Source organism: Mercenaria mercenaria, chromosome 4 (genome assembly GCF_021730395.1).
Source record: "Mercenaria mercenaria strain notata chromosome 4, MADL_Memer_1, whole genome shotgun sequence".
Taxonomy (NCBI): Eukaryota; Metazoa; Mollusca; class Bivalvia; order Venerida; family Veneridae; genus Mercenaria; species Mercenaria mercenaria.
The window spans coordinates 28,471,419-28,610,762 of record NC_069364.1 but is presented as its reverse complement, the minus strand read 5'-3'; the positions used below and the strand labels follow the sequence as shown (position 1 = coordinate 28,610,762).

The window sequence follows — 139,344 nt, the reverse complement described above, 5'->3', positions numbered from 1 at the left end:
CTTTCCAACAAAGACAAAAATGGCTGACTGACCAGTATTTTCAAAGAGGTCACAGGTCAATTGAAAATCATCAAACCGCGATAGATAACTCTTGACAGGTTAGAGATACAAGGTGGACAAGGTTGACGGAGTTGTCTCCCTTATGAAATCTTAAGTTTTAATAGAAAACTGACCCTGTTACAAATGTCGTTTCGGTAAGTCAACCATCTATAGAGGAATTCTAATATTGCTCGGTGCAATGTTTCCCATAATGAAAGGATGCATTATGCGCAACCTCTAAACACCCTAGCTTTAAGATCTAGGTCACACTTTAAAGTGAAATGTTAATCGGATTTTTTCTCTGTTTGCTTTATAACTCAGTCTTCCCTCTAGGGATTTTTTTGAACATGGCTTTCCCTGTTTGATATTTTGTTTTGTATACGTGAAGTAAACATTCAACGGAAATAAAGAGCTTATAATGAACTGATTTGATTTCTATTAATACAAGTTTTTTGCTCTTTTTCTTAAAGTTTTAGGACGGCTTTGAAACTTAGTTACTGACAGGTTAGTATATGCGATGAAAACACATGATAATTAGTTATTTTTACTAATTCTTCCATTCAAAATTGAAAAACAATTGTCGCTAGGTACCGAAGGCAAATTGCTTTATATAAATGGTTGTTAAGTAACAATTTCCACGTGGTGTATTGGTCAAAATATTGCCAAGGCAACCCGGGATAGATCCTCGATTGAGAACCTTATGTTCTGATATTCAAATATGACTAAACTTTAGTTTTAAAGAAACATTGTTTTAGCAAAAATCTGGAGTCCAGTCCCTTTAACTATAAGTAAAAGTCTGTTTTTTATGTTAGCATAAAGCGGAAACTTTGTTATTTATTCACATAATTTTCACCGCCAGCTGGACTTCTATTTACTTTATGCTCATTTTGCAGTAGATAATGGGTGGAGGCTATAAGTGATACTAAGACTCAATATAAAATACAACATATAACAACAAAGTGTGAGAAATGTCAAAATTGTGTGCGCTTGTGTGATTGGGTGTAGAAATTTGAGATGGGCTGGGCGGGTGGAAACTAAGAAACAATATAAGATAAAAGGACTGTAAGTAATTGATACATCATGTAATGTAGGGAAAGATAGAAAGCGAAATGCACAATTCTCCAGTCAGAAGCCCAATAGGATTTTGGTAGGCTTTTTGCATGTGAAGACATATTTCTTCAGTATGAACATTTACAATAACAGATACACGGCAAGGAAAGCTGGAAATTTCTATTGACCTGCATGTAAATAAAAATTTACATTTATAGTGTTAAATCGAACATTTTACCATTTATTTTCAAAAAATACTCAGATATATGTGCAAAATTTAATTAAAGTTCCTTCTTCAACTGTGAGCGTAACATTTTTAATTATTGCATTGCTTTGTTCTGATATTTAATCACATGCATGTAACAGGTGCTTAAAAAGACTGCGATAAAATGTTTTCGATATATGATTCAGTTTTATGCTTAAAATCAATTTACAATTTAAGCATTTTGTGAACAAATATTTTTAAAATGATTTCACATTAATTTAGAAAGTTTGTTGGCCTATATATTAGAATATTTCACAGAAAACAGACACATGCAGCAATATATCTAGTGGACTTTCATATTTTATAAACATGTCCTAAGAGAACAAAATGTTATTTTTACTGTAATTGAAGCAGTCAGTCAAAAATATTGGTGTCGTCACTAAAAGCGCATAATAAAGAATATGTGGCGGAAACTTCTGATCACTTTTTATACGCCCGTTTGAAAAACACAGACTTTGTCCGGAGCATATATTCTACATGCATGGAGGGATTTTGATGAAACTTGGCACAGTTGTTCACAGTTGTTCACCATCATGAGACGGAGTGTCATGTGCAAGAACAAGCTCCCTAGGTCTAAGGTCAATGTCACACTTAGAGGTCAAAGGTCAAATTCAAGAATGACTTTGTCCGGTGCATATCTTCTTCATGCATGGACGGATTTTGATGTAGCTTGGCACAATTGTTCACCATCATGAGAGGGAGTGTCTTGCGCAAGAACCAGGTCCCTAGGTCTAAGGTCAATGTCACACTTAGAGGTCAAAGGATACAAGAATCAAAACTTTGTCCGGAGCATATCTTCTTCATGCATGAAAGGACTTTGATGTAGCTTGGCACAATTGTTCACCATCATGAGACGGAGTGTCATGCGCAAGTACCAGGTCCCTAGGTCTGAGGTCAAGGTCACACTTAGAGGTCAAGGATACAAGAATGAAAACTTTGTCCGGAGCATTTCTTCTTCATGCATTGAGGGATTTTGATATAATTTGACACAAATGTTCACAAGCATGAGACGGAGTGTCATGCGCAAGAACCAGGTCCCTAGATCTAAGGTCAAGGTCACACTTAGAGGCCAAAGGTCAGATACAAGAATGACTTTGTCCGGAGCATTTCCTCTTCATGCATGGAGGGATTTTGATGTAACTTGGCACAATTGTACACCATCATGAGACGGAGTGGCATGCACTGGTCCCTTCTTTTGAATTACTTCCCTTTGTTGTTACTATAAATAGCTTATATTGTAACTTTTTTCATTACTAGTCGTAGGGAAAAATCGAGACCACTTTTCTGTAGTACAACATCCATGTTACATCCAATTCTGAGGTGTATTTTAAGCTATCTCTACCTGGTAAGGATTTTTGTATGGACTTGCAATTTTTTTTTTTTTTTTTTTTTAAAGATTAACTTCCCTTAGTTGTTACTATAAATAAGTTACATTGTAACTTTTTTATAATTGACCGTAGGGAAAAACCAAGACCACTTTTCTGTGGTACAACATTGATGTTACTCTCAAATTTTGGGTGTATTTTAGGGTATCTCTACCTGGTAAGGATTTTTTGTGGACTTAGAAAAATAAAAGAATTACAATAATTTCTAAAGAAACATTGTAAACAACTACAAAATTAAAATTCCATTTGCAAATACAGGTGGTAGGGTAAAGAAATTTGCTGTGACGGGCGTATATTGTGACATTCTGGCACTCTTGTTAAAGACTATAACATTGCATATAATTTTTCTATTTCTTGACCAAGTAAGGGGCCATGATGGTCCTAGATTAGTCACTTATGGTTGACAGCTTGCTTGAAAGTTTTGGTAGTGGATCACACACGGATATATGTGTTTGGGTGGCGGTGGAAGGATGGTGATGACACTTGATACTGAGACGCAACATCAAGAAACAATATTATTTTATTTTGTAAAGGGAGTGTAGTGTAGCCGTAGGTATTAAAAGACAGTATCAAATAACACGGGAAACCAAATGTAACAGAAACCTTGTTTTTTACAAATCAGAATTTGGTTGACGGTCACCAGAGGAATATGCTGTCAAAATATTTTAAACAGGACCAGCAGTTTCAAAGGAGAAGACTTTACATTTTCCGTATTGATATATGAGGAAACTAGCCCTGTCCAATGAAAGTCGTGTCTTTAATGAAGTAGAATGATTTGAAGTAATTTGGCAGTAGATTACTTATGGAACACTTCTGTAAAATTATTTAATAATCAATTAGCATTTGAATATTTTCAATGACTACCAGAATTTTGCATATGTTTTAGACTTGAATAAAGAAAGGGGGCCGTCCTAGGAGTTTCATGGACGGTTTACCGACGTCAAGCAATTCTAAAATTTCACGATCAGCACCTCACGGTCAGTACGTTGATCAAAAAAAGTAATATTTCCGAAAATCCCTTTTTTGAAACGTTTGTCATAATATAAATATTTTATGAAAGAAGATAATTTGAAAATTGAGCTGGGGTTGCTACTAGGTTTGCTTCTTTACAGATAGTCATAGCTTCTATGCCGTCTAAACAGTTGATCGCATGTATTAACATGCTGCCGTTTGACCGAGGCCCGATAGGGGTACCCGAAGTCGGAGCTCTAAGTAGATCTACTTTACAGACAGACTGATAGCTTACATGTACAGTATGGTTAGTTATAGCTTACAGACACAGTATGGTTAGTTATAACTAACAGACACAGTGTAGTTCACTATAGCTTACTGATAGTATGGTTAGTTATAGTTTACAGATAAGTATGGTTAACTATAGCTTACAGATAAAGTATGAATAATTATAGCTTACAGATACAGTATGGTAAGTTATAGTTTACAGATACAGTATGGGTAACTATAGCGTACAGATACAGTATGGTTAGGTATAGCTTACATATACAGTATGGTTAGTTATAGCTTACACAGACAGTATTGTCAGCTTCAGTTTACAGATACAGTATCGTCAGTTAATGCTTACAAGTACATTATGGTAAATTATTGCTTACAGATACCGTATGGTTAGTTATGCCCCTGACAACTTTGTCCACCACTTCTTTAGGTCACATCACTATACACTTTTAGTCAACCACTCATAAAGGCTTTCAAAGGTTAACGTTGGTCTGTAAAAATTTGCTGCATATCCCTCACTGATAGCTCCAGCGTCACGTCAGGTTCTGACATAGGAACAGGACTTTTGCCAAGAGATTATTTTCTTTAAATTACAAAATGAAATACAAAATCGTGTCAGAGTCTTAAGGAAAACAATCTGACAGGTTTTATGTAGATCAAGTAGGAATAGTGACAATCTGGAATGCTAACAATGTTTTTCAACGATATGTATTAGTGCTGTTAGATGTAGCTTTTGACCAACTATAAAGATATAACATGTTGGTTAAATGGTTCTAAGTCGCTCAACTGACCTTGATTATTTTACCTTGAATGTAAGTACTGGTGCTCTAAATTATAAATGCTAACACTTCCGTTTGTATTAATAAAAAGCCAAAATATGCCTCAGTAGCTCACCTGAGGAGACAACAACCTTTAGACCTTTCAACTTTGCTTCTGAGCAACTTCGGTGATCATCCATTAAGCAGTTCATTAAAAGTAATTTAAAGTTTTGTTCTGGCAGACCTTATGTTTGAAAAACTCTCGGAGAGGACTAAATGATGCGATAGAACCAAGTGATTTCTTTTGCCATTTTTACAGCCGAATATCGGCTATTCACCTGGAGTTTAAAAGAAGTTTCTGCAAAACGTTTAGCGAATGATTTAACAAACAACGGCGTTTCAGTACTAATTTCAAAGAAGTAACAGATCGTAATAGAATCGATTATCACGTCGGTCATATTCCTTTGACTGCACACACTCTAAGTCAATGGAGTGAAAATGATTAGAGTTCTGAAAGGTTTAGTGTGTGTGGACTGCTCTAACTAAAAGCTGGTATAGCCAGAACAGTCACGTGATATGTCTTGGTTCCTATCAGGTATTTGCCCTTGGTTGACACCAATATGTTCAGAAGGTCTGAGACCCATATCACAATATAGCCATGCATATAGATAGGGCGACACGTAAAAGAAATATATATTCTAATGACATGTGTTAATTTCTCATAATAATATTATTATTTTACAAATATATCTGGCAACAACATTCTTTTCAGTAAACATTAATTAAATATACATGCAAATACCAATGCTCACGCTCAAAAGCGAAACTAGTAAGGTGTGACGTTTGGGTTTTCATATATTTATTTGTCGCCAAAAGACGAACATTGAACAAAATAATACATTCTATGCATAGAACGTTATACTTTTAGTATGTAAATATTTGATAATTGATATATTCATTCATAGAATGATGCCCTGAATGCAATATAGCGAAATAACTGTGTATCTACCAATCGTAGTAATATTGCCTATACCTACATTCAATGAGTCTTTTAGCATTTTTATATATTGTAATAAACCATTGCTCAGCAACAAAGCTATGTTGGTTTCTAACTCGTGCATTGCCTCCGTAAAAATCTATTGTTCAAACTGCAAATTCTTTTTCTACATATGCATTTAAAAAAGTCCTTACTCAGAAAATAGTTACTCTATTTGATTCTGGATAGTGATGAAAAATTGAATAAAAGAAATACAATAAATGGCATAAATGGCAGAACTTCAGGTCGGAGATATGAAATAATATATACGTATGAAATTTGAAATAGAATGATAATAGAATGATGTACGTGTGGGCCAATGTGGTAGAAAAATATCCCGCAAACCCCTCGTTTCTTTCGGCTGGAATGTTTTTTTTTTTCTGATAGTTCTGTTCAGTGCAGGTATTTCTCCTTGGTTTGTATTACAGATTGCACATTGTCTATAAACAGCATAGAGTAAAAACAAGACATATCTTTAAAAATGATGGTCGGCGAATTGTAATAAGGAAAGAAGTTTGTGAATTTTTCATCTAACATTCATTTTTCATCTAACATTTTTCAAATTGCAAAACTAAACACCGCACTTTAACAATTTAAATGGTTCTCTTTTAATTTTTCGCAAAGGTTTCGTAGGGTTGCAATTTTGTTTCGTTTATCCTTAGACGAATAATTACAGCAGTAGTTTGATGAAGATTCACGAAGCGGTTCATGAGAAGAGGTCATTAAACGTGTTTATATTTTTAGCTAAATTGGTCCCTCTCCCCATTTACAAATAGCAGGAGACCTTACGATATTGTTACACATCGAGTTTGATAAAAATCCATTACATTTTAGTGGTTAATGCGAAGAAAGGCATATCTACTTTTAGCTATAGTGGTCCCTAATAGGGCCCAAGTCCCTATATAAATAAATTTGGAAGAGGACTTTATAATGATGCTCCAGACCAAGTATGACAAAGATCCACCGAGCTGTTCATGAGACGCTGTATAAAGGCATTTCTAGTTTTAGCTCTAGCAGCCCCTAAAAGGGGTCAAATGTCCCAGCTGAACAAAGTTGGCTGCGGGCCTATTAAAGATGCTACAAATCAAGTTTGATTAGAATACATGAGAAAAAACCATTTAAAGGATTTTTTTATTCATTATTTTTATTTATTTCTAAAATAGGCCATCTGATCCCGCTTTAACAAATAGCATATTCGCTATTCATGAATCTTTGGACAATGACGTCACACCTATAAAAAAGTGAAGGTCAAGCAAAACATACAATTGTAATTATTTCAATATTTCTATTTCATAAGCAAAGTTTGACCGTAATCATATCACATAGATAAACTGTATGCAGCGTACCTTCATTTCAGTGTAATGAGATTCAGTCATTATATATATATAATAAAACAGATTTCAACCGAGTTCAATATTTGCATACCATACTAAAGAAAAATATTCATATATAATAAATCAGTTAAATAATTTATAACAAATATATCAAAGCAACCAAGTACTCATTTTAATATGCAATCTGAATAAGTCACAAAAGCAAGAAACCTTTTCATATACAGACGACAATTGTAACAAGGAAAATCTTTTAAAAAGCACTTCTCTACATAAAAGACTCTTATCACACCCTTATTCATGTGATACGCAGACCGTATTCAGCTCTTTCTTTAATTTGATATATGTTGGTATTTGAACAGGTTTTTATCATATTTATTTAACTTACTTATCATTTTGAGATATATCAATATTCTTGCTAAATATACTGAGCCAAAGTTAGCTTTAAACCTGTGAACAGCGTCGTTTAGGATAAACGCTTTGTCTACATTTCACTCAGCGTGGCACAATCAACAGAGTGAAATAGATTGACACTCTCGTCCAATCAGGCAGAGTGTTGCATAAATCTTCCATTTTGATAAATTATCTATTATGCGTTATCAAGTAGTTTGATTTGCAAACTGAAGTCACGTGGCATAGGTAACGAAAACGAGTTTAGACGGCGTCGCCGAATAACAGCGGTATTAGAGCTGATGTAGCTGGAAATTAGAGAATCAAGCATTTTCATATTACGTAGGTGTAGGTGTTCCCAAGAATTTTTCTACGAAGAAATAATTGTTGTGTGATATAAAAATGTTTGAATCTCTTCCCTAGCCCCTTAAAGGTGCACAGGTGTAAAATATTTTGGTGGAGCAAGTAATGTTTTATATAAGCACGGCTCAACGCAAAGGAGAATAGCACAGGATATTACAAGCATTTGTAATATCGATACACTGCAACAAAACGTGTCTGTTGCTCTGCTGCAATGGAAATAAAGTTTCTGTATTAAGACAAGGAACTAAAGGAAAGGGATTTGCTGCCAAATCGATAAGGTAGTTAGGGTTGGATGACGGTTTCAATTTAGAATGATTACAATTGGAATGATTATGATAGAGTTATACTCATAAGGCTTTCTATTTCTTTCTCTTTTGCTTAGCGGCAAATCAAAGGTATCTCCGTTTAGCTTATCCTATGCTCTTTCCAACGGCACCTTTGACATTAAAATGCATACTTGCGTTCGTGGGCGGCATCATCTCAAATATATCAAATTATGTCCAGGGTACGTTTTCTGAATGAATGAGATTTCGATTACATATACATTTGCATTAAATTTATTATGTTTATAAAACTTAGAATTTAAAATAATAAATAATTGCTGTGTAATATAAAAAATGCTTGAATCTCTTTCCATAGCCCCTTAAAGGTGCACAAGTGTAAAATAGTTTGGTGAAACAACTGATATTTTATATAAGCACTGCTCAACGCAAGTGAGAACAGCACAGGATATTACAAGCCATAGTAATATCGGTGCACTGCAACACAAGTGTTTGTTATTCTCATGCAATGTAAACCAAGCTTCCATCTGATTAAGCGGCCAGTACTGTTTCATCCAAGGAAAGATGCTTTTCGAGAGTATTCGCGTTTTGTTTTAAGCGCGCAAGTATTTGTTTAGATATCTTGGCCTTAAGAGACGACTATACGAGGATGCCAAATGTCGTTTAAACATGTTTTTTTCTATTTCAAGCAAAGCATTGAACTGATTTTAAAAAGGTCTGTGCCAGGGTACTACTGACAATTATTATTTTTATTTTGCATTCTATGGTAATTGAAAAATATAATAATCTCACAGGATGTGTGTATTTAGCCTGAAATCCTTGACGGTCTTCAGACTTTCACAACTAATGCTGATTTTGATATAATACAACATGGGAACATTTAGCTTAAAATCCTAACTAGTGGTTGGGGTATTGGTAGCTTTTAGAGCATCGAAATTGTTCTGTCTTTCTTGCCATGGTCAGTATTCATGGTCTGAAAGAGCTTCTGTTATACACATGGTGGTGATTACTTTTGTCATTCTTTTCTTTGCCAGAAATATAGTGAAAAAGCGGGAAATTTCGAAAATTCACAACAGTAAGAATGAGGATAGATAACAGGAAAAATTCAAGTAGAATATACCTAGTGAGAACTGTCCCGTATTATCTGCAAGTGACAGACTTAAATCGTATCTATAATTTGATAGCATGACACTTAGCCTTATACGAAGGTGTTAAGAAACATGATAGATAACCAATTGAATATAAAGGCCTATGGAATACATTTATATCTCTTATTTAGAAAAAGAAACGTACCAAAATATGCTATGTTTAACCGTTGTGTGTGTGTGTGAGGTTGGGGAGTTGGGACGCATACAGAAGTAAGCTGGTCGGCTAGTCCATATTTTATGGAAATGGTTGGAATCTTGGTGAATAGGATAACTAGCAAATATAAATTGTTATACATGTACCATTTTATAAGTCTTTACAACATAAAGATCTTACAGTTTCTCACAATTTCTCATTTCTGAACGTGGAAAATTTCAGGTAGCTCTACATGCATGTATGTAGAAGGTAATGGGAGGTCTTTGTACTTTATCTTAAATATTTTTCATGTGGTAGGGGAGAAAGTTTGTAAAGTATCTTAATTGATTGATTGATTGATTGATTGGTTTGTTGGTTGGTTGGTTGGTTGCTTGCTTACTTGCTTGCTTGATTGATTGATTGAGTGAGTGGTTAGTTGGTTGGTTGGTTTGGTGTGGTTTGGTTGATTGATTGATTGATTGATTGATTGATTGATTGATTGATTGACTGATTGACTGACTGACTGATTGATTGATTGAGTGGTTAGTTGGTTGGTTGGTTGGTTGGTTGGTTGGTTGGTTGTGGTTGGTTGGTTGGTTGGTTTGGTGTGGTGTGGTGTGGTTGATTGATTGATAACAGGTCTAAATTGTTTCGTAAATTAATAAGATATCAAAATGCCTTTGTATTTTCAGCTTTTCTTCTAGCTAAATTGATGTCATAACACAAGTATTGTAAGCCATTTTTGCTATAAACGTCACCTTACATACTGTCGTGTGATATGTACCAGACTGTTGACTCAAAGAATTAATGAAACACATATTTATTAGTTTCTCGTTAGATTCAAACCTTTTTATCACTTATTGACCACAGACAGTTTGGGTTCACATTTACTATGTCAGTTGTACTATTCAGTTCACAAAATATCTCTTGTTAAGGTAGTTTTGCACGTTTGGATCGAATTTTTTTCTACAATGTAGAATTTGATTAAACTCCGATTTTTCAAAACTTCAGAATATACCTAGAAAATTCAGCAAATAAAAAAGATAGGGTCGTGTGCTTGATTTTTTTAGGCTGGTTTGAAAAATTTGGACCTCACGTAATATTTCATATGGGAGTCTATTGGAAAATCATAACTTTCATAACATTTTCGCGAATAGAATTTTTTCTACAATGTAGATTTTGATGAAACTTCACATAGTTGTAAATAAATCTATAGCTTATAATTTGGTGAAATAAAATGTAAAGGTCCTTCTGCTTATTTTTGAGGTATTTTACCATGATTAAAGGGAATCGGGCATTTCACGTTAATTTTAAGACATTTTTTTGATTTTTTTACGTGCCATATGTTTTAATATCATATTTTGACTTTAGAAATATAGCAACAGTGTCATTATAACAAATTTAATCACAGGTTTGATTAATTCATAAATTGATTTTCATTTCCGTACGCCGAATCCAGGCTTTATTCTACATTTTCCGGATAATTGACGTGCAGAACTACCTTAACTTAAAATAAATGTCAAAATACTTCAACAAATCAAATAAACCAGACTGTAATAACATTTTGCATACTGTATCTAGGCCTTTCTTTTCTGACTACAGTAGACTAATAAGTTGGAACGTATTCCTAATACATTTTCTGAGTAAATGAGCCGGCAAATCTAAACATACGATATATCAATGTCCAGAAGATCCAGCACTCTTCTCTAATTTAAACAAGTTATACATGACGCACGTTTTACATTGAAATTTCATATCAACACATAAATTATTTCATGTACCAGTGGGTGGCCAATGCCAGTCAATCAAGAAATCAAGGGTTCAAATCCCGGTCTAGGCATTGCAAATTTTGAATATGCTCTCGAGTGTCTTCATTCTGATTAAGCGGTCAGTGCTGTTTCTTCCAAGGAAAGAAGTTAACGAGGGTATTGGCCTTTTGTTTCAAGCACAAGTATGATTTTAGATATCTTAACCTTGAGAGACGACTAAACAAGGATGCCACAGGTCGTTTAAACGTGTTTTCTATTTAAGCTCTGGCGAGCCCTTAAATCATTTATACATTTTAGAGAGATCTATGCCAGGATGCTACTGACAAACTATTGTGTAGCTCTACCGGAGGAATTGTTTAAGTAAAGATGTTGACGACGGCAGACGGATGTCGGATCATCCAGCTATAGTAATAGCTCACCCTGAACAAAGTTCAATGATCTAAAATGAGGAGATATTTGTAAAACAGATATGCACGCCATTCCCCAATGTTAGATAAACATGTCAGTATAGTTTCATGTATACTCTGACAGTTGGCCTGCCACCATCACATTGCTTAAGAACACCACCATGTTACAAACGAGCTAAACGTGTCAAAATACGTCACAGCTGCAGCTCTTCCATCCAGTATAATGATATGTAACATGGAGATTGACGTGGATTTCTACTAGTAGTTAATCTTAAAAGGTTAGGTATTAAGTTAAGATATAAAGTTTAGTAGCTGAAGAACATGGATATTCAAACTTCTTATCGATAGATCCTGCTGGAACGGCAGAAAATATTCTACATTTCTGATTTCCTAGTCATCTGTAACTTTATTCCTAAGTTTATTTTTGCCGTCTGCACAAGTGAATAAATGTAAAACATATATCGTCTATCTTCAAAGTAGACATCAGTTAGAGTTATCAACTTAAATTGCGGTGCCAGCTACAGATTTTCTTAAATGCATGAAAATGGACGGGGAATATGAAAGACAATAAAAAACTAAAGTCAACATATTTTTAATCAAAAGACAATTCATGTTCATTATGTACTTTGTAACGAAAGTTCGTATATAAACAATTTTTGTGCAATGACTTCTAGGGACAATTTTCCCCGCGATTAACTGCGTCATTCACAGAATTACGCAGACAAAATGGCATCGTTATAAAATGTGAACTCGTCAACTAAAACAAACAAAAAATTCACCTACAGCTACAATTCATTTTTTTATGGTAAAGATTCAAACTGAAACAATGCGACTACTCATTTTTGATTATATTCAACATTTGTTTTAAGATTTAAAATCAGGACCTGTCGTGACTCATGAATTTGTCAGAAGTCCCAAGGTTGTATATACCCGTCTGAACCCACATACATAACATTTGAAAGTCTAACAAAGAAACAATCGTACAAATCTTCCATCGGCACATTCAGAAACAAAAATGAAAACATTATATTTCTGTCACTTGACAGTAATAATAAAAATATGGCACGCAGTACTCTGTGCAGGTTAATTGCTGAACGCAATAAAACATTTATATATTATACGTTACAAATATTCAAAGCCTTCGGGTTATTTATCGTCTGATTAATTATGGTTCGGTGTTCAGATGCAAAGGAATTGAACCACGAGGGCTTTAGCCCGAGTTGTAAATTATATATGCACTTAAATTATGAATCATGGTAAATTAGGCGATAAACTGCAAGAAGACCTTAATTGTTTACATTCATACTTGTCCACTGAGGTAATTTGAAAAAAAATCATGCTAGGCTTTATTGATCTGAGTTGTAATAAACCGGACGTCACGATGCAATTTGACGTCATTTTTGACGTCATAATGCTCCTTCAGAACGGTCCGTGCGTAAACCGTTCTTTATCATATAATGTACACAGCTTGACTTTCTTCATTTAGTAACAATCATGCCTAGCGATTCTAGAATGAGAACTAATTTCAACATCGCGCTGCTTTGACATTTTTTTCAGAAACACTCCATGTCAAATTTTCTTCTTGTTTTTGTTTGTCAAGAATTAAGCATAACTTGATATGTTAACTACAGTAACTGTTGTTGTACTTATCAGCATTCTTTGATTACATTCAAATGCTAGGCACAATGTTGTATATATAAAAAAAAAACATGATGTACTTATACTAGCAAAATATCGTCATATAACCACTCTTTATTGCAAAGAGATTACTTTGACATTATCGTTGCCGTTTTGGGAAATCATTAATTTGCATTGTCTTGTGTCAAAACAAACTGATTCTGGATGGACAAGTCCATTAGATGGGTTCACGACCACGCCTATTTTCTTCCCGTCTTTCCCTATCTGTATCACGTTATTTGAACCATACCCGGACACAAACAGGTTTCCTTTACGATCTGTACAAACTCCACTTGCTAAGTTTAACTCCGAGTCAGTCAACGTCTGACAGTGCTTTCCTTGTCCATCAATAATAATTAGACCTTTACCCTAACCAGCAACAAACACATTTTCATTAACATCACTGACAGCAACATTTCGGGGGGTTAAAAAAATGCTGTGCCCGGCGTTGTCTTGAGTTACCTTTTGCAGCACGTTGCCTGTCATATCGTGTATGTATAATGACTGGCCTTTGTTAGTTATGTATAGTTTATCATCCTTAAAAGCAATGCCAAAGCAAGTGTGGGTCACATTTAGTTGACGGGTGGTTGTCATGTTCTTACCAAGGGAGACAAACTGAATTGTTCTATTGTCCAGGCAGACTGCAGCTTCACTTTTACTTGTACAACAAATGCCAGCAGGTCCAGCAGGAACACAACAATAATCTGTCACTGACATTTTTACAACATCTGCACGTTTAATCTTATTATTGGTATTATCTGCTAACAGTAGTGATCCATCGTCTGTTAGACAGGATCTAAAAACACAACATGTTTTCTTGTCATTCTGACCTCTGATGTTTAAATTCTCGATACTTTTAACAGAATAGACGGTTGTCCTTGCAGTAGCAGAATCATGTCGAACCGATCCATACGTTTTCAATTGGTGTAGAAATTTTAGTATAGCAGGATCAAAGCTAAAGGATATATTTGCATCAACACTTGTTTGCAATGAACTAGAAACGTCTTCCATTTTTGCGATACTTGGCAGGGACATTTTCATGGAGACAAATTGTTGAGCTTTGTTTCCTTCTGATTTCTTCAAGTCGTTCACTGCTTGTTTCAGACTATCTAATTCAGTTTCTGCATTCCTCTTCTCTTCCAGTAGTTTCGATTCTTCTTCTACGAACTTCCTCTCCAATTCTTTAATCGATTCCTTTTCTAGTTGTTCAAGAATTGTGTCCATGTCTTTTCGAAAGTCCTTTATCACCATTATTTCTTCGGTCTTAGACTTCTTTAAGTCTTCTATCTGTCTTTGTCTAGTTTTCATAATTTTCTCCATCATCATCTTCAGGTCTTGCAACTTTTGGTGTATTTTGTCAACATCTGTCGTTTGAAATTTACTATCGACAATATCTGGAATGGACTGCACATCAGCTCAAGACCTGAAATTATAAGAACGTACTGGAAAAGGACTAGTCAGTTTAATATGTAAACAATTTATAGAAGTATATTTTTTCACACCAAACCTCGACCTTTTCTAATGTGTGTGCAATATTTGATACATTTTGACAACATTTCAACATTTGGTTTGCAAAGTAAAATATTTAATTAAAGGCCTTTCGCTATCATGAGACCGTTGTAAACAGGGTTCTATCTTTCAGACGCAAACTGAAATTGATCATCACTATTCATATGTTCCGATTTTTTGGATACAAGTACGCGTCCGAATGGTTTAAGGCATGTGACATTTATATATGTATCAGGTGGGTGGGGTACGTGATATTATTTCTGAAGAATTTCGAAGTCGCTGTTAAATAGATTTTATTCAATGTGATAACATGTTAAAACTATGAAGTGCTGAACTCTCGCTTAAATTAACATACTAAAGTAAGAAATGATTCAGTATTTTTGGCGTCAAAATTATCGGTAAAAGTATTCTGTATCATCAGGCATAAAATGCAAAATAGAAAATTAGAACATAATAAAAAAAAGCTTAACAATCCGTGTAGATGAGCTGAGCGCTGTTTATCATTTCCATTTGTTACTTCTCTAAAAAGCACATTACAAGCATTAAGGTGTCGGCAAAGTATGCCATCTTGTGCTTAAGAAGTCCGAATTATAGGTATGGTGTACAAAAAGGGTCTAGAGCGCATTTACAAGGTTAAACATAAAAGTAACTTTACCATAAGTCCGTTAAGTACAACAAAGGAAAGAGTAGTATTATTTTGGAATAATATTATTTATTTGCAGGCGTATGTCTGACAAATGACCATTCAGAAAGCTGCATTTTTTTAAGTTCCTGCCGTTTTCCACTTAGTTAAAATAAGCATTTTTTACAATAGATAAAGACTGATTTTTTTATAAATATCACGGTAATAAAAGCACTAAAATTACTTTTTAACTACGTTTGTCCTGGAGGATGCTATACCAGTTTCACTTAAATATTATATTGAACACTAAAGTGTAAAATAAACCAGGAGTCGATGATAAAAACCGAGTATAATTTAAATGATAATAAACGTGAAAAAGTACCAACTCGCAACGTTTCCGACATGTTAAAAAGTGAGAAAGTAAACATCTCGTGCACTGTGAGTGTATATTGTTCAATTTAAATTAGAGTACATATACACTACACTAGGAAGAGCGTCCTTATAATATGTGCGTGAAGTTAGCAGCCCCAGGCAGCTAATACTTGCATATCGTTATAATGCCATTTTCATTGAAACTGTCAATATTAAAACTGCAACATATATCTAGTAATTTTACAGGATTGGATAGACATTTTATTTTTTATCTCGTTGACTGAAGAAAACATGGCGGATATATTTTTGTAAAATATCGGTGCACGTGCGATTCGTGCTAGACAGTTTATACCCGTGTTACAAGAACGATAGAAGCTCCATACATGTAGGTTTTCATTTGTATTTTGGCAAACTCGTACGGCGTCCGCACGGATATTGTTGATTCGTACGATCGTCGTATTTTCTTGTCGCTGGGACACCTTACAGACACCGTACAAGCCAATGGTCATCGCACGAGGTATGGCCTTGTTCCTTTCGAGTTCCGTACGACTTGTCTGCGATGTCTGTACGAATATCCTACGATTGTAAATTCAAATTTTCCAGACATGGCCAAACTGATTTATTCCTGTCACAAAGACAACGGGCGGACACCGTACGAGTGCCTTGCGAGCGCCGTACGAACTCGCGGGCACCGAACGAGGTACGGCCGGGCTCCTTGTGAGCTCCTCATGACTTGTCTCCGATGTCCGTACGGATGTCCTACGATTGCAGCCTCTAAAGATCGTACGGGACCCGTTGGTACTATGACCAGACGCTACGACTGTACAGAGACTGTAAATATTCTAAAATTGGTGGACTCGTACGATTTTTTAAAACCACCCATTTCTCATGTTGTTTCGACAATCTCAGTTTCACAAAAGAATTTTACATTGTCAAAATGGCATAGTCTTTAACGTTAAAATATTCAAACATAATTGGTGTCCTTTTTCCCTATAGCTTATAATTTATTTTCGTTATTTTCGTTATTTACATGACGACTATAACAGGAAATAGAAATAGAGTCAATACATATTTAAAAACAAACAAATTTTAAAATTCAGATTTTGCTATCTGAAGTTAAAAGTTAAAATAAAACTGTCAAAATTACAGAATACAGATTCATTTTAAAATGTTAGCTGTTCTCTTCTATATAGAGGACGGACAGTCAGAGTTTATGTTATAAGAAGCAGATAAAAGCAGAGCTATATATTGATATACAGTATGAAGATATATTAAATTACAAAACTACACAATGCATTCAAACTACTGTAACAAAGGACTGCATAATCAACAGATCAATAATAACGTTCGCATGTTAAATTCTTTATAAAACGTATATACTGAATTATGAAATGCCCACAAAATTACCTGTGGCTTAAAGCCATGCAAGTTGTACAACCAACCTCATCATGATTACCACAGTACATGTCCACGATCTTTGTCTCATGATTGCTGCATCTCTCCGTCGGTACTGCTGGTAATCCTGCTGGAAGACTTGATGATTTGCAATTCGACTTATCCAAAAGCGTGTGACCTTTTAAACCAGGCATCATATGCATAGTGTCAGCATAAGACTGACAATAATATCCCTGACATCCCACGCAATATTTCACAGCTTCTCTATTCCGATTATTTGCCAGACAAGGCGAACATTTAAAATTGAATATCTCATCCGACGTGTCTTCTCTCCCACCGGACGCCATTTTAAAACTGTTTATAACTACACAGATATAGCTAAAGTCGGTCTGCTTGATTTATTTGTCAATCAATAGCGATAATGCCCTCTTTTAAATTTTTCTTAACTTGCCAATAACATTATTAGTTTAAACATAGGTTATAACAAAATGTCATTTATATGAATATTAAATAAAAGTGACCTTTTAAGAAAGGTCTTAACAAAAGTCTACATAACAAATGAAAATAAATGTTATACTTTTTACGCACCGGCAGAGCATTTGTACCAGGTGTACGTTATTCATTAACAATATGTAACTGGAACTGAGTTTCCAAGTAAATGTGTGTGTTTTATCCACCTGATCTTAGTAACGGCATCAAATACCATCTTTTTTGGCAAAAATAGTAATACCATAGTAGTTCCAAAATATTTATTTTCTGTTTAAACTACGAGGGGATAATTCATCTAGAGTCTAAATCTCAATTACCATGTTTAATAAGAGTATCTATTAATTGATCACATACTTGAAAATCAGTATTTCTTACCATATTTGTATCTTACGAAAAGGTTTGACCGTACCTCGCACTTTCTATTACTTCACAAGACTTAAAGACTTAGTGCATTGAAGATTCTACAAGTAACAAGTCAGTTGATTATATTGGTGTCCCCCGTCAAATGAGTCAGTTCAGTGTTATCCGACTAGAAATGTATGTAATAGAAAGAACATTGAAACTCGAGGGTAAACGATTTGTACGAGGGGGCGTATTGAAACTCGAGGGTAAACGATTTGTACGAGGGGGCGTAGCACCCAAGTATAAATCGTTTACCCGAGAGTTTTAATGATCTTTCTGTTTTGTATCATAGCCATCCATATATGGTAGGTCAGTAGGCGTTCAACACTGCCATATACAGCAGTTCAGTGAGTACTTAAAATCCTTGCTTTACAAATGTGTAAAGCTCCTGTAATGTAAACCAATGCGAGCGCAGAAAATCAATAAAATGTACTTCGTTGTCTGCTGTAAGAGACACGCCCATACACGCTGGCATACTTTCCTGTCCAACAGTGCGGTAACTAGCGTGCAGGAATGTAATACCTGCATACTTTTAGTTACCGCACCCTGCGCTCAGTGTATACGATTTGCCTGCACCAAATTTGTTAAGAAAAAGCACCTAGTTATGATTCAAAAACGATTTACAATGGTTCAGAGTTTAGATGCGCAGAAATTGAACCGATATCCAAGCATCTAAACGATGAATCGTGGTAATTCAGAAATTAACTCACAAAAAGGCATTGGAAATTTTCATTATTACATTCTCGTTAAAACATGATGGTAAAACTTATTCTGAAGTTGTAATGAAACGTGTATCATGCGCCTTTTTAACGTCATTATTAATGTTCTCGCACCTGTTAAAATTGCAATTACAAAGTATCAGTCAGTTAAACAAAGATGGAGGTCAAGCATTACATATACGTCAACATATTTAATTTCTGAATTGATGGGGGAAACCATCATATTGACAGTCAGACAGAAACAGTTCTTTAATTATAAGTACATTTATTTTGGAGTTTCTTTGTTTTGTTTTTTTCCTCAATAATATTTCTTCATATGGTGTATGCGTATTTCATGATAAAGAGGGTTTTCAACTAGAAGCGTATGATAATTTCATTAGGAGAGAGACAACTTTTAGAGACAATACATGACATGCTGTAAGATTACTCGTCCACACTTTGGATAAAATCGTTCAACATATTGGTTTACATAGAATGTCTATATGTCACTGAGAAATGATAAAGTTGGCGAAAATAAAAGATATTGGTAAAAATGCAACAAAAATGTAAATTTTCGTTATTATTTCAAAAGCATTGAAACTGTTTATTACCTTCTTCACAATAGTTTGGTTATTTATAGAAATATCTTGCAAACATAATATGCCGATATGTTTGTAACACTCCTCACTTTCAGAGTACATGTACTCTCTTCTTATGGAGTTTTTAGAGAAATTACTTTTCGCCTTAAATGTGCGGGTTAGTCCCTTTAAAAAGGCGTGCCTCTATATGTACAAAATAATATCAAAATCTTTTAAAAGTTATCATATTTAATAAGAAGATATCAAGAAAAATATAAACAATTATCAATAATACTTATATTTTATGAATATTATATACAGTAAAACAAATTTCCCTCAATTCTATAATGTGTGACAACGCAGAAAATAACGTTGCATTTGATTTACTAACTGAAAACCTTTTTGTTTTCAATTTTTATTTACAGTCATGTTTAGTTATCTAATTTGTCTTTTAAAGGTCAAGATCCACTGCATTCCAGTAAAACATATAGACAATAACGTGTGGTAAGAAGCCATGGTCCATGTTCATAATTTTAGTAGCAGTTAAAATCCTGCAATGCGAGATAGTTCAGCGACATGAATTTCGAAAAGAGTAAACTTGATCTGACACTATTTTTATTAATAAACTGCGACAAATGTGATGTGCCATACTCACATATTTGACATCTTTCGTTTGCTCAACTTTATCCAAAAAACAGCTGCCTGACAACTGCCGGTCGGAATTATTCTTGATTCAATGTCAAACTAAACTCTATTCCTTCTCGTCCGTAGGCTTTGAGTAGATGGGTAATTGGGGCGGGAACCACGTCCCCAACGTTCACTGTAGGCGTCAACATATTCTTAGTCCACACCCGCAATTTTTGGCCCAAACGTCTTTTATTTACAAAATATATAAGTAAAGATAAAAGGCTATTCAAAAGAGTATACAGAAAAAAGAAAATATCATAATAAGTACAACAAAGAAAAGGAGAATTTTCAAGTACAACAAGGTTCTAGGGGAAACTTGAATAGCTATGAAAGACCTCCCCCCATCACTTCTCTCCGAACTTGCTTACTCCTAGCGGTGGACAGACATAGAAATAAAAACCATTTTATCTTGCAAAATAACGTGTGCTTTACGAAATTAATAAATTCGTCAATGAAATCAGTACCGACTCAGTAAAAAAATGGCATGAAACAACATCAATACATCCAACAGTAACAAAGTTGTTTAACATTCTTTTTCATTGCAGAAGAATAATTTTAACCACATCACTGCTTTCTTGTGTAATAGCTAGTTTGTACTGTTTCGTGTCAAAACAAAGTGATAACGGACGCTTCAGTCCATCTGATGATTTCACGACCTCTCCCATTTTCTTCCCATCTCTCCCTATCTGTATCACGTTACCCGAACTGAACCCAGATACAAACAGATTTTCTCTACGATCTGTACAAACTCCAGACGCTACGTTCAACTCTGAATCAGTGAAGGTCTGACAGTGTTTTCCCTGTCCATTGATTTTTACTATTACTAGACCTGTACCCAAGCTGGCAACAAACACTTTATCATTAACATCACTGAATGCAACAGTTCGACTGTGTGACACGTTGTCTAGAGCTACCTTCTGTAGTATGTTGCCTGTCGTATCATGTATGTATAACGATCTCCCGTTGTCAGTTATGTATAGTTTATCATCCTTATAAGCAATGCCAAAGCAAAAATGGTTCAGTTTCATCTGACGAGTGGTTGTCATCTGCTTGCCAAGGGAGACAAACTGAATTGCATTATTGTTCAGGCAGACTGCAGCTTCACTTTTACTTGTACAACAAACGCCATTAGGTCCAGCAGGAACACAACAATAATCTGTCACTGACATTTTTACAATATCTGCACGTTTTATCTTTTTATTGTTACAATCAGCTATCAGTAGTGATCCATCTTCTGTTAGACAGGATCCATACACACAACATAGTTTGTTGTCATTCTGGCCTCTGATGTTTAGATTCTCGATTCTTTTAACAGAATAAACGGTTGTCCTTGGCGATCTTACAGCAATGGCAGACTCATGTCGGACCGATCCAAAAGTTTTCAACGCCAGTAGAAATCTCAGTATAGCAGGATCAAAGCTAAATGATATATTTTCATCAACACTTTCTTGCAATGAATGAGATACGTCTTCCATTTTTGCGATACTTTGCAGGGACATTTTCATGGAGACAAATTGTTGCGCTTTGTTTCCTTCCGATTTCTTCAAATCGTTCATTGCTTGTTTCAGACCATCTAATTCAGTTTTTGCTTTCTTCTTCTCTTCCAGCAGTTTCGACTGTTCTTCTTTGAATTTCATCTCTAATTCTTTAATCGATTCTTTTTCTAATTGATCAAGAATTGTTTCCATGTTTTTTCGAAAGTCCTTTATCGCCATTACTGCTTCCGTCTTAGACTTCTTTAAGTCTTCTATCAGTCTTTGTCTAGCGTTCATGATCTTCTCCATCATAATTTTCAAGTCTTGCAACTTTTGGTGTATTTTCTCAACATCTGTTTGAAATTTACCGTCGACAATATCTGGAATGGATTGCACATCAGCACAAGACCTGAAATTATAGACCAAAGATCACTTATCAAAAATGTATATGTACGGTACTGGATAAAAGTAAACTATTCGTGAAATGAAGTAATACTTTAATACTTAGTAAGTCCTGACTGGTCAGTTTAATATGTAAACAAATCGTAGAAGTATATTTGTTCTCTCTAAAACTCGGCCTTTTCTAATGTGTGAGTTTTGCAAATTTTGATTCCATACCTCATGTTTTTATTTCGATGAAAATGAGATATGAAACCAAAATTTGTTCTCCTGTTTGGCGCCATATAACCTATACTGTGTTGGTGCGCCGTAAAACCCAAATAAATAAATAAATAAATGTGTGAGCAATATTTAATGATACATTTTGACATTTCAACATTCGATTCGCAAAGCAAAAGATTTGATTAAACGCCTTTCGCTATCATGACACCATTGCAAGCAATGCTCGTATTATTCTGGCAAAATTATTTGTTACTATTCATATGTTTCGATTTTTGGATACCGGTATGCGTAAGAATTGAAACATAATTGGTATCCTTTTCCCTATAACAAGTGTTGTTTTTTTATGGTTATTTTTGCATTCATAGGTGGAAGCAGTATTGACTTTTATTATTTTAAGTCAGTGTATGTTTTGTTTTTTCGGTTTGTAAAAATGTTCATACAAATGTGAAAATTCAGATTTGACTATCTTAAGTGAAAAAAGAACTTTCAAAATGACAAAATACAATTACATCTTAAAATGTTTGATGTTCTAACCTATCTCGATGATGGACAGTCGTGAGTGTATGTTATATGAAGAAGTGTTTATAGATAAATGCATAACAACTGCGCTACCTGTATAAACTGATTTACAATATGCAGATGTATTAAATTACAAAACTGTGAATGCATTCAAAATCAGATTATATATATATCCTTACGTCATCCGTAAAAATATTTAGAGTGGAACTCCTGTCTTACAACTGAATAATCAATAGCAATTGTTGCATGTTAAATTTGAAGTTTATATTGTATTATGAAATGCCCACAAATTTACCTGTGGTTTAAAGCCATGCATGTTGTACAACCAACCTCATCATGATTACCACAGTACATGTCCACGATCTTTATCTCATGAATGCAACATCTTTCAGTCGGTACTGCTGGTAATCCTGCTGGGAGGCCTGGAGACTTATAGTTTGAGTTATCCAAAATCATGTGACCTTTTAAACCAGGAATCATATGAGTTATATCAGCACAAGACTGACAATAATATCCTTGACATTCCACGCAATATTTCACAGCTTCTCTATTCCGATTATTGGCCAAACAAGGTGAACATTTAAAATTGAAAATCTCATCTGATGTGTCTTCACTCTTACCGGACGCCATCTTGAAACTCTATGTTTAATACTTCCTTTTTGAATCGACCTTCTTGATTTGTAGTAAAATGGTATCGCTACGATCAATACACTTATACCCTATCCAGACTAGTAAACAGAGTTGCGAAGGTGATTTTCTCTAGACATATATCTACACATTCGTTTACATTTAACATTATCTGTCCAAACATATGGACCGGACACGAAAATGCAGACAAAAGGACGGACAATAAGACGGATGTTCCTACACATGGGTATTTATGTGGCTACTCTTTTGTTTTCTCGTTTGTTCTCTTATCCTCGTCAAAGAAAAAAAGCCAGATAAAAGCTTACGGAATGAATGACATCAAAGAAAAAGTACAATTACCTATTTTTCTATAGCCTCCTATGTATGCAAATGTAAGGTAGGTCATTCTTACGATCGGAAATTTATTCCGATACAAAGAATAGAATGTATAAACATATAGAGGAACATTTCCGAGCATTGCATTCTTTTAATATTCGCAGTGGAAATCATAAGTCCCTACTGGTTAAAAACCAGTTTCGGTGACTATTGCGCTTTTTCCGTCTGTTCGTCCATCCACCCCAGTCCAAATTTTTATATCCAGCCGATAACTTTGCCATGGCACAAATTTCCCAATAGCACATTCTCTAATCAGACCCTGTGTCTATTTTTAGACTGACCTGATAAAAAGGTTTATGGAGTTTCCACTTTTTCTATCTTATGGTTAAAGGATTCGGACAAACATTGAGAGAGAAGTGTGTTATTTATATACGGAAGACTCAATGAATTGTATGATAGTTTTATGATGTTATACACATTATTTTTGTCTGTTTAAGAACTGTAAATGGACTCCAGACATGTTCTAGAACTCTGTTGACTGAATAACACAGAACTTTTAATTTTAATACCTGATATCATTATTCACCAATGTTTTTACACCAAATTAAATTATCTTATTCATGTTGAATGAGAGCTGTGACATTAATTACTTATAAGAAATAATAATTCAGAAAAACTTTTATAAAATCAAATCACACATTGTTTTGTATTATGACTGGTGAAAGTATTTATTTATTTATTTAAAGTCTCGCCATTTACAAATATATAAAATACACATATAATATACACAGACATAAAAATATGTATAAACAATAAAACATGTTAATGGTCATTCAAAGTGAATTATACAAGACTATATTCCACAAACTCTTCAATATTATTCACTATTCTACTATTATAAAACTGTTTCTGTAAAAGTAAACAAAAATGACATCGATAGGAAAATAAAACATCCGTTATTGAAGCCTTAGATTGAAATCTATATCAGTCAAAAAGAAAATACATATATATGAAAGTTACATAATGTGATCAGTCTGTTTAAAACAATTTTCCCTTTTTTGATAACCAGTGACAACTTGACCTAAAATAAATAAATCTAAAATAATTCGTTCCAGATCCAAATTTTGTGGGGAAGTTGTGTGACAGTTCACATTGCTTCAGTTTCTAGACTCACGATACATAACCTAAATAGGACTACAATGATAATAATGCCGCGTCAAACAATATAGAAAAAAAGACAAGTACAATTTTGTCAGAACAAATGTCACAAATTTAAATACATAACAAAATGAAACAATAGCTTTTTTCTGCGTTTTTACCATCATTCAATATTATATAAATAATAATTATGATGTGTAAAAGTTACTAATTTCAAATATAATTCATCAGTACCCTTGTTTTATCTTAAAATTGTCATTTTTTCATCTTTAACAAAAGTAGTGATTGTAACAAAATACAATCAGTTTATTATAATTAACAAATACCATCTAATAACATCGTGGAAAAAAAAATAGTTGAAAAGTTTGTCCAGCATCTTCACTCGGTACATTAATTAAGTAGCTTAAAATGGGCTATAAAATTACAACCCATTATTTTTTTTTAAGTTATACTATCGTATATATATATATATCAAAATCATGCAGATGTTCTTATTTAAACTGCCCTTTTCGCCAATTGTTTATACATTTTTTGAGCATTTTCTTTTTTTAGGAGGCTGTAAACAGTTTTCAGCTGTTAGTGTCGAATTGGCCAGGTCAAATTTATTAATAAGAGGCAATTTACGGAATGAAGTGCATATTTGAACTTCTAAATAATAATAATTGCTAGAATTGAAGTTTCAGCGGCTAGAATTGAGTTTCACTTATTTTAAAAAAAATAGTTAAGTAGCCTTGATATTATGACGTAATGACTTGTAGAAGCAAATACATGCCTCCTCTGAGCTAGCTTAAAGTGGAGTTGTCATTTTAGCAGGGGCCTCAGGAAAACTGAAATAGGGAAGAAACGGTACGGATGGCACATATATTTGAGCTTATTTTCAGATTGTACAGTGTTACCAGAGTATGAAACCGTGTAGCAGTTGGGGCTATCATTTGCAGGAAATTTTCTACAGCGATTTGAAATTTGGCAAATTTAGCTTTTTTCGTCATCAGTTTCCGCGACCGAGAGAGCACAACATTCAGGTCTTGTAAACAGAAAACTAGATATTAGGGGTGTTTTGCAGATGGTTTGTAACGATAGACATACAGTCATGTTAATGTTGCAATATCTTTATTTCAGGTGTGTGGTTACAGACTTTTGTGTGAGGTTTTGAAAGTTGGGTAGGCGGCTGTAGGCCGAGAAGCTCTGAAAACTGTTTACTGCCTTCTTAAGAGCAAATCTTGAAAATTTGTAAGTTCTTCCATGTGCATTTATTTGACGCCTGAGAGAATTTACAGTATGATTTGAGAAGGAATATGTGTTTAAAAGTTAATTTTGAAACAAAATGTGAGTTTTAAGGGCAATAACTAAGGGGAGATAACCGCGATTCAGACACGACAGTCAGTTTTACAGTGTTTTCCGAGCCGATATAATGAAAGATATGTCTGTTATGACACTATTTTACTTAGACAGATGCTTACTGTGACATTAAAGTCATCAAATAAGGCATTTAAATGCAAATTCATTGATTTCTATTAATTCAGTAAGCTTTTTAACAGCAAAGTAGCGGCTCGAACTGTGGAACAGGGGTACTTTCGGCAGTATATCCTCTGAATCAGTATTTCGTTGTTTGTTTAGAATTTATTGCATATAACATAGACGCCAGTCACAGCACACAAAGTTTAGAGAAGAGACATTTTTCCCTGAAATAGATAGGTTTTGAAAGGTTTGTCTCAAAAATAACGTTTTTCTCATATTTCGCGAAAAGTGATAATTATCAAATTTAGGTCTCAATATGGATTTGTGGTCTGATGCAGTCAGTTCTATGGGTTGAAAGTCATGTACATCATAGCTAAGTATAACAGTGCAGATAATTATCTTCAAATAGACACCAGTTAGTGTCTTAGAATAGACAAATTAACATGTAGTGGTATTTTGTGTAACGCTAAGACGGTGACATATGGTGCTCATGTATGTGTTTGTAGATTCCTGGAGCAAGTTCAGCACAGTACCAGTGACTTAAAATTGCAATAATATTCAGCCAGCTTGGCATAGTACTAAAAACATGGTTGAGACCTCATGTTTGTATGCAAGGGGCCTATAATGTATAGGTTAATAAATGGGACAGCGGTGCCTTTGAGTGATAATGGCCCTGGCAAGGTGATAATAGCCAGAGGGCTTTAGCCCGAGGGCTATTATCTTCTTCCAGGGCCATTATCACTCAAAGGCACCGCTCTCCCATGTATTTACCTGTTTATTACATGTTTACCTATAATATAGTAAGTTTTTGTGTCATTTTTATGGGTAGATTCTACTTGCATCTTCTGGCACAATAAATTTCAGCTTTTCAGTTTCTATATTATTTGTATAAGAGTCTATTTACTGTATAAAATCAAATACCTGGATAGTTGTACTTTCTTGCGTATTGCATAATTTTGGGATAAAAAACGTTATTTCACGAAGAATACACGATGTTACGCTCAAGATGCTAAAATAAAACGGAAATATTCGCTGTTTTACCTCCATGAAACGCCATGACGTCATTTCTGTTTACGTACGCTAATTTCCCGCGCTAACGCCAGGGCCATTATCGATAATGGCCCCGGGGCTTATTATGATAATGTGATAATGCATGACGCAATGTGATAATGGGAGAATTTTCAGCAAAAATTTGTTACTATTTATAGGTACTCATGTAATAAGAAACTATAATGTTAATAGTATATTTCGGTATGCATTCCTGGTAGAATTTTTGCATACATGATCTATTCCAGTTGTCAAAATTTTCAAAGCATTTGTTAGATATGTATGAAAATGTGTTTCTTTTGGTCTGAAGTGATTAAATTGCAAAATTAACAGCAAATGTCATACTATTGGGATCACTTTTGTCCCCCTTAACAAGCTGACGTACAGGGTGTGTAGTGAAGTCGTTCCTATTCGTATTTGCTACCCTAATAAACTGAATTGTGCCGAATGAATTTAGTTGCACGTCTTGCATTGTTACTGTAAAACCTCTTTAGTATACAAGAATGTCATCAAATACATTTTGGCATGTAGACGGTAAGCAACATTTCGATTTTAAAAAGTGCGCCAAGTTTGGATAATGCCATTTCGTATAAAATCAAGCTGTTTAATATTTTACAGGCTAGCTTTGTAATTTCGTAACTAATATTTATTGAACGTTTTCATTTTCTGATAAACATACATACAAGCTACTTTAGCCAGAACCAAGAATTTATTTAAGTGACCAGTACATGTAAACTTTATAATTAAATGGATGGGGGCAGTGAAAATATTTACCTTTTCGAAACTGAGTGATTTCAAAATATATATGTCTTATGGACAAAAAATCCAGTTTGAAGAATAAAGTATATCTTGTAACTATAATGTGAATATTCCTGACGACTTTAAAAAATTAGTATACGTGAAGTTAACGTTCAACGTAAGTGCTTATAATGAACTGATTTGATTTCTATTAATCCTATTCAGTGCTGTATTTCTTGAATTCTAAGTCTGAATTTGGAAATTTTCTCTGTAATAATTCTATTTATTGCAGGTATTTCTCCTTGCTTAGGAATGCAGACGAAATTGTGCAGTGTATATAAACAACATAGAGTAAAATTAAATGTAGAATTAAGGATAATTTAGCAGGAAATAGGGAAACGGAGACCCATTTTGAAATTAAATAATCTTTTCGGTATTGCTTATATTTGGCTTAAACTTTCACTTGTGACAGCTGATAATGTAGAAACATGATTAAGTATGATGTGGGGCTGAGTCAGCCTTATTACATGGTATTTTTAGAAAAATATTTCCTCTTTAGAAAAAAAATGGTTCAAAAGGAATCTATTTTCTTCTCTATTCTTAAAGTTTTATATTTAGCAAAAAGGTCACAAAAACATATTAAAGACCAGACAAAAAATCAAGCAAGCCATAAAATACTAAGACTTCGTTTAATGTACAATATATTTTCATGTAAACTTGCGACAAAAGGACAAAGAAATCATAAGTTAATGGTTATGGACTGTGTCGGTGAAAATACCCGGTGCATCTTTACTAATATGAAAATATTCGGCTGATGTGGTTGATACGGTGGCATAGAGGGGACATAGGAAATAACTTATTTATCACGTGCGCACGTGATAACTAACACGTTCGCACGTGTTATTTATCACGTTCGCACGTGGTAGCTATCACGTTCGCATAAGAAATATTTTATTTATCACGTTCGCACGTGAAAGCTATCAAGTTCACATAGGAAATATTTTATTTATCACGTGCGCACGTGTTAGCTACCACGTGCGAACGTGAGAGTTATCACGTGCGCACGTGTTAATTAACACGTTCGCACGTGTTAGCTAACACGTGCGCACGTGATAAATAAAATATTTCCTATGTCCCCTCTATGCCACCGTAGGCTGACGTGTATTATAAGATTCTTTCACTGGTTATAGGTGCAGACGGGAATTTCCGGCCTCGAGGGTAACTGTTTAGGCGGTTACGAGGTTCCTACCGAGTTACCGCCTAAACAGTTACCCGAGATCCGGATATTCCCATCTGCACCTATAACCAGTGACAGAATCTTTTTCTTGCATACCGATATCAAGATATAATAATAAAAATAAAATCAGTCGAACGGCTTTCTTTTTAGAACTTTTTCTTATAGCAGCGTATTTAAACAAAGCGCGGGAAAACAACGTCCGTAAACAGGAAAGACGTCATGACGTTTGAAAGACGAATAACAATGATTAGTTCCGGTTTTGTTTTATCAGTTCCAGCGTAACGTTATGATTTTTTGATAAAATAACGTATTTTGAATCGAGAAATATACTATCAGGAACAAAGAGGATCTGTCAAGGTATTGGATTTTTATTCCGTTTTTCGAAATAAGATATAAATAACTACATAAATCGTCTACATATATGTAGTTCGTAATACGTCATTTAAAGCACGAGAGTCATCTTACACCCCGGGGTGTAAGATGGATTTTTCCAGCACCGGTAAAAATACCGGAAATCCCCGTCTGGTATGCAAGAAACAATGTATCTACATCTTTCTTTTATAATTACAGATGCAAAACAATGGTGCCATCAACAGCGTGTGGCATGTTACTGTACCAGACAGGCAACCTTCTACATCAGTACAGTCTGGAATATATTATATCTTATGTCGTATCCTTCGGATTTTTCCAGTCATATATTGAATTATACATGGCATTCGTTCTGTGCTCTTGACATGTGTTCTTGTGTGAAAAGGCAACTTTCAAGCATTTATGTCAGGTACAGACAATCGCATTGTTAAATATCCGCTAGGAAAGCTGCCATTATTCCCCTTTGGATGGGGTAAGGAAGTTATCATTTTCATTGTATATCAAATAGGAAACAAGATATTTTACATGTTTTCTTCCTTTTGATACATTGTAAATAGAACAAACGTATTAAATATAAGGACATGAACAGGTAAAATTGACGTGTAAAACAAATTAAGATAAAATTGAAGGACATAAGGCATTTCACATGTTTCTTCCTGTTACTAAATTAAACATGGAACAAATTTGTAAAATGTAAAAGCATGAACATTTAAAATAACATGTAAAACATTAATGAAAATTGAAAGTTAAAAAATAGGCTTACTTTTGACTTAACCGTGTACATGTGTAAATGTATTAACTACCTTTTTCATTAAGATGGGTTTTGGCAGTTAAAAAGAAACCCTTATTTGAAAACCTAGCTCATTTTTCAAATATTTTGCTAAAATATATGTTGTTTCTTCTCTAGTTATTTTCATATCTTGCTAAATGGTCGCAAACATATTCAAGACCACATTAGAAACGCAAGAAATGCATAAAAGATTTCATTTAATGCGGGATATATTTTCATACAATGAGCTACAAATGGACATGCTTATAAGCAGAGATGGCGTGGCGAATTATGATTCAACGCGGGTGGGAGTGGGGTATTAAAATATTTCCCTGACTTTACGTATCATCTGATTCTATACTAGCATGGTCATGTGAAAGTGATACTACTATGTTGAAAACACGAAACTAAGACGGTCAAAAGTGGAAAGTACAATAGTGAAATGTCGTACGTACGATGATGAAATGTCGAAACTTCGATGGTGAAAAGTCGAAACAAGGAAACCACAATGTTGAAAAGACGATAGTACGATGAGGGAAGTACGAAATAATTTTCATCATTGTAGTTTTGTTATGTCGAATTTTCATCATCGTCATTATCGTGGTTTCGACTTTTCATTATCGTATCATTGTTCTTTCGTTATTTGAGCTCACATTAAGAGTCTGTGGGAAATAAAGAAGACAACAAAAAAGTATAAATTTACTAACAAAAGATATTCGGGAAACACGACATTTTTACTTTAGACAATATTTACATTATGTATTATAGAAGTAAATAACAACGTTCATTTTCGCATGTTCACAAGTTTAAAGGAATTAAAAGCGTCATTCACAAATAGGCATCGTGCATAAAAAATCAGGACCTACCACGATTCATGAATTTGCCACAAATCTCAGTGTGGTTTATGCCCATGTTATGCCGAAATATAAGCCTGAATAGCTAGGAAAGAGACAGAGAAACACTCGTACAATACTTCGATCGAAACCTCTAGAAGTAATAAAGAAAACAAAGTACAATGCAGTGAATTACTTTCTGGCATTAGGCAGTACAGTTCACGAGTTAAAATTAGTACGTTGTGCCAGTTAATAGCTGAACGCAATGAAACACTTCCTATATTCTATGAAAAGTTAAGGTATTAAAACTATTTTCAGTATCGCGCTGCTTTGAACAACGTTTTAAAAAAACTTCCATATTATATACATGTCAAGAATTAAATAAAACTGATTAAGTAAACTATTGTGGTAAAACGCGTTCTTTGATTAGATGCAAATTGTACAAAATGCAATACAAGAAAAACATCACATGCTTATATATGCAAAATATCGTCAGATAAATATCCTTTAGTGCAAAGAGATGACTTTGACAGTATCGTTGCTGCGTTGTTGGGTAATCAGTAATTTGCATTGTCGTGTATCAAAACAAACTGATTCTGGTTGACTAAGTCCTTTCACGACCACTCCCATTTCCTTCCCATTTCTCCCTGTCTGTATTACGTTATTTGAATTAGTCCCGGAGACAAAAATATTTCCTCTACGATCTGTACAAACTCCAGTTGGGTTGCTTAATTCTGAATAAGTGAAGGTTTGGCAGTGGTTTCCTTGTCCATCAACAAAAACCAGGCCTTTAATCCAGCTAGCAACAAACACTTTATCATCAACATCACTGAAAGCAACATGGCGACTGTTTGCGAATAGACTTTGCCCGGTGTTGTCTTGAGTTACAGTCTGCAGCAAGTTGCCTGTCATATCGTGTATGTATAATGATTTCCCGCTGTCAGTTATGTATAGTTTATTATCTTTATAGCCGATACCAAAGCAATAATGGTTCAGTGTCATCTGACGAGTGGTTGTCATCTGCTTGCCAAGGAAGAGAAACTAAATTGTCTTATTGTTCAGGCAGACTGCAGCTTCACTTTTACTTGTACAACAAACTCCGACAGGTCCAGCAGGAACAGAACAATCATCTGCCACCGACATTTTTGCAATATCTGTACGTTTAATCTTTTTATTGCAATTATCAGCTAGTAAGAGTGATCCATCTTCAGATAGACAAGACCCATACACACAACATGTTTGAGTGTCATTATGGACTCTGATCTTTAAATTCTCGATTCTTGTAACAGAATAGACGGTTGTCTTTGGCGATCTTAAATCAGTGGCAGAATCATGTTGGACCGATCCAAAAGTTTTCAACTGCTCTAGAAATTCCAGTATAGCAGGATCAAAGCTAAAGGATATATCTGCATCAACACTTGTTTGCAATGAACAAGATACGTCTTCCGTTTCTGCAATACTTTTCAAGGACAATTTCAGGGAGACAAATTGTTGGGCTTTGTTTCCTTCTGATTTCTTCAAGTCGTTCACTGCTTGTTTCAGACCATCTAATTCAGTTTCTGCTTTCTTCTCTTCTAGCAGTTTCGACTCTTCTTCTATGAACTTCATCTCCAACTCCTTAATCGATTCTTTTTCTAGTTGTTCAAGAATTGTTTCCATGTCTTTTCGAAAGTCCTTTATCGCCATTACTGCTTCCGTCTTAGACTTCTTTAAGTCTTCTATCAGTCTTTGTTTAGATTTTATAATTTTCTCTATCATCATTTTTATGTCTTGCAACGTTTGGTGTATTTTGTCAACATCTGTCGTTTGAAATTTACTATCGACAATATCTGGAATGGATTGCACATCAGCACAAGACCTGAAATTATAGGCAACTCCTTTAAAATTGTATAAGGAACGTACTGGAAAAGGGCTGTGAAAAAAGGAAATACTTTTAATTAATACTCATCATTGTAAACAGTGGTCATATCGTTCAGGCGAAAATTACTGAAATTAATTATCAATTCAGTATTCATATATTTCGATTTTTATATACCGGTACTCATCAGAATGGTTTAACGTAAATATATTCAAACATAATTAGTGTCCTTTTCGATATAACCAGCGTATATTTTGTTTAAGGTTATTTTTGTTATTCACATGAAAACTATCTAAATAACAGAAAACAAAAATTGAATAAAAATATCTTTAAAATAGTCTGTATTTCCATAAATAGATGGTAGCTGTATTGATTTTTATTTCGTTAAAGCGTTCATTTTGTGAATATTTTGCAAAACACACATTTAAAAATTCAGCTTTTGCTATCTGAAGTGAAAAATTACAGAATACTATTATATCTTAAAATATTTTTATGTTCTCTACTATATCGATGATGGACAGTGAGTGTATTTTATTTAGATAAAAGCAGAGCTCTACCTATATACATTGATATACAGTATGAAGATGTATTAAATTACAAAACTATACAATTCATTCAAACTACAATAAAAAAGGACCTTACACGATCTGTAAGTAGAATAATAGAACTCCTATCTTACAAATGAATAATCAGCAGATCAATAATAATGTTCGCATGTTAAATTCAATATAAAACGTTTATACTGCATTATGAAATGTGCACAAATTTACCTGTGGTTTAAAGCCATGCATGTTGTACAACCAACCTCATCATGATTACCACAGTACATATCCACGATCTTTGTCTGATGAATGCTACATCTCTCCGTCGGTACTGCTGGTAATCCAGCTTGGAGGCTTGACGACTTATAATTTGATTTATCTAAAAGCGCGTGGCCTTTTAAACCAGGTAATCCGTTATGAATATCGGTACATTCCTTGCAACAATATCCCTGACATTCCACGCAATATTTTATTGCTTCTCTAGTTCGGTTATTTGCCAGACAAGACGCCATTTTGAAATGGTATATTTACTTCCTTTTTGAATCGACCTACTTGATTTGTAGTACAATGCTATCGTTATGGTCGGTTTTATCAATACGTATAAACCCTATCCAGGCTAAACAGAGTTGCGAAGGCGTATATCTACTCATTTTTTAACATTTATCATTATCTGTCAAAAGTCATGAACCGGACACGAACATGTAGACGGAGCCGCCATATACAAAGAATAAAACGAAATATTTGTTTAAACATAAAGTAAAACTTTTCCAAGCATTGCATATATTTAATATTTGCCTTCGTGTACAGTTTCAATTATTACTCCGACTGGCTGAAATCCAGCTTTGGTGGGACATTAGATTGTGTTTTCCATCTGTCCATCCATCATTCTGTATTTCCGTCCGTACACATCGGTCCACATTTTCGTGTCCGGTCCAAAACCATGCCATCCATTAATATTCCTAGATGTAATTGTTCCCTATAATAAGATTGCGTGCCATGCGCAACACCGAGGCCCCTAACTCAAAGGTCAATGTCATACTTGGAGGTCAAAGCTCAACAGCTTTTAAAACTTTCCTTTCCGATTTGTAAGTAGAACGATGCATAGAGGAATTCTAAAATTACTCCAATGTTTCCTATTATGAGACTATATATCATACGCAACTTTCAGACCCCTAGCTTAAAGATCTTGGTCACAATTTGAGTTAAATGTTAACAGATATTTCCTTTTCGCTTCGTATATCAGCCTTCCCTCTAGGGGTTATGATATTGCTAAGCATGTCTTTATGAGACAATTGTTATCTGCAACACCCAGACACATGTTACAAGGTTAAGGTCAAACTTACAGGTCAATAGTCAACAAGGTTTTTTTCTTGTCCGGTATGTAACTCGAACATCCTTCAAGGGATTTTAATATTCGAATAAATGCCCCCCCCCCCCCCACTCCCATAACGAGGCGGCATCCCACGCACAACTTCAAGACCCCAGCTTCTATGTCAAAGTCACAATCTGAGGTTAAAGGAAACACGTTATTATCATGGTCTGCTTCGTGTCTAGTCCATAACTCTGCCATCAATCAAGAAACATGCGCAACACCTTATTCAAAGGTCAATGTCGCACTGGAAGGTCAAATGTTAATATTGTCTGTTTTGTGTCCGTTCCATAAATGCGCCATATGATTTTAAAATAACCTCGCACAGTAATGAGACGATGTATCATATGCAACTCAAAGATCCCTGTCAAAAATCAAGGTCACTCTTTGAGTTTCAAGGTCAACATGATCTGTTCCGTGCCTGTCCTGGGTCACCTTGTATCTTACCCCTGCATAATAGCAAGAGGCGACTTATATGATCACAACAAAAATGCTTCCTAAATGTAAAAGTTTGATTCATTCTGCAAAGAAATGTACACTTTGTTTTTGTCTGAATGTGTTTGTGATTTTTTGGACGGTTTTACAATTAAAGTGCGTATTTGTGAAGGCACACTGTACACACGTTTGTCCATTTTGTAACCATAGTGTAAATATTCCTGACAACTTTCAAAAATTAGTGTTGTATATGTAAAGTTATCGTTCAAGGAAATAAAGTGCTTATAATAAACTGATCTGATTTAATCCTAATTATTGCTATATTTCTTAAATGTTTAGTTTAGAATTTTTCTCTGTAATAATTCCATATATTGCAGGTATTTCTCGTTGGTTAGGAATGCAGACGAAATTACAATATTGTGCAGTATGTTTAAACGACACAGAGTGAAATTAACTGCGGTATTAGGGCTCACTTAGCTGGAAATAGAGAAACGGTGCCCCACTTTGAAATTAATTTACTGTTTTGGTATTGCTTATATGTGAGGATTAAACTTTCACATGTGACAATATCAATATTTTTTAAAAGTTATCCAATTGATTAAGAAGATATCAAGAAAAATATATAAATCATTATCAAAAATACATATATTTTATGATTATTATATACGGTAAAAAATATTTTCTTCTATATTTAATCAATTCTATAATGTGTGACTAACGCTGAGAATAACTTTGCATTTGTTCGTACTAACTGAAAACCTTTCTGTTTTCAATTTTTATTTACAGTCATGTTTATTTATCTAATTTGCCTTTTAAAGGTCAAGATCCACCGTATTCCATTAAAACATATAGACAATAATGTGGTAAGAAGCCATGGTCCATGTTCATAATTTTAGTAGCAGTTAAAATCCTGCAATGCGAGATAGTTCAGCGACATAAATTTCGAAAACAATATACTTGATCTGACACTATTTTTTTTTATTAAACCGCGACAAATTGTGTTGTGTCATGCTCACATATTTGACTTCTTTGGTTTGCTTAACATTATCAAAACAACTGCTGCCTGACAACTGTTGGTCGAAATAATCCATGATTCAAATGTCAAATTAAACTCTATTCGTACTCGTCTATAGGCTTTGCGCAGACAGGTAATTGGGGCGGGAGCCACATCCCCAACGTTCACTGTAGGTGCCATCAACATATACTTTGCCCGTACCCCGAACTTTTGGTCAAAATAATGTAAGTAAAGGTAAAAGGCTATTCAAATGAGTATACAGAAAAAGAAAATGCCACTATAAGTACAACGAAGAAAGAGAGAATTTTCAAGTACAACAAGTTTCTGGGGAGAACTTGGATACCAATGAAAGACGCCCCACCCCCAACCCTTCCCGCCCCACTTGCTTACCTATAGCTATAGACAGACATACATATAAATAAAATTTACTTTGTAAAATAATGCGTGCTTTACGAAATTAATGCAACGAATTTGATTGGTCAATGGTAACAATGTCGATTCAGTAAGCTAAACAATTTGGTTTAAATTACTTCAGATTTACATTAGATCCTGTAAAGTTTCATACTGCTGATTTTGCCGATCAAGTTATAAACACTCATTTTAACCCTGACATAGTCAGATTATTAGACACTGACGGTAAAAACTAAGATATTCATGTTTTGCAGGCAACAAACTTTTACATGCATTTTTTCAGTGAAATAGTTTCTTTCAGTTAACTGAGTGAGTAAAGTAAAGCAAAGTTAAAGAAATAAATATTTGATCTAGTCCTGTTAATTATCATCATCGCAAATAAAACCGAAATCTCCCTTCTAGTAAGGAGATACACAGTGAAAACTGATATTGTCGGTGGTACAAATATGACACATTCTAAAATTATTGAAAAGTTGAGTCTTATATCGCGTTACGACAAATATAATCTAAATAAATATCAGTACGTTTTCTACACATAGTTATTTCGTATTGATTTATCATCCTCAAACATCAGACAGTACTTGATGTAAGGGAAACCCCTTTGGGTTTTAATTTAGTTTCAACATTAAATAAATCTGAAGCATAGCATTAACCCATCAAAAACACAGGAAGGAACAGCATGCAAAAACACATCAAACAATCTAACTGTAACAAAATTGATTAACATTCTTTTTCATTGCAGTAGAATTATTTTTACCACATCACTGTTTTCTAGGGTAATAGTTAGTTTGCTATGTTGTGTGTCAAAACAAAGGGATAATGGACGCTTCAGTCCGTGTGATGAGTTCGTGACCACACCCATTTTCTTTCCATCTCTCCCTATCTGTATCACGTTATTTGAACTGTATCCGGAGACAAGCATATTTCCTCTATGATCTGTACAAACTCCAGACGATATTTTTAATTCTGAATCAGTGAAGGTCTGACAGTGATTTCCCCGTCCATTGATAATTACTAGACCTTTATCCCAGCTGGCAATAAACACTTTATCATCAATATCACTGAATGCAACAGTTCGACTGTTTGAGAACAGGTTTTGCCCGGCGTTGTCTTGAGTTACCGTCTGTAATATGTTGCCTGTCATATCGTGTATGTATAACGACTGGTAGTTGTCAGTTATGTATTAGTCCAGTAAATCTAGTGTCAAAAATGCAAATAACGGAAAAAATTTGCACAGAAATGGTTTTTGTGTTTTCATATTCTACAACATGTGCTGAGTCTATAGTGAAAAATCTACCAAATTCTGAGTATGCAAAATATGATTTTTTGGGCAAAAAAAGCTGGAAACTGTATCTAAGACCGCGAATTTCTGGAATATGGATAATACGCCTATATCTATGAGTAAATTGGAATTTTGAAGCTTAAAAATGTTGAAACTTATCTTGTACATTGTTTTCAATGACTTCCTAACATTGCATGTATAAAAAGATACACAGAAATACCTTTGATACAACTGTATAGAGCATTTTAAAGTTCTTTAACTTTTTTGCAAATATTTTTGTTTTTTATTTTGTGGATCAGATTTGGAAGAAAAGGGTTAGAACCGCGGCCCTATTAATTTCTTTAACTTAAAGAATAACTATATGAAATCTCTTTCAAAGTCAAATACAGGACCGTAGGAAGTATTTTCAGATTGGGGGGATGGGCGCACACATTATGAAAATCAGCTAAAATTGACTCGCTGTCAAAAAATTTGCTATGATAATTACCATAATCAGTCAAATGATTGGGGGAACCCCACCCCGATTGTTCCTACGGTCCTGATATACACACTTAGGCATGTAAGCATGCGGATATGAATGCATTCTTTTGTTTGATTTCCATGTCTAACTTACATAGTTACATACTGTATGTTTGTAATCATGATGTCTGCCAAACATTTAACATTCAGGAAACACTGTCTCTCAACAAAACAGACATTTCTGAATTAGTCTACCGACCTACTCACCAGAGATATTCTACAAATATGTTACCTTTTATTTCTTCAGACATAATCAAACAAGTCCTAATTTCCGAGCTATTATTTTTGTAGATGTAGTGAAATGGGGGGTGGGAAATTGATGAATGAGAGTAGTGCTCTCTTGCTGAGCGAATGTCCGAAACCTTGGGGACAGCAGGCAAATAGCTCTGGGGCTGTTAGTTCTCGACTGTGTCCAGACTTTAGTCTTGAGGAAATCAGTGATGAGTATCCGCAGAGGAGCAGTACATTGACCGGTAACCAGCTTGATGACTGTATCAGGTGATGGTGTGAGTAATATTGCTGACACCACTAATGCTAGTAGGCCTGGTAGGAATAACACCATATTTAATCCCAACAAGTTAATTAGTACAGGAGATCATTAAGAGACTGTATCCACTCATAATCTTAGCACTATATGTGTTAGTGCAGATATTGACTTAACCTTTCTTGGAGCGCCCCTTACACTTTAGAAAATACGGCAACCGTATCAACCCTTAATTCCAACATCCAAAGCAATCTAGACAATGTGGATACCGTAGTAACCCTCAAGTTTAGCACGCATATGACTTATGCCATAAATCAGATAAAACTTACTTACCCTTTCTTTGGATGCCCTAGAAAGAATGGATACCGTAGTCACCCCGTTTCTAGCACTCAATGTGTTCTGTACAATAATGCAGATACTATGTATAAACTTTTCTCCTAGTTCCATGCGTACTATAGACAACACTGATGCTGCATTCATACCATTCTGACACCAATCTAGCGAAAATGGCTATCGCTATACCGGGTCTGATACTCCTATTAGGGGCGGAAGAGGTTTAACAGACAGATATAAATACAATGCAGTCACTTACTACCCAAGATGGCCTTGGATTTCAGTTTGTGATACAGAAAAGTTTCAGTTTGTGATACAGAATAGTTTCAGTTGGTGATGCAGAATACGTGTAGATTCAATGGAGTCTGGAAGTTAAGCGATGCTGCTCGTCGATGATTGGTCCTCCTGGCCAGGTGATTGGGATCCTCCTCTCTGATTGGCTGTTTCTCCTGTGACCTCTTACAGTGATCTAATTAAATTTAACTGAATTTCCACTACAGAATTTTAAATTGTTAAAGATTTAGTCAGCACTAAACTCCGGTACAAACAATTTATCACAACTAAGTCCTCTGCACGTCGAACAGACGGAACAGTTATGAAAGTTGTTTGCTGTATTTGCCAATCAGGGTCCAGTTGTTCGAAAATTTAATGGGCTATTGAACTATTGTTCATATTCCTTAATCTATAACTTTGATTTACTAAGTCTTCTAAAATGTTGAAATATAACCCTAAATGTTAATCAACCATTAGCTTAATCGCCCGTTAAAGTTTTTTTCAAACAACTGGGCCCAGGTAACGACGTGTAAAACATTAGCAGAAAAGTAGGTTTGGAATGTAGTTCACATGCAGAGGACTTGACAATCTAAAGTTCACTACATCTACAAAAAATAAAAGCTCAGAAATCAGGACTTGTTTGATTATTTGCATTGATATTGTATTGGTAGAGATACTAGCTATTACAATACCATATAGCATTTAAGTAAAGCTATACAGTGTGATAACTTCTTAAAATATATTTTTTTGTGAATTTTAGTTATTACCCTTACAGAAATAATTGGCCTCTCGCTACCAATAGCAGCTAGGTAGATCTAGCATTTAAGTAGCTGCTACCACACTGCTACCAGTAGACGCTAGCTGCTATTGGTGGTGTTTCGCATGCAAATTAGTTTTCCTGCTACTTGTAGTGGCTAGCTGCTAATTTTTTCTGCTACCTTAATTGCTGCTACTTGTTATCTGCTTCTATAGTAGCGGCTAGCTGCTACCTTTTCCTGCTACTTAGCTTCTATTGGCAGTGTTTTGTATTCATATTAGTTTTCTTGCTATACTGGTAGCCGCTACCTAGCTGCTACCTTTTCATGCTACCGAGCTGCTACCTTTGAAATTATTGTAGAATATTTCATGGATGTCATCTAATCCACCCAGGGTAAACATAGTAAAGTATCATGAAGATTGGACCACAAAATTGATTAATGTACTACCCTCACAGTGTTCAAAACTGAAAAGGTTGACCTAGATATGACTAAGACTCATGAATTGGTCTCTAGAGTGTCCAGAAGGAAATCGTCTATGCCTATGACCAGATGACAGGCTGACAGATTACGAAGGAATGTGGTCTCAAAAGCTCACCTTATCACACCGAGATATTGGTGAGCTAAATAAATGTAGAAGTTCAAAAGACTGGCTCAAAATACAGACCCAAAATCAACAGAAGTGAAAATTAACAAAATATAAACCACTAGTATATTTGGAGACATAATTATGACTAGATCAAGATTTTATTTCATAGAGCTGTCATTGATAGAAAAGTTTGTATTGATATATCAAATGGCAAGTATTGCTACTTTATTGCTATGCTATGGTAGCAGGTAGCTGCTGTCATATTAGACTTAATGTGCCACCAAAATCGCTTTGTCGCTACCATATGTTTGTGCTAGCAGGTTCCTGATACCGAAAGTGGTGGAGGGGGGAGGGGGTCTCTACTAGTAGTGAGTAGATAGCAGGTACATAGCAGATACTCGCTACTACCTGCTTCTTTCCTGCTACTAGTTCTTGCTATCAAATACAGAAGTGACTAGGTAGCAGCTTGGCTTGCTAGCCGCTACCTTTGTTTCTATAAGGGTACTTGTTACCCATTTCATAAAGATAATGCTAAAATTGTTTTAGGCGGCCATATTGGAAATAAGGCAGTCATATTAGATATATGATGTAATATTGGATTAAAATGCTGTAGGGATTATGTCTAATGAACATTGTTTTACTTTTCTGTTATCATATGAATGTTTGACACACTCAGATGCAGTATAAAACATACTATGAATCAATTCCAAACATTTCCTTAAGTTATGGCGGCCATATTGGATTTGGCAGCCATATTGGATATAACGTGTTTCAAATATAATTTTCGGTGACTGATAATAGACTCTGCTTATATCCTTTAAAATTTTGACATGGTTAGATAAGTATATATGAAGCTATAATGGAATTCCAAAAATTCGCACTTTCGTTTCGTTTTTTCAACATTTTACCCCAAAAATAGGGTATTTGCATCATTGGATTTTGGTAGATTTTTGATATGTCATTCCTGATATGTTATAGATCACACATGCCAAAAATCATTTCTGTGCAAATTTTTTCCCCTAAATTTCGTATTTTTACTGGACTATAATTTTAGTTTATCATCCTTATAGCCAATGCCAAAACATGTGTGGTTCAGTTTCATCTGACGAGTGGTTTTCAACTACTTGCCGATGGAGACAAACTGAAATGTGGTATTGTTAAAGCAGACTGCAGCTTCACTTTTACTTGTACAACAAACGCCATAAGGTCCATCAGGAACACAACAATAATCTGTCACTGACATTTTTGCAATATTTGCACGTTTAATATTATTATTGCTATAATCAGCTAACAGTAGTGATCGATCTTCTGTTAGACAGGACCCATACACAAGACATTTGTTTTTGTCATTCTGGACTCTGATGTTTAAATTCTCGATTCTTTTAACAGAATAGACGGTTGACCTTGGGGAGCTTGAATCAGTGGTAGACACATGTCGGACCGATCCAAAAGTTTTCAACTGCTGTAGAAAGTCCAGTATAGCAGGATCAAAGCTAAAGGATATATTTGCATCAACACTTGTTTGCAATGAACTAGATACGTCTTCCGTTTTTGCAATGCTTTTCAATGACATTTTCATGGAGACAAATTGTTGAGCTTTGTTTCCTTCTGATTTCTTCAAGTCGTTCACTGCTTGTTTCAGACCATCTAATTCAGTTTCTGCATTCTTCTTCTCTTCTAGCAGTTTCGACTCTTCTTTTATGAATTTCATCTCTAATTCTTTAATCGATTCCTTTTCTAGTTGTTCAAGAATTGTTTCCATTTCTTTTCGAAAGTCGTTGATCGCAATCACTGCTTCCGTCTTAGACTTCTTTAAGTCTTCTATCAGTCTTTGTCTAATGTTCATCGTTTTCTCCATCATCATTTTCAAGTCTTGCAACATTTGGTGTATTTTGTCATCATCTGTCGTTTGAAATTTACTGTCGACAATATCTGGAATGGACTGCACATCAGCACAAGACCTGAAATTATAGACCAAAGATCACTGATCAAAACCTTATAATGCAGATACTGCAAAAAGGTCAACTATTCGTGAAATAAAGTAATACTTTAATACTTAGTAAGTCCAGACTGGTCAGTTTAAGATATAAACCAATCATAGAAGTATATTTTGTCTCTCAAAAACTAGGCATTTTCTAATGTGTGTGCAATATTTGAGCATGCATTTTAGAAATTCAAAATTCGATTTGCAAAGCAAAAGATTTAATGTAACGCCTTTTGCTATCATGACAAAGGGTCATATCACTCAGGCAAACATTGCTGAAATTTATTGTCACAATTCATGTGTGCGCGTTAAATTGAAACATAATTGGTATCTTTTTCCCCTATAACTTTTTTCGTTATTCGCCAGCAAACTATATCTACATAGAAGAATATAGAAATGGAGTGAAATGGACTGAATATATCTTTTATTTAGTCTGTATGTCGCCGGCTGCCAGTTAGGGGTTTGGTCGGGGTTTGGGCGTGAAAACAGACGATTAACACCTCATAATTGTTGTGACATGTATTGTCTCAAACCAATATGTATCAATCAATCAACCAATCAACTGAAACATATACAAAATACCATAGTAAATAGATAGCTACTGATATAAAAATACAAGTACTATATTGGACAATACATGAAACATATTGATGATCAAGCAATAACGGGATCGCGATAAATACCGTTTACATAGACAATTGAAATAATGTCAACAATTCATCGGACCATTGCTACAATTATTAATACATCAACCGACAAATAAGTACATATAACTGTAGATAAAAACTAGCGGTACATGTTTATAATAATTACCTGCAGATATATGTATATATGTCTACAAAATATTGGATTTCTGTTAGCACGGACAATATGGCGATATTGATGTTTTGCTAAAATGACGAGTGCGAAAGTTTATTTGTTGTGAATGGTCAGTTTAGGTCATGTGATTTAAATGTCCGAGTAGAGGGTCAACAGTACGTATCTGTTTATGGTCAAGGGGAAGCAAAGACTAATTTTACTAAACTATAGTAAAAGCTACTGTTGTAATACTGCTACACTACATTTACGAATCAGAGGTATTTATTAGATTGCAGTTAAGATGGAAAACGAAACAATAGACAATATGTATCATCAATTATATCAACCTATGACATGTATATATCCTTACAATCAGGTAGTAGCTGTACTGATTTTTATTTCGTTAAACTAGTCAGTGTATGTTTTGTTTCTCGATTTGTAAATAATGTTGCAAAACACACAAATTTTAAAATTCAGTTTTTGCTATCTTTCAAAATTAAAGCATGCAATTACATTTTAAAATGTTTGATGTTCTAAACTATATCGATGATGGACAGTCGGGAGTGTATGTTATAAGAAGCAGTTTTTATAGATAACGCTACCTGTATAAATTGATATACAATATGCAGATGTATTAAATTACAAAACTGTAAATGCATTCAAAATCAGATAAAAAGAACTTAATGCGTGATCCGTAAAAAGACTAATACATGTAGTAGAACTTACAACTGAATAATCAATAGTAACGTTCGCATATTAAATTTGAAGTTTATTACACTGAATTATGAAATTCTCACAAATATACCTGTGGCTTAAAGCCATGCAGGTTGTACAACCAACCTCATCATGATTACCACAGTACATGTCCACGATCTTTGTTTCATGAATGCTACATCTCTCCGTCGGTACTGCTGGTAATCCTGCATGGACATTTGGTGACTTATAATTTGAATTATCCAAAAGTGTGTGAACTTTTAAACCAGGTATCATATGAATAACGTCAGCACAAGACTGACAATAATATCCCTGACATTCCACGCAATATTTCGCAGCTTCTCTATTCCGATTATAGTGTAGGCTATAAGGCTGAAAATATGGCCGAATTGTGCACTTTTTAGAAGAGTTTTAATCTTTATCTAATACAATACTACTATCCATAACAGAACAGTTTAGATGTAGAACCCACCTCTACCAAGCCTTTTATGGTAAATAATAAGGGTAAGAGTTATGCCCCTTGAAATCATTTATAAAAGGTATTAGTATACAACATCCACAATATACTTGTTTTATGAAATACAAATTCCCAAAATTTTATGCGAAATGTATGTCAAAGGAAATTATTAATCAGTCTAGGGGCTAAAAATTGAAATAGATATGCATATATGAGAGTAACGGCCCTTGAATTTGTAAAATTATAGAAAAATTGGACAACATTTATAATGGTACATTTAAAGTTTAATTTTTGAAAAGTTTTGTTTAGCTATCTTTCCGAAAACGATGTTGTAAGTAGTAAATGACATGTTGATTAGTTGTGAAGCCATATTTTTATTCCCCCGTGCTAAGAAGGAGGAGTATATTGTTTTTCAGAAGTCGGTCGGCCTGTCTGTCGGTCTGTCTGTCGGTCTTTTAATATGTTGAACAATCGGTTTCCGGATGCTAACTCAAGAACGCTTAAACCTAGGATCATGAAATTTGATAGGGAAGTTGGTCATAACCAGCAAATTTATTTTTATTGATTTTGAGGTCAGTAGGTCAAAGGTCAAAGGTCACAGTAACCGGGAATATTTAAACAGTTTCTTGACGATAATTTGGAAACGCTTGGTCCTAGAATCACGAAACTTAAAAGAAATCTCGGTCATGACTAGCAGATGACTTTTATTGATTTTGAGGTCAGTAGGTCAAAGGGCAAGGTCACATTGACGAAGAACAGGTCTACAGTTTTCAGATGATAACTCAAGAATGTTTGTGCATATGATTATGAAAGTCGATAAGGAGGTTGGTCATGACTGACCAGCAAATGATCTCTATCGATTTTAGGTCACTTTGTCAATGGTTAAAGTCACAGTGACCCGAGTTTTTGGACAATAACTTGAAAACGCTTGGACCTAGAATCACGAAACTTTATAGAAAGGTTGATCATGACCAGCAGATGACCACTCCTGATACTGAGGTCAGTAGGTCAAAGGTCAAGGTCAAATTGACGAAGAACAGGTATACAGTTTCCAGATGATATCTCAAGGATGTTTTGGCATAGGATTTTGAAAATGGATAAGAATATTTGACACGACCAGCAGATGATCTCTGTCGATGTTGAGATCAATAGGCCAAGATCAAAGGGATCCAGAACAGTCAAACAGTTTCTGGACGATGACTTGAGAACCCTTAGGCCTAGAATCACGAAACTTTATCGGGTGGTTGATCATGGCCAAAATATGACTCCTATTTATTTTGAGACCAGTAGGTCAAAGGTCAAGTTCACAGCGATCCGGAACAGTTGAACCGTTTCCGAATGATAACTTGAGAACGCTTAGGATTAGAATCACGAAATTAACGAAACTTGATAGGGCGGTTGATCATGACCAGCAGATGACACCTGTTGATTTTGAGATCAATAGATCAAAGGTAAAATATTGACCAAGAACAGTTAAAATATTTTGTCAAATAACAAGAAAATGCTTTGGTCTAAAATCAGATTTGATCTAGAGGTCATTTATGACTGGCAAATGACCTTTTATTTTGATTTGATGTCAGTACGTCAAACGTTCAGTGCACAATGACCGAATAGGTTCTGTTTTTTTTGTGCAGTTACTGAATGCATGAAGGGGTGGAGGGCGGGGGGCATTTCGTGATCTACGAGCTTTTTTCAGTATTTCAGTCTGTCTGTCTGTCCGTCTCTATACACTATCTTTGGCTGTCAATGTCCGACACATATCAGATTCTTGCCTTCAGCACCGTTATTTCAGTTGTTTTCTGTCCTTCAGAAATATCCAGCAATTTGTTCTCAGGGTCAAGAACAAGTTTAAACCTTCAGATCAAGGTCGGATGCGAGTAAAGGAAAATTAATAACATAAACACAGTTATTAGCCATAAGCTTGTCACCATTACAAATCTTTAAGATGTTCCCTTAATGTAAGCATTGCAGGACGGGGTCGGGGGGGGGGGGGGGGAGGAGGAGAATTGGCCCTTGTATTTATTCACATTTTCATGTTCTATATATTGACACTTACCGGTGACCGTGGCACAGTGGTTAAGGCGTCCTCCTCGGGACCAGGAGGTCGAATGGGAATGTTTGTCATGGGACTCGTTCCGAATACCTACTTCTATCCGCCCGGCCCTTCGCAAAGTGCTAGGAGTAGGGAGGCAATTGGTACGCACAATAAATGTGTCTCATAAACCAAATTGGTTAGCCCTTTTAAAAGGGGTGACACGATAATAAGCAAGACCTTTACCCTTATCTTTTATAAAATAGACATGATTGAAACATCAGTGCCGTAACAAGCCCTGAAAAACACGGAGGCAGAATTCTTTCGGAAAAAAGAGTTGTAACATAGTTACATATTTGTATTATAATGTGTGTATGAATTATTGTTTTGTAATAGATTTTATTTACTTTTAATGTCCATTCAATGTACATGTATTACGTATATATTGCATTTCAAGTTTGTCTTAAACTTATACATGTAACCAATTTGCCGGGTCACGAATTTTGTTTGCAATGTTGTAAACAACAGATGTTATATGTGTGCTACATCACCTTCCTTATTAACAGTATCCTTGTATTTTTCAAGCTTTATCACGTGCGTTTAAATTTATAATTCGTAACTTTAGTAATATGTTAATTCAGACGTGGTATATATGATGTCTATCTAATCAATATTCTAGCTAGTGCGTGATGTGTAATATCTGCCTTTCCACCAAAGTAGATAAAAATTATAACTTAAATGCCAATCAAAGATGTTTTACTGTAAGTCCTTTGGACGAGATCTAATTGTGAGGCCCCAAGATATAGTCTATGTGCTATAACAATTTGTATTCTAAGATTCGATATCATTTCTGTTTTGATTTTTATATGAGTAAACATGAAGTAAGAATATAAGTTGTAGTAAACCTTGTAACTGAACTTGTTGTTAGCAACTATACAATTACGGGTGTGACTACGCTATAGTGTTTCATATATAGGCTTAGGTACAAACTGTTATCTTACAAGTCATCAGTTAATTTGAACATTTTTTTCTTCAACCATAGAAAGCATGTTGAGTTGTAGCATATGTTAATGCAAGGTTACAGGGGCCCATCCTGAGATTTTGTTTGAAATTCTGCAAGACAAAATGGTGTATTTTAGTTATTTCAGATAAAACAATCTCGACAAAACATTTCAGAAATGTACCCACAACTCGTCCGCAATATTGGAGCCAAGTTGAGGTCTTGAAAAGTTTTGACACTATACAATACAGCTGTGTTAGTTTCAAGCGATTTCAGACAAACATCTGAGCAAAATGTCACACTACCTGCTTACTTAATTGGAGTACACGTAGAGGGTTGTGTTCGGGGTCAAAGCTGTGCATTTTAAACAACCTTTGAAAAAAAAATATGAGGAAATAAGGTTAAAAAGTTTGCACAAGTCGCCTGCATAATTGGTATACAAGTAAAGATGGGATTTCAAGGGTCCTCACCAAGAGTACTTCGATATTATAAAAGACAAAATGGTGCATTTTAAGACATCTCTGATAAAGAATTTGAGAGAATCAGGTTGCAATGTACACATTTCCCGGCTGCATAACTAGAGTAGAAATAGAGATTGGGTCCAGGGTCCTCCCCGCGAAATTTTAAATTGATAGAAGATAAATGGGACATTTACACCATCTCTGACAAAAAAACAACACTTAGCAAATCAGGTTCGTCTGTGTAATTTGAGTAAAAGTAGAAGTGGGGTTCGGGACCCTCTTAGAGAAATGTGGAAAATTCAATGAAGAGAACAGGTAGTGGGCTCAGAAGTTCTTAACTTCCACAAGAAAATGGTACGTTTTAAAAGCCAGATTATGAAATTGTTAGTAAAACTTTGTGTGATTCATAAGCAAAAGTACAAAATTGAATGCTTATATGAGAAATAATTGGAGGGAAATGTGTGACTATGTTTAGAAGTTACCGTTGACTCTACAATCGCACAAGAACCAAAACTCAATGTCTCTTTCGTAAGCTAGTGTAAAAAAAAGTCAAGTCGAGATATCAGTTCCATCAATATGTATATATGACTCGGGCATTTCTTGACTGGACACATCAAAATGAGTTTTCAGTACACAGAAATCCTAAAATGGACAAAGAAATATTTACATCTACGAAGAGGATTTGAATAAACCATTTACAAAAATACCTGATATATAGACAAATCAGGTAAGATATTTTTATCAAATGTATCTGTTTTGTTTAGAGCGAAAACAGAACTTTTATAGATGTATCAAATGTAAAAAAAAAAAAAAAAAAAAAAAAAAAAAAAAAAAAAATAACACGTTGCTTAAAGAAAACCCAGAACACCGAGGAATCTGCCTCGGTGTGCCTCAACGTCAATTTCCGCGAAATCGTCAACTGATGTATACTTTGTTTATATAAAACTTGTCGTTTTCTATTCAGCCCGTTAAACAATTTCATTTCGTCGATGATAACATCTGAACTCGTCTTCAATTATTCTGCGATATACGTGATAATTTCCGTATGTTGTCAGATGAAATGATGACATTGATTTATCTATGGTGGCGCTTTTAGGATGTTTCGTGATGTTGCACTGGCGTGCGCGTGGTTTAGGCAACACGTTTCTTTGTGTCGTCCTGGCACATACCTCAAACATCATAACAAAATTTTGAAAGTGTGTGTGTTGTTTTGCGCACAACTTGACAAAACAAACTGATAAAGATACACAGAACTCGACATAAAGATACATTTAATTTCGTATTTAACACAGACTCGACTTTCATACATTTGATGGATTCTAAAACTGTCGTGGAGAAATTGTTTCTTTTTTTGTGCAGTGAAGAGAAAACGTCCGGTAAGAGGACTGTACTGGTTTCTCCAAATAAATACGGCTTTGTGTGTATAGTAGCTATACACCGGACACGTTTAAAGAACCAGATTGTCTATTCACAAAGAACTAAGCTACGTTAACCGGACAAGTCTGTCTCCCTTTATTATTATTATTATTATCATCATTATATACCATATTTATATAGCATTCTTTCCATATGAAAATACGTTCAAAAGTGCTTTACATAAACTACATCTATATAATGTTCAATACAAATGGTAACTGAACTATTATAGAAAACAATTTAAAATTACATTACGATTATAAGATACCTAGCATTTTAAATTTGATGATAGCAGATCTAATCATGAAACAAAATACAATATCGTAAAAAAAATTAACTGATCTATTAAAAGCGGCTTTTTCTCACTCTGTCCCGCTGGTCAGATCATTCTGTGTTTGTACTAGTAGAGAGCACAGACGATTAATTTCTCACCCTGCTAGGCTTCGTTTGTGCTATGTAAAGCGTCTTTACATGTTTATCATGGAAAGGGCGCTATATATATGTGGTACAATAATAATGATAATACTGTAACGTCATCCGGTTGCTCAAACTTACTTATCAATTATTTATCAAAGTTTCCAGCTAGATGGAAAAATGATAACATTTTGAAAGAAATATTCTAGAATGAAATTGGAAAAAAATGCCACGGCTCTTCAGGGACATATCTAGCTAATAACTATCTTCGTACCTGTAAGAAATGGCAACGGTTTAATTTTCTCTTTATAGGTTACAATGTACTGAATGTCTCCGCTACTATTTTCAATGTAAAATTACAATGCAAAGTATTTTCTTGCCAGCATGTCTAGTGTTAGATTTCTTGCGAGATAACCCTCGTCTTGAAAGTCTATAGACAATCAGTAAATAAAAAAAAATATTGGGTTTTCCATAATGCAGTGAAGCCGTGGTCACGTGACTGAGATACTTGATAAAACAATAATATTGCGTGGGAAGACTTCAGCAGGTACGTACATTCACTTACATTCGACCCTGCAGGTTCTACACAAATATAGAACAATATAACGTTACGTAGCTCTAAATCATCCACAGACATTCAAGTTTAAGTACATTTTATATTTGGCATGTAAATTCATTAACTAGACGGGAAAATAGCACTATATACTGACACAGACTACTTTCAGTGTTCAGTGTGACCACAGAGGCAGAATCGGCAATTTACTACCTTTGTTCCTTATTTGAACACTTTCTCAAGAATCTGCGCATTTCGAGTAGCTAGTAACAAAGTCGTAAAGCTCGCTTTGACACTTTGCCTTATTTCATATGAACGTCTTATTGGCTATCATCTGCATGTTTTTTTTATAATATTTGTCAATATTTACAAATGAATACGTGCATACTTGCAATAAATACTATTTGTCACAGTCCAGTTGTTTTTGTCATAAGCTTCTGAACATTGTATGAAAACATTGCAATGAAATTTTTAACTAAAAAGTTTCAGATCAATCTACTTATGCGTACATTGACATTTTATCCACTTTTATGTTAATTCTAGTTGGCACGGCTCAAGCCTTAATCTTTACATGATTTTTTACAAAATAAGTCAATATATACATCTTTTACCTGCAGAATGCTTAAATCAATAAAGTTCGACACGCTCCAAAATTTTTGCAACAAACACCAAACAAATATATGTGTCGCGTCGGCATTTAAAAGACAAGTATTTGTACAAGATATTTTTAGAATTGAGCAAAAAATTAAAAAGTTATGAAAAGTACAATGAAAATCTCCACTGGTAAAGTTTCCTAAAAATCGGCCTATATATTGTAAAACAGTTCATGCAGGGAGGGGTTCTACATCAAAATTGTAATATTATGATACAATACGCAAGAATCATACAAATTTAAAACTCTTCTAAAAAGTGCACAATCATCTGGCTTATAGCCTACACTATTATTAGCCAAACAAGGCGAACATTTAAAATTGAATATCTCATCTGATGTGTCTTCACTCACACCGGACGCCATTTTATCTCTTCCTTTTTGTATGACTCAGAGATAAATTCGGTCTGTCTGATTTTATTATCAGTTAATCAATGCGCTCGCTAAATGTTTATGTGCATGTAGTTGCTTTATTAAACATGTCTTCTTATCTTATCAATAACATCATCAGTTTAAACATAGTTACAAATGAAAAGAAATGATTTGTTATTCTTTGTACGCTGCGACAAAGCAGCATACAATGTATTAGGTTCATGTTATACATTAACTCAAAATTTCTATATGTATAACGCAAACATAATTTAAAGTTGAAATTACGAGGAAGGCAACTCAAAATTTCGAGATACTAAATAGAAATTTCGAGAGACATGTCTTGAAATTTCTAACTCCAGTTATTATTATACTATACGTAGATACAGGTCCTGTCCGTGATAAGGAACCTTTTAGCCATCGGATAGCTCTAGATGACCATAAAGATAATAAAATCTGTAAAAAATATCCTTGACCGCTTTCGCTCTTTCAAATATCACTATTTTGATAATGATTTAGTCTGTTAGGTTTTCGTCCAAATTCGAACCCATATGGCAAGGAAATAAAGTCACACCCTATATGACCGTGTGGAAACGAGTACGACCAAGAACGGGTACCTGGGTAGTTCTAAAGGAGGGGTCATTGAATGTGACCTGGTAGTGTTCGATCATAGAACTTTTCCACCATTTTGACCATATCTCGAAGATTTTGGACCTAGTTCGAGCCCCTACCACGGGAACAAGCTACATATGTAAGTGTAGGTATATATCCTGGAAACAGGTTGAAATCTGGAGTAGCTGTAGAGGCTAATGTTTGTCTTACACAGATGCATGGTAGTATATGTATAAGTCCTTACATGCTGGGTACAATATATGTATATGTGAAAATAGAATATATTGTTGTTAACAGTTTGTTTTTACGTGATAGGAATTATCAATACAGAAAATAAATTTCGTTACAAGTTAGGTATCAGTGTAGGAGAAAACCTCGCCATGAGTATAATAGTAAAACTGTCTAGATCAAGAAGAACCAAAGCCTGCAAGTCAGTCCATTAGACTTCTCCGTGCATTTTATTTAAGATTCCTATGTCATTCCTTGTGCATAATGGACAAATTATATGCCAGGAATTAGCTAAAGTACTGAACTTTTCAAAATGCATGAGCAAAGATGTTCCGTTACCCTTGTACAGTATTCAATGTGATGCTAAAACGAATGCACATTTAAGAAACAGGAGAAGATACGTTTGTACAAATGTTGCAGAATCAATGCATAAAATTTCAGATCTTTTGTACAAGCATAACGACTTCGAACACCTTGCATTTGTCTCTTGTTTTTGCCAACATTCTAACACAAGAGGCGCATTGGAAGAGAAAACAACAGAAAATAGGCAAATATTTAATGGATGTTGTCACGGATGTACTTTGAAATCCTTTGTAACGTGTTAGAATTGAAATAACACAGAACATATCTCACCTTGAATAAAATTATTGTGGTTCGGGCGAGTATTATCATATTGATCAATCGGACTGCGCCCTCGTGATACAGTGTCTAAATTCCTCTGCATCTGAACTCTAAACAATGATTTTATTTAACGACGAATCCCAAAATAAGATATATTATTTCATAGATAATAAAAAAGGAGACAGGACCATACCATAGGCGTTCTGTCGCCCTGACGCTGATCAGATAAAAACCAAAGAAAGTCCATGCATTGATAAACAAGATTTAATAACCGTGTTAATTTGATAAAATGTTGCTTTTTTGAGGATATTGGTCCTCCCATGGAATTTCTTCAGGTTTAAGTTGACATATAACGCTTATTTTGCACGCATATCTTTAAAGGTGTATGCCTTTTTATATCATATTCAGAAAGAAAATAAACGAAAACATTTTTGGTAAAAATCTTTAATTAGATAAAAACGAGTTACAGCTTAAGGTAACCAATGTTTTACGGCATTTTATACGCTGTCATCTTGGAAGAAATTATCACAGATATTTAAGATTCCATTTATGACCTTTTGTATAGTTAAGGCATATTTCTGTCAGTCAATTCACGGCTAGTTGTTTAGAATGAATTTGAAAACATATATCAATGACCTATATCTTTTCACAGGCAAAGGAATATTTTATTATTTTAATTTGGATGCCCTTCAGGAATAGGTAATTTTGGAAAATTTTCTACATGCAGATGCGGAATTCTGGTGAGGTTTTAGAATTCATTATCGGTATGTCTTTATTAATACGATTTAGATATTTGTCTCCAAAAGATGGTAGGGGTGGGGGGGGGGGGGAGCAAAGTATATGTTGCCCCCGCCCTCTACCCCCAGTTTGTGTGACTTGCTTCTACGGATATATATCTGTGCATAAATTTGATGAAGACTCTAACATGTTTGGAATGAAATTATAAGAGAGCATATTTTGATATCTTAAAGGTATACTAAGCCTAAATTTCATATTCGAAAATATGGACAATTACTAGATATAACCAATGTAACGATAAAAGAATGAATACACTAATATGAAGTAAGGCACTGACTAAAGCGAGAATTGGTCTGCCTTCAACTCAACCGAATTAAAATTGAAAATGCATGTTTATGGCCTATGTGTTTTTAGACATTTTCGTCTAGATAGTGAGTGACATATTTAATAAAGACACTATTTGTATCACGACGCAATTTTCCCCCTATAATAGTCGTTACGGTCTAATTTTCCCTTCTGATGGATCCTGCCATTATATTTTCAGAACTGTAAAGAACACTGAGTACTCGTGCAAACGATTACGTTTGTTTACATTTGGAATTTACATCTTTATTATATCCAACTCACGCACGTTTTAGCAAATGTCAAGAGATTTTCACGTCAAAAATGGAGGAGTTTATGAAAACAGAAACGTACCATGAAAACTAGTTAAATATTTTAAAACAAAATTTTGCTAGTTAATGCTCTAAACTGGCACCACTAAAAGGAAGAAATCATGAAAATTTTCGTGAAAATAATAGTGTTTTTTTTTTTCATGAAACCAGATAAATTTTCATGAAAGCAAAATTATATTTTCTCGATTAGCTCAGACGGTACAGCACCTGACTTGCAAGTAGGGGATCGTGGGTTCGAATCCTACACTTGGCAGATATTTTCTCCTAACAATACAACATTGGCGACGAGATAAATTGGAAAGTGCGGGCTACAATTGCCAGATCATGTGCTATTTGCAGGGGCAGTACTGTCTTCGAAGCTAAACAGTTGATGCCTCGCTTCGCTGTAAAGGAAGGCTAAATGATAAGGAAGGTTATGAACATCATGCGGTTTGCATGGCTATACTCTGTTGGAAGCTCAACATGTTGCCCCGCTCTCGATTCCACTATAAGGTTAAGCCTTCAAAGCTAAAGTGATGAGGAGTGCATTTATTCGAGGCTTCTGAGTAATCAGAAGCCCTGTAAGCTCAGTTAGTAGAGCTCTTGACTTGCAAGCAGGAGGTCGTGGGTTTGATTCCTACACTGGGCAGATGTTTTTCTAATTTTAGTTGGAGCTTGGGCTCGAACTCACGACCACTTGTTTCGTAGTCAGACGGTATAACCACTGGAACGTTCCCTTCTGAATATTTATTTAACGACCGACTGAAAAGTGTCCTTTCATGAAAAGTTAGGTGCACTAACTAGCAATTTTTCATGTTAAGAAATTCACCTTGAATTCATGAAAAAAATATGTTTTCACGATATTTTTAGTCTCCATGTAAACCTTCTTTATTTTCGCGAAAGTTTCATTAAAACTACTATATAGTAATAGCTAAGTGGTGGCAGTTCAGTATGCCACCATATAAAAGCGACCCATCGGTCATTACTTTGTTTACAATGTGCAAAACGTTGCGGTTCGACAAGTTGCAAAGACGTCTACTGACACAAGGGAAAAAGGACTTCTAAAAAAATCACTCATTGCAAGTGCCGGAAGGACAAGTTTTTTATTTGATACTGAAGTTCCATCAGGTATCTCGTATGTTATCGCAGAGAGATCAATCGAAACGATTCCCTATAAATATGTACTACAACTAAAACACCGCATGAATATAGTTCTACAGACACAATTAATTTATATATTTAGTAACGTTAAAAAATTTGATGATCATGTATGTAGTACGTACATAATTCTTTTAAAGTCCAGTGCAAATTTCTTCCTTTCCTGTTTCATATTTTCATTATAAAACCTGCTGAATAAGTGTGTTGAAAATTTATTAGTTTCGTGTTTGTGGTTGAAGTCATTTATTCGTACATTTTTTTATCTAACGATTACTCACATGGCTGATGCGCTCATGAGCAATGACTAATTTGCATTGTGGTATGCTCAAAGTAACTACAATAATCCGTAGCAAGCAGACATAAAGATAACCCCACTTCTTTCAGCACATGGCTATACACAGTTCAAATTTTTTTAAGGGAAGGTCTGGAAATGCAATTCATACCAAACAAACTTTTATACCAGCCATGTGTGAACACAGTATTATGTACATTGCACACAACAAAAGTTACCGACAAAGGCACATATTTCTTTTGACAATAGGAGAATGTTTCTGGATATGCTGCTCTGAACCTATATAACCTCTGTACCTATATAACATACAAATGCAAGATTTTAATAGTTTACTGGCACAAAAGTCATTTATCATCATACTACAATAAATAACAGATATGCGTCTATGTCGCAGAGAACATCAAACAATCTTTTTTTCACGGAGCGTGTAATGAGCGTGTAATAGTTGTGTGTCAACATTCTTACCTAGGAAAGGCGATAAATGTGAAACGTGTTATTAATAATATATAGCTCTTTTGGCAGTCGTATTTCCTTATTCAGTTTGAAAAGTTTGTAGGTATTTAAAATATATTTAGTTTTGTAATATTTACCACTGGGGTTTACCACAGACCATGGGTAGTATACAAGGCAAAGTGTATGCACATTGTACTTTCAAATACTACTATCTATTTAATATTTCCATTCTTCTTATTCTGGAAAAATTCCTTCAGAGCAGCTAACAAACCCCATAACATGAAACTTAACACAACATACTTTTTGTTGGACATTAGGATTAAAAATTGCACCAAATATCCTAAACTAGTAATTCAAACATTACAATCTTAACACCCACAGATAAAAGTTCCCAGGTTTATGAATTTATCATACTATCTGAGTGGGTGTGATGATTTCAATAAAGTTAATCTACACACTCTTCAGAATCCTGTTTACTGAATTGTACAAAAAAGAATAGACAAAATATTGTACTATTAATAATATTTTCTTTTGTATGGCATTATGTAGTTTTGTAATGATTCTTAGGAAACATTACTTTATGTACGAAAAGAATAAAGACACGATTCTGCCCAATATTAATTATTTTAACAGATCTGATAAGTAAATACTAGTAACTGAAACAGGAAAGAAAGCCAAATTACATTAGATTTACACAAAAAAAAACGAAATTCTCAGATACAGTGTATATCTTTGAGTGAACCACGTATAATTATGTGATGCTTATTGTAAATCGAATAATTTCACTATGTCGCTTTTTGATTGTGTAACAACCAAAGTTGAAGTCCGGTGGTCAAAGCACAATGACTGAGGACTTTTCAGTCCATTTAATGATTTCACTATTTCACCAATTTTATTTCCATCTTGTCCAATCTGGACAACATTACTTGAACTGTATCCACACATAAACAGATTGCCTCTTCCATCTGAACAAACTCCTGTTGTATCTGACAACTCTGAAGCAGTATACGTGTTCGTATGTTTTGCATTCACATCAAGAACTATAAGGCCTGCAGACAGACACGTTACAAACGTTTCGTTTCCAGTATCACTGAAAGCAATATGCCGACTCCCTTGAAACAGATTATTCCCGGTAATGTTTTGTGAAACTTTTTGCAGTAGGTTTCCTGTCATATCGTGTATATAGAGTGCCTTATTGTTATCAGTTATATATAATCTATCTCTTTTGTAAGCGATACTAAAGCAATTATGGTCCAGCTTTATCTGACGTGTAGGCGTCATCTGACCGACAAGGGAGACAAATTGAATAGTGTTGTTTCTTAAAGTGACGGCTGCTTCGTGGTTACTTACGCAGCATACACTGTAAGGGTGTTCAGGTAGGTTACAGTGATCCAGTACTGAAGTTGTGACATTGTTTGCTCTTTTTAGTGTGTTGTTGTAGTAGTCAACCATAAGCAGTGCACCATCTTCCGTAAAGCAGGAACCATGTACCCAACAGGATGACGCATCACTTTGCATTTTGATATTCAATTCTCTTATTGCTTTAATTGCATACATCGATGTCCTTTGTTGGAAATGTGTGGAAACATCGTGGTTGACTGAACCAAGTGTCTTACAATTTAATAAAAAATTACGTATAGCTGAATCAGGAGCGAACGATATCTTTGCATCTTCTTTTGTTGATCGTAGTGAGCGAGAAATCTCTTCAGTTTGAGTAATTATATACTGTGCAGCTTTCAAGGAAACAAATTGTTGGGCTCTGTTCCCTTCTGCTTTCTCCAGACTCTCCTCAGCGTGTTTTAAAAAGTCCAATTCATCTTCTGCTCCTTTTTTCTCCTCCTCTAATTGTAGCTTTTTCTGTCTGAACTGTTCTTCAATTTCTTTTAAAGATTCTTTCTCGAGAGATTTTAAAAGCGTTTCCATCTCTTTTCCGAAATCCTTTATCTCGTTTTCAGCCTCTGTTTTAGATTTCATTAACCTTTCAATAAGCGCTTACCTTTTTGTTTTAATTTCTTTCATCGTCATCTTCATGTCTTGTAACTTCCGGTCCATTTTACCTGCGTCAGATTTGCTGAGAAGGTTATCGATAACGTCCGGTATAAGGTGGACGTCTGAACAACTCCTGTAAAAGTAAAGTATTGATCAAGTTAATAATGATTGAAATTATTTTAACAAAATGTTTTTGTACGTGGATGTAAATGTATGGAAATATAATTTATACCTGTCTCAAGCGTGTGATATATTTGTAGTTTGTCTTTAAGAACTCAGTGACTTTAACTATGGGCACAGAGCGTCTAGCAAAACGTGGATGGACATTCAACTTTCTCAGAATTGAAACTAGTGTAATACGAGTATTTTCAAATGGAAGCTACATTGTAATGTAGGATGTTACTTTTCAAAATGATAAGATTTACTGGTTCCCAGCTTGTAATGTTCGTGCAGAATGAGTAGCAAAACCAATCGTATTTACTTATTACCTGGGCCAAGACTGTGATCGGTCAGCTACTTTATTGGTAGGTGTAATTATATCAGCGTAGCAACCTTACCTTAGTAACCCTAACCTAGAGCTCCCATCCAAAAATATTTACTCTATAATAGATTAGAAAAAGTGGAACTCCACAGGTCTCCCGATAAATTATAAGGCTCGGTTTGACTGAGCATGTTCATTGACAGTAGTGGAAACACATTTTACCATCCACGCTCTCTAGTCCTGGTGGAGCAGAACTCAACATTTGCACCTGTTACAAGTACCAAACAAAAAATTTGCATACAGATGTGTTCATACAGCTGTGTACATGGAACCTTCAATGGTACACAGAGGGCAATTCCATGAAAAGCGGCTTATGGTCCCTGGTTGAAATAATGGACTTGTCTAGGGGAAAATAACAATGGACAGAACTAGATAAACTTGAATTTAGAGAGGGGATCTAAGGTTATGTAGCGTGCATATCACAGAAACTGCCAAAAGACAAAATTAACAAGTGATCGAGTATTGCACTGGTAATACAGAAGTTCCCTAGCGGAAACAATAAACAATTTTACGTGACCTTGAACAGTGACCATGATCTTTGACCGACACCATGTGTCAAGTGCGTGACTCATTGTCTTATCATGGGGAATATATCTGTGAAGTTCTAAAAATCCTTCAACTCTATTAAAAAGAAACAAATTTTACTTGATTTGAACAGTGACCTTGACCTTTAAGCGACAAGCATAGATTATGGGAAGCGTTTTGTGTACAACTACATTAATCCATCAATGCATATAAAAGTTATGGACAGAAACAATTTTTACTTGACCTTCTGTAGTGACCTTGACCTTTGGCATACAAGCATATGTCATGTACATGCAAAATTTACATATTGCCTTCCTTTTACATACCAAGTTTCCTAATTCTGGCTTGAGTACTTTATGAGTTATTGCAGTATCCATACTTGCGGACGTACGGACGGACGGACTGATGGACGGACGGCATTCCTATAGTCCCCTCCTGTGTCCCACCAGTAAGGGACTAAAAAGCAGGCACCATATCCAAGTAGTGATTGAACAATACCAAATGATATAAAAGCTGGAGTATCGGAACCACCCACGCTGAAAAATTCAAGCTGAAAAACTGAACAATACCACTTACACATCAAGTATCGATATAACAAAACTTTATTAGATTAAAAAATTCAACATTAATCAGGAGGTTCTAAAAAAAAAATGGAAAAACGGAATCCGATTCTGTCTTTTGTTACAACATAACAAAATCTATCAAAATTCAAATTTAGTTGGTAAAATAACCAGAAAACCAATTTGTTAATCTGTTCCACTACCGATTAAGGCATAACGTGCAGCAACCCTCAAACCCCTAGCACAGGTTTAAGCGGAACTTAATTGTATATATAGTCTGACGACTTCACGACTCCAAAAGATAAAACAAAACTGTTTCCAACACCTGGACACGTTTAATACAATATTTAAGATATTTTGGAAGCACTGAAAGTCACCACGAAAAGTAGTAGCAGACGAACATGCAATCAAAGTTTCATAAATATTCTTGAAGGGGTACACATGATAGGAAAGACACGAAATTAACAACACTAACATTTGTGTTTCAGTTGAAACCTTGAACCATTGGCTATTACAATAAGAATAAGGCTGATAAGTGGAAGTGGAAGATCCATCTCGAGTTTCATAAATGGGGGATATCAAATGAATGTAGTATCAATATTGAATCTTTCGAACAAACTGGATTAAATCATACTATTTGGGCCTCTGATTTGTCAAGCGGATTCAATAAATCAAGAATTGAAATTCACGAATTTAGTATTTCTACTCACCACATGCATAATAAAATTAGAAAGCATGACGCCAAAACTATTAAAAGGGAAAGCATTACGGGTTAGTGAAATAGAGATCTTAAATCAACGTAATAGATAAACCATATATTTAATAAGGCAATCATTATTTAATGAATACATTTCTTATTTAATTTATCTAATATAACATACTATTACAGTGTATCAATTACAAAAGATGGATATAAACAAATATTTCATGCATATCGTCTTGGTGGTGAACATTCACAGTAAATTTATAGATATTTTCATGGCCTACAGTAGAAGAAGAACAACACAATATCAAAGTAAAAACATGTTGACCTCAATCTGTGACTTTGCCATATGTATGCTTTCTCGCTAAGTTAAATCCGACGGGGTTTCACAAGTGTACAAACAGATAAGCAAACAGACGCATAAGCAAATTCAGAGAGAGAGAGAGAGTGGGGTCAAGCTTCCCCCCCCCCCCCCACTCCCCTGGAAAATCCTAAGAAAAGGAGGGAAGAGAAAAAAGAAAGAAACTGTTTTTTTCCGAAGAGGCAACATTAGGACCGCATTCAAAGTTTATGTGGCTGCTACTACATACCACCCCGACGTAATTCATACTTATGTTAACTATCTCAAAGAAACAAAGAATTTTACCTTTAAGAAATCTTAATTTTATTATTTTTCCCAAATTTAACAGCTGAGTTCATAAAAATGTGAAAATAAGAGGTATATTGCATATAAAGTTGTAGTGAAAAAAGTGTTATTAAATGCCCCAGAATGCTGAGATTGAAGCGCAGAATTTCAAAACTTTCCGGGGACATGAGCTCCTCCCCCGCTCCTCCAGCCGCCCCTCCCACTCCCACCCCCACTCTTGGTGGCCGGCTACTTTTCCATTTTAGCCTGTTCAACAAACGTCTTTTTGGCAACCCAGTTCCTGTAAACGGCTAATATCCACAAAAATACATCAAATCATTTAGTATAATAAAAAAAATTATAAAGACACATGTTTGTCATAGTAAGGGTTCGGTCGGATTCATCGCCCCCACCACCTGAGAACATTGGCTGGATCCGCACATGTGACGGACAGACAAATATTAAAAAACAATACCCGTTCATCCTCCTATCACTATTTTAGTAAAATTGAATGAACTCCATGATACCAGTCCATGACCAGAATGTCAAGAAAAAATGACTCGCTATCCAAGCAGTTCTCTCATAAAATGTAGGAATGCAGTTATCATAAAATCTCTCATAAAATGTAGGAATACATACCGATGGTCAAGAGCTATACAACTTGTACATCCAACAACGTCATGGTTCTCACAGTACATGTCCAGAATTTTTATCCCATGGGTACTACATGTTTCTGTTGGGACGACCGGAAGTTCAGTTGCTACTAATTGTGACTTTAAGTTCAATTTATCCACTAGTGTGTGTCCTTTTAAAGTGGGAAATACCCGATGTGTGTCCACACAAGTCTGGCAACAATATCCTTGACATTGTACACAATATTTTACAGCTTGTTTAGTTTTGTTAAGTTCAGCACAAGGTGTACATTTAAAATTAATTAACTCGTCCGAAGTTACTTCACACCCACCCGTCGCCATTTTATTTAGTTATTTGTTGATTTGACGATGTGTAGTGTCTACTGTCTTCCGTTTTACTACAAGGTTAACTGATAGATTTAATATCTCAGTTGTCTATTTAGTTTTGTTGGCTTGATAAAATCAATACGTCGAGTTTAACGTTTGTAAAACTTAACCACACGGTTAAATAAAAAGTTCAAGTCCTGACACAACATGTTGATGTGCATTATCCACTTATTGATCAGGAAGTAGTCTGCTGACGTGATTATTGTGCAGAAACTGCATATACTGCAACAGAAACCAAAATCAATACTAGTAAATGTTCTTAAAAAGTTTGAATATTGTTCTTTAAAATCCTGTAATAAATAGTGCAATCAAGCCAAAATCATGTTACACATGGTTCTGTAAATGTCAGATGATTGTCAAATGATAAAAAATTGATTTTAATGTATAAAAATAGTTTAAAGCGAAAAAATAGCCTGTATAAGTGACCCCCACCTCCCTAAATGCCAGACATCTTAATCCCCAATAAACATGATCCTGTCTGTCCCAGTCTGATAAGGGTCGATAAACCCCTTGTAGACTTGACATGTAGTCCATGTCAGAGGATCATAAATTTTATTGATATTTACAAATAATTGGTTATTTCCTGTGTTTTGCATTTTATTGATTACAATGCAGCTTTTTTTCAGAATACATTTTATACACAATGTTTCTTAGTTGAATATATACTAATTGTAATTTCTCAGTCATTGACCAATTAAATTATAACTTTTACAGCAAAACAATTCTCACCCTTTTAGAAAACTCTTACCTTTATTTAATAAAGAAAATAATTACATGTAAAATGTATTTAAAACTGAATAAGAGAAACGACAAGTATTTTTTTATTCAGTTATTATGTTTTTTATCACATAAAATATCACATGAATCTATGTACTGCACATGCAAGTTAATTATAATAAACAGAAGCTAGTCTATCAATGGTCCAGTATTGTATATTTGCCCTTACCGCCAATACGCAGACCGTATCATCCCCATAGGCCACATACCTCGCATACCAGAATCAGTGTCTTTAAATGGGCAACTTATTGCTTGAAGATAAAGCGAGTTTGCTACTGCATCACTCATTTTGCTAATAAATTAATTTCTCGTATATGTACTCAGAATATACCACTATCTAATGCAGTGCAAAAAATAGATGCGCGTTAATTCATAAATTATAAACTTTATTATTGAGGATTTATTATTATATCTTTCTAAATACATACGCAATAGGAAATAATAGGAAAGCATAACAGAATTACTGCAAGTAAAAGAATGACTTGCTGCGCCAAACAGACATCAACAAACACTTGACTGCCAAATCTGGATGCATAAGCGTAGCTGCCACTAATTATCGTGACTTACAAACATTCGGTTGGTAATTATTGCGATTTACAAATACTTCATTGCCTACACTTCGAGCATATGCGTAGCTGTGGAAAATTATCGTGACTCACAAACTCTTGATTGCCGACACTTTGGGTGTTTGCGTAGCTGTCACTGACTATTTTGACTTAGAAACACTTGAATGCCGACACTTTGCGTATATGCCTAGCTGTCTGTGATTATCATGACTAACACAAATGTGTTTGCCAACTCTCTACGTATATCCGTAGCTGTCGGTGATTATCGTGACTTGCAATTATTTCATTGCATACACTTGTCACATACTTGTAGCTGTCGGTGATTATCATGATTAACACAAATGTGTTAGCCAACCCTCTACGTATATCCGTAGCTGTCGGTGATTATCGTGACTTGCAATCATTTCATTGCCTACACTTGTCACATATGCGTAGCTGTCGGTGATTATCATGACTAACACAAATGTGTTTGCCAACCCTCTACGTATATTCGTAGCTGTCGGTGACTGTCGTGACTTGCAATAACTTCATTGCCTACACTTGCCATATATTCGTAACTGAGACTATCACCAACTTGTTTGCCAGCCCTTTACGCATATGCGTTGCTTTCGTTGATTATCAAGACTTTCCCTTTATGTATTGGGACTTTCACACACTTGACAGTCAGCCCATGCAACGTATGCGTAACTGTTTGTGATTACCGTGGCTCACTCGATTGCCAACCCTTGTCACATATGCGTAACTATCGACACATTTTAATGCAAACCCTTGTCATAAATTTGTAGCTTTCGGTAAATGCGTGACTTCCTTACACATAATTGCCAAGCCTAACAGAATGGTTAGTAGCTGCGACCCTTTTTAGCTAGCCTGAGCCAAAGGCACAAGGTGAGCTTTAGTGACCGCTCGATGTTCGTCGTACGTCATGCGGCTTGTGTCAACAATTTCGAGAAAAAATCTTCTTCAAAACCACTGGGAAGATTTATACTAAACTTCACAGGAATGATCCTTCGGTGGCCCCGTTTCAAAATTGCCCAAAGAATTAAAATATCTGTAGAACTCTGGTTGCCATGGCAACTGAAAGGAAAAAAACTTTAAAATTCTTCTTGTCCGAAACCACAGGTCCTAGGCCTTTTGTATGTAGCATCATGTAGTGGTCCTCTACCTAAATTGTACAAATTATCCCTTTGAGGTCAAATATAGCCCCGCCCACGGGGTCACATGGTTTATATAGACTTGTATAGGAAATAAAATCTTCTTGTCTGAAACCACAAGACCTAGGCCTTTGATATTATTGTCTTGTGGTCATCTACCAAGATTGCTGGGGTGAGAAGAGGACCTGTCCCGGGGGTTCCTAGTTTTACATAGATTTAATAGGAAGAAAACTTAAAAATCTTCTTGTCTGAAACTTCAATGCCCAGGCTTTTGATATTTGGTATGTTACATTGCTTAGTGGTCCTCTTCCAAGATTATTCAAATTATTCCCCTGAGTAGAAAAGGGGCACCACACAGGGGGTCTCAAGTTTTACATAGACTTACATAGGAAAAAAAACTTTTAAAATCTTCTTGCCCGAAACTGCAAGGCCTAGGCTGTTGATATTTGGTATGTTGCCTTGCCTAGTGGTCTACTACCAAAATTGTTCAAATTATGCACCTGGGGTGAAAAGAGACCCTGCCCTGGGGGTCCCAAGTTTTACATAGACTTATATAGAGAAAAAACTTGAAAACTCCTCTTGTCTGAAAGTTCAAGGTCTAGGCCTTTGATATTTTGTATGTATAATTGCCTAGTTGATCTCTAAAAAGATTGTTCGAATTATGCTCCTGTGGTGAAAAGAGATACCGCCCGGGGGTCATTTGTTATATGAGATATATTGGAAAAAATACTTAAACAAATATCAGATCATATTTCCTCGACTGTTTACTTATAATTACCTGATGACCCCAAGTGAAAAGGGGCCATCCAACTGTGACCTTGACTTACTGACCTACTTTCTTGTTTTTTAAGATACAGCCTTGATTTGGGTGACATTTACAGTTTTGCACACCGATCTTAAAACTGATATTCAGTGACCATAAATGTGACCTACTGACCTACTTTCTTAATATTTTAGCATCAGTTTGACATTTGAAACGTGTAGCTCATGTAACCCAGGTGAGCAATTCCAGGGTCATCATGGCCCTCTTATTTGTTTAACATATCCTATTTGTTTTAAATTAACACTTAAAACATTCTGCCGGCATTGTGTAATTACACAGGTAAGAATAGACGAGAATTATCATGGTAACATTTTTTCTAGTGTAAGCAAACACTTGAGAGAAATATTTGTAATGACCGTTGAGAATAACGCTTTTGGTGTTTCTAACGAGTCTAAAATGTTACGTTTCTGTCAGTGTAATATCTCCAGCGCAGATTTACAGTTCAAGAAGTTACGCAGCCGAGTAGGGAAAAGTTGGCAAGCAAACACAATTTATAATAATTGACAAGCTATTGGGTTAGAATTAGAAGCCTACATTATACAAAGCAGATGTCTTCACATTCTTTGCTTACTTCACGCAATGTTCAGTTCAAACCAACAACATGCAGTTAACATAGATCCAGAGGACGACGTCCCTTTTGCTTGAATAAAATCTATTTGTACACAGCGTCTCTGTTTTAAAATAGTCGGGAAGTCCTAGTTTCTCGCAATTTGTGACCGACCTATCAAGACTTTGCTAACAATATGCTGATCTGATATGTTTTACGTACCTGCAGATCTAGTAAAATAATACATTTTGTATGAGATTTGTTTAAGAACGAAGTTTGTTCACGCTTGTACTGCAAATATACGCCAAAATGCACTATTTGACCTTCTCTCTTCAGAATGGTTCATGGGATGATAGCACCTTACTCTCTTACACGCCCTTGCTATCTATGCAAGGAAAGCCTCAGGTTCGCAAAATCGAACAACAAGAGCTGTCACAGGAGAAAGCGCACTCGACTATTTCGATGTTGGATAATGTAATTGGGTACATCTGAGGAAGCTGGATCTGTCGGAATGGACAATAACTTAAGTCTATGTCAAAAAAATCAATAATACCAGAGATAACGAAATGTATGAGTCAAGAAATAATATATCAATACATACCAATTATAATCAAATCCATTTAGTAGCATCAAAAATATGGTGAAAAAGCATCAAAATTAAACTGAATTTTTTAGTAAAATAGGGGCATCAGTCGTGAAATACTGGTGCAATAGCTACAGCCCTTCTGTCTTATGATGTGTGTGATGATTTGGAAATTCACTGGTTTATAATAGCAATGGTGAAGGTGCATCAACACTTTTACCTGAAACTTTAAGTAAAAAGGGGGATAATTCATAATAAATTGGTACAAAAGTTGTGACCCTATGACACGAAGGGATGCCGACGCCGGGTTGAGTAGGACAGCTCTCCATACTTCATATGGTCGAGCTAAAAATACGCATGCTTCCAACGATAAACATTCTAAGTACTGTTCATGTAGATCAGATAGAAAATAGGACCTACTGACAATCTTTTTAATACTTAATTCTAGTGACCTTGTTTTCGACCCCATATACCCAAGTTTCGAACTTTTCCTAGATTTCATAAAGTAGAAAGCATTACCCCCAGAGTGTTAACAATATCTTTTGTATGATCCGATCGGCTGAGCTAGTTTTTTTTTATTCCAGATAGCCAAATTTCATTTTTTTTTTCTACATTTCACAAGGAATATGATTCTGACAGTCTTTCATATAAATAAAGTAGAAAGTACAGCTTCTCGAGTGTTGAAAACATTTAGCTATGATTTCATTTGATGACCTAGTTTTTGACCTCCAATTACCAAGCTTTAAACTTTACTTATGTTTTATTAAGACAAATATTCAAATAAAGTTTCATTATAAGACTGGTCTTAAATGTTAACCGTAGAACTGTAGACGTCGACACATAACGGACGACGAACACAGGACGCTCACAAAAACTCACCTTAAGCACCTAGTAATCCGGTGAGTTTAAAAGTCCCTAGATCTTTTAATCGAAGACACATTTAAAGATTGTTATTCGACATATTCTACAAAGGTTACCTTTAAAAAATATACTTCTTTAAAAACATGAACCATAAAAATCATTAAATGTTTGAACAGATAAGCTTTGCAATATTTGTACCTGCTAAGTTTGCATATAACATTTGAAACAAAGATATTTTCAGACGTAGGATTCGAACCCACAACCCCAAGGCTGGCAGCTAAACGTTTTGTCTGTACAACTACCTAGTTACCTGCGACATCATGTAAATTAAGAAACATGTATGAATTATTTATAACGCTTTTTATGTTTCGGACACAGAAAAATAATTTACGGAATTATACTGAATATTGATGAGTGCAAAGTCAGTACTTACGGACAATACCTCGTGTAATGGTGAACAGACCTATGCGCATGGGCAGGAAGGCAATACTACAATGTTAAAATCTCTAAACTACTACAGGGAAAAGTCGAAAGTATGTTACTGAAAAGTCGAAAGTACGATGGTGAATGTCGAAACTACGATGGTGAAAAGTCGAAACCACGAAAGCACGATGTTGAAAAGTCGACTTTTCAGAATCGCAGTTTCGACTTTTCACCATCGTAGTTACGTGTTTTTATCATTGTGGTTTCGATTTTTCACCATCGTAGTTTCGCGATTTCTACTTTTCATCATCTTATTATCGTTCTTTCGTTGTTTCAAGTTCACATTAAGAGACTGTGGGAAATATGGAAGACAACAAAAATTATCAAAATATATTCAGGAAATCCGACATTTTTTCTCAAGACAATATTTACATTATGTACCTGACAAATAAAGATCAATGTACAGAAGTTCAAGGCAATTAAAAATGTCATTCACGAAAGGTAGCCATTCATAAAAAAATTGGCAACTAAAACTAAACTAGCATTCACTTACAGCTTAAAGTTCATAACGTAAAGATTAAAGTTTAATCGATACTACTTCTCAATTTCTTACCGAATTCAACAAAATAAATATCTTAATATTGCAGTGTGGTAAAATTTCGTTAACAGTCTGAATAGATATGAAGGAGACATAGAAACGCTCGTACAGAACTTCATTCGAAACATCTAGAAGGAATAAGGAAAACAGCATACGATGCAGTGTACGTCTTTCTGGTATTAGACAGTACTGCTTGGGAACGAAAAATGTACGCTGTGGTAGCTGAACGCAGTAAGACACTTCACATATTCTATGAATACTTAAGCTATTAAAAATAATTGCTCGATAGCCAAGTGGTAATGCTTGGGAACGAAAAAAGTACGCTGTGGTAGCTGAACGCAGTAAGACACTTCACATATTCTATGAATACTTAAGCTATTAAAAATAATTGCTCGATAGCCAAGTGGTAATGCGTCCGCTTCGAGTGCGAGAGGTCGTGGGTTCGATCCCCGACCGCGTCATACCAAAGACGTGAAAAATGGTACCAGTAGCTCCCTTGCTTGGCGCTCAGCATTAAAAGGGAAAACTGGCCTCTTCTCTCATACCCTCGTGGCGATGGATTCCATCCAGAATGAGGTGTCGAGAGTGATTAATATAAGTTGTTGAACTTCCTCCACAATCGACCTTAAATAAATTATGTATAAACTAAAAATAATTGCAAAATTGCGCTGCTTTAAATAACATTTTTAAAACCCTTCATATTATATACATGTCAAGAATTAGGCAAAACTGAATAAACAAGTGAATGAAGTATTGCCATGCAATACAAAGTCCTCAACTGGAAGGCACCTAATTTTCTCTACTGCAGTAAAAAAATGAACTGATATATGTCAATAATGTATAAACAATATTGCACTATATATACAATATGTTTTAAACAAAACACTTGGATTAAAATTTGTATATATAAAGCCCTATAGTTGTTTTCATATAGCATGTTTTGGCCGACTAAAAGTTATTTATAGTAAAAAAATCTATATATGTCCTCATAAAACTCTTTACCAGGTAGAGATAGGTCAAAATACACCTAAAAGTTGGATGTAACAAGCATGTTGTACCACAAAAAACTGGTCTCGATTTTTCCCTACGGCCTGTAATAAGTAAGTTACAACATAAGTTATTTATAGTAAAACAAAGAGACATAATTGAAAAAACAAGAGTGCCTCATGGTGGTGAACATTTTTGCCAAGTTACATCAAAATCCCTCCATGCATAAAGAAGAAATGCTCCGAAAAAAGTCATTCTTGAATTTGGCATGTCACCTTGACATTAGACACAGGGACCAGAATCTTGCGCATGACACTCCGTCTCATAGTGGTGATCATTTGTGCCAAGCAATATTCAAATCCTGTTTTCCGTGACAAAGTTATACACCGGACAGGAAAAATGTCCCATTGACATTTGATCTCCAATTGTGTCCTTGACTTTTAAGCTAGGGTTCTGGGTGTTGCGCATGACACGTCGTCTCATCATGGGGAACATTTATGCCAAGTAATATCACAATCCTTTCATGGATGACAGAGTTCTGGACTGGACACAAAATTGCGAACGGACGGACGGAATGAGGGAATAACGGAATGACGGACGGAAAAGCGCATTCCTATGGTCACCGAAACTGGTTTTCAACCAGTAGGAGACTAATAAACTATTGTGGTTAAAAGCGTTCTTTAATTAGATTCAAATTGTACAAAAATACAGTACAATAAAAAGAACTGCATGCTTAAACATACAAAAGATCGTCTGATAGATACCTTTAAAGCAAAGAGATTACTTTTACAGTATCGTTGTGTTGTGTAATCAATAATCTGCATTGACTTGCGTCAAAACAAACTGATTCTGGTCCATCAAGTCCATCTGATGAGTTCGCGACCACGACCATTTTCTTCCCATCCCTCCCTATCTGTATCACGTTATTCGAACCGTACCCGGACACAAACATATTTCCTCTACGATCTGTACAAACTCCAGACGCTACTTTTAACTCTGAATCAGTAAAGGTCTGACAGTGGTGTCCTTGTCCATCAATAATAACTAGACCTTCAACCCCGTTTGCAACAAACACTTTATCATCGGCATCACTAACAGCAACATTTCGACTGTTTGAAAACAGACCCTGCCCGGCGTTGTCTTGAGTTACCGTCTGCAGCATTTTGCCTGTCATATCGTGTATGTGTAACGATTTATAGGCGTCAGTTATGTATAGTTTATCATCCGTATAGCCAATGCCAAAGCAATAATAGCTCATTTTTATCTGACGAGTGATTGTCATTTGCTTGTCAAGGGAGACAAACTGAATTGTGTGATTGAAAAGACAGACCGCAGCTTCAAATTTACTTGTACAACAAACGCCCAACGGCGCAGCAGGAACACAACAATAATCTGTCACTGACATTTTTATAATATCTGCTCGTTTTATCTTAGTATTGCTATGATCAGCTAACAGTAGTGCTCCATCTTCTGTAAGACAAGACCCGAACACACAGCATGTGTTGTTGTCATTCTGGACTCTGATGTTTAAATCTTCGATTCTTTTAACAGAATAGACAGTTGTCCTTGGCGATCTTAAAGCAGTGGCAGAATCATGTCGGACCGATCCAAAAGCTTTCAACTGCTGTAGAAATCCCAGTATAGCAGCATCAAAATCAAATGATATATTTGCATCAACGCTTGTTTTCAATGATCGAGATACGTCTTCCGTTTCTGCAATACTTTTCAAGGATATTTTCATGGAGACAAATTGTTGCGCTTGGTTTCCTTCCGATTTCTTCAAGTCGTTCACTGCTTGTTTCAGACCATCCAATTCAGTTTCTGCTTTCTTCTTCTCTTCTAGCAGTTTCGTCTCTTCTTTTATGAATTTCATCTCTAATTCTTTAATCGATTCTTTTTCTAGGTGTTCAAGAATTGTTTCCATGTCTTTTCGAAAGTCCTTTATCGCCGTTTCTGCTTCCGTCTTAGACTTCTTTAAGTCTTCTATCAATCTGTGTCTAGTGTTCACAATTTTCTCCATCATCATTTTCAAGTCTTGCATCTTTTGATGTATTTTGTCAACATCTGTCGTATGAAATTTACTGTCGACAATATCTTGAATGGATTGCACATCAGCACAGGACCTGAATCATAGACCGAAGATTACTAATAAAAACTTACAAGGCAGATACTGCAAAAAGGTAAACTATTCGTGAAATAAAGTAATACTTTAATACTTAGTAAGTCCAGACTAGTCAGTGTAATATATAAACAAATCATAGAAGTATATTTTATCTCTCAGAAACTAGGCCTTTTCTAATGTGTGTGCAATATTTGATAATACATTTTAAAATTTCAAAATTCGATCTGCAAAGCAAAAGATTTAATGTAACGCCTTTTGCTATCATGACACCGGGTCATATCACTCAGGCAAAAATTACTGAAATTTATTATCACTATTCATATGTACTAGTAAAATTGAAACATAATTGGTATCTTATCCCCCTATAACTAGTGTTGTTTAAGTTTATTTTCGTTATTCACACGCAAACTATATCTATATAGAAGAATATAGAAATGGAGTGAAACGGAGTCAATATATCTTTAATTTAGTCTGTATATATCCTTACAATCAGGTTGTAGCTGTTTTGATATTTATTTCGTTAAACTAGTGTATGTTTTGTTTTTCGGTTTGTGAAAATGTTGCAAAACAAAATTTAAAAATTCAGATTTTTCTATCTGAAGTGAAAAAAGAGCATTTAAAATTATAGAATACAATTACATCATCTTAAAATGTTTGATGTTCTTTACTATATCAATGATGGACAGGAGTGTATGTTATAAGAAGCAGTTTTTATAGATAAAAGCATAACAACTACACTACTTGTATAAATTGATATACAATATGCAGCTGTATTAAATTACAAAACTGTAAATGCAGATAAAAAGACCTTAATACATGATCTGTTAAAAGATTAATAGTAGAACTTACAACTGAATAATCAACAGTAACATTCGCTTACTTTATTCTACTAAATTATGAAATTCTCACAAATTTACCTATGGCTTAGAGCCATGCAAGTTGTACAACCAACTTGATCATGATTACCACAGTACATGTCCACGATCTTTGTCTCATGAATGCTGCATCTCTCTGTCGGTACTGCTGGTAATCCTTGTGGGAGACTTGACGGCTTATAATTCGAATTATCCAAAAGTGTGTGACCTTTTAAAGCAGGCATCATATGAATAATGTCTGCACATGACTGGCAACAATATCCCTGACATTCCACACAATATTTAACAGCTTCTCTATTCCGATTATTAGCCAGACAAGACGAACATTTAAAATTGAAAATCTCATCCGATGTGTATTCACTCCCATCGGACGCCATTTTAAAAATGGATATCACTTCATTTTTGAATGACACGGAGATAAAGCTATATTTACGCTTCGGTCTGCTTGATTTATCAGTCGATCAATAGCGTTTAAGCCCTAGTTTATTTAAGGTTTATGTACATGTAGTTGTTTTATTATACATGTCTTTTTATCTTATCAATACCATCATCAGTTTATACATAGTTTAATGACAAAATGTCATTTATATGAATATTAAACCTAAGTTTCGTTTTAAGAATGTACGCGACGACAGGTGTATGTTATTTATGAACAATATATAACTTAGTCGAAGGTGTGTGTTACATCATACCTGAATTTATATCTTAGTAGCCTTAGTGGTCCAACGCTTGAAACACAGGGATTAAATGCCATCTTTTTCGGCAAAGATAGTGATACCGTAGTAGTACCAAAATATCTATTTTCTACGAAAGACCCGTGGTGACATTTCAACTTCATTATTTCACGATTTCTGCTTCCTGATTTCACGATTTCCACTTCATGAATTCACGATTTCACGATTTCCACTTCATGAATTCACGATTTCACGGAAAAACTTCACGATTTCATGATTTCTTGATTTCACGATTTCCACTTCATGAATTCACGATTTCACGATTTCTGCTTCCTGAATTCACGATTTCCACTTCTTGAATTCACGATTTCACGAATTCACGATTTCACGAAAAAAAACTTCACGATTTCTTGATTTTACGATTTCCACTTCATGAATTCACGATTTCACGATTTCTGCTTCCTGAATTCACGATTTCCACTTCACGAATTCACGATTTCACGATTTCCACTTCACGAATTCACAATTTCCACTTCACGAATTCACAATTTCCACTTCATGAATTCACGATTTCACGATTTCCACTTCACGAATTCACGATTTCCACTTCACGAATTCACGATTTCACGATTTCCACTTCACGAATTCACGATTTCACGATTTCAACTTCACGATTTCACGATTTCCACTTCACGAATTCACGATTTACACTTCACGATTTCAACTTCATGAATTCACGATTTCACCATTGTGAAATCGTGAATTCGTGAAGTGGAAAACGTGAAATCGTGAATTCATTAAGTGGAAATTGTGAAATCGAGAATTCGTGAAGTGGAAATCGTGAATTCATGAAGTGGAAATCGTGAAATCGTGAATTCATGAAGTGGAAATCGTGAATTCAGGAAGCAGAAATCGTGAATTCATGAAGTGGAAATCGTGAAATCAAGAAATCATGAAATCGTGAAATCAAGAAATCGTGAAGTTTTTTCGTGAAATCGTGAATTCATGAAATCGTGAATTCATGAAGTGGAAATCGTGAAATCGTGAATTCATGAAGTGGAAATCGTGAATTCAGGAAGCAGAAATCGTGAATTCGTGAATTCATGAAGTGGAAATCGTGAAATCAGGAAGCAGAAATCGTGAAATAATGAAGTTGAAATGTCACCACGGGTCTTTCGTAATTTTCCACCATAACTTCAAGGGGAGGTCACAAAGTTTCAGGCAAATTCCTCTTATGTCTAAATCTCAAATACTCTGGTTAATAAGAGTATCTATTATTATTCCTTCTCTTGGTATTCCTTCTCTTGAGAAGGAATATTATAGTTCAATAAGTCACACTTGACTGAGCTACTGATACCGAAAGCTGTTGTCATTACAAGCTTGCCAATAAAACTCCGTGACCTTAGAAATAACCTCTGACGTTAGACTATTCTTTCCTAATTGAGGCGATTGTCTGACTGAGCGCGTTCCGTGGATTACATATTACTAAACCCGAGGATGTTATTTCCTCCATTCTTGAGGAACATAACATACATTCAGTCGACCAGATAGACATATATCAGCAAATTTAAATGTAAACAACTAAATATTATCGTTACCTTGCAATGCATAGTTAATATATGAAAACAAACCCAATTGCGACCCTCTAATTATGCGCAACAAATTCACGCATCGAATCGTAATTGATTAACCGGGTCAATGTCTTATTGCCGTATTTACTCTACTGCAAGTGGTAACAGATTTAATTTGTTGCTGGATTTAACAATTTATGTTAATACTTACTTGAAATTTTTTGGCACTATAAAACAGACATTGCAACCAAAATTTTACAAGATGATCATTTTATATTTATATAGATATGCCCTAGAAGGAACTTTTGCTATGCTTTAACTTGTTTTATCACATAATTATTTGAAAATCAGTATTTCTTACCATATTAATACCTTACTAGAAGGTTTGACTGCACCTCGTACTTTCTTCTACTTCACAAGACTTAAATCAAAGCACTAAAAGTACTGAATGCGGCGGGCTTAAATAGAAGACAAGCTAGCGGAGAACTGAAAATTAACGGGAAATTATATTTTAAAATGTCTCTTTCTCAAAACAGTGAGATTTTGAATTTTAATTATAATTTGCATCTAGAATATACACATATCATTCAATACATATTTTCTCAGCGAATCACATTTTGTGCCTGTTCAATATATCCATTATATATTCCGTATTTGACTAGACAAAAATTTTATTATAATCTGCATGTTAGCAAAACGATAAAAGCCATTGACCGATGAAAGTATCCGCATGAATATCAACTTGATGCAATGTTACATACGTCTAAAAGATGAGTTCATGTCCGTTTGATTGTCTTTTTCCTTTTTTACCGAGAATAAAAGGCATAGAATAACAAGAAAATAATGGCCAGTGGATGCTCACCAAAATAAGATTATTGCATATTAAAAGAAACAAGAGGACCATGATGGCCCTATATCACTCACCAGTGTTGATCTGACCTACTGACCTAGTTTTTGACCTCACATGATCACACATGACCCAGTTTCAAACTTGACCTAGAGATTATCAAGACAAACATTCTGACCAAGTTTCAAGAGGATCGGGTTACAACTGTGGCCTCTAGAGTTGTAACAAGATTTTCTTTTGATTTGACCGGGTGACCTAGTTTTTCACCCCACATGACACAGATTAGAACTTGACCTAGAAGTCATCAAGACAAACATGCTGACCAATTCTTATGAGTTTCAAACTTAAACTGTGGAGGTTAACAAGATTTTCCTTTGATCTGGCCTAATAATCTAGTTGTTTATTCTAACTAACCCAGTTTCAAACTTGACCTAGAGATCATCTTTTCAAACATTCTGACCAAGATTCATAAAGATTGGGTTACAACTGTGGCCTCTAGAGTGTTAACAAGCTTTTCCTTTGATTTGACCATGTGACCTTGTTTTTAATTCCACATGACCCAGATTCAAACTTGACCTATAGCACATCAAGACAAACATTTTAATCAATTCTCATGAATTTCCAACTTAAACTGTAGACTCTAGAGTGTTTACAAGATTTTCTTTTGATCTGGCCTATTGACCTAGTTTTTGACCATACATGATCCAGTTTCGAACCTGACCAAGAGATCTTCTAGACAAACATTCTGACAAGTTTCATAAAGATTGGGTCACAAATGTGGCCTCTAGAGTGTTAAAAAGGCAAATGTTGACGGATGACGCATGTCGCACGACGGATGCAGCTGGCAGTGGCCGGTCACAATAGCTTACCTTGAGCACTTCGTGCTCTGGTGAGTTAAAAAGTGGAATTCACTGACTGGTCACATAAAGTTTTAAAAAATACTCATGTTGAATAATAAAATATTAAAACCTCATTGGAAGATTATCCCACCATGAAGATAAAATGCGCACCACCTCTTGTTGCCAAGAAATATCCTGACTAGAATGGCGCTATAGTTCATTAAAGTTGAACACTCAAAGGGCAGTAACTCAGTGTTAATCATCAGACCGGAACATGAAGATACTATGCAACTTCTGATAAAGTTTCTATGGTATCCAGCCACTCAGGACAAAAAAAAATGGTACTATAGTGTATTAAAGTTGAATGATAAAAGGGAAACAACTCAGTGAATCATCTGACTGGAACGCACATTTCCTCTTGGCAGTGAAGCTTCCTATATGAAGTTACTATAAATTCCAGCCAGAGGTTGCTGAGGTATACCCTGGACAAGAAATGGTACTATAGTAAACTAAGTTGAATAACCAAAGGGCAATAAGTCAGTGAATAATTATCTGACTGGAACATGAAGAAATATGCACATTTCCTCATTTAGGAAATGGATTTTTTGTATACTATGTTATGTAATCACAGGACAATAACTATGAAAAATCATCCGACCAGAATATGAAGATAATATGCGCATCTGATAGAGCGGTAATATCTTTTAACAAGAGATTTAAAGAAATAAAACTTTTTAGTTGATGAAAAATGGCTGCATTATACTGGCACATATACTGTACCAATGCGCATGACCATCGGGAGGCGATGGTACGATGGTGAAAATGCGATGGTACGATGGTGATAGAGCGATGGCATCATCTTAGCACCCACCGTTATCAATAAGCATCAGTAGCTTTGCGGAATAACGGTATTAGCTTATCGTGTTTTCTAATTTTTGTAGTGATTCCTAGTGAATGCTTTAAAAATTATTTACTGCCAAACTTTATGTTATGGACACACATTAAAATTTGGTGTTTTTACTGCTTTTTGATACGGAAACTAGCCTGGGAATCCAGCCTGATAATTTCTAACATTTTCTACCTGCAAATTGACAGCCTGGGGAAACCTGTTTTTCTGCAGCGCCACCTGTATTACATCCGAAATATACGGGTGTTTGATAAAGAACGATAACTTCTGAAAGTAATAATCCATGGCTAAAACTAGAAACGGAATTCTCACGGAAAAGACAGATCGGAATCGTGTACTTCCGAAGGTTTTCGGACATTTCCGGGCCATAGACAAATTTCAGTTTGTACCTCCCATAGCTTTTCCAGCAAGTTGTTCTTTAAAATATGTCAGTTAAATTTAAATTTGCGTCATAGCTATCAAGATGTTATATTAATTCAGACCTAGTAATCTACGAAATTTGGAAACTCCTTCAGATGATATCAGAAACTCAATGAATGCCAATTAACACTAATTAGCGCAGATTAAGTGGCATCTTTGGTATGATTTCCTCTGATAAAGCACAAATATTATCAATTGCTTCCCAGGCTAATTGAATGCATTGTCTAATTAATCCTGAAAGGATCGTTCAGGCACCTAACAAAACAAGTTAAACCTACAACTATGAAGGTTTAAACAATATACAACTGATAAGTGCTTCCAGTCAGCTATATTGTCCATGTTGTAGAATAGGTATAGAAATCTAGACCTACTGGTAACTTACTATAAAACATTCTCTTTCTACACAGGTATCTAGCATTGATAATAGAATTGTAATTAGGTATAACTAATTGAAATCTTCTGCAAAGCTTCATAAATTAATGACTTTCCACATCCAGTGGGTCAAATTACTAATGTGTCTCCATCATTTATTTTTTCTAACACATTCAACTTTTTGGGTTTAAGGATACTGAATTGTGTATTACTTTATTTTTTTTTACAGAAATATTTAATGTTTTTGTAAATTCCATCTAGAAGCCGACAAAAAAAAAGATCCAAAATAAAAGGAAGATCTGTGTGACGTTTACATCGATATATACACTCAGCCAATCAGCGACTGCTATCTTTTACTATTTTCATTAACGCGTGGAAGAGTCTATCACAAAAACAAGATGGCGTCATAAACAACAATAACAAAAAGTCCGGTAATACCTATTAAAACAAAAAATATCATTCGCCTAGATTTTGCTCTTCATTAAATGCATTTTTATGGTGTCATAACAATGAAAATGTGGACTAGTTTGTCACAGTGTGTTGTTTGGTTTTGTCCAATAACATTCCGCGAAGTCAGTTAGTTCTGTTCTTGAACTAGTTTGACGGGTTTATTACGTATTAAACAGGTTTACCATACAAGATATAAATACTTTGAAAATCAACATGCAGTTAACACTAACCCTTCTTCTCATTAAACTATCTGTTTTACAAGAATTATTACGCTTCAATTTGATGTTTTATTCGGATTGTCTTCAATTTTCGATCTTCCGCGTGATGACACTATTTGAAACTGTGAGAGTTAACTAAGCGGCAGAGGCCGCAAGCGGCCCGCTGCAAAAATTAGTGCATGGTACACGTAACAAGTCAGTCTGTTATGATGGTATACCCCGTCAAATAAGAGTGAGTCAGTTCAGTTCTATTAGCCTGGGAATATATAGACATTGTAAATGTTAAAACATGAATGTATAAATTATTCCTAAGTTGTAATGAAACTGGCATCATGCGCCTTTTTAAGGTGGAATGCGCCTAATTTGAAGTTATTTGGTTCTGTATCGACATTTTGTTAAATATAAAATTTAGCATATTCCTCATAGAATGCGTATTTTTACTTTTTTGATATTTCTGTAACTTTTTTCTCTACAAACCGTCAAGCACGACCATTGACGTCCATTTTTGATGAACCGCGATTTCAAGTCCGTCAGACGGTTTTCGTAAACCGTTCTGTTCATTCTACAAGAAACGATTTGCTTTTTACTCATCTTATTTTCATTTAAAAATGTCTTTCAATAGTGTATAATTTGTGGAGATTATTTCAATGTAAAAGTCGATATGTGCGTTAAAGTGACGTCAGAGCGATAAATATGACGTTGAGTTTTGAATAAAAAGTTTGCTTTAATCTTGTCTCATGTTAAACCCAAACAATAGAATTTGAGAAAAAACTAACATAATGATGAAAACTTTGTTTTCTGTCGATTGAAGGAATAAAATTATGGGGTCACGGAATTCATTTTCGCGTAAAATTACATTACGCTACCCCTACCCCAAAATCACAAGATTGCGCAATTGAGTATTTTCCAATATCTCCTCTTTTTTCCGTTAAATCTACTATTTCATTTTTGTGAGTACAATTAAATTAAAATACCTTTAAAACTCTGCTACCTTCAGCGAAATCATTTTAGTGTAGAACTCCAGATTTTAATGTTTAGATTATACTCAATTTAAGAAAATGAGACAAAATCGACACCGTAATACCGTTGCCCTGAATTACATTACTCTACTCCTATCCCAGATAAAAAAAACTGCGTAATTCAATGGATTTTCTTATGTCTTGTGATTAAGACCAGCTCATTTTTGATATTTTAAGTAGAATTTAATGAAAGGAGTCCTTTAACATCTGTGTAATGATTTCATTCAACGTTAAGATTGAAATGATTTATCTCGCTAGTTAATGACAATACATGAACAGTCACGTATCGATGCTCATTTACAAAAATAAATAAGAATATAATTAAAAAAATTTATTTGAATTATCTTAACCTTTTAATTTGAACAATTACCTGTACAAAATTCCAACACAGGCCGCCATTCCCGAGACTTATTATCTGTGCGTAAAAATGGTTACATAAAGAACTTAAATTTTTGTGCATGTTATAGCATAGAGGCAAACAAATATAACACAACTTTAGAAAAAAAATATTAAAAAGCCCATAGTTAATTATAATAATCATGTTCGAATAAACATTATTAATTTATCTAACTTTACAACAATTTTTACGTTGGGAAAATATTTCGATTGTTTGGAGAGAATCGGACACCCCGATTTCGAAAAAAGTGTATCCTTTGTGAATAACCGCGGGGAAACCGAGTATTATTTGTTATACGGAGGCGGTTGCTCTAGTAAGAAACACCATCCTTTGCTTAGCTCTCCAGAAATATGTGTATAGAAAGGTTATCCTTGTATTTATAGACACGTAATAGAAACATATACCATATATAATATTTTTCCTAACATTAGAATGTTAAATATGTGTATTTCTATGTGGCCGTTATCTCAAGAATCGTAACTTTGTACGGAGGACCGGCGGCTCAAATTTTCGTATTTACGAGGTATTAGGATTTGTACGAGTACGTGTACATGTATATGTGTAAGGTTTCACTTTATTTTAATAAGCGTCTGAGGTGTCAATTTTTTAAAAAAAAAAAAAATAGCAGTACACTCACCGGAAGTTTATAAGGATACGCTATCGCGTATATGTAACTTTTGGATAGTATCTCTTATATCATGATTACGGAAATAATAGAAGTTATGATTTATTTCAAATAGCACCTGTGGTATAAAATTTTAAAAGAGTGAAAAATTAAGCCCAATCCCGCCGTCAATATATGTGAACATTTACGTGGAGCAGGTTCAGTGCAAGCCTTATGGTCAGATGTTACTAGGCTGGAGAAGTAAGAAAAGAAAAAGTAAAAATGTATGACAATGGGATGTGCATGCGTGCGTGCGTGCGTGCTTAGGAAGGGTTAGGAATAATAACAAGGAAAACAATATTCAAACAACCTTTACTCCCGTGGCGGGGCAACTAAGTCAATGGTCATACGTCTGAAATCGCAAACTTTAAAATATTTGAACTTGCTGTATAATATTGAACTATGACATTTTACAAGCGTGAAAACTTTGAACTATATATACAATTGCATATGCATAAATTCTTCATTTTAGCAGTGTATTACAACGGAAAACGCGTTTATTGGTATTTTGAATAAGAAAAAGATGAAAAAAAAACACATTAATTTATAGAAAATGATATTTAAAGCGATTTTCAAAATAACATGATCAGTATTTTACACAAAGTTGTCGCATTGACGTTTGTAAAGCATTCTGCAATGAAACCATTTCGCACTGAAGTCGCCAGTTTTACAGTTATAAAGACCTCCCATGGCGGCGTTCTTGTTTATGTTAAAAGTCATATCCCTGCTATCAGGAGACCTGATCTAGAGATTGCGGGAGTCGAATGTATATGGATTGAACTTAGAATCATGCGTAAACAATTTCTTTATGGTACATTTTATCGCCCTCCAAACTCATCCCCGCTCCTTTTGTCAAATACAGAAAACTCTGTTGGACTTGCCTTTGATACAAACATCAGTAGTGTAATCGTCACAGGAGACTTTAATTTAGATATGTTAAAACCGGCAACATATAGAAAATTAAATGACATAGCATCACAATACAACATGACTCAGCTCATAAATGAACCAACTCACTTTACTGAAACATCTCACTCTCTTATTGACCTTTTTCTAGTATCCTCTGCATGTAGTGTTCACACATCTGGAGTAGGAGATCCCTTTCTTGACCAGAATCTTAGATTCCATTGCCCCGTCTATTGTTGTCTTAACTGCTCCAAACCTTTTTCGAAAAAGTATAAGCGCAATATATGGAAATTCGACCAGGGGGATTATGACAACCTGAGAAGAGAAACAACAACTATTAATTGGGACTCCCTAGCTGACGATGATATTAATACATATGTAGAAAATATTACTGATACAATTCTATCTATCTCTAAAAAGCACATTCCAAACAAAATAGCAACAATAAGACAATCAGACCCTGCATGGATGCATAACGACATAAGAAAACATATAAGAAAGAGAAAGAGAGCTTATGTCAGGGCCAAACGAACCCAAAATGAACATCACTGGTACATTTACAAACAAATAAGGAACAAAACTACACAATTATTACGAATTGCAAAAACACAACTTTCAGTAAAATTATCAAATAAACTAAAGACTGAAACTCTTAAAATACCCGACTATTGAAAGATACTAAAACAGTTTAAATCACCATCCAAAAACACATCAGTTCCACTATTAAATGACAATGGTACTCTTGTAACAGAAGATACAAATAATGCAAACTTGCTTAACAGTTTCTTTCAGTCTCAAACATTACTAGATGACAACAACAAAACACTGCCACACATGCAAACAAATACAAATCATTCAAAACTTGAGACAATTATCATCACAGAGGAAGAAGTAACAGAAACACTCAAATTACTTACAGAAGGTAAAGCTGCAGGACCTGACAACGTGAACAACAGAATCCTGAAGGAACTCTCTCAGGAACTTGCAAAACCACTCTGTCATCTTTTTAACATATCTATCAGCACTGGTCAAATGCCACCCAAATGGAAACTGGCACATGTATGTGTTGCTTTCAAGAAGAATAACCGACAGCTAGTCTCAAACTACAGGCCTATATCACTTCTAAGCACAATCAGCAAAGTACTGGAAAAATCATTCACAAGCATATTTTCAACTTCTTTTCAGCAAATAACACTCTCCAATCTGGATTTGTTCCCAACTACCAACCAACTAGTTTCTATATATTATACTTTTTGTCAAGCATTAGATGAAGGTAAAGAAGTCCATTTTGTTGTGATATATCCAAAGCTTTTGACCGTGTATGACACAAAGGTCTTTTGTTCAAGCTGGAATCTGCAGGTGTATCTGGAAGCCTGTTAAAATGGTTTCGTGACTACTTATCTGAGAGAAAGCAGAAAGTTGTTCTTCCTGGGGGTTCTTCTCAAACAGTTTTTATCCCAGCAGGTGTGCCACAAGGTTCTATCCTTGGGCCTCTTCTTTTCATCGTCTTTATTAATGACATTGTTCTTGATATCAGTTCAAATATCAGACTCTTTGCTGATGATACTAGCTTGTACATTGTTGTTGACAACCCGGTCACTGCAGCCGAAACCCTTAATTCAGACCTCATGAAAATAGACGAGTAGGCAAAGCAAATGAGTGGCTTGTCGATTTCAACCCTAAAAAACAAAATCACTTCTTATTTCTCGTACAAATAACAAACCCCTGCATCCTCCTCTGTATATGCATGGTGTTCCAATCAACGAGGTGACGTCTCACAAACATCTTGGTGTTGTTTTTTCAAATGACGGAAACTGGCACGAACATGTAGATAGTATCAAAGAAAAGGCATGGAAAAGAATCAACATAATGAAAACCTTGAAATTCATTCTTGACCGCAAGTCTCTTGAAACTATCTATTTGTCTCTCCTGGAGTATTCTGATGTCGTTTGGGATAATATAACCCAGCACGATGAATTTGAATGTGAGAAAATCCAACTTGAAGCATGCAGAATTATTACAGGAGCCACCAAACTTGTTACTTTTGCCAAATTTTATAAAGAGACTGGCTTCCAACCCCTTAAAGTCAGAAGGCAAAAACATAAACTCACTCTTTTCTACAAAATGAATAATCATTTAACTCCACAGTATCTTTCTTCATTGGTACCTGGCACTGCTTCACAAACATCCGTATACAATATTAGAAATGCCGGAGATTCCAGAAACCTGCTTTGTCACACACAGCTCTTTGCAAACTCCTTTCTTCCATCGTCTGTTAGTGACTGGAACCAACTTCCGCTAGACCACAGAGATTCTCGAACATTGGGCATCTTCACAAGACGACTTTATTCTGATGTAACGAAAGTTCCAGCTCATTATTATGTAGGTGAACGTAAATTCCAAATTCTTCATGGCAGACTTAGGACACATTGTAGTTCTCTTAATGGACATCTATTCTCTGAAAATATCGTAGACAGCCCACTGTGTGTATGTGGCGAGGTGGAAAGTACACACCATTTCTTTTTCAGCTGTCCTAATTTATCAGAGAGAGCGCACAGAACTACTTAACTGTATTAGGCCAATTACCACTGTTACACTAAAAACACTGTTACATGGCGATTCCTCAATTACAAGCAGACTTAACAACTCCATATTTCTCCATGTACATAAATATATACAGAAGACAAAGAGATTTGATATGTAATTCCTTTATTACTTTTTTCTTGAACACTAATAGCTGTAATAATACCTTTGTATTCCATGTTCTTTGTCAGTTTAGCCCTTCTTTAGAGCCTTGACGAAAGTCCTAAAACTCCATGTGTCTTAAGTGACATTTCTGACCTATCGACCCCATTTCTTCTATTTTTCTTCCTTCCTTCCTATCCCTATCTTCTTAGATATTATTGCAGCATAAAGCATTTATAATTTAGAGTTAATTTCATATAAACATTTTAATTTTCTTATCCAAAAATCCTTTTTGTCAATCTATTTTAAAGATACAGTTGACACATTTTGTCAGATACCATACATAAACGAAGAAACTGCAAGCAGAGCATTTATGATGGATTGTTTATATTGTTACCATTGAAATTGTATTAGTTATAGGGAGAGTGTTTTAAAAAAGCTTATAGCTTTCTACTCAATCCTATATGCTTGTACATTTAACAATTTAGTGTAACGGATGTAATTACGTCAATAAAATACTGTTTAAACCAAAGACCTCTGTTGAAAAGAAAACCCTCTTTCTCACGTACCATGATTCGTTTCACGTCTGTAGTGAGTCTCTGATGAATGAGGGTGTAAAATACTAAGATTTGAAAAGAGATACATCAGAAAAACATGAAAACTAAGCTAGGTTGTGATTTGGGGGTAGGGGTAGCGTAATGTAATTTTACGCGAAAATGAATTCGGTGACCCCATAATTTCATTCCTTCAATCGACAGAAAATAAAGTTTTCATCATTATGTTAGTTTTTTTCTCAAATTCTGTCGTCTGGGTTTTACATGAGACAAGATTAAAGCAAACTTTTTATTCAAAACTCAACGTCATATTTGTCGCTCTGACGTCACTTTAACGTAAATAACGACTTGTACGTTAAGATAATCTCCACAAATTATACACCATTTTAAAGACATTTTTAAATGAAAATAGGATGAGTAAAAGCTAATCGATATTTGTTGAATAAATAGAGCGATTTACGAAAACACTTTGACGGACGTGAAATCATGATTCATAAAAAAATGGACGTCAATGGTCGTGTTTGAAGGTTTGCAGATAAAAAAAGTTACAGAAACAACAAAAAGGTAAAATACGCATTCTATGAGGAATATGCTGAATTTTGTATTTAACAAAATGTCGATACGGAACCAAATAACTTCAAAATAATTTCCAAAAACCGTTATGTTATGATTCAACCAAATAGTTTCCTTTGTCTACCAGAAAGGAACAATTCTTATATCTTAATATTGAGATTTGGTACCTTTATAACAGACGATAAACTAAAACAATAGACATTCATATGTGACTTCGGTGAGCTTAACAAAGCAATTTCAAGAACAAATATTAATGTGGAATGTAAAGTAAGTTACACACTACAATATCCGACCAAGATACTTTCAAAACCAATACATTTGCAGAATAGAGAGATAAAAATAATTTTGACAGCTCGTGAAAACTGATGACAAATTTTGACAGGTATATGATGACTCGTGACCTAATTAATTGTTTTCTGTTATTTCTAACTACCAATCTGATATTCATAAAATGGGTATCCTATATTATAGCTTAAAACTCATAAATTAAAACAATAAAGGAATATATTGTTACCTCACTGTCATTTTGTCTATCCAAGTCACGTACGAATTCATATTGTTTCAGTCATTTGTCACTAATTAGAGCAACTCACAGTGTTGCAATCATACAAAACACATCCCTTATTTACATAAATATTGAGGATTTATCTAAAGACCACATGTATTGGAAACACAATTTCAATACCGATTGTGTATTGTAATAATGCTAAACTATCTCAGCCGTGACGTGTCCTTAACGTCGTAATTAATGTTCTCTCACTAGTTAAACTTGCAATTATAAAGTACCAGTCAGTTAAACAAAAACAGGTGTCAAGCGTTGTATATACATCAACAATTAAACTAATAATAATGGTGATGACGTTGTTATTGATAGAGATAATGATAATAAAAATTATTGTATTATCTGCTAATAGTGAATGCAAAATATACCGACAAGGATATTCTTAGAAAGGCCTCTTGTAGGCAATCTCTGACAAGAATAAGTAAATTGAAAAATTGTAATATAAATTCTTGAGATACTTAGCAGCTGAAAACAATATGTGAGAAATTTGCTTATTAGAATGCTTTTATATTACACAAAACAACTCTGAACATAGCTAAATTATCTTCAATTTTATCAGTTACATTTGCTATGGACTATACAGCTATTTCAATAGCTTCTGGCAATTTTTACAGTTTTGTCCTCCACTCCCTCATTTTAAATTCAAATGAAATTGAAGGTAGTGTTCATAATCATTACGTGCGAAGTGTTTATCGTTTTATGTTTTCTAAGCCTTATTTGTATTATGTTTATGAGACCATAAAACATTAAAAATTGTTATTTTAAAGCATCATTCCAACATGACATCTGGTGTTTATCGCAGAATATACAATGCTTGACCTCCTAATATATAACCGGATACTGAATGTTTGATATCAAGAAATATCAGAAATGTATTATAATAGTAAAAACGGTGCCGCATACATTAATGCGTTTGTTAGGAAACAGAGATGTAATTATGAGTTCGACAGACTGGTTTTTTTTTTTTGCCAAATGATCAAAAGTAAAACTCTAACTGCAAAGTAAAACAACTTGATAATAAGTAAAACTCAAGGTTGTATGCTTCCATAGGGTCATTTTATAGATTTAACTGTCATAGCGGTCGTAAAAAGTTGCTATATTTTCTGGTACTTTTGGGATTCTGGAGGCATTGTTAGGGGCCTCCATGGCCTGGTTGTTAAATTTGCTGATTTTAAATCATTTGCCCCTTACCAATGTGGGTTCAACTTTCGCTTGGGTCGCTGAATTCTTCATGTGAGGAAGCCATCCAGCTTGCTTACGGCAGTTCATTGGTTCCACAAAGGTACCCGCCCGTGACGACATAATACTTGGAGGGGCAATAGGGGTCTTCCTACTCTATCAAAAAGCTGGAGAGTCGCCGTATGACCTATAATTGCGTCGGTGTGACGTTAAACACTCTTTCTTTTCAATAGAAACAAGGGGTCGTTTGCGGTTTTGTACATTTCAATACCTACTATGAACAGATTCCGTCAAACCGAGTTTGCAATTAGTTTCCTTATATTCTAAAATATATATTGTTTTGGGCAGTTAGACGCTAAAACGTGATTTTAACGATATAGACCACACATTTTAAACTTTCAAAATACATGTAATACAATATTGAAAGCTTTTCTAGACACTGCATTAAAATGTAAACATTTGTAACAGGAAATGATTTTTAACGTTGTATTCCTTTAATATTTTTCAAAAATGCATTATAAAAGATAATACAACAATTTTTAAAACTAATGTATTATTTTAATCCATGATTTTAAGAATTCTAAGCAATAAGGATGCAATCAAAGATGGGCCTTTGGTTTAAAATTATGTTTCTTAGTAAAGAAAGGAAATTTCAAGTCGTTCAGAGAAACAGGGTGAGCGGTGGTCTAGTAGTTAAAGTTTCAGCAGCTTAACCCAGGGTCATGGGTTCGAGCTCCGCTGTAGTCACGATCACGCCTTCTTATATGACACCAGTCCAGTATTGGTTTACCAAGAAGCGGACTCGAGAGTCATTCAAATGTTTGAACATAATCAACGCCGAGCTAAATATATAAACAAGTATAAACTAATTTATTTCTTGAAATGGATTCCTGATATATACTAATTACACAGTTAATAAATGTAAACAATAAGTATTTAATAAATAATAGACCTTCCTTTAAAAAATGTCATTTGTTAATATGTAAAGTAGCATATCTGACCTTAAAAAGAGAATAACATTTATTCCGTGTTGGCTGCAAAGACGCCATATGGCCTGCCAATGTAAACAAGTCCTATTGTGCTTACAGTAATCATGCGTAGATGCCTTCAGAACGTCAGATATTATTAAATAATAGTATATTTGTGATTAATATATCTGGACGGCTTAAGATTTGCAAGTTACAATATAACAGAAAACATCAATTCTGTATTCAGTATAGTGAACGCTTTATGACATAAATACGAACATTTTCATTGGAGTTTTTATTTTCAAAATGCGATTTTGGAACACGGACTGTCATATGTTCGTTAGAGTAGACTAGCTACAAGACTGATCTATCAGAAGAGCTACACTAACGACCGAATAATGCCACAGCAGTAACATTAGGAAAAAGCAATTCTGAACAAATACGTTCCTTTCCTTCATGTTTATCTAAGGGAAAGGTCTCCGCGGTTATTTCTTAAGGTCGCTGTCTTCGATTCACTAGCACTTCACCGATGTAGGTTTGAAACCTCGTTGGAGTGTAGAAATTTTCATTTGAGTAAGTCATTCAGTCGGCTCACGAAATGTCAACGGTTCTACCCAGGTGACCGCCGGTAATGGAATAATGCATTTAGGGACACTCGGAGTCTTCTCAACTATCAATATTTGGAAAAGGTTGGTATATTGTTCTTAAGTTTTATAATTAGTACCAATATTCACCAATTTATAGAATACTTAGAATATTCTTATTCATTTCACGTTATATTATATTCTAATGATATCATAGAATTTAGCAAGACAAAACGCTACAGGCGAATCATTTCAGATAGTGAAGAAAAGGCACGTTTGTTATTTTGTTGAATTATCATTCAGATATTTTGAGTAACAGTGTTTAACCTGTTGCTTTATTGCCTAATTAAAAAGTATTGATACCTACTGAAATAGTAAAGTTTGAAATATTATTTCGTGGCAGTTCAAAGCATTAAGGCAAAATTTTGCGATAAATCTATTGTTCAAATGTTTTCAGGAAGGTGTATAAATTTCCCAGAAAGATTATAATATTAGAGTTATGCCACCATATGAACGAGAGACAGAAATACTTATACACCACATCCATCGAAACATTCTGAAGTATTATGGAAAACACTATATGATGTAAAGTACGTAAGTTTCATAATGAAAAGTATGACGCTGTGTTGGTTAATTACTGAACACAAAGATTATTAAGATATAATTTCAATATCGCGTTGCTTTGAATATTTTTGAAATGGTCCGTGTTATATTTTGTGAACATGTGTAAAATCAAGCATCATTGGGTACGTAAACTATAGCTGTTACAAGCACTCTTTGATAAGATACAAATGCTAAGCAAAATGTAGTACAAGAGAAAAGCATGATATACTTAAATATCATCTGATGCTTTAAAGACCCCTCCCATTTTCGTCCAATCTTTCCCAATCTGTATCGCGTTATTTGAATTGTACACGGACACAAACATATTTACTCTACGGTCTGTACATACTCCAGACGTTATTGAATAAATAATTGCTGTGTGATACAAAAATGTATGAATCTCTCCCCTAGCCCCTTAAAGGTGCACAGATGTAAAATATTTTGGTGAAGCAAATAATGTTTTAAATATGCACGGCTCAACGCAAGTGAAAACATCACCGGATATTAAAAGTCTTAGTAATATCGATGCACAACAACAAAACGTGTCTGTTGCTATGTTGCAATGGAAATAAAGTTTCTGTTTTAAGACAAGGAACTAAAGAAAAGGGATTTGGTGCCAAATCGATTAGGTAGTTAGGGCTGGATGACGGTTTCAATTCAGACAAATTCCCCAATCATTTACAAAATTACAATTGGAATGATTATGAGAGAGTTATACTCATAAGGCTGTCCATGCTTTTCTCTTTTGCTTAGCGGCAAATCAAAGGTATCTCTGTTTAGCTTATTCTATGTTCTTTCCAACGGTACCTCTGACATTAAATTGCACACTAGTACTTGCGTTCGTGGGCGGCATCATCTCAAATATATCAAATTATGTCCAGGGTACATTTTCTGAATAAAAGAGATTTTGATTACATATGCATTAGCATTCAATTTATTATGTTTATAGAACATAGAATTTCTACGAATAAATAATTGCTGTGTAATATAAAAAATGCTTGAATCTCTTTCCCTAGCTCCTTAAAGGTGCACAAGTGTAAAATATTTTGGTGAAACAACTGATATTTTATATAAGCAGGGCTCAACGATTGATTTCATATATTATGCATACTATACATCTTCATAAAATGGTACAGTTTGTACTCGGTACTTTACATGTATCATTGTAAAATACTCAGGATCATTAGTCTAATTTAATTTAACTGCAAGGCACCACTGAATGGACGGTCCCTAAACAATTTATCGTTAGTGTATCATTCGAATACCCTTTCTACTTCTGTGAACAGGACTGTTTATTCAAATTTGTATAGAAATTCAAATACCCTTCCTTTTGTTTACGAAACGAGGAAACAACAAACATTGTAAATTGTTTCAAATGTGCTACCAAAGCAGTACACCTCTTGCTTACATACTGATAATTATTTACATTTGGATCTTTGCCAAGGACATTGGGATTGTACGACAACGTACATAATTACATGTATGTATTTAAAAAATACACATTTTAATATCCAGGCTTTAATAGTGCTCATCAATATACGGAAGCATGCAGGAAAGTCCTTCTCGCCGACTGATGTAAGCTAAAACCTGGTCCTGCATTTAAAAGAGTTCAGGCGTGAAATGTGTATTACTGTAAGTTTTTGTCAGCTTTCAGGCTAGCTTTTGTCAAAACCTCTAATGATTTTTATTTATGGTCACAATTTTCAGTGGTTCTTAAGAAAGAAGACACAATCTCATGAAATACAGGTTATCAAGTTTGGTTTATTTTCACTTATATCTAGTTAAAACAGTATTTTCACATATTATGCATTTGGTTACTGACTATATGATTTTTTAATTCACTTGAAAACTTTTAGGGAACAAACATGCGTGGCTATTTAATCCATAACAGGTCTAAATTATTTCGTAAATTAATAAGATATCAAAATGCCTTTGTATTGATGAATAATGCCGTGGATTCCAGTTTTGAAGTTTTTAGTAAACTCCTGTTGCATTACTGATGCAATGTTATTTAGTCAATGGGAATATATTGTATACTTTTTCTTCTAGCTAAATTGAGGTCATGACACAAGTATTGTAAGCCATTTTTGCTATAAACGTCACCTAACATACTGCCGTGTGATGTGTTGACTCAAAGAATTAATAAAACACATATTTATTAGTTCCTCGATCGATTCAAACTTTTTTATCAATTATTGGCCTCAAAAATTTTAGGTTCACATTTACTATGTCAGCTGTGCTATTTAGGTCACAAAATATCTCTTGTTTACTTAAAATAAATGTCAAAATACAAGTACTTTAACATATCAAATAAACCCGACTGTAATAACATTTTTCATACTATATCTAGGCCTTTCTTTTCTGACTACAGTAGACTAATAAGTTGGAACGTATTCCAGCTATATTTTCTGAGTAAATGGGCCGGCAAATCCAAACAAATGATATATCAAGGTCCAGAAGATCCAGCACTCTTCTCTTATTTGTGCAATTTATACATGACGCACGTGTCATCGACAATTCAGATCAATACATACATTATTTCATGTAACCAGAGGGTGGCACTTGCCAGCCAATCGAGAAGCCAAGTATTCAAATCCAAGTCTAGGCTTTGCAAATTTCGAAGATGCTCTCGAGTGTCTTCCATCTGATTAGGCGGTCAGTGCTATTTCTTCCAAGGAAAGAGGTTTACGAGAGTATTGACGCTTTGCTTCAAGCACAAGTATGTTTTTTTTTTAGATATCTTGGCCTTGAGTGACGACTATACAAGAATGCTACAGATCGTTTAAACGTGTCTTTTTATTTTAAGCCCTGGCAGTCCCTTAAAGCATTGAACAGGTTTTGAAGAGGTCTGTACCAGGATGCTACTGACAAAGTATTGTGTAGTTCTAACTATTATTTTCAGCGGAGGAGCTATTTATATATCCTACAGTAACTGCAGAAAATTATTCGACATTTCTGATTTCGTAATCATTTGTAACTTTATTCCTAAGTTCCATTTTGCATTCTGCTTAAGTAAATAAGTGTAAAACATTAAAACAAATTCTAGTATCTTCTATCTGCAAAGTAGACATCAGCTAGAATTATCAGCTTAAGTTGCGGCGCCAGCTACAGATTCTCTTAAATAAAAGGACGGGGTTATGAAAGACAACAAAAATTTAAAGTCATCAAAAGATCAAAATATATGTAGGAAGCTGAGAAATTTTATTCAAAACAAAATGTATGCTCACTATATACTTTGTAACGAAAGTTCGTATATACAAAAATGTTTGGCCAATGACTTCAAGGGACACATTTCCCCCGCGATTAACTCATCATTCACAGAAGTACACAGACAAAATGGAGTCGTTCAAAAAATGTGAAATCGAAAACTAAAACAAAAAAATGTATTCACCTACAGCTAAATATCATTCCTCTGACGGTTAAGATCCTAACTGAATTAATACGACTATTCATATTTTTGATTGAATTCAACATTTATTTTAAATTCAAATCAGGACATGTCGTGATTCATGAATTGGGCAGAAGTTTCAATGGTGTTTATACCCGTCTAAACGCATAAAAATAACATTAAAAAGTACAATGTACATAAATATAAACGAGATGCAGAAACTCACATAAAATTCTTCATTCGAAACATTCAGAAACAAAAAAGAAAACACTATATGGTGCAGTGTATGTTTATCTGTCATTGGACAGTAACAATAAAATATGACATGTAGAACGCGTTGCATGTTAATTGCTGAACGCAATAAAACATTTTACATATTCTCTAAATAGGTACGTTATCAAACAATATTCAAGGCCTTCGAGTGGTTTATCACCTGATTTATCACGGTTTAGAGTTCACATGAGTTCAATTGAACCACGAGGGTGTTAGCCCTTAGTTGTTAATTATCTATGCACTTGAACGATGGACTAAAAGGAGGACTTAATTGTTTTCAGTCTTACTTGTTCATTGAAGTATTCTGATAAGATCATACTGGAATTCATTTATCAGAGTTGTAATAAACTGGACGTCATGATACAATTTGACTGTTGTTAAACTGTTGTTTATCACGGAATATACAAGAGACTGTCCTTCTTTGTTTAGTTTGTTTGTTTTGGGTTTAACGCCGTTTTTCAACAGTATTTCAGTCATGTAACGGCGGGCAGTTAACCTAACCAGTGTTCCTGGATTCTGTACCAGTACAAACCTGTTCTCCGCAAGTAACTGCCAACTTCCCCACATGAATTATCAGAGGTGGAGGACTAATGATTTCAGACACAATGTCGTTTATCAAATAGTCACGGAGAACATACGCCCCGCCCGAGGATCGAACTCGCGACCCAGCGGTCCGTAGACCAACGCTCTTACCTACTGAGCTAAGCGGGCGGGCTTTCTTTGTTTAGTAACAATCTAATCGAGCCAAGAATGAATGAGAAATAATTTCAACATCACGCTGCTTTGAACACTGTTTTAAGAAACCCTCAATGTTATATGTACTTCTTGTTTTGTATGTCAAGAAATAGGCCTAAGCATAACTTGATAAGTTAACTGCTGTTATTGTTTGCTATCAACGTTCTTTGATTACATTCAAGTAGTATACGAAAACAGCATAATGTACTTATACTAGCAAAATATTGTAATGTAATCACTCTTTAGTGCAAAGACATTACTTTGACAGTACCGTTGTTGCGTTGGGTAATCAGTAATTTGCATTGTCTTTTATCAAAACAAACTGACTCTGGATAGACAAGTCCATCAAATGGGTTCACTACAACTCCCATTTTCTTCCCATCTTTCCCTATCTGTATCACGTTATTTGAATTTAACCCGGACACAAACAGATTTCCTCTACGATCTGTACAAACTCCAGACGCTACGTTTAACTCTGAATCAATAAAGGTCTGACAGTGCTTTCCTTGTCCATCAATAATAACTAGACCTTTACCCCAACTAGCAACAAACACTTCTTTATCAACATCACTGAAAGCAACAGTTCGATTGTTTGAAAACAGTCTTTGCCCGGCATTATCTTGAGTTACCGTCTGTAGTATATTGCCTGTCATGTCGTGTATGTATAATGATTGGCCGTTGTCAGTTATGTATAGTTTATCATCCTTATATCCAATGCCGAAGCAATTATGGTTCAGCTTTATCTGACGCGTGATTGTCATCTGCTTGTCAAGGGAGACAAACTGAATTGTATTATTGTTCAGACAGACTGCAGCTTCACTTTTACTTGTACAACAAATGCCAGTAGGTCCAGCAGGAACACAACAATAATCTGTCACTGACATTTTTACACAAGACATTTGTTTTTGTCATTCTGGACTCTGATATTTAAATTATCGATACCTTTAACAGAATAGACGGCTGTCCTTGCAGTGACAGAATCATGTCGAACCGATCCAAACGTTTTCAATTGGTGTAGAAATTTCGGAATAGCAGGGTCAAAGCTAAAGGATATATTTGCATCAACACTTGAATGAAATGAATGAGATGCGTCTTCCATTTTTGCGATACTTTTCAATGACATTTTCATTGAGACAAATTGTTGAGCTTTGTTTCCTTCTGATTTCTTCAAGTCGTTCACTGCTTGTTTCAGACCATCTAATTCAGTTTTTGCATCCTTCTTCTCTTCCAGCAGTTTCAATTCTTCTTCTACAAAATTCCTCTCCAATTCTTCAATCGATTCTTTTTCTAGTTGTTCAAGAATTATTTCCATGTCTTTTCGAAAGTTCTTTATCACCATTATTTCTTCAGTCTTTGACTTCATTAAGTCTTCTATCTGTCTTTGTCTAGTTTTCATAATTTTCTCCATCATCATCTTCAGGTCTTGCAACTTTTGGTGTATTTTGTCAACATCTGTCGTTTGAAATTTACTATCGATAATATCTGGAATTGATTGCACATCAGCACAAGTCCTGAAATTATAAGAACGTACTGGAAAAGGTCAACTTACTTGTGAATAAGAAAATACTTTAATACTTAGTAAGTCCTGACTAGTGAGTTTAATATGTAAACAAATTATAGAAATATATTTTTTCACACCAAACCTCAACCTTTTCTAATGTGTGTGCAATATTTGATACATTTTGACAACATTTCAACATTTGGTTGGCAAAGTAAAATATTTAATTAAAGGCCTTTCGCTCTCATGACACCGTTGTAAACAGAGTTCTATCTTTCAGGCGAAAATTACTGAAATTGATCATCACTATTCATATGTTCCGAGTTTTTGGTACATGTACGCGTCCGAATGGTTTTAGGCATGTGACATTATAAAATATATGTATCAGGTGGGTGGGGTACGTGATATTATTTCCGAAGAATTTCGAAGTCGCTGTTAAATAAACATTATTCAATGTGACAACATGTTAAAACTATGAAGTGCTGAACTCTCGCTTTAATCAACATACTAAAGTAAGAAATGGTTCAGTATTTTTGGCGTCAAAATTATTCTGTATCATCAGACATAAATGAAAAAAAAAATAGATCATATATAAAAAGCTTAACAATCCGTGTAAATGAGCTGAGCGCTGTTTATCTATTTTCATTTGTTACTTCTCTAAAAAGCACATTACAATCACTAAGGTCTCGGCAAAGTATGCCATTTTGTGCTTAAGAAGTCCGAATTATAGGTATGGTGTACAAAAAGGATCTAGAGCGAATTTACAAGTTTAAATATAAAAGTAACTTTACCATAAGTCCGTTAAGTACAACAAAAGAAAGAGTATTATTATTTTGGAATAATATTATTTATTTGCAGGCGTATGTCTGACAAATGACCATTCAGAAAGCTGCATTTTTTTAAGTTCCTGCCGTTTTCCACTTAGTTAAAATAAGCATTTTTTACAATAGATAAAGACTGATTTTTTAATAAATATCACGGTAATAAAAGCACTAAAATTACTTTTTAACTACGTTTGTCCTGGAGGATGCTATACCAGTTTCACTTAAATATTATATTGAACACTAAAGTGTAAAAGAAATCAGGAGTCGATGATAAAAACCGAGTATAATTTAAATGATAATAAACGTGAAAAAGTACCAATACGCAACGTTTCCGACATGTTAAAAAGTGAGAAAGTAAACATCTCGTGCACTGTGAGTGTATGTTGTTCAATTTAAATTAGAGTACATATACACTACACTAGAAAGGGCGTCCTTATAATATGTGCGTGAAGTTAGCAGCCTCAGGCAGTTAATACTTGTATATCGTTATAATGCCTTTTTCATTGAAACTGTCAATATTAAAACTGCAACATATATCTAGTAATTTTACAGGATTGGATAGACATTTTATTTTTTTATCTCGTTGACTGAAGAAAACATGGCGGATATATTTTTGTGAAATATATGTGTACGTGCGATTCGTGTTAGACAGTTTATACCCTGGTTACAAGAATGATAGAAGCTCCATACATGTAGGTTTTCAGTCGAATTTTGACAAACTCGTACGGCGGCCGCACGGATATTGTTGATTTGTACGATCGTCGTTTTTTCTTGTCGCTGGGACACATTACAGACACCGTACGAGCGCCGTACGAGCCAATTGTCATCGAACGAGGTACGGCCGGGTTCCTTGCGAGTTCCGTACGACTTGTCTGCGATGTCCGTATGAATATCCAACTGCTGTATATGAACTGCTGTATATGGCAGTGTGGAACGCCTACTGAACTATCATATATGGATGGCTATGATACAAAACAGAAAGAATATTAAAACTCTCGGATAAACGATTTATACTCGGGGGCTACGCCCCCTCGTGCAAATCGTTTACCCTCGAGTTTCAATGCTCTTTCTACTACATATTCCATGAATATGTTTAATGTCATTGTGAATATATGAAAAGATTTTAACGCGTCATTTCTCTAAACTGATTAATATGAAATAATCAATGCATTGATGTTGTTTATCGTTTGATTTACAATGGTTCAGAGATTAGATGCGCAGAAATTGAATCGATATCCAAGCATCTGAACGATGAATCGTGGTAAATCAGAAAATAACTCACAAGAAGGCATTGTAAATTTTCATTATTACATTCTCGTTAAAACATGATGGTAAAAATTATAGTTGTAATGAAACGTGTAGCATGCGCTTTTTTAACATCTTATGTATTCTCTCACCTATTAAAATTGTAATTATAAAGTATCAGTCAGTTAAACAAAGATGGAGGTCAAGCATTGTATATATACGTCAACATATTTCATTTTTTAATTAATAGGGAGAAATCGTAAGTAATTACGAATTTCGCAAGTCATTTATAACAAATCATTCGTATCTTAAATTCCTGAAATTCATTTTGCAGTCTGCACAAGTAAATAGATGTGAAAAATCAAATTTTAATACATTCTATCTGCAAGGTAGACATTGGTTTTCGACGTTCGTATATCAATCGTTTTTCTCGTGACGAGCACTTATACGCTAATGGACACCTGCTTAATATATAACATATATAATGTTGATACACTCGATACACTTCATTAACAGAAAACCCATTCGGGCTTTCTTCGATTATCGCGTGATTCGACAGGTTTTACAAATGCAAGAACGCCAGAAAAAGATAATTTAATAATATACCACAAAGATTGTGTGGTCATCTTTGTGTGATATTTATCTGGTAAACTATGGACACTATGCTATGGATTTTGTTTTTGTTTGTTCTGTTTTTTTCTTCTTCGTGCTTTACATTTAAAATTTTACTTTTTGCGTTTTGGTCTTTTACCTTCAAAACTGATTTTATAGCTATAAACATATGTATGTATTTGCTCGTTTTCATGAAAAACACGATATGTAAAACAAATATAACAGAAAAAAAATCCAATAGCAAAAAGTGTATCTCATAAAACAAATGGCCAAAAACAAAACACAAGATGCAGATAGCAAATCAGAAAAAGGCAGATGTTGTTGCACAGTAACTCCATAAAAATACATCCATTTAAATGCACTGCTTAAAGTAATTATTGATTGTAGTTATACAGAAATATAGTTTTTGCCACGTTATTCGTTATTAGCTTTTAGCAGGTATGTATATCATTGAAAAATCCGAAACAGTAAAAAAAGCAAATAGCAAATGACAAAAGGCAAAGTAAAACACGCAAAAGGCAAACAGTAAACCGCAAGAAGCATGTTACACTGGAACAAAGTCTTTCTACAGTTTGATCTTTTCTATGTTCGTTAAAATTTAATTTGAGAAGTAGTAAAGGCATATAAAGATACCAGTGCCAGATGTTTGTTTATCATTATGGCAAATACTTGTATTCAAACATTCATTCAATATCGGAATTACCGGTAGTGATGAGACAATTGTATGTTTATATTTCTTTTATAGACCTTAATCAGTATATTGAGATAGTTGTATATCTCAGGTAGTTTTGATAGAAAGATTTTATTTTATGCCCATTTATTTACAAATATGTTTATATGTATGTTATCAACAAATGCAATCTATGACATGTCAACGTTAGGCAATATTAACAGCATTTACAAACAGTACAATTACATGTTCATAATTAGTTAAAACAGTTTATGAGGGGACAAGTTACTGCTGGTAGTCCATATCTATGGAACGCCGGAGATATCATCATTTAACAAAATTGTACGTCACATTGAGAAGAAAATGTGTTCACTCGACATGATAGCATGATGATTTAGAAAAAAATAGACTGGCCGTTCAACAAAATAATACGTCACTCTGACATAAATTAGACATATCATGGCCAGCTTTTTAACACTGACACAAACAAAGGTTTAAACCAATACCTGTGAAACATTTTATGTCCCAAACCCGCGGAATAAGGCGGCATAAAGTGACTGGACTGTTCGTCTCCTCGTCCGTCCCCTTGGATTCCGATTAATGACCTTAGAATGCTTTGACGTATGAACCACAAACTTGGTAGGCAGTTTGGTTGCGACCGGCAGACAGTCATTATTGATTTTGAGGCCGGATGCTCAAAGGGCAATGTCGCGCTGACCTTGAGCTGAAAATCAGTTTCCAAACAATGACTGAAGATTGCTTTGGCCTACAGTCGTCAATCTTCATAAGATGAGTGGCAGCGGTCAGAAGATGAAACCCATTGTTTTGGGGATAAAATAGATTTTACACCATAATGGTGGCATTTTAGTGGCAATTTGTCTAAATACTCCACTTATTGCCACCATAATAGTTCAAAGATATAGGTCACAGAATAATGGAGGTCATTATCTTCTTAGAGAGTCTCTTCTGTAACAATACTCTTTAAAACAACATTGTATATCACAATTATATTATTGTGCCGATGATATTTCACCATATGCATTTTTCTAAAAACGTTTAAAAGATAATTCAAAAATGAAATGTGAAGAAAACTTTGTTGCACATAAAATATTCCAGCCGCTGGTCATGACGCTTCCGTGGTGTCCATAAATATATTTTTTCCAACTATTCCAAGCTGACGGAAAAAATTGTATCAGTTTATTTGTTACATGCGACAGAGGCTGACCCAGTCTCTCTATTCACAACATTTTTCCAATGACCTCTCATCAAAAAATGTTCATCTACATTTAAATAATCCGTCTCAGTATTTTCTTAAAGACGCACCACGAAATAAATGTATTCTTTTGTATTTCGATGATGGTAATTATACATGCTTTACATGAAGAAAATGAGAAATAACAAGTATCTTGTTACAAATTGACAGTGACATATATAAGGCCAAAACGATGTGTTTATTGTCTTAACATTTTATTGAATTAATGTAGCAATATGTACATATATCAGTGTATTTAGTTAAATTTAAATCACATTTTGTTTCTACAGTGTAAGATGGTTATTCATCTATATTCTTAAGACTATGCTGAAAAGAGATTGACTGAATAAGTTTGCAGATGAAGTTGAGAAAAAACATTTATTCAGGAAGGGCCTAAATTGTCCACCTGAAAACTTGTACTATAGCTGTATATTACCTGTATTATAAGAATGATTTTCATGAAGTTTTTGTGGGTGAAAAAAGTAGGTCACTAGGTCGTGGTGGGTCTTTAAACCACCTTACTCCAACAGAAAGATAATTCATTGCTGACGCAGCTTAAAGACCCGCCACAAGCTAGTGACTTACTTTTTCCTCCCACCTGAACTTCGTGAAAATCATCCTGATAATATTGGTATAATAAAGCTATATTATAAGATGAAAGATGGTAAATTTAGGCCCTCTCTGAATTATTTTGTTTTCACAACTTCATCTGCAAACTTATTCAGTCAATATCTTTTCAGTATAATTTTAAAACATGTATAAATAAATCTCATGCTGTAGAAACAATATATCAAATATAGAGCATACTGCTAAAATCATGCAATGAAATGTTTAGACATTAAGCTGTAAATTTGTAACCACATTCTTGTATTTTCATGTAAATCATATATAATTACCATCATTGAAATGCAAAAGAATAGAGTTATTCTGTGGCGCGTCTTTAAATAGAAAAATCCACAACGAAAGGTGCCCAGATATTCACGTGCTGACAAAGTCATTGTAAATATATACAACACGGCTTTACTCAGAGGTAAAGTCACAACTAAACAGTTGAAAATCCGGCCAATAGCATTGCAAATAAAATCTATAAAAAGATCCTCCGGAAGCATTAAATGCAACCTTGCAGAATATGTGGAACAATTTCACCCAAAGTCTGGACGAGTTATCTTACAGCATGTCAACATGATAATACAATAATTTACAAGACATAACGGGATCTTGAGAAGATTCTACACTAAACAAAGAAGATTCATCGGTATTTATCTAACACAAGACAGCTCTGGCGTTCCATACATATCATATTGACAGTCACAGTTCTTTAAATATATGTAGCCATTTATTTGAGAGTTTCTTTGTCTGTTTTTCCCTCAATAATATTTCTTCATATGGTGTATGCGTATTTCATGATAAAGATGGCTTTCAACTAGAAGCGTATTATAAGTTCATTAGGAGGGAGACAACTTTTAGAGACAATACATGGCATGCTGTAAGGTTACTCGTCCACACTTTGGATGAAATCGTTCAACATATCCGTTTACATGGAATGTATACATGTCACTGAAAAATGATAAAGTGGGCGAAAATAACAGTTAGATACTGGTGAAAACGCAGGAGGAATGTAAATTTTCTTCATTATTTCAAAAACATCGCAATGGTTTACTACTCTCTTCACAATATTTTGGTTATTTATAAAAAGATCTTGCAAACATTATATGTCAGTATGTTTGTAACTCTCGTCACTCTCAGAATACTCACTTCTTATGGAGTTTTTAGAGAAATTACTTTTTGCCTAAAATGTGCGGGTTAGGCGCTTTAAGGCGTGCCTCTATATGTACATAATAATATCAAAATCATTTAAAAGTTATCAAATTGAATAGGAAGATATCAAGAAAAATATAAACCATTATCAATAATACATATATTTTATGATTATTATATACAGTAAAACAAATTTCCTTCAATATTTAAACAATTCTATAATGTGTGACTAATGCAGAAAATAACTTTACATTTGATCTACTAACTAAAAACGTTTTATTTTCAATTTTTATTTACAGTCATGTTTATTTATCTTTTTTGCCTTTAACATGTTTAAAGGTCAAAATCCACCGCACTCCAGTAAAACGTAATAACGTGTGGTAAGACGCAGTGGTCCATATTCATTCTTTTAGTAGCAGTTAAAATCCTGCAATGCGAGATAGTTAAGCTACATGAATTTCGAAAACAGTACATTTGATCTGGCTATATATTTTTTAATACACTGCGACAAACTGTGTTGTGTCATGCTCACATATTTGACTTCTTTGGTTTGCTCAACTTTTATATAAAAAAAGACGGCTTTAGCAGTCTGACATCTGTCGGTCGGAATAATTCATGATTCAAATGTCAAATTAAACTCTATTCCTTCTCGTCCATAGACTTTGAGCAGATGGATTATTTGGACAGGAGTCATATCCCAAACGTCCACTGTAGGCGTCATCAACATATGCTTTGCCCCCACCCCCAACTTTTGGCCCAAAAGTCTTTTATTCACAAAATATGTAAGTAAACGTAAAAGGCTATTCAAAAAGGTATACCGAAAAATAAAATATCATAAAAAATACAACGAAGAAAGGGAGAATTTTCAAGTACAACAAGTTGCAAGGGAAAACTTGGAGAGTAATGAAAGACCTCCCCCATCCCTTCTTGACTCACTTGCTTACCCCGAGCTGTGTACAGACATAAAAATAAAAACCATATTAACCAACTCACGCACGTTTTAGCAAATGTCAAGAGATTTTCACGTTAAAAATGGAGGATTTTATGAAAACAGAAACGTACCATGAAAAACTAGTTAAATATTTTAAAACGAAATTATGCTAGTTAATGCTCTAAACTGACACCACTTAAAGAAAGAAATCATGAAAAGTTGCGTGAAAATAATAGTGTTTTTTTTTCATGAAAACAGATAAATTTTCATGAAAGCAGAATTATATTTTCTCGATTAGCACAGACGGTAGAGCACCTGACTTGTAAGTAGGGGATCGTGGGTTCGAGTTCTACACTGGGCAGATATTTTCTCCTGACAATACAACATTGGCAAAGAGGTAAATTGGATAGTACTGGCTACAGTTGCCAGAGCATGTGCTATTTGCAGGGGCAATACTGTGTTGGAAGCTGAACAGTTGATGCCTCGCTTCTCTGTAAAGGAAGGCTAAGTGATAAGGAAGGTTATGAACATCATGCGGTTTGCAGGGCTATACTATGTTGGAAGCTCAACATGTGATGCCCCGCTCTCGATTCCACTATAAGGTTAAGCCTTCAAAGCTAAAGTGAGGAGGAGTGCATTTATTCGAGGCTTCTGAGTAATCAGAAGCCCTGTAAGCTCAGTTAGTAGAGCTCTTGACTTGCAAGCAGAAGGTCGTGGGTTTGATTCCTACACTGGGCAGATGTTTTTTCTCTTGAAAATGCAAAATTAATTTTAGTTGGAGCTTGGGCTCGAACTCACGACCACTTGTTTCGTAGTCAGACGGTATAACCACTGGAACGTTCCCTTCTGAATATTTATTTAACGACTGTAAAGTGTCCTTTCATGAAAAGTTAGGTGCACTAACTAGCAATTTTTCATGTTAAGAAATTCATCTTGCATTCATGAAAAAAAATATGTTTTCACGATATTTTTAGTCTCTATGTAAACCTTCTTTATTTTCGCGAAAGTTTCATTAAAACTAATAGCTAAGTGGTGGCAGTTCAGTATGCCACCATATAAAAGCGACCAATCGGTCATTACTTTGTTTACAATGTGCGAAACGTTGCGGTTCGACAAGTTGCGTAGACGTCTACTGACACAAGGGAAAAAGGACTTCTAAACAAATCACTCATTGCAAGTGCCGGAAGGACAAGTTTTTTTATTTGATACTAAAGTTCCATCAGGTATCTCGTATGTTATCGCAGAGAGATCAATCGAAACGATTCCCTATAAATATGTACTACCACTAAAACACCGCATAAATATAGTTCTACAGACACAATTAATTCATATATTCAGTAATGTTCAAAAATTTGTTGATCATGTATGTAGTACGTACATATTTTTTTTAAAGTCCAGTGCAATTTCTTCCTTTCCTGTTTCATATTTTCATTATAAAATCTGCTGAATAAGTGTCCGGAAATGCAATTCATACCAGCCATGTGTGAACACAGTATTATGTACATTGCACACAACAAAAGTTACCGACAAAGGCACATATTTCTTTTGACAGTAGGAGAATGTTTCTGGACATGCTGCTCTGAACCTATATAACTTCTGAATCTATATAACATACAAATACATGATTTTAATAGTTTATTGGCACAAAAGTCATTTATCATCATACTACAATAAATAGCAGATATGCGTCTATGTCGCAGAGAACATCAAACTTTTTTTTCATGGAGCGTGTAATAGTTGTGTGTCAACATTCTTGCCTAGGTAAGGCGATAAATGTAAATCGTGTTAATATATAGCTCTTTTGGCAGTCGTATTTCCTTATTCAGTCTGAAAAGTTTGTAGTTATTTAAAATATATTTAGTTTTGTAATATTTACCACTGGGGTTTACCATAGACCATGGGTAGTATACAAGGCAAAGTGTATGCACATTGTACTTTCCAATACAAGTACCTATTTAATAGTTCCATCCTTATTCTGGAAAATTTCCTTTAGAGCAGGTACCCAGCTCCATAGCATGAAACATATAACATAATATATTTTTGTCGGACATGTGATAGCATCAAACAGTATGAAAAATTAGATTAAAAATGCACAAAATATCCTAAACTAGTAATTCAAACATAACAATCTAAACACGCACAGTTAAAGTTCCCCGGTTTATAAGTCTATCAGTGTGAGGATTTCAATAATATTAATCCACACACTCTTCAAATCCGATTTACTGAATTGTACAAAAATATAGACACAACAATGGACTATTAATAATATTTTCCTTTGTACGGCATTGTGTAATTTTGTAACGATTCTTGGGAAATATTACTTTATATAAGACAAGCATAAAGAGACGATTCTGCCCAACTTCTAATATTAATTATTTTAACAGATCTGATAAGTAAATGTGATGCTTATTGTAAGTCGAATACTTTCACTATGTCGCTGTTTGATTGTGTAACAACCAAAGTTGAAGTCCGGTGGTCAAAGCACAATGACTGAGGATTTTTCAGCCCATTTAATGGTTTCACTATTTCACCAATTTTATTTCCATCTTGTCCAATTTGGATAACATTACTTGAACTGTATCCACACAAAAACAGGTTACCATGTCCATCTGAACAAGCTCCTGTTGTAACTAACAACTCTGGAACAGTATAAGTGTTCGTATGTTTTGCATCCACATCAAGAATTACAAGGCCTTTATCCGTGCATGTTACAAACGTTTCACTTCCAGTATCACTGAAAACAATATGCCGATTATTCCCGGAAATGTTTTGTGAACTTTTCTGCAGTAGGTTTCCTGTCATATCGTATATATAGAGTGCCTTATTGTTATCAGTTATATATAATCTATCTCTCTTGTAAGCGACACCAAAGCAATTATGGTCCAGCTTTATCTGACGTGTAGGCGTCATCTGACCGACAAGGGAGACAAATTGAATAGTGTTGTTTCTTAAAGTGACGGCCGCTTCGTGCTTACTTACGCAGCATACACTGTAAGGGTGATCGGGTAACTTACAATGATCCAGCACTGGATTTGTGACATTGTTTGCTCGTTTCAGTGAGTTATTGCTGAAGTCAGCCATAAGCAGGGCACCGTCTTCTGTTAAACATGAACCATGTACTAAACAGGATGTCGCATCATTTTGCATTTTGATATTAAATTCTCTAGTTGCCATAATTGCATACAACGCTTTCCTTTGTTGCATCCGTGTGGCAACATCGTGGTTGACTGATCCAAGCGTCTTACAGTTTAATAAGAAATTACGTATAGCTGAATCAGGAGCGAATGATATATTTGCATCATTTGTTGATCGTAGTGAGCGAGACATCTCTTCGGTTTGAGCAATTATATTCTGAGCACTTTTCAGGGAAACGAATTGTTGGGCTCGGTTCCCTTCTGCTTTCACGAGACCCTCCTCAGCTTGTTTTAAAATGGCCAATTCATCTTCTGCTCCTTTTTTCTCCTCCTCTGATTGTAGCTTCTTCTGTCTGAACTGTTTTTCAATTTCTTTTAAAGATTCTTTCTTGAGAGATTTTAAAAGCGTTTCCATCTCTTCTCCGAAATCCTGTATCTCGTTTTTAGCCTTTCATTTAGATTCGATCAACCTTTCAATAAGCGCTTCCCTATTTGATTTAATTTCATTCATCACCATCTTCATCTCTTCTAACTTCTGGTCTATTTTACCAGCGTCAGATTTGCTGAGAAGTTTATCAATAACGTCCGGTATAAGGTGGACGTCTGAACAACTTCTGTAAAAGTAAATTATTGATCAAATTTAATAATGGTTGGAATTATGTTAACAAAATACTTTTGTACTTGGATGTAAAATGTATGGAAATATAATTTATACCTGCCTCGAGCGTATGATATATTAATAGTTTGACTTAAAAGTACTCGGTGGCTTTAGCTACGGGGACGAACATTTAACTTTCTCAGAATTGAAACTTGTATACTACGAAAATGGCAGCTATGTTGTCATGTAGGATGTTACTTTTCATGTGACAAGGTTTACTGGTTCCCAGCTTGTAATGTCCGTGTAAAATGAGTAGCAAGACAAATCATATTTACTTATTACCTGGGCCAATACTTGATCGGTCAGCTACTTTATTGGTAGGTTAATTATATCAGCGTTGCAACCTACCCTTAGTAACCCTAAACTTTTGCTCCCATCCAAAAATATATACCCTATATACAGAACAGAAAAAGTGGAAAAATCGGAAGGTCGACCGACAAAAATAAAGAAGTTCCAGGTTCGGTTTGACTGAGCATGTTTAAGGACCATAGTGGAAACGCATGTTACCGTCCACGCCCTCTAGCCCGGTTGGAGCAGAACTCCCAAGAAATGTGGCGTATTGTCCCTGGTTAAAATAATGGACTTGCCCGAAAGGCAAAACACAATGGACAGAACTAGATAAAACTGAAATTTAGATAGGGAATCTTAGGTTATGGAGCGTCCATATGACAGAAATTGCCAAATGACGAACTTGATAATGACCGGTGATAAACAATTTTACTTGACCTTCAACAGTGACCTTGACCTTTGACCGAGAAACATAGGTCATGTTGATATATATTGATTGTCTAATCATGGGGAATATTCCTGCGTAGTACTAAAAAACTCTTAAACTCAATAAAAAATAATGGAACAAAAATAAATTTTACTTAACCTTGAACAGTGAACTTGACCTTTAACCGACAAGTATAGATCATTGACACATTGTATCATCATGTACCACTAAGATTATCCATCAATGCATATAAAAGTTATGGGGCGAAAACAATTTTTACTTGACCTTCAGTAGTAACCCTGACCTTTGACCTACAAACAGAGAGCATGCGAGTGCAAAATCTACATATTTCGTTCTCTTCACATACCAAGTTTTATGAACCTGGCTTGAATATTGTTTGAGTTATCGCAGGATCCAGACTTGCAGACGGACAGAATAACGGATGTACGGAGGGCATTTCTATAGAACCCTCCGATGTCCAACTAGTAAGGGACTAAAAGCAGGCGCCACATTTAAGTAGTGGTGGAACAATACCAAATGATATGAAAGCTGGAGTATCGGAACCGCCTACGTTGACATCTTGAACTATATCACTTACACAACAGGCCTCGAAATAACATAACATTTAGTCGGTAAAAGAACCAGAAAATCAATTCGTTGATCCGCACCGCTACAGATTAAGTCATGACGTGCAGCACCCCTCATACCACCTAGCACCGGGATAAGCGGAACTTAATTATATATATAAACTTACAAAACTTCATGACTCCAAAAAGGATTAAACTAGAAATACATTCTGCATGCCCATGAGCAGAATGTCGAGCTCGCCAGCTGTCTATAAAAGAAACATTTATTTGTCAGAACAGATTTACACTAGCACCTGTATTTTCATATGTAATTATTTGACAAATATATAAGTCCGCACAGAACCCCATACCAGGTAGAGATAGGTCAAAATATACAGAAAAGATGGATTTAACATGCATGTTGTACCACAGAAAAGTGGTCTCAATTTTTCCCCACAGCCAGTAATAAGAAATTTACAATATAAGCTATTTAAAGTAAAACAAAGGGAATTAAGTAATTCTAAAAACAAGATTGCCTCATGGTGTTGAACATATGTGCCAATTACATCAAAATTCCCTTATGCATGAAGAAGACATGCTCTAGACAATGTCATTCTTGTATCTGACGTTTGGCCTCTATGTGTGACCTTGACCTTTGACCTAGGGGCCTGGTTTTTGCGCAAGACACTCCGTCTCATAAAGGTGAACATTCATGCCAAGTTACATCAAAATCCTACCATGCATGAAGCAAAAATGCTCTGGACAATCTTCAATTTGACATTTGACCTCCAACTGTGACCTTGACCTTTGAGGATGAACATGGGGTTTGCGCCTGACACGCATTCTCATTGAGCTAAATATTCATGCCAAATATAATCAAGATTGGTCCATGCATGTCAAAGTTATGGTTCGGACAAACTCCAATTTCGCTTTTGATCTCCAACTGTGACCTTGACCTTTGAGATAGGGACATGGGGTTTGCGCATGACACGCCTTCTCATTGAGGTAAACATTCATGCCAAATATAAACAAGATTGGTCCATGCATGTCAAAGTAACGATCCGGACAAAATCGGACGGACGCACAGACGCACGCACCGACGGCCGCACGCACGCACGCACATACACCGAAAGTGACGATTATATCGAGCTCATAGCAAGCGGGCTCAATAACAAAACTGATTCCAATAATTGGACACGTTTAAGACAATCTTTAAGATATTTTGGAAGCATTGAAATTAACCATGCAAAGTAGTAGCAGACGAACATGCAATCAAAGTGCGTTCTTCATAATTCGCCAAAACTCAGGTAATAAACTGGATCTTATTTCGTAATTTTTAACCGACAGGTTTAATTGGGAAGGTCATGATAAGACCATAGTCAAGTGATAAAGGTACTTTATATATCGGACTAATTTATTTTTGTCGTACTTTATAGTAATGTAGTGACATACTGATATTATGAAGTGTGAAAATATTTAATTAAACATTTCACTACAAGCAGATGACTGTTTTAATTCTTTGCTCCACATAATTCTTTGGGGGGCAGGGGGCATGCCCCAGCACCCCCTTGCTGGTCGGCTACTTTTCTATTTCAGTCTGTTCAACAAAGATAAGTACTTGTAAACGGCTAACATCCACATAAAAATTATTTAGTGTATAAAGACACACGTTTTAACAGTAAGGGTTCTGTCGGACCCCCACTCCACCCCACCACCCACTGAGAAAATTGGCTAGAACCGAGCATGAGACAGAGTGAGACAGACGGAAGTGAAAAAACAATACTCATTCATCTTTCCTGGGTGACAAGTGTCCTAACACTATTATAGTAAAATTGAATGAACTCCATGATCCAAGTCCGTGACCAGAAAGTTACGAAAAAAATGGCTCGCTATCCAGGCAGTTCTCTCATAAAATGTAGGAAAACATAAAATCATAAAATCGCTCATAAAATGTAGGAATACATACCGGTGGTCAAGAGCTATACAACTTGTACATCCAACAACGTCATGGTTCTCACAGTACATGTCCAGAATTTTTATCCCATGGGTTCTACATGTCTCTGTAGGGACGACCGGAAGTTCAGTAGCTACTATTTGTGACTTTAAGTTCAATTTTTCCACCAGTGTATGTCCTTTTAAAGCAGGAAATGCACGATGTGAGTCCACACAAGTCTGGCAACAATATCCTTGACATTGTACACAATATTTTACAGCTTCTTTAATTTTGTTAAGTTCAGCACAAGGTGTGCATTTAAAATTAAATAACTCGTCCGAAGTTTTTTTTCACATCCATCCGTCGCCATTTTCTTTAGTTATTTGTTGATTTGACTAACTCTCTTTCGCTTTACTAAAAGGTTAACTGATAGCTTATCCCAGTTGTTTATTTAGTTTTGCTGGCTTGATAAAATCAATACGTCGAGTTAAGCGTTTTATTTGTAAGACTTAACCACGCGGTTAAATATAAAATTCAAGTCCCAACATGTTGATGTGTATTATCCACATATTGATCAGGAAGTAGTCTTGCTGACGTGATTTATTGTGCAGAAACTGCATATACTGCAACAGAAACCAAAATCAATACTAGCAACTATTATTGAAAAGTTTGAATAATGTCCTTTAAAATCCTGTTATAAATAGTGCATTCAAACCAAAATCTACGGAATCCTGTTAATGCCATGTGAAATGTCGTCCGTCGCCCCTCAAATGCGATACGACGCCCGACAATGCGAAACAGCATACAACAATGCGATATGACGCGCGACAATACGATATGACATTCGTCAAAATGTCGCGTTGTCGTTTCGCAATGGCATGCATCGAGTTGGCAATTTTGGCACGATGTGTCACGATGTCGCGTCACATTCACATTGTCGCACATCGTATCGCATTGTCGCGATGTCGTATCGCATTGTCGCGCGTAGTGTCATGCATTTTACTGGTGTTCGCTTGAATAAATACCGGTTAATCTTGGTCGCATTTTTTCAAACAATTCATCAATTTCATTTTATTATTAAAAACGTTAAAACTAATGTACCAAACTGAAATTTCTTTTAATAAGTAGTATTTCCTAATCGAATATTAAAAGCAATGTTCTTCCCCGACGGGCAAGCCGTCGGGAACGTTTGCTGAACTTTGCCGCAATGTCGTATCGCATTGTCGTGTGTTGTATCGCGATGTCGGGCGTCGTGCTATTGGTGCATAGGCGACACACGACAATGCGACACAACATCGTGACAATGTCGTTTGAGAATGTCGTGTCTCATATCGCATTGTCGCACGTCGTATCATATTGTCGCACATTGTCACGCGTCGCTAAAATTCAGGACACGACGCGCGACAACGCGATACGACATCGCGGCATTGCAATACGACATCGCGACAATGCGATACGATGCACGACAATGCTATACGACGGACGACAATGCGATACGACATCGCAACATATCATGCCAAAATTGCCAACTCGATGCACGACATTGCGAAGTGAGATCGCGACATTTTGACGAATGTCATATCGCATTGTCGCACATCGTATCGTATTGTTGTGTGTTGTATCACACTGTGGCGCATCGTATCGCATTGTCGCGATGTCGTATCGCAGTGTCGTGCGTTGCCTTTGAGGGGCAACGGACGACATTTCACATGGCACTAACAGGATTCCGTAAATATCTCTTAAGCATATCATGTTACACAAGGTTAAGTAATCGCCAGAAGATTGTCAAATGATAAAGTTTGAAATGTTAATGTATAAAAATTGTTTAAATAGGCAACAGTTTGTCTGAAGATAGACAGAGTTTGCTCATTTTGCTTAAAATCAGAATATATCAGGATTTAATGCAGTGCGAAAAAAATTAGATGCACGTTAATTAATAAACTATAATCTCTTCCCTGAGTAATTTACTATGGGGGATTTATATAGCTTTCTAAACATATATGCAATAATAGATAATAGGAATGCATTACAGAATTCAATGCAAGTGAAACATAGGATATTTAGGTCTGTTTTATAACACCAAAAGAGTCTGTTTTAAAAATAAAAAAGTTCACGTGTATTCTTTAAACAGACATTTAAAAGACATCAACAAACACTTGATTTCGAATCCTGCATGCATATGCGTAGCTGTCACTAATTATCGTGACTGACAAACACATGACTGCCGAAGCTTTGCGCATATGCGTAGCTGTCACTGATTATCTTGATTTAGAAACACTTGAATGCCGACACATTGCGTTTACGCATAGCTGTCGGTGATTATCGTGACTTGCAATAACTTCATTGCCTACACTTGTCAAATATGCGTAGCTCTCGGTGATTATCACAATTAACACAATGTGTTTGTCAGCCCTTTACGCATATCCGTAGCTGGCGGTGATTTCCGTGACCTTCAAAACCTTGATCGCTTACACTTGTCAAATATTCGTAACTGTCGGTGATTATCAAGCCCATGTTTGCCAGCTCTTTACGCATATGCGTTGCTTTCGGTGATTACCAAGACTTTCACTTTATGCATAATTTTATGCATGGCTGTCGATAAATGTAGGGACTTACACACACTTGACTGTCAGCTCATGTAACGTATGCGTAGCTGTTATCGTGACTTAATTACACACTTGATTGCCAACCCTAGTAACATTTGCTTAGCTATCAGCGAGTAACGTGGCTTACACGCATATGTGTAGCTTTCGGTAAATGCCGTGACTTACTTACACATGACTGCCTAATTTTACCAAATTATTAACAGCTTGATTTTTTGTTTTATCGATCCTATTTGATTCCATGTAAAATTAACACTAAAATATTCTGCAAACATTGTGTAATTACAAAAGTATTGTAAGAATAGACGAGAATAATGAGAGTAACATTTTCGGTGTTTCTAATGGGTCGAAGAGGGTTATGTTTCTATCAGTCCTGCAGTGTAATTTTTCCAGCACCGATTCACAGTTCAAGGACGGTTTTGCTTGAACTGCAGTCACGTAGCTGCCTTATCTTGAAGTTACGTATCCGAGTGTTGAAAAGTTGGCAAGCAAACACAACGGACAAGTTATAATGTTACAGTAAGAAACCTACATTATTCAACGGAGATATCTTCGCAAATATTTCTTAATTCAGGTTACGCTCATCTTAAAGTTCAAAATACATGCCGTTAAGAAATCAAGAGGGTCATTTCCATTTTGTTAAAAACAAAAACAAAACAATTTGTAAATAACGTCATCTGTAGTTTTAGAATAGTCGGAAAGTCCTAGTTTCTTGCCATTTGTGACTGACCAACCAATACTTCGCTAGCTGATCTGGGATATGTATTATTCACATACCTGCATATCTAATGAAATAATACATTTTGTTTGAGATTTATTCAAGAACGAACGAGCTTTTTTCACGTTTTTTACTCCAAATATACGCCAAAATGCATCATTTTAACTTCTCATTTCAGAATGGTTTGTTTTAGGATAGCCCTTTACTCTCCTACAGGCCCTGTTTTCTATGCAAGAAAAAGAAAACACAAAAATACACATGCTTCCCGTTACCCTATTCGTGTATTCATTACATAACGCTTGGCACTTCAGATGGTTATGGCAAGTATCATGCTCTTTTCTCGTAATTTATCAATTTTTAATGTGTTTTTTTTTATAACCCACACTGACGACTCCTTCAAAGTTTTTTAGGGGCAACTAGTTATTCTTTAGCCCAGCAAGCCTATACTCTTGTGACGGATACTCACCTAATGATTTTATATAGGAGTTGTAACATAGTTACTTCCCCTATTAGCTTCTCCGCCATTTACAGTCTTTACCCGTCAGAAAGGGAAATCACCAGATATGATATTGATAAAGTTGTATTCTACTGTTAGTGTTTTGGAATCTTGCATTTAGAATAAGTTATTTAAATGGTATGAATTGATGTATGTTTTCTGAAATGCGTTTGTAAAGTATTTGTTCTTTTATATGCGGGAATCAGTCTTAAACATTAGACGCTTATAAAAGTATATTGAGTTTGAAGGCGCTATATGAGTTAAGAAGGCTGAGAATTTTAACTAATCAAAATAGCCGAAATATTTGTTGCGGGTATGATTGAAAATTTTAGCCAATCAGAATAGCCGAAATATTTGTTGCGGGATATGACTGTGGTATAAACAGATATGTTCGATGTTGTAGGGTCAGTTTCTCTCCAACCCGCCAGTAAGTGCACGTCTCGAGAAGGCACAGGGCATTGACAGAACTAGGTCATTGGCATTTTTCTGTCAATGTCCTGACTGAAGCTGGCGGGAGTGGCCCTACAAGGGACTGTTTGTGACAAGGAGCTGTGTACTTGGCTGACGGCTTGCTGTTCAGACGGCTTGCAGAATACAGACGGCGTGTAGAGAAGCCTCCGAGCTGCTCAAACTCCACCTTCAACGTGTGTGTGTGTGTGTGTTGGGGGAGCGGGGAGGGGCACAACACCCACAGCGGAGGAGCGGCGGCGGATTCCAGCGACGACAACACCGAATTTTAAGGGCGCCTTCGAGCAACCACGTCTCTTTACGGGTCTCTGTCGTTTAGGTTTCATTGGCCGTGACAGTGATTCACTTTTGGCTTCAAAATTACTCTTTTTGGAATATACTCTACGGAAATTGCGTTGGGGTAAGTTTTTATCACTTTGGCTTCAAAAAGTATCTTTAACGGCATGCCTGTTGACATGCTGGAGGTCTATACTCTTACATAGCTTAATACTTTATTGTGCCTGAAAGGGCGGATGGACCCTTATTAAACTTAAACACAGACTGACTGTAGGGTCAGTCTGCTGGTTGTCCATGTAAGTGTCGGATCGGAGCAGCATTTATATTAACTGATGCACTGAAATCTCAGATATCTGGCATTAAAGATATTTTACTGTTCCAGTAAAACCTCATGGGAAAATGTTTGAAAGTGTTTAGAATATATAGAGATATATAGAAATTTATTTAGAGTTGAAAATAGAGGAGATCTATTTAAGATTCCTGAAATATTTAAGCATTCGAACGAAGAGTTGTTTGAGAGTTGAAACTATTTTGAGAGTTTGAAATATTTCATATGTTTGTGATTTAATTTGTTCAGATGTTTTGAGATTGAAAATCTAATTGTTTCAAAGATAAATCATTTCTTGGAATATAAGTCAATCATAAGGTTAGGAAACCTGAGGAATATTAATATATCTAAATAGTTGAAATCATTAGACAAAATAGCCCAAGAAAAATTATCACACATATTTTAAGATATTTAGATAATAGGAATAAGTCACGCTCCTGTTGCACGCTACACTCTATAGACCGGTCAATAGCACAAATCATAATAACAAACATGTAACTTGATTGTCAGCCCTTGGTTCGTATGCATAGCTCTGGTGAATACCGTGAGTCACACACACACCTTTTTACACCTATTTCAAAAGCGTAACTCTTGGTGAATATCGTGTCTTTCACAAATTTGACTGCAAACCTCTGTTTCGTTTGCAGAGCTCTTGGGTGAATATCATGAGTTACACACACTAAACTGAATGAAGTAAAATAACATTATGAGATTCAATCTTGACCTAAAGTTCTTTTAAAAGGTAGATCTGATGACAGCCCATTCATCAAATTCATCTTCTGTATAATTGGATTTCCAATATTGCTATTTTTAATCCCACCAATCTATTTAATTTGAACCAATCTTAAACTGGCCATAACTTTATCAGATCAAGTGGTTCCAACGTTGTTTGAGCGGTGAATTTACGCAGAACAGATGGTGAAATAGTGGCCGATTGTATAAATTCCGGTCTTGTAAGGTATGATTTAAAGGAATATCTACCTGTTATATAACAGATTGAATGAAAACGATGGGTACTTTTGGAGTGAAAATGTCTCCGTTTCTTAGCACACGTGTCCATTTAGCTGTACAGTCCGGCGGGGGAAGGATTTTTTTGTCAATTTTGAACTATATCGCAATATATATATATAGTGCTTATCGGGAACAAGTAAGTATTAAAACACTTCTTATCTAAAGGGCTACTTCTTAAAACAAAGCATGTGTCTTTTCATAGAATTATCCGGGTTTGTTTCAGAAAAATCGGCCGGAAAAGCTAACACAATGCAGTTTGATGTGGGTCGCTACGCAACGCAGTCAAGTGGATATCGTTCTGAGTCTGTTGCCAAATTTCACAGAGAATAGCTTAAACACGTTCTATATCATTATACTGATCCCGCCATTTCTAATATATTGCACTTTTTTATTTTTATGTTCGTTTAATAATAGACATATAGTTTTGTGGACATTGTTAAAAAAACAACTTCAAGCAAAATTGAATATCGAACAATTTTTATTAGTGTCTCCAGGTCACACTACACTAAATAGTATTCCTTATATATCCTATATCAAACTGACAGTTTTTAAAGAGCTACCAAACATAGCTAGACCCATTTCAGAGAACAAATCCTTACCTCATTTTAAAGAGTTATGATAAAACTGATATAAAATGAAGAGAAAAGTATGAGTCATGTACATGTATCTTCTTGTCACATTTGCTTATTGTAAAATGACATCAAAATCACACTGCTGTTGACCTGAAAGTACTACTCGTACTAAAATTGAGTTTCACTTCACCAAATATCCACAATGAAATTCAAACAACAGAAAACAGCTTTAATTTAGATCTCTGCGGCCATGCAAAGTGAAAAATTAGTGTCCAAACACCTGTCCGCAATGACTCGACTAGACAAGGTGTTTCCCACCCTGGTTCCTTTACTATCATTAGGCCTTCAGTGAAGAATTTTCCACACATATGTTCCAACAATCAATACTTTTTGTCTTAAAATGATAATTGAGCCGTGCCATGAGAAAACCAACATAGTGGGTTTGCGACCAGCATGGATCCAGACCAGCCTGCGCATCCGCGCAGTCTGGTCAGGATCCGTGCTGTTCGCTAACAGTTTCTCCAATTCCAATAGGCTTTAAAAGCGAACAGCATGGATCCTGACCTGACTGCGCGGATGCGCAGGCTGGTCTGGATCCATGCTGATCGCAAACCCACTATGTTGGTTTTCTCATGGCACGGCTCATATGCCATTGTTTAATTAACATTTCTCTCAGGTAGACAACAACAAAAAATGCAAATGTAAGAGTTACGTACGTTATAATGCAAAATACCTACATCGATTTTACAGACGCCCATATGGCATACGTTTTACCTTTCGTTCATAGCTCAGCTCAGGAATAATCGAACAATCTACGGCGTGACCAGGGGTAAAAAAATCACCTTCGGGAAAGACAATGGAATATCATCTTAGTTTTGATAATTTACTAGTAAGTAAAAACTCACTTTTTACCTGGTATATCTGATGTAATAGATAACTGACCGAGTATGTTTTAACTGAATGGCTTAAAAAATAAAATATGTACAGAATGTTCGCCGATGCTGGAAACTCGTCTTATATCCGACGTGTAAGATAGGCTCATGAATGAAAATATGCTACTTTAGTAAAGTACTACCTTAAAGAAACACAGTCTTTTTTCCTTAAGGTAATCTGAGGAGTAAGGCATACAAAAAAGAATTAATCACTGGCTGTAGGTACTAATTACAATATTCGGCACTCAGGCAATTGTTTTACGTTAACTCTACGGAGCATCATTAACGTGGAATTTTGTGCTAATGAATGAATAAAAGTACTTATTGCTGAAATGTTTTCAGTAAAAATGTACACATTTCCTGGAAAGTTAACAAATTATCGTGATAGCTGTCTAGCTATCTCGTGGCAGAAATATGCCACCAATTAAAGGAGCCTTAAAAGTAGTTTACGATATTTTAACCCCGACGACTTCATGCTACTGTGCCTCACAATCTAAACAGCTCTGTCTTTATGATACGCAGTAGACCTCCGACATAATGAGACGAAAGAGGTTTTGTACTAAACTTCATCTGACATTGCTGTAGTCTGATGTGCACCTAACCTGTTGACTGTTAGACAGAGTGTTTGTACTAAACTTCATCTGACATTGCTGTAGTCTGATGTGCACCTAACCTGTAGACTGTTAGACAGAGTGTTTGTACTAAACTTCATCTGACATTGCTGTAGTCTGATGTGCACCTAACCTGTAGACTGTTAGACAGAGTGTATGTACTAAACTTCATCTGACATTGCTGTAGTCTGATGTGCACCTAACCTGTAGACTGTTAGACAGAGTGTTTGTACTAAACTTCATCTGACATTGCTGCAGTTTGATGTGCACCTAACCTGTAGACTGTTAGACAGAGTGTTTGTACTAAACTTCATCTGACATTGCTGCAGTATGATGTGCACCTAACCTGTAGACTGTTAGACAGTGTTTGTACTTAACTTCATCTTACATTGCTGCAGTCAGATGTACACCTAACCTGTAGACTGTTAGACATAGTGTATTACTAAACCTCATTTTACATTGCTGCAGTCAGATGTACACGTAACCTGTAGACTGATAGACAGAGGTTTTGTACTTTATCTTACATTGCTGTAGTCTGATGTACTCCTAACCTGTAGACTGTTAGACAGAGTGTTTTACTAAACTTCATTTTACATTGCTGCAGTCAGATGTACACGTAACCTGTAGACTGTTAGACATAGTGTATTACTAAATCTCATTTTACATTGCTGCAGTCAGATGTACACGTAATCTGTAGACTGTTAGCCAGAGTGTTTTACTGAACTTCATCTTACATTGCTGTAGTCTGATGTACTCCTAACCTGCTGACTGTTAGACAGAGTGTTTTACTAAACTTCATTTTACATTGCTGCAGTCAGATGTACACGTAACCTGTAGACTGTTAGACATAGTGTATTACTAAATCTCATTTTACATTGCTGCAGTCAGATGTACACGTAACCTGTAGACTGTTAGACAGAGGTTTTGTACTTAACTTCATCTTACATTGCTGCAGTCAGATGTACACCTAACCTGTAGACTGTTAGACAGAATGTATTACTAAACCTCATTTTACATTGCTGCAGTCAGATGTACACGTAACCTGTAGACTGATAGACAGAGGTTTTGTACTTCATCTTACATTGCTGTAGTCTGATGTACTCCTAACCTGTAGACTGTTAGCCAGAGTGTTTTACTGAACTTCATCTTACATTGCTGTAGTCTGATGTACTCCTAACCTGTTGACTGTTAGACAGAGTGTTTTACTAAACTTCATTTTACATTGCTTCAGTTAGATGTACACGTAACCTGTAGACTGTTAGACAGAGTGTTTTACTAAACTTCATTTTACATTGCTTCAGTTAGATGTACACGTAACCTGTAGACTGTTAGACAAAGGTTTTGAACTTAACTTCATCTTACATTGCTGCAGTCAGATGTACATCTAAACTGTAGACTTTAGACAGAGTGTTTCACTAAACTTCATCTTACATTGCTGCAGTCAGATGTACACGTAACCTGTAGACTGTTAGACATAGTGTTTTACTAAACTTCATTTAACATTGCTGCAGTCAGATGTACACGTAATCTGTAGACTGTTAGCCAGAGTGTTTTACTGAACTTCATCTAACACTGCTGTAGTCTGATGTACTCCTAACCTGTTGACTGTTAGACAGAGTGTTTTACTAAACTTCATTTTACATTGCTTCAGTTAGATGTACACGTAACCTGTAGACTGTTAGACAGAGTGTTTTACTAAACTTCATTTTACATTGCTTCAGTTAGATGTACACGTAACCTGTAGACTGTTAGACAGAGGTTTTGAACTTAACTTCATCTTACATTGCTGCAGTCAGATGTACATCTAAACTGTAGACTTTAGACAGAGTGTTTCACAAAACTTCATTTTACATTGCTGCAGTCAGATGTACACGTAACCTGTAGACTGCTAGACATAGTGTATTACTAAACCTCATTTTACATTGCTGCAGTCAGATGTACACGTAACCTGTAGACTGTTAGACAGAGGTTTTGTACTTAACTTCATCTTACATTGCTGTAGTCTGATGTACTCCTAACCTGTTGACTGTTAGACAGAGTGATTTACTAAACTTCATTTTACATTGCTGCAGTCAGATGTACACGTAACCTGTAGACTGTTAGACATTATATAAATACCATATGGCAGCGTGTGTGACATTGATATTGTCAACCCGAGGGCAGAATGTCACCCGAGGCGAAAGCCGAGTGGTGACATTCTGTTCCGAGGGTTGACAATAGCAATGTCACACACGCTGCCATATGGTATTTATTTTATTATACCGAACAAAACTAAACACATAAAAAAAATTAAAAATGTTTTTGATTCATTTAATTCAACAGTTTCATCTTTAGCGCGGTAATCAGTTGTGTACACATTGAATAGCGACGTCATATTACAATATGACATTGTGTACAAGGGAGGCAATCATATGGCTAAAAAAACTGAAGCAGTTATTTGCCCTTATATGACATTCAAAATATCAGCGCGGTCACATGACCTGACAGTCACTTTCGCTTGATCACGTGTCAAAAAGGTTGAAAATGTTTCTGATAGTCAAAATATCTCCTTTTCGGGTAATGGGATTTTACCATTGTAGACAAAAGTGAGGTATAATAAAGAGTTTTACTAAACGTTATCTTACATTGCTGCAGTTTGATGTGCACCTAACCTGTTGACTGTTAGACATAGGTTTTGTACTAAACTTCATCTTACATTTCTGTAGTCTGATGTACTCCTAACCTGTAAACTGTTAGACAGAGTGTTTTACTAAACTTCATCTTACTTTGCGGCACTTTGATGTACTCCTAACCTTAAGACTGAAGATTCAAAGAATAATAAATAGAATCTACATGGTATTACGTCAAATGGTAACAATTCATTGTTATTTAAAATACTTAAGGTAGCAGAAAAACAAATCAGCAACTATTAACAATAAAAAAGTTTATTATGTAAAGTAAGAATGCAAATACCTTAAAATGTTAATTAGCCGTAATATCTAAATTTAATATACAAGAATTGTAAAAGTTCTGTCCTGGTCAAATTTAAATTCAATCAGTACTAACTCTGAATTACAGAATTCAAACTCAGTTTAATGCATAGAATATTAATTCTCACTTTGAAGATAAGTTTTTTAATCTATAATGTATATGTAAATCCATCAAATATTAAATGTCCAAACTGGATATATTTTATTGTTAGGAAATTATAAATATTGAATAAGATCCTGCCTTTTATATTTCAAACTTTAATGAAAAGTTTGTCTCACTAGCCTAAATTTTCTTGAAAATAAGAAGCATATCTAGAAAAAATAATTAATTGCGAGAATATTTTCAGAAAAAAAATGCACATCTTTGCTGGAAAGTTTAATTTATTACCAATACAGCTATCAAGCAGCTCGTGGAAGTACCAAGCACAAACAGGAAATTTTGCGCTAAAACATTTTCAGGAAATGAATAAAAATATCTAGAAAAATTTAATTATTTCTGAAATGTTTTCAGAAAAGTGCACATATTTCCTGGAAATTTTACAATATTAGAATTATCGACCATAAGAACGAGACACCGAAACACTCATACACTTCTCCCGTCGAAACATTCAGAAGTAATATAGAAAACTGCAGTTGTTAGACAGTAGAGATCGGGAATGAAAAGTAGTATGCTGTGCGGGTTAATTGCTGAACACAATAAAACATTCCACAAATTATCTGAAAAGTTGTTACGAAATTATTTCAATATCGTGTTGATTTTTTAAATTTTTCTTAATGACGTCCATATTTTTGTATACATGTCAAGGATTAAGCATAATTAGATAAATAAACTATTAGTGTTAAAAGCATTGTTTCATTAGATGCAAATACTGAGCAAAATGTAGAACATGAAAGAATCATGGCGTGCTTATACATGTAAAAATATTGTCAGATGATTGCTCTTTAGTGCAAAGTGATGACTTTGACAGTATCATTGTCGCGTTGGGTAATCAGTAATTTGCATTGTCGTGTGTCAAAACAAACTGATTCTGGCCCACGAAGTCCATCTGATGATTTCGCAACGACGCCAATTTTCTTTCCACCTCTCCCTATCTGTATCACGTTATTTGAACTATGCCCGGACACAAACATATTTCCTCTACGGTCTGTACAAACTCTTTGCCCACATGTACTCTGGATCAGTGAAGGTCTGATAGTGGTTTCCTTGTCCATCAATAATAACTAGACCTTTATTCCAACTAGCAACGACCACTTTATCATCAGCATCAATGAAAGCAACAGTTCGGGTGTATGAGAACAGACTTTGCCCTACGTTGTCTTGGGTTAACGTCTGTAGCACATTGCCTGTCATATTGTATATGTATAACGATTTCCCGTTGTCAGTTATGTACAGCTTATCATCCTTATAGCCGATGCCAAAGCAATGATGGTTCAGTTTCATCTGACGAGTGGTTGTCATCTGCTTGCCAAGGGAGACAAACTGAATTGTGGTATTCTTCAGGCAGACTGCAGCTTCACTTTTACTTGTACAACAGACACCATTAGGTCCAGCAGGAACACAACAATAATCTGTCACTGACATTTTAACAATATCTGTACGTTTAATCTTTTTATTGTAACTATCAGCTAGTAACAGTGATCCATCTTCTGTGAGACAAGATCCGTACACACAACATATTTGAGTGTCATTATGGCCTCTGATGTTTAAATTCTCGATTCTTTTAACAGAATAGACGGTTGTCCTTGGCTATTTTAAATCAGCCACTTTGGTAGAGTCATGTCGGGCCGATCCAAACGATTTCAATTGTTGTAGAAATTTAAGTATAGCAGGTCAAAGCTAAAGGATATATTTGCATCAACACTTGTTTGCAATGAACGAGATGCGTCTTCCGTTGTTGCAGTACTTTTCAATGACATTTTCATGGAGACAAATTGTTGGGCTTTGTTTCCTTCTGATTTCTTCAAGTCGTTCACTGCTTGTTTCACGCCATCTAATTCAGTTTCTGCTTTCTTCTTCCCTTCCAGCAGTTTCGATTCTTCTTCTATGAACTTCATCTCCAATTCTTTAATCGATTCTTTTTCTAGTTGTTCAAGAATTGTTTCCATGTCTTTTCGAAAGTCCTTTATCGCCATTACTGCTTCCGTCTTAGACTTCTTTAAGTCTCCTATCATATTTGTCTAGTTTTCATAATTTTCTCCATCATTATTTTCATATCTTGCAACTTTTGGTGTATTTTGTCAACATCTGCCGTTTGAAATTTACTATCGATAATATCTGGAATGGATTGCACATCAGCACAAGACCTGAAATTATATATCAAAGACCACTAACTCAAAAAATAATCCTGGAACTTACTGGAAAAAAGGAAAACTAACTTGCGAATGATTAATCCTTAATTCATCCTGATTGGTCAGTTATGTGAACAAATCGTAAAAGTATACTGTTTTTTCAAAATGTCTATAATAATAATAATAACTTTATTTAAAGAAGGTAACACATAAAGATATATAACAGGGTTAGAACATATTAAACATCTTAAGTGTCAATGTGGCCTTCTGTCAAATTAATACAACAGTTCAACATACAAAAAAATAGATAAAAACTGATTATCTAATTATGACAAAAGGACAGAATTTAAGTGATAAACATTTAAATACAACATTCACTTTAGACAAACACTCCATTTAATAAGAAAAAAAATATGTAGACTTGTATCTCAATCATAAAAAAGAAAGAAAAACATGTCAAAGCACTCAGATAAACATTCACTCACACAAAAGAAAATAAATAAATAGCAATGGCAGAAATAAAGTTGCAGCTTATTCAGATCCTAATAGATATTTTTTTTATTTGTTTTTGAAAGAAGTAAGCGAATCCACAACAACGAATATTCTATGGAATGATATTCCATACTTTAGCACTATTATAGCCAAATGACCTTTTCATATAATTTGTGCGATATTTAGGTATTAAAATATCATTATGTACAACTGATCTAAGGCCATAAATTTCATTGCTGGAAAATGTTAAAATATCAGATATGTAAGATGGTACAAGATTTTTTGTAGTTTTATATATCATTACTCCAGTATGGTATTTGCATCGTTCAGAAAATTTTATCCATCCGAGTTCTTTTAACATTTCAGTTTACTTGTCTGCAGTTCTCTATTCAAAACAATTCTAGCAACTCTTCCTTGAAGTGCAAAAATTTTATTTAATGAACCTTTACTGCCTGTATACCAAACTGTACAGCAGTAATCTAAAACAGACAAAATATATACATTGTAGAATAATTTTTTCATATCCTCTGTTAAAAACAATCCACTTCAATAGTGCAATTTTTGAGTTAACTTTTAAACATACTTTATCTACTTGTATATCCCACGAGAGTGTATTGTCGATATAGATTCCTAAAACTTTTTGAACTTTTACATTTTCTATGATAGATCCACCAATAGTTAAGTTCAAATTGCTGCAATTGCGTTGCTTGTCTTTTGTACATATTATCATAAATTTTGTTTTTGATGGATGTAATAGCATGTTGTTTGAAAAACACCATTTTCGATTTTATTTACGTTTTCTTGGAGTTTAATTTCAACAATTTCCATATCATAATCAGATTCATATTTGTTCGAGTCGTCAGCGTATAGATCAATATTACCTTCGTTTGTTGATAATGCTATGTCACTGATATAAAGTAAAAATAAAATGACAGAGGACCGAGAATTGACCCTTGTGGAACGCCGGAAGTAACGGTCATTTGTTCGGATCTGAAGTTACCAACTTTGATCAACTGTTTCCTGTTAGATAAATACGACTGGAATAATTCAATTGTACTATCTGTAAATTTATTCAATCTTAGTTTATGTAGTAAATAGTGTGATCAACAAGATCAAATGTTTTCCTTAAGTCAAGAAATACAGCACGTACATATTTTCCAGAATCTACGTCTTTTTTCAGGCATCTATTAATCGCGTAAGAGCTGTATGGCATGAATGATTGGGTGTAAATCCTGACTGAGTTTCGTGTATGATATTAGATTTTTTGAAAAAAGATTGTATTTGAATCGCTATATGTCTTTCAAATATTTTAGATATTGTCGGTAAAATTGAGATAGGGCGATAGTTGTTTGGATCTTCTTTGTTTCCCTGTTTAAATACTGGAACAACAAATGCCTCTTTAAAAGAATCTGGGAACGTACATGTGTCGATACTCTTGTTTATCAAAAATGCAATTGCAGACGTGATGTAGTCACCACAATATTTAAGTATTTTAGGATCAATGCCGTCTAATCCCGTTGATTTATTTGCATCTAATTTTTTAACTTCAAATGCCGTTATTGGTTCAATATTAAATATGTTAAATTTCAATTTGTTGTCGAGATAATTTTCCAAAGTTAAAAAATTGCTTGTGACAAATTCAGTCTTTTTAACGATATTTGATATATTAATGAAATGATTGTTCAGTGTATTCAATATATTTGAAGGCGTATCGATTATTTCTTCATTGATAACCAGTTTTCATGGCAATGATATGCTATTTTCTTCTGTATTCTATTTCTTATAAATAGCTTGGATTTTTATTATCTTTTATTGCAATGTTATATATATTCTTTTTACTTTTCTTTATCATGGATGAAATTTTGTTTCGCAAAATCTTGTATTCATTAAATGTTTTATCCTTATGTAGCTTATCCCGTTGAATAATTGCTTTTTTAATATCTTCTGTAAACCACGAAGGTTGTATGTCGCGTTTTGCCCTTTTCGTTTTCATAGGTGCATGTTATATCAGGATGTTGTTTAAAATACAATAAAGAAAATGTAGTGATTTATTTGGGTCAGAGAATGTTTCTGTTAAGTGAAATGGTGCAGTTGATAAGCCGTCCCGAAAACTGGCTTCATCCAGAAATTTGAAAGACCTGTACGTTATTGTTTTGTGACTGTCTTGATTTTTATTAGTGTGTTTCATCGATCTCGTGAAACATATTGGGTAATGATCACTGATATTGTAGTTTGGCACCATATTTCACTTACATATTCACACCGTATAGTATATATGATCAATAATAGTAGAACTTAGTTTTGTTACTCGTGTTGGAATTTTAATAAGTTGATTAAAACCGAATTTTATCATTACATCCTGCCATTTTTTATTTGTGAATGCTTATTTTCCGGCATGTAATAAATGTTGAAGTCTCCGAGGATATGCGCTTCTAAGTTAAGCAGGTCGAGTTTTTCAAGTTGAGTTTCAAATAAATCTATCCACGCCTGATTTACATCTGGTTGTCTGTATACGAATTTCACTAGAAATGGTTTAGATTTGGCATAATTTACTTGAATGCAGATTCACTCAATATCATCATGTTCTAGGTCATACCGCCGTGTGATTATTAATTATTACCATTCACATGTTTTCACCGTACTTTTGTTGTGAGAAAATTATTTCGTGATAAAACTTGATTATATAAACATGTTTTGATTTTGGAGAATCAGTACACGTCAGAATTGTTTAACGTAAAAATATTAGTAGTTATATAAATGGGGTAGCGAGCGCAGTTTCACCTAATTTAACATTTAGTCTTTGACCTAAACCGACCAATACCAACCAATTAAAAACCCACAGGTTTTAACATTACTTTCATTTTCTCATATTTTCAGCAAACCTGGTTATAAATAGCTGACATATTTTCTGAAAATGTTATATTGGAATTTACGTTGTATTTTCTGAAAATGGCTATGTGGGAAACCACAAATTCAACCAATCAAAAGCCTGCCATTTTTCTGCCAAGTTGGCAGCAAACTGTCATTTGCTTTTACTTTGGCCGAATCTTTGGCAGAAATTTGGCAGATTATATTTATTAATAAAATGTAAGATATTTGATCTTATTTTGAATTAGTAAGTACTTATTAGTCTTTAAATAATTTTAAATACATTTGATATAGATGAGTTTACAAAATAAAATATATTGTTTGAAAGAAAGAAGATTTACTGATAATATAAATCCTCATTATGTTACAACAAAAAACGGGAGAAAAATGATAAGGGCTACTTGTTCATCTTGTGGAAAGATGAAATCAAAGTTTGTTAAAAGTACAGGGGGTAATTTAGATATTCATAAAACAATGTTACCTTTATTACCTAAGAAAGGTTTAACACTTCCAGGATATAATTATTGTGGGCCAGGAAATCCCCTAGATAATGGGCCCCCTGTCAATGAACTGGATGCAGTATGTATGGACCATGATTTTTGCTATGACAGTGATGTAAAAAAGGGTACATGTGATAAGCAAATGCTTTCCAATTTAAATAAAACTAAATCAAAAACATTTGGAGAAAAGATTGCAAAACATTTAGTTGTGAAACCTATAATTAAAACGAAATACACACTTGGGTTGGGACAAAAACAAAAGTCAAAAAACGGGAAAAGGGGGTAGAGTATACCCCCGAAATAACATGGAGCGATGAATTAGCAGAAGAATTACACAAACCAATTAAAAGAAAATTTATGAAACGAAGAGTGATAGTTAATGATATTGATGATACTTGGTCAGCTGATTTAGTTGACATGCAAGCTTTTTCAAAATATAATAAAGGAGTAAAGTACTTGTTAACCGTTATTGATATATTTAGTAAATATGCTTGGGTTATTCCATTAAAGAATAAAACTGGAGAATCTGTTACTGAAGCATTTGAAAAAATAATTTTAGAAGATAGAATTCAGGGACAAAAGTCCCCGAAGACTGCAAGGATTCCACAAAATTTATGGGTAGATGAAGGAAAAGAATTTTATAATAAAAAGTTTGAATCATTTTTGAATAAAAATAAAATTAATATGTACCATACATTTAATGAAGGAAAGGCTGTAGTAATAGAAAGATTTAATAGAAGTTTAAAAAGAATAATGTGGAAATATTTTACAGCAAATAACACTTATACTTATTTAGATAATTTGCAGGATACGGTTGATAAATATAACAAAACAAAACATTCTAGTATAAAAATGACACCAACCGAAGCTAGTAAAAACTTAAATAAAGGTACTGTTTACTTTAATTTATACGGTGATTTAAAGATACCAAAGAGCAAAGCAAAATTTAAAATTGGTGATCGGGTTCGCTTAAGCAAACTTAAAAGACATTTTGAAAAAGGATATACACCAAATTGGACAGAGGAAATATTTATAATTTATAAAATTAATAATACAAATCCCAGAACATACACTATTAAAGATTTAAATGATGAAATAATTCAAGGTTCATTTTATGAACAAGAACTTTTACCTACTACACAAGAAGTTTTTAGAATAGAAAAAGTTATTAGACGAGACTATAAGAAAAAACAAGCTTTAGTAAAATGGAAAGGTTACAATGAAAAATTTAATAGTTGGGTACCATTTAGTGAATTGAAACAAATTTAATTTAGAAATAAAAAGTTTAATTATATAAATGAGTAATAAAATCTTATTTCTAATAATAATGGAATAGAAACAATAGATCAATTAATTATTCACTTAACTAAACTAGCTGCTGCTTACAGAAAAAGTTATAAATTTTGTGGGAGAGTAAGTACTGGGTTATATATTACAGCAGGTGTTTTTGGTTGTTCAGCTGCATTAGCACTTGTTCCAACTATTCCTATATTTGTAGCAGTTGCTGGCGCTGTTCCATCAGTAATTACCATATTTACTAACAGACTAAAACTTGACGACAAGAAATTTTTTTTAAAATCACATCATCATAAAATAAAACAACTTATAACAAAAGCACGGATCGGAAAAGTAAATAAAGAAGAAGAGAAAAAAGTTATTCAGGATATTTTTACAATACTATTAGAAATGCAGAAAGAGAAAAAAATTATTCAACACCTCTTGAAATGCACATGAAGGAATTTAAACTTAACGGATATAAAAGCAAAAAAGAAGAAGAGTTATATTAAATTTTACGTGTGTTTTTTAAAGATTTTTTTCTATAAGTATATTATATATAGATGGTTAATAGAAAGGTAGATAGAATGATTATGCCAAAATTATCTAGCACTTTAGGAGAAATAATGAATCCAGACAAAAATTCATATAAAAAAGTTCTTAAAAGAAGAAATGTTATTAAATCAAAACTTAATCAAATAGTTAGCGATGAATATAAAAATCATGTCATTGATAAATTACAAAATGTTATAGATCCTTATCTTTTAAAAAATAATTTATTTGAATGGGACTGCGGTTGTCTATTAACTGAAGAAGAAAATGCTGAAAGATTATGTGATTGTCCCAGACCAAATAATATTCGAAACAATCCTAAAAAAGTTATTGCAACCGATTGTGACACTAATGAAGGAAAAACATATAAAAGCACTTATGCAGCATCCAAAGACCTTAATATTAATTCAGGGTTAATAACAATGTGCTGCAAAGGAAAAAACCAAGTTAAAAGTGGAATATCAAAAACCAGCGGAAAAAGATATAAATTTAAATATTTTAATTCATCTTAAAGATAATTTAAAACTTTATTTATTTTATTATTTTTTTAATCCTTTTTTCCTTAGTGATTTTTTTTTCTAAATATAATATATAGATGGAAATCGAGAGATCTACAAAACAATATTATAAGAAATTTGAAATTAAAATTACATATAGACAAGATCCAAAGAATCAATTATATTTAACTATAAACGACTCTTATGAAATACTTAAATCTGAACTTAAAACTTTAAAAGGTATAAAAATAAATGTTGTTTTAAAAATAACTTTTGCAAAAATGGATAAAACTGATACAATATATAAATCAGCTTATTTTCAATCAAAGGCTTTAGAAATTATTAACACAAACGAAATAAAAAGAACTTTACATCAAGCTTTTGATGAAATAATAAATAGAATTGGTAATTGGATTTCTGAAGGAAGTGGCTGGAGAATAGAGTCAGTTGATGCTCATTATATAAATAGATATAAGTATAGTCCTTTGGCTGCTTCAAGTTATTTAGAATTACCAAAACCATTACAAAATTCAATGAAAGGATTAATAAATATAAAGAATGATGATAACGAATGTTTTAGATGGTGTCATTTAGCTTATAAATTTCCTGTTGAAAAAGACCCTCATAGAGTTTCAAAATATAAAAAACATATAAACGATCTTGATTATACTGGAATTAAATTTCCTGTTACATTAAATCAAATACCTAAAATAGAAGTTTTAAATGAAATATCATTTAATATATTTGGATATGAAGAAAATAGTATTTATCCATTGTACATATCAAAATATCAATACGAAGAACACTGTGACATGTTATTAATTACTAATGATAAAATAAACGGCGACTGTAAATCACCAGAGACCCCAGTCCAACATTATGTTTGGATAAAAAACTTTAATAGATTAATGTTTAACAAAACCAAACATAAAGAAAAAAAATATTTCTGTAAAAGTTGTTTACAACATTTTACAAATGAAAGAATATTAAATGAACACATACCAAATTGTTTAGCTATTAATGGTATCCAAGGTGTAAAAATGCCAAAAGAGGGAAGTAAAGTACAATTTAAAAATTATCATAAAGGTTTAGCAGTACCTTTTGTAATTTATGCTGATTTTGAATCAATAACTAAAAAAGTTTTAACTGCTTTACCATCAACTGAATCTTCATTTACTGAAGCATATCAAAATCATATAGATTGTGGTTACGGTTATAAAGTTGTTTGTTGTTATGACGATAAATATACTAAACCAACCCAGATTTATAGAGGTCCTAATGCAGTTTATAAGTTTATTGAAAAAATGCTTGAGGAAGAGGAATATTGTAAAGAAATATTTAAAGAACATTTTAACAAAGAACTAAGAATGTCTAAAAATGATTCAACCGAATTTAAAAAACAAAAGTTTTGTCATATTTGTGAAAAAGAATATATAGAAGGTGAAGTGCCAGTAAGAGATCACTGAAGCAGTTATTTGCCCTTATATGACATTCAAAATATCAGCGCGGTCACATGACCTGACAGTCACTTTCGCTTGATCACGTGTCAAAAAGGTTGAAAATGTTTCTGATAGTCAAAATATCTCCTTTTCGGGTAATGGGATTTTACCATTGTAGACAAAAGTGAGGTATAATAAAGAGTTTTACTAAACGTTATCTTACATTGCTGCAGTTTGATGTGCACCTAACCTGTTGACTGTTAGACATAGGTTTTGTACTAAACTTCATCTTACATTTCTGTAGTCTGATGTACTCCTAACCTGTAAACTGTTAGACAGAGTGTTTTACTAAACTTCATCTTACTTTGCGGCACTTTGATGTACTCCTAACCTTAAGACTGAAGATTCAAAGAATAATAAATAGAATCTACATGGTATTACGTCAAATGGTAACAATTCATTGTTATTTAAAATACTTAAGGTAGCAGAAAAACAAATCAGCAACTATTAACAATAAAAAAGTTTATTATGTAAAGTAAGAATGCAAATACCTTAAAATGTTAATTAGCCGTAATATCTAAATTTAATATACAAGAATTGTAAAAGTTCTGTCCTGGTCAAATTTAAATTCAATCAGTACTAACTCTGAATTACAGAATTCAAACTCAGTTTAATGCATAGAATATTAATTCTCACTTTGAAGATAAGTTTTTTAATCTATAATGTATATGTAAATCCATCAAATATTAAATGTCCAAACTGGATATATTTTATTGTTAGGAAATTATAAATATTGAATAAGATCCTGCCTTTTATATTTCAAACTTTAATGAAAAGTTTGTCTCACTAGCCTAAATTTTCTTGAAAATAAGAAGCATATCTAGAAAAAATAATTAATTGCGAGAATATTTTCAGAAAAAAAATGCACATCTTTGCTGGAAAGTTTAATTTATTACCAATACAGCTATCAAGCAGCTCGTGGAAGTACCAAGCACAAACAGGAAATTTTGCGCTAAAACATTTTCAGGAAATGAATAAAAATATCTAGAAAAATTTAATTATTTCTGAAATGTTTTCAGAAAAGTGCACATATTTCCTGGAAATTTTACAATATTAGAATTATCGACCATAAGAACGAGACACCGAAACACTCATACACTTCTCCCGTCGAAACATTCAGAAGTAATATAGAAAACTGCAGTTGTTAGACAGTAGAGATCGGGAATGAAAAGTAGTATGCTGTGCGGGTTAATTGCTGAACACAATAAAACATTCCACAAATTATCTGAAAAGTTGTTACGAAATTATTTCAATATCGTGTTGATTTTTTAAATTTTTCTTAATGACGTCCATATTTTTGTATACATGTCAAGGATTAAGCATAATTAGATAAATAAACTATTAGTGTTAAAAGCATTGTTTCATTAGATGCAAATACTGAGCAAAATGTAGAACATGAAAGAATCATGGCGTGCTTATACATGTAAAAATATTGTCAGATGATTGCTCTTTAGTGCAAAGTGATGACTTTGACAGTATCATTGTCGCGTTGGGTAATCAGTAATTTGCATTGTCGTGTGTCAAAACAAACTGATTCTGGCCCACGAAGTCCATCTGATGATTTCGCAACGACGCCAATTTTCTTTCCACCTCTCCCTATCTGTATCACGTTATTTGAACTATGCCCGGACACAAACATATTTCCTCTACGGTCTGTACAAACTCTTTGCCCACATGTACTCTGGATCAGTGAAGGTCTGATAGTGGTTTCCTTGTCCATCAATAATAACTAGACCTTTATTCCAACTAGCAACGACCACTTTATCATCAGCATCAATGAAAGCAACAGTTCGGGTGTATGAGAACAGACTTTGCCCTACGTTGTCTTGGGTTAACGTCTGTAGCACATTGCCTGTCATATTGTATATGTATAACGATTTCCCGTTGTCAGTTATGTACAGCTTATCATCCTTATAGCCGATGCCAAAGCAATGATGGTTCAGTTTCATCTGACGAGTGGTTGTCATCTGCTTGCCAAGGGAGACAAACTGAATTGTGGTATTCTTCAGGCAGACTGCAGCTTCACTTTTACTTGTACAACAGACACCATTAGGTCCAGCAGGAACACAACAATAATCTGTCACTGACATTTTAACAATATCTGTACGTTTAATCTTTTTATTGTAACTATCAGCTAGTAACAGTGATCCATCTTCTGTGAGACAAGATCCGTACACACAACATATTTGAGTGTCATTATGGCCTCTGATGTTTAAATTCTCGATTCTTTTAACAGAATAGACGGTTGTCCTTGGCTATTTTAAATCAGCCACTTTGGTAGAGTCATGTCGGGCCGATCCAAACGATTTCAATTGTTGTAGAAATTTAAGTATAGCAGGGTCAAAGCTAAAGGATATATTTGCATCAACACTTGTTTGCAATGAACGAGATGCGTCTTCCGTTGTTGCAGTACTTTTCAATGACATTTTCATGGAGACAAATTGTTGGGCTTTGTTTCCTTCTGATTTCTTCAAGTCGTTCACTGCTTGTTTCACGCCATCTAATTCAGTTTCTGCTTTCTTCTTCCCTTCCAGCAGTTTCGATTCTTCTTCTATGAACTTCATCTCCAATTCTTTAATCGATTCTTTTTCTAGTTGTTCAAGAATTGTTTCCATGTCTTTTCGAAAGTCCTTTATCGCCATTACTGCTTCCGTCTTAGACTTCTTTAAGTCTCCTATCATATTTGTCTAGTTTTCATAATTTTCTCCATCATTATTTTCATATCTTGCAACTTTTGGTGTATTTTGTCAACATCTGCCGTTTGAAATTTACTATCGATAATATCTGGAATGGATTGCACATCAGCACAAGACCTGAAATTATATATCAAAGACCACTAACTCAAAAAATAATCCTGGAACTTACTGGAAAAAAGGAAAAACTAACTTGCGAATGATTAATCCTTAATTCATCCTGATTGGTCAGTTATGTGAACAAATCGTAAAAGTATACTGTTTTTTCAAAATGTCTATAATAATAATAATAACTTTATTTAAAGAAGGTAACACATAAAGATATATAACAGGGTTAGAACATATTAAACATCTTAAGTGTCAATGTGGCCTTCTGTCAAATTAATAAAACAGTTCAACATACAAAAAAAAATAGATAAAAACTGATTATCTAATTATGACAAAAGGACAGAATTTAAGTGATAAACATTTAAAAACAACATTCACTTTAGACAAACACTCCATTTAATAAGAAAAAAAATATGTAGACTTGTATCTCAATCATAAAAAAGAAAGAAAAACATGTCAAAGCACTCAGATAAACATTCACTCACACAAAAGAAAATAAATAAATAGCAATGGCAGAAATAAAGTTGCAGCTTATTCAGATCCTAATAGATATTTTTTTTATTTGTTTTTGAAAGAAGTAAGCGAATCCACACAACAACGAATATTCTATGGAATGATATTCCATACTTTAGCACTATTATAGCCAAATGACCTTTTCATATAATTTGTGCGATATTTAGGTATTAAAATATTATTATGTACAACTGATCTAAGGCCATAAATTTCATTGCTGGAAAATGTTAAAATATCAGATATGTAAGATGGTACAAGATTTTTTGTAGTTTTATATATCATTACTCCAGTATGGTATTTGCATCGTTCAGAAAATTTTATCCATCCGAGTTCTTTTAACATTTCAGTTTACTTGTCTGCAGTTCTCTATTCAAAACAATTCTAGCAACTCTTCCTTGAAGTGCAAAAATTTTATTTAATGAACCTTTACTGCCTGTATACCAAACTGTACAGCAGTAATCTAAAACAGACAAAATATATACATTGTAGAATAATTTTTTCATATCCTCTGTTAAAAACAATCCACTTCAATAGTGCAATTTTTGAGTTAACTTTTAAACATACTTTATCTACTTGTATATCCCACGAGAGTGTATTGTCGATATAGATTCCTAAAACTTTTTGAACTTTTACATTTTCTATGATAGATCCACCAATAGTTAAGTTCAAATTGCTGCAATTGCGTTGCTTGTCTTTTGTACATATTATCATAAATTTTGTTTTTGATGGATGTAATAGCATGTTGTTTGAAAAACACCATTTTCGATTTTATTTACGTTTTCTTGGAGTTTAATTTCAACAATTTCCATATCATAATCAGATTCATATTTTGTCGAGTCGTCAGCGTATAGATCAATATTACCTTCGTTTGTTGATAATGCTATGTCACTGATATAAAGTAAAAATAAAATGACAGAGGACCGAGAATTGACCCTTGTGGAACGCCGGAAGTAACGGTCATTTGTTCGGATCTGAAGTTACCAACTTTGATCAACTGTTTCCTGTTAGATAAATACGACTGGAATAATTCAATTGTACTATCTGTAAATTTATTCAATCTTAGTTTATGTAGTAAAATAGTGTGATCAACAAGATCAAATGTTTTCCTTAAGTCAAGAAATACAGCACGTACATATTTTCCAGAATCTACGTCTTTTTTCAGGCATCTATTAATCGCGTAAGAGCTGTATGGCATGAATGATTGGGTGTAAATCCTGACTGAGTTTCGTGTATGATATTAGATTTTTTGAAAAAAGATTGTATTTGAATCGCTATATGTCTTTCAAATATTTTAGATATTGTCGGTAAAATTGAGATAGGGCGATAGTTGTTTGGATCTTCTTTGTTTCCCTGTTTAAATACTGGAACAACAAATGCCTCTTTAAAAGAATCTGGGAACGTACATGTGTCGATACTCTTGTTTATCAAAAATGCAATTGCAGACGTGATGTAGTCACCACAATATTTAAGTATTTTAGGATCAATGCCGTCTAATCCCGTTGATTTATTTGCATCTAATTTTTTAACTTCAAATGCCGTTATTGGTTCAATATTAAATATGTTAAATTTCAATTTGTTGTCGAGATAATTTTCCAAAGTTAAAAAATTGCTTGTGACAAATTCAGTCTTTTTAACGATATTTGATATATTAATGAAATGATTGTTCAGTGTATTCAATATATTTGAAGGCGTATCGATTATTTCTTCATTGATAACCAGTTTTCATGGCAATGATATGCTATTTTCTTCTGTATTCTATTTCTTATAAATAGCTTGGATTTTTATTATCTTTTATTGCAATGTTATATATATTCTTTTTACTTTTCTTTATCATGGATGAAATTTTGTTTCGCAAAATCTTGTATTCATTAAATGTTTTATCCTTATGTAGCTTATCCCGTTGAATAATTGCTTTTTTAATATTCTTCTGTAAACCACGAAGGTTGTATGTCGCGTTTTGCCCTTTTCGTTTTCATAGGTGATGTTATATCAGGATGTTGTTTAAAATACAATAAAGAAAATGTAGTGATTTATTTGGGTCAGAGAATGTTTCTGTTAAGTGAAATGGTGCAGTTGATAAGCCGTCCCGAAAACTGGCTTCATCCAGAAATTTGAAAGACCTGTACGTTATTGTTTTGTGACTGTCTTGATTTTTATTAGTGTGTTTCATCGATCTCGTGAAACATATTGGGTAATGATCACTGATATTGTAGTTTGGCACCAATATTTCACTTACATATTCACACCGTATAGTATATATGATCAATAATAGTAGAACTTAGTTTTGTTACTCGTGTTGGAATTTTAATAAGTTGATTAAAACCGAATTTTATCATTACATCCTGCCATTTTTTATTTGTGAATGCTTATTTTCCGGCATGTAATAAATGTTGAAGTCTCCGAGGATATGCGCTTCTAAGTTAAGCAGGTCGAGTTTTTCAAGTTGAGTTTCAAATAAATCTATCCACGCCTGATTTACATCTGGTTGTCTGTATACGAATTTCACTAGAAATGGTTTAGATTTGGCATAATTTACTTGAATGCAGATTCACTCAATATCATCATGTTCTAGGTCATACCGCCGTGTGATTATTAATTATTACCATTCACATGTTTTCACCGTACTTTTGTTGTGAGAAAATTATTTCGTGATAAAACTTGATTATATAAACATGTTTTGATTTTGGAGAATCAGTACACGTCAGAATTGTTTAACGTAAAAATATTAGTAGTTATATAAATGGGGTAGCGAGCGCAGTTTCACCTAATTTAACATTTAGTCTTTGACCTAAACCGACCAATACCAACCAATTAAAAACCCACAGGTTTTAACATTACTTTCATTTTCTCATATTTTCAGCAAACCTGGTTATAAATAGCTGACATATTTTCTGAAAATGTTATATTGGAATTTACGTTGTATTTTCTGAAAATGGCTATGTGGGAAACCACAAATTCAACCAATCAAAAGCCTGCCATTTTTCTGCCAAGTTGGCAGCAAACTGTCATTTGCTTTTACTTTGGCCGAATCTTTGGCAGAAATTTGGCAGATTATATTTATTAATAAAATGTAAGATATTTGATCTTATTTTGAATTAGTAAGTACATTATTAGTCTTTAAATAATTTTAAATACATTTGATATAGATGAGTTTACAAAATAAAATATATTGTTTGAAAGAAAGAAGATTTACTGATAATATAAATCCTCATTATGTTACAACAAAAAACGGGAGAAAAATGATAAGGGCTACTTGTTCATCTTGTGGAAAGATGAAATCAAAGTTTGTTAAAAGTACAGGGGGTAATTTAGATATTCATAAAACAATGTTACCTTTATTACCTAAGAAAGGTTTAACACTTCCAGGATATAATTATTGTGGGCCAGGAAATCCCCTAGATAATGGGCCCCTGTCAATGAACTGGATGCAGTATGTATGGACCATGATTTTTGCTATGACAGTGATGTAAAAAAGGGTACATGTGATAAGCAAATGCTTTCCAATTTAAATAAAACTAAATCAAAAACTTTGAGAAAAAGATTGCAAAACTTAGTTGAAACCTATAATAAAACAAATAACCTTGGTTGGGACAAAAACAAAAGTCAAAAAACGGAAAAGGGGGTAAGTAAACCCGAAATAAATGGAGGATGAATTAGAATAGAATTACACAAACAATAAAAGAAATTAAATGAAACGAAAGTGATAGTATAATATGAAAATATTTGGTCAGATTATTGACAGAATTTTCAAAATAATAAAGGAGTAAAGAAATTTGTTAACCGTTTTTAAATATTTAGAAAAATAGGGTTTTTCCCAAATTAAAGAAAAACGGGAATTGTTACTGAAGAATTTGAAAAAAAATTTTAGAAGATAAAATTTCAGGAAAAAGCCCGAAGAGCAAGATTCAAAAATTTAGGTAGATAAAAAATTTTATAATAAATTTGAATCATTTTTGAAAAAAAATAAAATTAATATTACCATACATTTAAGAAGAAAGGCTGTAGTATAGAAAATTAAATAAAGTTAAAAAATATGTGAAATATTTTAACAAAAACATTTATATTATTTAGATAATTGCAGGATACGGTTAAAATATAACAAAACAAAAAAATTCTATATAAAATGACCAACCGAAGCAGTAAAAACTATAAAGGTACTTTACTTTAATTTATACGGGTTTTTAGATACAAAGAGCAAAGCAAAATTTAAATTGTGATCGGGTTCGTTAAGAAATTTAAAAAAATTTGAAAAAGGATAAACAAATTGGACAAGGAAAAATATTTATAATTTATAAAATTAATAATACAATCCAGAAATACACTATAAAATTTAAATGATGAAAATTCAAAAGGCTTTAGAACAAGAACTTTTACATACTAACAAGAAGTTTTAAAAAAAATTTTAACAGACTATAAAAAAAAACAAGCTTTATAAAAGGAAAGGTTAAATGAAAAATTAATAGTGGTACCATTAGTGAATTGAAAAAATTAATTAAAATAAAAATTGATTATATAAATGATAATAAAATCTTATTCTAATAATAATGGAATAAAAAAATCAATTAATTATCACTTAACTAAACTAGTGCTGCTAAAAAAATTAAAATTTGTGGAGAGTAAGTACTGGGTTATTATAAGAGGTTTTGGTTTTCAGCTGCATTAACTTGTTCAAATTTTCTATATTGTAGCATTGTGCGCTGTCCTCAGTAATTACATATTTACTAACAGACTAAAAAAAGAAATTTTTTAAATCACATCATAAAAATAAAAACAAAACAAAGCAGGATCGAAAAGTAAAAAAAAGAAAAAGAAAAAAAGTTATTAGAATTTTTAAAATAATTAAAAATGCAAAAAGAGAAAAAAAATTATTAACACTCTGAAATGCAATAAAGGGAAATTTTAAACTAAATAAAATAAAAGAAAAAAAGAAGAAGAGTTAATTAAATT

At 34.4% G+C, this 139,344-nt stretch overlaps 5 protein-coding genes across 8 annotated transcripts; all 5 read right to left on the bottom strand.

Moving 5' to 3' along the window:
• Positions 1 to 12,205: 12,205 nt before the first annotated feature.
• Positions 12,206 to 17,496, bottom strand: LOC123551336 (uncharacterized). The gene is made up of 2 exons (XM_053540850.1): positions 17,173 to 17,496; positions 12,206 to 14,685 (listed from the first exon to the last, which is right to left on the bottom strand). Exon 2 carries the CDS (start codon positions 14,586 to 14,588, stop codon positions 13,632 to 13,634), a length of 957 nt encoding a protein of 318 aa, XP_053396825.1. The 5' UTR covers positions 14,589 to 14,685; positions 17,173 to 17,496; the 3' UTR covers positions 12,206 to 13,631.
• Positions 17,497 to 19,595: 2,099 nt separating this feature from the next.
• LOC123551325 (uncharacterized) lies at positions 19,596 to 23,302 on the bottom strand. Its single transcript, XM_045340179.2, has 2 exons — positions 22,925 to 23,302; positions 19,596 to 21,898 (listed from the first exon to the last, which is right to left on the bottom strand). Exons 1-2 carry the CDS (start codon positions 23,257 to 23,259, stop codon positions 20,551 to 20,553), a joined length of 1,683 nt encoding a protein of 560 aa, XP_045196114.1. The 5' UTR covers positions 23,260 to 23,302; the 3' UTR covers positions 19,596 to 20,550.
• A 7,752-nt stretch (positions 23,303 to 31,054) lies between these two features.
• Positions 31,055 to 34,136, bottom strand: LOC123551323 (transcription intermediary factor 1-alpha-like). The gene is made up of 2 exons (XM_045340176.2): positions 33,830 to 34,136; positions 31,055 to 33,059 (listed from the first exon to the last, which is right to left on the bottom strand). Exons 1-2 carry the CDS (start codon positions 34,111 to 34,113, stop codon positions 32,243 to 32,245), a joined length of 1,101 nt encoding a protein of 366 aa, XP_045196111.1. The 5' UTR covers positions 34,114 to 34,136; the 3' UTR covers positions 31,055 to 32,242.
• A 2,705-nt stretch (positions 34,137 to 36,841) lies between these two features.
• Positions 36,842 to 110,619, bottom strand: LOC123551322 (transcription intermediary factor 1-alpha-like). 4 transcript variants are annotated; one of them, XM_053540847.1, is made up of 3 exons: positions 110,161 to 110,603; positions 58,665 to 58,790; positions 36,842 to 43,027 (listed from the first exon to the last, which is right to left on the bottom strand). In XM_053540847.1, the coding sequence occupies exons 1-3, from the start codon at positions 110,217 to 110,219 to the stop codon at positions 42,187 to 42,189; spliced, it is 1,026 nt and encodes a 341-aa protein (XP_053396822.1). In that variant the 5' UTR covers positions 110,220 to 110,603; the 3' UTR covers positions 36,842 to 42,186. The 4 variants fall into 4 exon arrangements, with proteins under 4 accessions (XP_053396822.1, XP_045196109.2, XP_053396820.1 ...); XM_045340174.2 differs by lacking the exon at positions 110,161 to 110,603 and adding an exon at positions 62,251 to 62,849; XM_053540845.1 differs by lacking the exon at positions 36,842 to 43,027 and having other exon boundaries at positions 55,854 to 58,790; positions 110,161 to 110,607.
• LOC123551320 (uncharacterized) lies at positions 68,738 to 73,375 on the bottom strand. The gene is made up of 3 exons (XM_045340172.2): positions 72,986 to 73,375; positions 70,711 to 72,069; positions 68,738 to 69,583 (listed from the first exon to the last, which is right to left on the bottom strand). Exons 1-2 carry the CDS (start codon positions 73,318 to 73,320, stop codon positions 70,713 to 70,715), a joined length of 1,692 nt encoding a protein of 563 aa, XP_045196107.1. The 5' UTR covers positions 73,321 to 73,375; the 3' UTR covers positions 68,738 to 69,583; positions 70,711 to 70,712.
• Positions 110,620 to 139,344: the final 28,725 nt, after the last annotated feature.

Bases quoted from the DNA above. Each gene is read 5' to 3' on its own strand.
- LOC123551336 (XM_053540850.1), bottom strand. From the start codon at position 14,588: ATGATGATGGAGAAAATTATGAAAACTAGACAAAGACAGATAGAAGAC.
- LOC123551320 (XM_045340172.2), bottom strand. From the start codon at position 73,320: ATGGCGTCCGATGGGAGTGAATACACATCGGATGAGATTTTCAATTTT. The intron at 72,070-72,985 runs GTAAATTTGTGA...TCTATGATTCAG, and splicing joins TGCATGGCTCTAAGCCATAG to GTCCTGTGCTGATGTGCAAT.
- LOC123551323 (XM_045340176.2), bottom strand. From the start codon at position 34,113: ATGGCGTCTTGTCTGGCAAATAACCGAACTAGAGAAGCAATAAAATAT. The intron at 33,060-33,829 runs GTAAATTTGTGC...CTATAATTTCAG, and splicing joins TGCATGGCTTTAAACCACAG to GTCTTGTGCTGATGTGCAAT.
- LOC123551325 (XM_045340179.2), bottom strand. From the start codon at position 23,259: ATGGCGTCCGGTAAGAGTGAAGACACATCAGATGAGATTTTCAATTTT. The intron at 21,899-22,924 runs GTAAATTTGTGG...CTATAATTTCAG, and splicing joins TGCATGGCTTTAAACCACAG to GTCTTGTGCTGATGTGCAAT.
- LOC123551322 (XM_045340174.2), bottom strand. From the start codon at position 62,585: ATGGCGACGGGTGGGTGTGAAGTAACTTCGGACGAGTTAATTAATTTT. The intron at 58,791-62,250 runs GTATGTATTCCT...TTACTTTTACAG, and splicing joins TGTATAGCTCTTGACCATCG to GAGTTGTTCAGACGTCCACC. The intron at 43,028-58,664 runs GTAAGCGCTTAT...CTATAATTTCAG, and splicing joins AAAGAAATTAAAACAAAAAG to GTCTTGTGCTGATGTGCAGT.